Source organism: Scyliorhinus canicula, chromosome 18, assembly GCF_902713615.1.
Source record: "Scyliorhinus canicula chromosome 18, sScyCan1.1, whole genome shotgun sequence".
Taxonomy (NCBI): Eukaryota; Metazoa; Chordata; class Chondrichthyes; order Carcharhiniformes; family Scyliorhinidae; genus Scyliorhinus; species Scyliorhinus canicula.
Window position 1 is genome coordinate 119,034,166 of NC_052163.1, and position 144,179 is coordinate 119,178,344.

Below are 144,179 nucleotides of genomic sequence, written 5' to 3' on the forward strand. Positions count from 1 at the left end.
AACACGCTCCTTAGAACCTAGGATCTTTGACCAAACTTTTGATCATGTACCTCATAACTTCTTATTCTTACATAGATACATAGAAGATAGGAACAGGAGGAGGCCTTTTGGCCCTTCAATCCTGCACTGCCATTCATCACGATCACGGCTGATCATCCAACTCAATAGCCTAAACCTGCTTTCTCCCCATCGCCTTTGATCCCATTCGCCCCAAGTGCAATATCTAGCCGCCTCTTGAATATATTCAATGTTTTATCATCAACTACTTCCTGTAGTAAAGAATTCCACAGGCTCACCATTCTTTGGGTGAAGAAATGTCTCCTCATCTCTGTCCAACATCTGTCCCTGGGCAGAACAGTAGCAAAGTGGTTAGCACTATTGCTTCACAGCGCCAGGTTCCCAGGCTCAATACCCGGCTTGGGTCACTGTCTGTGCGGCGTCTGCACGTTCTCCCCATGTGTGCATAGATTTTCTCCGGGTGCTCTGGTTTTCTCCCACAAGTCCCGAAAGACGTGCTATTAGGTAATTTGCGCATTCTGAATTCTCCCTCTGTGGACCCGAACAGGTGCCGGAATGTGGCGACCAGGGTAACTTCATTGCAGTGTTAATGTAAGCTTACTTGTAATAATAAAGATTATTATTAATATTATTAAATGGTTTACCCTGAATCGGCAAACTGTAACCCCTGGTTCTGGACACATGCACCATTGGGAACATCTTCCCTGCATCTACTCTGTCTAGTCCTGTTAGAATGTTATAAGTCTCTATGAGATCCCCCCTCATTCTTCTGAACTCCAGCCAGAGTGGCTCGGAGTTAAATTATGTTTGTGTTAGGCCACCTGGGACATTTGACAGCATTAAAGGAGCTAGATAAACACAAGCTTGAAGATCATAAGAAGCAGGGGCAGGAGTAAGCCAATTTTATTTTGCTCTGGAACAGATTTGAATCTAAGACATTCAGTAAATAGACAAGAGGTCTCAATAAGCCACTGTCAATCATGCCTGATTGACATCTGAGATAACCAATAGGCGAGGGGTAAAGTCCAGCCAATGACCGGGGAGCAGGGCGGGGCCTTTAAAGTGATTGACGCTGAGCCCAATGGGGTTGGGGGATCTGGGGGGTGTGCTGAGATGCCAGCCAATGGGGGCGAGAGGGAGGCGGGACCTGTCGTTGGCAAGCGGCTGAGGTTTGAATCGCGGCGTGACAGGATCGCGGGCACCGGTCAGGCGGCGTGCGAGGCGCCAGCAATCTGCTCCAGATCTCCCCTCACTGATTTACACCTATCTCCCGCACACAGTCAGTACACCGCCATGTCTCCCACCGGTGAGGCTCTGCTGGGCGGCGGCACGGGAGACCCCGCAGGCCCCAACCAGCTCCGCTGGAACCTCAGCAAAGAGCAAATGGAGCAGGAGGTACAGGCCCTGATCCGCCGCACCAAGCGGGTGTACGACCGGGTGGGCGGCCTGGACCCGGCCCAGGTCAAGTACGAGAACACGCTGAAGGAACTGGCTGACATCGAGGTGGAGTACACGGGTAAGGATGGGATTGGGATTTTGGGGGGGGGGGGGGGGTGGAGTTTGTAACACCCCCCCCCCCCCCCACCCCGGCAATAGGGAGAGTTCGGGGAGCCATCCCCTGCCCGGTAGGCAGAGCAACCCCCCCCCCCCCCCCACCCTGTGGTGTGGACAGAGCCCCCCTCCCCCACCCCGGGGTGTGGGCAGAGGCCCCCCTCCCCCGCCCCGTGGTGTGGTCAGAGCCCCCTCCCCCACCCCGGAGTGTGGGCAGAGGCCCCCCTCCCCCACCCCGGGGTATGGGCAGAGGCCCCCCTCCCCCACCCCGGGGTGTGGGCAGAGGCCCCCCTCCCCCACCCCGGGGTGTGGGCAGAGGCCCCCCTCCCCCACCCCGGGGTGTGGGCAGAGGCCCCCCTCCCCCACCCCGGGGTGTGGGCAGAGGCCCCCCTCCCCCACCCCGGGGTGTGGGCAGATTCCCCCCCCCCCCCCCCCATGGTGATGTGGGTAGATGGGGGAGCATCTCTTGGCAAGTCATGGGTGGAGTGGAACTTAGTGCATGGGGAGACGAGTTGGGTCTTGATTCGGGGAGTACTTGGTGCATTCTCATTCTCTGCTGTCTTAATTTTACAAATTTTTGAAACTGAGGAAAATCCAGGGCTATTGAGAGGACTGGCAGGCTAATGGGATTAGTTTAGGATTGCTCTAATGACGACCACTACAGACATGATGGTACCACTACAGACATGATGGTCTGAATAACTTATTTCCGTGCTGTAAATGTGTGCGGTTCGAGGAGCCTAATGGCTAAGTCTTCATTTAGATTATCTGTATTTACACGTACCGCACTATGACTGAACTACCAGTCTGCACTTTTGGGTGGGGAAAAATCATGTCAGAAAATGAACTCCAAAACTGGTTTCGCATAAAAATACCAGGTCAGAACTGTTGCTAATTTAATTGTTCAATCTGCTTACACCCTGTTTGTACTTTTGAATCATAGATGGTTACAACTTTGAAGGAAACCATTCAACTCCTTATATCTGTGCTGGTCCTCTGAAGGAGTAATTCACCAAGGGCTACTCCTTTTTCCCCATAGCCTTGCAATTCTTTTCCTTTTTCAGATATTTTGTGGATAAAAAAATCTAAAAAGATTTGTTTGTTTGGAAATGATGTCAACCACAACTGATACATCTCGTAAGATGATATCAAATTCCATTGCTGACAAAAAGCTTTCCTTTTGAGCTAACTATTTTCACCGGGACACCAGTTTTGAGTGCTATTGTTCACAGACAGGAACGTTTTGGATGACCACAAGTTTACAAGGAGTAGAATGTGTGAGGCTGGCTAGGAATATGTTGGAACAGTCAAATCCAGAGATAACAAAATATGAGTGTGGACTACAGCAATAAACAAACTCCAGCTTCTCCTAAGAAGTGGACTCTAGTGCGGACAGAATTGGGTTTATCTGTAAACGCTCATCGTGTTGAATAGGTTTCTGACACTTGCTGTTTCGACTTTGAAGTAGCTGTGAAATGTGGAGGGAAAAATAAGAAAACCGATTTCTGTCATTTTTTGAGAGATGGATGGAAGTCGGTTGTTCTTGACGTTTATTGTGTGATCATGACTGTCCACGTGCAGTTTTATAACAGAAATACTTCCTATAAAACTAAATGATTGTCAGTTTCTAGCTGGAACAATGATTTAAAAGAAAAGTTCACTATTGTCAGGAAACAAAGTTTTAACTAATCTATATTCCCCCCCCCACAACCCAAAAGATGTGCAGGGTAGATGGATTGGGCACGCTAAGTTGTCCCTTAATTGGAAAATTAAAAATAACATTAAAAAAAAGAAATGGATATAACTTTAAGTAATAGCTTTTAAGTAAGTTAAATTTTGTGTTTCTGGAAAAGAGGGTTGAAACTGTAGTTAGCTTCATATTAATCAAAAGTGCCTGCATGTCTGTGGGTTTTGTTCACTTTAAAGTGTGCCTGCATTGTAATTAAAGGGTTTACAGCATTCAAGTAAACAGGGTTCAAAGAAATACTCAGTTAAGTTAAAGGAACGAAGAACAAGAAGTTGGCACGGTCCTGTTGGGTGAAGTTAAAGAGTCAACAGCAAGAACCAAATTTAGTGAGAAACCAGCCACCCAAGGTAAATCAAAAGTTTTAAAAAAACATTTTCCCAATTAAGGGGCAATTTAGCGTGGCATTCCACCTACCCTGCACATCTTTGGGTTGTGGGGGTGTCAACCATGCAGACATGGGGAGAATGTGGAAACTCCATACGGACAATTACCTGGGGCTGGGATTGAATCCGGGTCCTCGGCATGGTGAAGCAGCAGTGCTAAACCCTGTGCCACTGTGCTGTCCTGTAAATCAAAAGTTGGTGACATCTTAACACAGCCTGTGAAGCAGCAGTGTTCTCTTGGCATGGCTGGGGACTTGAGAGATTGTGTGTGAGCTTGAATACATGTGGTAATCCAAGACAGAAGAATACCGAAAGAAGAGATTAAAATACTGACAATGGATCCTTGATGAAGGCATCCGCGAGTAAACATTGTTTGGGAGAAGGTTACAAACTGTGTTTTTCTGAGAGTGGAGTTTGGAAACCCTAATGTGGAAGTCAGAGTTCCAGCAAGGCCAGTTGGCTCACATTGTAACAATGGGGGAGATTTAATCAGGAATTCAGAGGTTTGGGTGGCATCTGCCACTTGGTTTAAGAGTGTGGTATGCCTGACAACAGTTGGCCTGTTGGTTTATATGGATTGTGTACTTATTGAGAACATTATAGTACAAAATATATTTTGTAACCTCTCTTATCCTTAAAAATCTGTGTACATCTGTGAAGATATAGGTAGGATTAAAGAGTATTGTATTATAGCCAATCGGTTCATATTTAATGCATGTTTTATTCTTTTGTTAAAAGTTAATTGGAAGTCCTGTAGCTTTAGTTCATCCACGTCTCTAAACAAAATAACAGTTACACTCTGTTGAGCCAGAGTTTCACTCTGGGATCTGACTGTCCAGTAGTAACATCAGCTGGGATCATAACACTTGTGACTTTCACACATGAACCTTTGGGCTGTGCTTGCTCATGAAGACTGGTTGGGTTGAATATAGTCCAGCAAACTCTTTAGGGAATGATTTATAAATAACAATGTGACAAGGCTACACACTGTACCGAACTCTGTATTCCCTGAACCTCAGTGGTTGAAGTTGTGCACTTCTTATGTCTTTTGTGTCAGCAGCTCATTGTTGAGACTTGTACATAAAGATTGGCGAACCCGAGATAGCAAACGCACATTTTATTAAACACTAGCGTAAGTCACAGAGAGAAAGAGGGAGAACTTGGCAGCTAAATATATTCAACCATTGTGTCACCAATTGGACAAATTAATATTTTTGTTCAATGCCTCAAATTCCAATTGACCACGATAAATCACTTAAAAAAAAAAAAAAAAAAATTTCAGCCTGTCTTTTTATTGTTCTAGTTGCAGAGACTGATCCGCAAACAATAAGAGTGGAAAACCACTTTTCTGATCATTTTGAAATAAAATTCTACAAAATGAACAGGGGTAATGAGGACATTATCACACTTTGTCTGAATTGACAATGAAGCATAAAGAAATTTATCTGGTGGCCCCTTCAACTGACCGATATTGTATCTAGAAAGCACTGGTCAGAACACTACGTATTATGGAAAAGCCTTTTGTAAGCAGATATAAGCAATAGTCCAAACGCTCAGCAGTTTTGTGTGGGGATAGCTGCTGACTCGAGGCTTTACCTTACTCTCTCCATGGCTTTGTTGCACTAATAATTCTGAGGTTATGTCAGTTTCCACAATGGTACAGTAGAACCTAGAGGTCACACCAAAATAATGAACTATCTAGTCAGCTAAATACATCGGACACATTCATGGATTGCTTTGTTAGGAAATTAAGTTTTTAAACTATTAATAATGTGTGTCATAAATTTAAATACTAATCCTTCTACCGTAAAATAATTTCAATATTTTATCATCTTTAAAGAAACCATGTAATTATTTCCTTTGTAAGAAAGGAGGCTCCAGCTGTCAACCCAGTAAGGCATGTTGAAAAATGTCCATATGTGGATGTTAGCTGAGGGTGAGATCAGGTTACGTTGCCATACAGTGCCATAAGAACATAAAAAAATAAAAGGAAAGCCCATGAACTATTACAACAAAAACTTGTATTTATAGAGTGCCTTTAACATAATAAAATTACCCACGGTATTGCAGGAGCATTATGGGACAAAGTTTGACATTGAGTTACATAAGAAGATGTAACTGACGAGGTAGCTTTTAAGGATTCTAAAAGGAAGAGAGGGAATAGCAGAGCTGAGGGCATAGACAATTGAAGACACATCTGCCAGTTGTGAAATGATTAAAATTGGGAATGCTCAAGAGACCAGAACTGGAGGTGTAGAGATCCAAAGGGATTGTGTGGAGTGATTTAGAAACAAGGATCAAGGTGTTGCTGAGAATCAACGTAAATCAGCAAACATGGGCGATCAGTGTGCAGGCCTTGGTGTGATTTAGGACATAACTGCAGATTCGAATGGTCAAGTTTTCAGAGAGTAAAATGTGGGAAACTGCTAGGAGAGAATAGAAATCCAGGTAGCAACGGCATGGATGAGGTTTTCAGCAGCAGATAAACTGAGGCAACTTTAAGTTGCGTAGTGCTGCAAATGAGAAATCTTTTACCCCAATATAAATCATTTAAAATGAGAAATAAAAACTCTGAAATACAGCAGAGGGAAAAGTAAAGTGTTCTTCCCGATGTGCTGTACCATCCTTGTTAGATTAGACCTGCACCTATCATTCCTTTTGTAGCGACTTTGATCTGCTGAACACGTTACATCAGACACTGAGACTTGTTGTTTGATATTTCAGTGCAACGGAATATTCTAGATTTCCCCCAGCATGTTGCTCCTTGTAAAGAAGTTCGGGCTGCGAGCACTGAGGCAGACAAACAACTGTCAGAATTTGATGTGGAGATGAGTATGAGAGAAGACGTTTACAAGAAGATCGTCGTTCTTCAGGTGAGAATTGATACTGATTGAACAGAGAGGAGAGAAGCTGGTGCGCAAATAGCAAAATTTTTAAGGTCACTTTTATCTTACAGAATTCCTTCTGACACTATATTAGAATATGGGTTTAAACCTGGGCTGAGCGCTCCTTTACAGTTGCAATACCACCTCAGCTCCTTGGGTGAAGAAAAGAAAATCAAAGTTCCTGTTCCAGACGACTCCTACAGTACTACCAAATACTTGTGTCAGGACAGGGTCAAATCTGTTGTATAGTCCTCCACGGTTGAATAGTTCACCAACATGAAACATTTAGGGGTGTACTTGGAGAACTGGAGTTCATTGGCAGAGTAGTTATATTACTGGACTAATAATCTCCAGGCATGACTTCAAATTCCACGTCTGCAACTGGGAAATCTAAATTCAGTGAATTAACTAATACTGTGATTAAAAAGCTGGTATCATTAACAGTGACCATCAAACTGCTGGATTGTCACATCTGATTCACTAATATTTTTTAAGAAGGAAATCTGCCATCCATTCTCAGTCAAGTCGATTTGTGGCTCTTAAACCCATGGGGATGTGGTTGACTTATCTCGGCCCATTTCAAAGGGCAGTTGAGAGTTGTCACAAGGGCAATTAGGGATGGGTCATAAATGCTGGCCTTGCCAGCAATGCCCTCGACCTCATGAATGAATTACATCATTTTGACAGCAGTGAAACCTCCCCCACATTATAACGTGAGGGGGGGGGGTGAAATTGTGAGCACAGTTATTAACCTATTGGGGTTAAATTGTTCCAATATCAGACACCATAATTACTCCTGTTTCTGAGATCATGAGCATGTTTCTGAACTCAAAGGGCAGCACGGTAGCACAAGTGGATAACACTGTGGCTTCACAGCGCCAGGGTCCCAGGTTCGATTCCCTGCTGGGTCACTGTCTGTGCAGAGTCTGCATGTTCTCACCGTGTCTGCGTGGGTTTCCTCCAGGTGCTCTGGTTTCCTCCCACAGTCCAAAGACGTGCAGGTTAGATGGATTGGCCATGATAAATTGCCCTTAGTGATCAAAAAGATAAGGAGGAGTTATTGGGTTATAGGGATCGGGTGGAAGTGAGGGCTTAAGTGGGTGGGTTCAGACTCGATGGGCCGAATGGCCTTCTGCTGTACGTTCTATGTTCATCCATTTCTAACTGTCCCGTAACATTCTTTGTACTCTGCAAACAGGTTGACTCACTGCAATCCCAACAAATAGAATCATAGAATCCCTACCGTGTAGAAGGAGGCCACTCGGTCCATTGAGGCTTTCCTCCAAAAGAGCACTCCACATGGCCCACTCCCCTGCACTATCCCCTGGTAATATCTTGATCAGATCAATCCATAACCTTCTGAATTATAGCGAAAACAAGTATAATTTGAGTAATCACTCCTCGTAACTCAACCTCTGTAATCCAGGTAGCATTCTTGTACACTTGCGTTGCACTCTCTCTCCCCCCCCCCCCCCCCCCCCCCAATGCCAAAATATCCTTCCTAAGGTGCGGTGCCCAGAATTGCTCACAGTACCCCAAGTGGGGTCTAACCAGGGTTTTGAATAACTGCTGCATTATCCCTGTGTCTTTTTATTCCAGTCCTCCAGATATAAAGGCTAGCATTTCATTAGCCTTTTAAATTATTTTCTGCACTTGTTCCTGGTATTTTTTTTTAAATATAATTTTTATTGGAATTTTTTACAGAAAATATAAAACATAACGACAAACAATGAAATGCAACAAAATAACCCATAATAACTGTAACACCCCCCGACCATATGTATCCCATCCCCCCCACCCCCCAACCCCAATGAACACAAAAGAACGTAAAAATAAATTAAAATTAAATAAACAAACATAGTCATTGTCCGCCCCCCCCCTTTCCCTCCCCCTTCCCCCCTTTTCCCTCCCCCTTCCCCCCTTTTCCCTCCCCCTTCCCCCCTTTTCCCTCCCCCTTCCCCCCTTTTCCCTCCCCCTTCCCCCCCCCTTCCCCCCTTTTCCCTCCCCCTCCCCCCCGGGTTGCTGCTGCTACTGTCCCTGTACCCTATCGTTGAGCCAGAAAGTCGAGAAACGGTTGCCACCGCCTAAAGAACCCTTGTACCGACCCTCTCGGGCGAATTTGACCTTCTCGAGCTTAATGAAACCCGCCATGTCATTGATCCAGGTCTCCACGCTTGGGGGCCTCGCATCCTTCCATTGTAGCAAGATCCTTCGCAGGGCTACTAGGGACGCAAAGGCCAGCACACCGGCCTCTTTCGCCTCCTGCACTCCCGGCTCCACCCCAACCCCAAAAATCGCGAGTCCCCATCCTGGCTTGACCCTGGATCCCACCACCCTCGACACCGTCCTCGCCACCCCCTTCCAGAACTCCTCCAGTGCCGGGCATGCCCAGAACATATGGGCATGGTTCGCTGGACTCCCCGAGCACCTGCCACACATGTCTTCACCCCCAAAGAACCTACTCATCCTCGTCCCAGTCATGTGGGCCCGGTGCAGCACCTTGAATTGGATGAGGCTAAGCCGCGCACACGAGGAGGAAGCATTAACCCTCTCCAGAGCATCAGCCCATGTCCCGTCTTCGATCTGTTCCCCCAGTTCCCCCTCTCACTTAGCTTTCAGCTCCTCTACTGATGCCTCCTCCGCCTCCTGCATAACCTTGTAGATATCAGATATCTTCCCCTCTCCGACCCAGACCCCCGAAAGCACCCTGTCGCTCACCCCCCTCGCAGGAAGCGAAGGGAATCCCTCCACCTGCCGCCTAGCAAATGCCTTTACCTGCAGATACCTGAACATGTTCCCCGGGGGGAGCCCAAATTTCTCCTCCAACTCCCCCAGGCTCGCAAACCTCCCATCAATAAACAGGTCCCTCAGCTGTCTGATGCCCGCTCTGTGCCAACTCTGAAATCCCCCATCAATGTTCCCCGGGACGAACCAATGGTTCCCCCTTAACGGAGCCTCCATCGAGCCCCCCACTTCTCCCCTATGTCGCCTCCACTGCCCCCAAATCTTGAGGGTAGCCGCCACCACCGGACTCGTGGTATACCTCGTAGGAGGGAGCGGCCACGGCGCCGTTACCAGGGCCCCCAGGCTTGTATCTCCACAGGACGCCCTCTCCATCCGTTTCCATGCTGCCCCCTCCCCCTCCATTATCCACTTGCGCACCATCGACACATTGGCCGCCCAATAATACCCCGAGAGATTGGGTAACGCCAGCCCCCCCCCCCCCCCCCCCCCCCATCTCTACCCCGCTCCAAGAAGACCCTCTTCACCCTCGGGGTCCCTAGGGGATTTTCACAGTAACTTCATTGCAATCTTACTATAAGATTCGCACCACCGAATTCTCCCACTTGCTGCTCCTCTCTTTCTTGGCCCAGCGCAGCACACACTCCCGGTCACTGAATCGGTGGAACCGCACCAGCACCGCCCGCGGGGGTTCATTTGCCTTAGGCCTCCTGGCCATCACTCGATGAGCTCCCTCAAGCTCCAGGGGCAAATGGAAGGACCCCGCTCCCATCAACGAGCTCAACATTGTGGTCACATACGCCGGGAGATCCGACCCCTCCAGCCCCTCCGCCAGGCCCAGGATCCTCAAATTCTTTCGCCTCGTGCGAACGTCCAGCTCCTCCAAGCGGTCTTGCCACTTTTTGTGAAGTGCCTCGTGCAACTCCACTTGCCCCACGAGGACCACGGCCTCCTCCTCCCTCTCAGCAGCCTGCTGCTGCAACTCCCGAATCGACACCTCCTGTGCCGCCTGGGTCCCAAGCAGCTTGTTTGTAGTTGCATTCAGGAAGTCCAGCAACTCAGCCTTCAGCTCCGCAAAACAGCGCAGAAGAGAGGCTTGCTGCTCCTGCGCCCACTTCCACCAGTCCTCGGGTGTTCCGCCGGCCGCCATTTTGTCTTTCTTCCCCTGCTTATCTTGGGGAGCTGCTGCAGCTTTTTCCTTTGCCCCACTCCGGGTGAGCACCATAAATTATGGGGAATGCTCCTCTAGACACCTTCCCCCACTGGGATTTGTCGGGACAGCGTCGACTGCTGCTAGAATTCAGCTTTCATAAAGGCCCTCAAGTCAGCTTGAGAAATCTGAGCTGGCCCTTCCCCCGCCTGACTGCTTGTAGAGGCTCTTGTTTGCTGCTGCTTCCGCCCGATCTTGCACTGTTTCTGAGGGTCTGATAACCCAGAAACATACTATTCCTGGGGGAAAGTACTCCTTGAACATTCACCAACGGCTTTTCATCGAAATTCCAACCCGTGCCGCCCAAAAAAGAGCTCTTTTCTGTAACCTTGGGCAGGAGCTGCCACTGTGTGCTCACTCACTTCATACTGCACACCGGAAGTCTCCGTTCCTGGTATTTTAAGGACCTATGCACCTGAACCCGCAATTCTCTTTGACAGTCATTGTACCTAATAGTGGTTAGGTGCCAATTTTGCCCATTCACCTAGTCAGTCAATATCTCCTTGCAATTTAATGGGCGGCACGGTAGCACAGTGGTTAACACTGTTGCTTTGCAGCGCCAGGGTCCCAGGTTCGATTCTTGGCTTGGGTCACTGTCTGTGCGGAGTCTGCACGTGCTCCCCCTATCTGCGTGGGTTTCCCCCAGGTGCTCCAGTTTCCTCCCCAAAGTCCCGAAAGACGTGTTTGTTAGGTGAATTGGACATTCTGAGTTCTCCCTCTGTGTACCCGAACAGGCACCGGAGTGGCGACTAGGGGATTTTCACAGTAACTTCATTGCAATCTTACTATAAGCCTACTTGTGACAATAATAAAGATTATTATTATGCTATCATCTAGGTTGTCTATAATGCCACCTAACTTTGTATCCTCTGCAAATTTGGATATATGACTTTCTATGCCATCATCCAAGCCATGAATAAATAGTGTGAATAATTGAGGCCCCAACACAGATCCCTGTGGTACACCACTAGTCACCTCCTGCCAATTAGAGTAATTAGCAATTACCCCACTCTCTCTCGCCTCTGCTGAACTAATTTCCTCACCATGCCAATAATTTGTCCTCAACTCTGTGAGCTTCCACCTTAGTTAACAGTCCCTTTTGTGGGACTTTATCAAATGCCTTCTGGAAGTCCATATAAATAACATCCATAGACATTACTCTGTCCACTACCTTAGTCACCTCTTCAGAACATTCAATAAGATTAGTCAGGCATGATCTTCCCTTCACGAATCCTTGCTGGCTCTCCCTGATTAACCTTTTTCAAGGCTTTCAGTTACCTCATTCCTGATTATTGACTCCAGCAGTTTCCTCACCACATATTAAACTAACCGGCCTGTAATTCCCTGATTTCCCCTTTCACCCTCTTAAAAAGTGGAATGAGATGTATAATTTTCCAATCCAGAGGAATTACTTCTGAATCTAGAGCACTCTGGAAGATTATAGTGAGGGCATCAATGATGTGCTCTCTTACTTCCTTTAACACCCTCGGATGGAAACCGTGAGGTCCTGGGGAATTTGTCACTCTTTAGTTCCATTAATTTCCTAGTTACTGATGCTGAACATAGATTAATTGTATTAAGTCCCTGTCCTGTATCGACTATTAATTGTTTCGGGACTTCCAGCAAGTTAAGCTCCTTTTCAACTGTAAATACTGAGGCAAAGTAATTGTTCAACAAGTCTGCTATTTCCCCATTATCACCGCCAATATCTCCATTTTCAGCTTTTAGTGGGCCTACATTGTTCTTCACCATCCGTTTTCCCTTTATAGAACGTAGAACATACAGTGCAGAAGGAGGCCATTCGGCCCATCGAGTCTGCACCGACCCACTTAAGCCCTTACTTCCACCCTATCCCCGTAATCCAATAACCCCACCTAACCTTTTGGACAATCCACCTAACCTGCACGACTTTGGACTGTTGGAGGAAACCGAAGCACCCGGAAGAAACCCACGTAGACACAGGGAGAACGTGCAGATTCCGCACAGACAGTGACCCAGCGAGGAATTAAACCTCGGATCCTGGCGCTGTGAAGCCATAGTGCTACCACTTGTGTTACCGTGCTGCCCAATATATAACTATAAAATTTCTTCTTATTGGTTTTGATGTCTCTTGCAAGTTTCCTTTCATAATCCTGTTTAGCAGATCTTATAAGCTGCTTTGTGACCCTTTGCTGGTCCGTGTACCTATCCCATTCGTCTGGATCTGTGCTATGTCTTGCATTTTTGTAAGCTTTTTCTTTTGGTTTTATGCTGTCCTTAACCTCTTTAGTTGTCCAAGGCTGTTTCTTTTTGTGAACTGCAGCCCTTTCCTCTCGGGAGTATATACATGCGCTGTATATTAACTGGTCATTCATCTTCTTTTGTTCCATTGCTGCAAAATGTCTCCCATCTGTTACATTACTTACTTCAAAAGATGTATAAATTCTGACAATGTGATCAATGCAACCATTGGTAAATTCTATAGTTAAAGATTTGCAGACATCGTGTTGTAAAATGGTTCATCTTGCAGAAACCTCGAGAAAGGCCAAATTATTTTGGAATGAGATGCATTGTACTGGCTGACAAATCATTTGCATGGAAAATTAACTTTGCGTCCTCACACAAAGATCTTTCTCCATTGAATTAGAAGGAAAACATATATTTTGAGATTTCTTGCTGCTGCCCTGTCACTCTGGTGGCTTGTTCTTTCAGGATAAGAGTCAGGCTGAAGACCTACAGCCAGAGGCTAGGCGCTACATGGAAAGGCTACTGAAACTGGGAAAGAGAAATGGACTCCATCTGTCTAAAGAAAAGCAAGATGTAAGTATGGGGGTAAAATGGCATTTGTACGTGGATACCAAACCACAGTGGAATGCTGAAAATGCAGTGTGTTCAACATTAAACCTCCTACAACTGTACGGTTGTGGAGGTTAAGGAATGAAAAATCGGAGAATGTATCACCAGCCTAAACTTGAGTGCAGCCCAGTTTTTATAGCAATGAATAGCATAGGTGTGTATATGTGTCTTGGAACAACGGGGCACTTTTAATATTAAAGCAATGCAGTTGGGAGCTTGATTTTAAATTTGACAATTGTCAGCCAGCTTTCCTAAGGCCTAGGAAATGTTACATCATAATAGGAGCAGCCGAATCCGACAACTAAGTGCTTTATCAAGCCCTCATTGTGGACTAGGAGTTTCAGGAGAGCATTCAAGCCATCCCTGCCCCCACACTGTCCTAATCCCATAGGCCGACTTCCAAGTCCTGATCTCTCCCTCCTGTGCCAGTTTCGGGCTATCTCTCCATCTCCTCCAGCCTTGAGTTTTACTGAAATTTCTATTGACCCAACTGGCTGAGCCAATGAGTTGGAGACTGAGCAGGACTTGGGACCAGCATGATTTAAGGCCAGGCAGTGGCCTTAAGCAAATAAAAGAATGGTTATCTATTCAGCAAACAGCAAATAAATCAAATTCTAGTTCAGGAGTTCATTTGAAAAGAGTCACTCCAACTCCAATAACCAAAGCTCTTGCATAAAATCAGCAATGCGATTTCTCATACCAACTGAGACCATTTGACAGAGTACAGAACAGAGATGCTGTCTGGGAATGTCTGGTTCATATGCCCATGTATCCTGCCACATTTCCACTACGCCTTTGGTGGAAATCAGACTTTGTTTTTTTAATTTTTCCAATTAAGGGTTAATTTAGCGTGGCCAATAAACCTACACTGCACATCTTTGGGTTGTGGGGTGAGACCCACTCAGACAGTGGGAGAATGTGCAAACTCCACATGGTCAGTGATCCGGGGCCGAGATCGAACTCGGGTCCTCGATGCCGTGAGGGACCACTGCGCTACCGTGCCGCCCTAGAAATTGGACTTCTGTTTATTCTAATGAATAGTGGTTTAGTAAGGATGTCATAGATCTCTCTGTTGCATATAACACTATCTAAATAAACTCCTTATTCTATAAGTGTATAACACCCCCCCCCCCCCGCCCCCGCCCCCCAACCTTCACCACGGCAAAGGGTTTATTGTTCATTTATTCTATGCTTTAGGAGATCAAAGCCATCAAGAAGAGAATCAGCACTTTATGTATAGACTTCAGCAAGAACCTGAATGAGAATACTACCTTTTTGGAGTTTACACGGGATGAATTGGGTAAGAGCCAAGTTAATTTGTGGATGAAAAACAGTATTGGAATTTGGCCCTGTAAACTGGAATGAAACTTTGCCCATTTGTGCAGCTGAATAGCTTTTAAGGACACGGTATTACCTTTGTGTTTGGGTATTTGGCTGCAAGATACAGCCTGTCACCATAAAGGTTTAACCAGTCTTTTGGCAGACTTGACCTTGGATGAACACAAGACCAGGTGGTTAATTTGTTTTTTAAAATAATTTTTATTGACATTTTTACAAAATATAAACACCTTAACTCTATTAACAAACAACCGCGGTAACACCCCATGAACAATACCCCCCCAGCTTCAAGAGCAACTTCAAAAAAAGGAAAGAACAAAAACAAAGAACAAAAAAAAACAAAAGAGCACCCAGACAACGAAAGGGAAAGAGATAGCACCCTCCCCAAACCCATGTGCACAGTTCTCCCTCCCCCCCTCCCGGGTTGCTGCTGCTGTCGGCCTATTTCCCTACCGTTCCGCCAGGAAGTCCAGAAAAGGCTGCCACCGCCTGAAGAACCCTTGCACTGATCCCCTCAGGGCAAATTTCACCCTCTCCAATTTAACGAACCCTGCCATATCAGAGATCCAGGCCTCCACGCTTGGGGGCCTCGCATCCTTCCATTGGAGCAAGATCCTCCGCCGGGCTACTAGGGCCACAAAGGCCAGAACACCGGCCTCTATCGCCTCCTGCACTCCCGGCTCCACTGCAACCCCAAAAATTGTGAGTCCCCAGCCTGGCTCGACCCTGGATCCCACCACCCTCGACACCGTCCTTGCGACCCCTAGCACTCCTGTCCTCTCCCCCGAAAAGCCTGCTCATCCTCGACCCAGTCATGTGGGCCCTATGCAGCACCTTGAACTGTATGAGGCTAAGCCTCGCACAGGAAGAGGAGGAATTCACTCTCTCCAGGGCATCCGCCCACGTCTCCTCCTCAATCCCACAAATACTCCCACTCAACCCTATCGAAGGCCTTCTCCACATCTAATGCCACCACTATCTCCGCCTCTCCTTCCACAGCCGGCATCATAATGACGTTGAGGTGCCTTCGTACGTTTGCCTTCCCTTCACAAACCCCGTCTGGTCCTCATGAATGACCCCAGGCGCACAATCCTCTATTCTAGTGGCCAGGATCTTTGCCAGCAGCTTAGCATCGGCGTTCAGCAGCGAAATCGGCCTATATGATCCACACTGCAGAGGGTCCTTGTCCCGCTTCAGGATCAAGGAAATCAGCGCCCGTGACATAGTTGGGGGCAGAGCCCCCCCCTCCCTTGCCTCGTTAAAGGTCCGGACCAACAGGGGGCCCAACAGGTCCAAATACGTTTTATAGAATTCCGCCGGAAACCCGTCCGGCCCCGGCACCTTCCCTGACTGCATGCTCCCTATCCCTTGGACCACCTCCTCCAGCTCGATCGGCGCCCCTAGTCCCTCCACCCGCTCCTCTTCCACCCTCGGGAAACGCAACCTGTCCAGGAAGCGCCCCATTCCACCCTCCTCCACCGGGGGCTCAGACCGGTACAGTTCCCCATAAAAGACCCTGACGACCCCATTGCCATCTACCCCCCTCCGCACCACCCTCCCGGCGCTATCCCTCACTCCCCCAATCTCCCTGGCCGCGTCTCGCTTCCGGAGCTGGTGCGCCAGCATCCTGCTCGCCTTCTCCCTGTGTTCATACACCGCCCCCTGTGCTTTCCTCCACTAGGCTTCTGCCTTTCTGGTCGTCAGTAGGTCAAATCTGGCCTGAAGGCTACGCCTCTCCCCCAGCAATCCCTCCTCTGGGGCCTCCGCATATCTCCTATCCACCTGCACCATCTCCCCTATCAGTCTCTCCCTCTCCCTCTGCTCCCCCCTCTCCCTATGGGTTCGGATGGAGATCAATTCCCCCCTCATCACCGCCTTCAATGCCTCCCAGACCGTCCCCACCCGAGCCTCCCCGTTATCATTGGCCTCGAGGTATCTCTGAATACACCCCCGGACCCTCCCAGCCACCTCCTCCTCTGCCAGCAGCCCCACCTCCATGCGCCAGAGCGGACGTTGGTCCCTCTCTTCCCCCAGCCCGAGGTCCATCCAGTGTGGGGCATGATCCGAAATGGCAATGGCGGAGTATTCCACTTCCTCCACCCTCGACACCAGCCCCCTGCTCAGGATAAAAAAGTCAATCCTCGAGTAGGCCTTATGTACATGGGAGAAAAACGAGTATTCCCTGGCCCATGGCCTCGCAAACCTCCAAGGGTCCACCCCCCCCCCCCCCCCCCCAAAATCTGGTCCATAAATCCCCTCAGCACCTTAGCCACCGCCGACCTCCTACCCGCCTGGGACTTGGATCGATCCAATGGGGGGATCCAGCACAGTGTTAAAGTCTCCCCCCCCCCATGATCAGGCCCCCCGCCTCCAGGTCCAGAATGCGGCCCAGCATACGCCGCATGAACCCCGCATCGTCCCAATTTGGGGCATAAACATTCACCAACACTACCCGCTCCCCCTGCAGCTTGCCACTCACCATCACGTACCTCCCGCCACTGTCAGCCACCACCTTCAACGCCTCAAACGACACCTTCTTCCCCACCAGGATCGCCACCCCCTTACTCTTCTCGTCCAGCCCTGAGTGGAATACCTGGCCCACCCACCCCTTTCTCAGCCGGACTTGGTCCACCACTCTCAGGTGTGTCTCCTGGAGCATGGCCACATCCGCCTTCAGTCCCTTCAGGTGCGCAACTACTCGGGCCCTTTTGACCGGCCCATTCAGCCCCCTCACATTCCAGGTTATCAGTCGGATCTGAGGGCTCCCTGCCCCCTTCCCCTGCTGATTAGCCATACCCCATCCCTTGCCCACCCCCGACCAGCGTCCCACGCTCTGCCAGTTTCCCACGGCGGCACCCCCCCCCCCCCCCCCCCACCCTCCCCCCCCCCCCCCCCCCCCCCCTCCAGCACCCCCTGCGTCCTTCAGCTCCTTCCTGACCGTTTCAGCAGCAACCCGGTAACCCCCCCCCCAGGCTAGGACCCCTCCTAGCCGCGCCCCCCCCCCCCCCCCCCCCCCCCCCACCCTTCTATAGCACTCCCGTGAGCCAGCTATCTTCTGCTAACTCCCACTCTACTTTCGGCTCCTCCCAACGTGGGACTGCCCCTCCTCCATGGTGCCCATCAACCAGTCCACCGTCCCCCGCTCCTGCACGGGAAAAGAAAACCCCGCCCTCTCCCAGCGCGGGGACCCCGCAGAAAGCCCGCGCTTTCGCCCTGCCGGGCCCCGCCTCCTCCAGGGCCACTCCCATTGTCAGTCCCCCCCCACCAGCTCCCCAAACACCCCGTTTACCCCTCAGTCCAAACCCGTCCACCCAACCCCTGCTGGAAAACCCATAAAGAAAACACCCATACGGCATCACCCCACCCACCCTACGGCCACCCCACATCATACCCTAAACCCCGCAAATACAGATACAGTATAAATAAATACAGTATTCTACAGCATCCCCCATCCGGGGGACCCTCAGTTTGTGTCTAGTTTCTCGGCTTGCACGAAGGCCCACGCCTCCTCTGGGGACTCAAAATAGTGGTGCCAATCCTTGTAGGTGACCCACAGACGCGCCGGCTGCAGCATTCCAAACTTCACCTTTCTGTGGAGCGCCGCCTTCGTCCGGTTAAACCCGGCCCTCCGCCTCGCCACCTCCGCACTCCAGTCCTGGAAGATCCGCACCTCCGTGTTCTCCCATTTGCTGCTCCGCTCCTTCTTGGCCCACCGGAGCACACACTCACGATCCACGAACCGGTGGAACCTCACCAACACCGCCCGCGGCGGCTCGTTCGGCTTGGGCCTCCTAGCCAGAATTCTGTGGGCCTCCTCCAACTCCAGGGGCCCCTGGAAGGACCCAGCCCCCATCAGCGTGTTCAGCATCATCACCACATAGGCCCCTCCGTGAGGCCCAGGATCCGTAAATTCTTCCTCCTCGACCGGTTGTCCAACTCTTCGAACCGCTCCTGCCATCTTTTATGGAGCGCCTCGTGCACCTCCACCTTCCCCACCACGGCCACGACCTCGTCCTCCCTCTCGGCGGCCTGCTGCTGCAGCTCCCGGATCGCAGCCGTCTGGGTCTCCATCAGTTCCCTGTTGGTTACCTTGATGGACTCCAGCAGCTCCACTTTCAGATCCTGGAAGCAGCGCAGCAGAGTCGTCTGCTGCTCCTGGACCCACTTCTTCAGCTCCTCGAAACTTTCGCCGGCTGCCATTTTGTCCTTCGGGTCCCGATTTTCTCCAAGAGTTTTTTCTCCCGATTCTCTCCCTGCTCCGCTCCTGGTCTGCACCATGGGACCTCTGGAGCGCCTCCTGGCCTCTTCCCCCGTCGGGATTTGCCTCTCAAGCTCCGTTGGGGGCCTTTAAAAAAGCCCCGCAGTCCGTCTTTTTCGGGAGCCTCCGAACGTGCGGCTCAGCTGGTCATTGCCGCTACCAGAAGTCCCCATTTAACATTTTCAACAGCATTCTTTCAGGAATGTTTTCCTGTTTATCCCCAACTGTTTTCCCATGGGAATATGGAGGCCTACCACAGTCTTGTTTGCTTTCGGACAACTCGGTGCAGATTAGGAATTGAGCCAGAGACCTGTTTGGCCTCTCTGAATAAGTTACAAGTTGCATTTACAAGTTCAGCCAGAAGGGATGCACTTCAAATTCTCATTTTAATCTGTAATCAGTAACTATTAATAAGCAATATTAATTGTTTTGTTTCATCTGAATGATTTTCGTTCAGCGATGTTGATTGTATTAACATATTGTGCAATTAGGTGGTCTCCCTGACGACTTTATCGGTAGCCTGGAGAAAACTGATGATGGGAAGCTGAAGGTAACTCTAAAGTATCCCCACTACTTTCCCTTAATGAAGAAATGTTATGTCCCAGAAACCAGGAAAAGGATGGAACGTGCCTTTAACTCCCGCTGCATGGAGGTGAGTAAAGTCAACCTCTTGTCTTTCATACAGAATTTACAGAAACTTCCCCTTCAACCCAGTTGGTCTATGCTGGGGTTTATGATCCACACAAGCCATTCTATTTCCTTCATCTCACTCCATCAACATATCTTTCTGATTCTATTCAGCTCCCTCAAATCAGGCTACACTATACCCCTCACCCACTCTGCAGTGTATTGAGTTCCATATTTTCACTTCTTTTTTAAAAATAAATTTAGAGTACCAATTAAGGGGCAGTTTAGTGTGGCCAATCCACCTAACCTGCACATCTTTGGGTTGTGGGGGCGAAACCCAATCAAACACGGTGAAAATGTGCAAACTCCACACGGACAGTGACCCCGAGCCGGGATAGAACCTGGGACCTCGGCGCCGTGAGGCAGCAGTGCTAACCACTGTTCCACCGTGCGGCCCCCATATTTTCACTTCTGAGTACAGAAGTTTTACTTTAATTTATTAGTAGTGTTATCTTTTTAATCCTTGCCTCTTCTACCAAGTAAAAACCTCTCTTTTTTTTTAAGCATTGTGATATTTTCCATATTCCATGTTTTCTTTCCTGAATGTTATTAACTGATTCAGATCACATTTTTACCTCTTCATCAGCTGAGAATATAACCTAAGTGTATACATTGCAGCCTAGCTGATCTTCAGCATCCAGTCTACTTTCCAGCAGGAAACCAGGGCTGGTTTGGATCGGCTCGGCAGCTGGTTCGTGGTGCAGAGCGAGGCCAGCAGAGTGGGTTCAATTCCCGTACCTGCTGAGAATGCATGCCTTTTCAACCTTGTCCCTCGCCTGAGGTGTGGTGGTCCTCAGGTTAAATCACCACCAGTCCGCTCTCCCCCTCAAAGGGGAAAACAGCCTATGGTCATTTGGGACTTTGACTACTTTACCTTTCACTGGATTGTGATCAGCAGCAGGAAGCTGAGCTGATTTTGGTTTTGTCCTCCAATGTCCCAGAGAAGAGAGGTTGATTGTAATGCTCTCACCTGTGGATGCCCACTCTCCTGGCTGAGATCACCCAAGTTGGTTCAATGGAGGGAAATTGAGAGTGGGATTTTCCTGGTCTGCATGGCTCATTACCACATCATCTGATGCAGCTATTCACAACAGAAGCTCAATGGATATTTCCAATGTATGAGATAGCACAGCAAGTTTACAGACACAGGCAGCCCTCTACTTTACAACGTTGGAGTTACAACAAATGGCATTTGCAACATTTATAAATTGACACCCTATTTCGACTTTACAATGTTGGTTTTGGCTTTAAGATGCCATGCCAGCACGTTCTTACATGCACATTGACATTCTGTGCCACCCCTCTGTATGACTGGACCGGTTGAATTACTTTTATTCAGTTAAAAAAAAAAGTTGCTACTTTAATGCACTTAAATGCTTATATTGTATTTAAGATGCGCTCAGACTTGCAGATGTTCACAGTTAAACAGGTAACTGACAGTGATTGAATCACTTCAGTTTACCCCCACACTAAACGAGGAGCTTGTGCAAAGGTGTGCAGACATCGACAGTCGCCTCCGTGATTTTACAGGGCAAGAGTTTAAAGCGTTCTACACTGCCGGATGTTCCACGAGTGATTTCCATCCTTGGTTCAGGAACCAATCCCCTATTTATAACATTGTTCCTCTGGGAAAATTGGTTTCGACTTACATTTCGACTCAGAACATCGTTTTCGGGAGTCAACTGTGTCGTTTAAGTCCAAGGACGGTATGTCTGGTTATTGCATTGAGGGTTAGTGGGCAGTTCAGCAAAATGTGATTCTACTTTTAAGAAATAATGCTTACTATTGGAAACAAAGTCAAAATGAAATAATGTTTTCTTGTTTATCTAGGACAATACAAAAATCCTTAAAGAAGTGGTGGAACTTCGCACAAAGAAGTCTTGTCTTCTGCAATTTAAGACCCACTCAGATTTCATACTCGAAATGAACATGGCTAAGAATAGCAAAAATGTCAATACATTTTTGGGTAATGAATGTCAGTTTACAACCATATGCTTACGTTTGGTGAAGTGAGGTAACACATTGTCTTATCGCCTTGAGGATCTACATTTGACACCAACCCTGTCTGATAGGGTGAAAGGCTTTGCATTCTGATAGCTCGAAGGGCTCTTCATAAAAGTAACTTTCACAGCCTGATTCCATTTTTAGTGGGTCTGATACTGTCATGTAAGGACAGTATTAGGTTAGACTCTGTTGCATCCTGAAACAAAATTGCCTGCCTGCAATCTGGACTGGTATACAAGTTGGCTTGAATGAGAAAAAAAAATTAAATTAAAAAAAAATAAATGTTTTTATTCTCCATTTTCACATTTTCCTTCAAAATTTACACTCCACCCACAGACAGTAAACGGTAACAAATACAAAATCAATCCCCTTAACAATAACAATGATCCCATTCTCCCACCACCCCAAACAACGGCCCAACTGTCAATATATGCATCCAATAAAACAAACCCTCCCATGGTAGAAACAAAAAAACAATGGAGAAAAAGAGTACCGTACATGATACCCAAGAGTTGTAAATCCCCTCCTCCCATCCACTGCCTCTTGTGAAACTCCTTCCCCCCCCAACATTCCACCCCGGCTAGACCACTCTGACCCTGTTCTGCCAGGCTCTGATGGCTACAACCCCCCCCCCCCCCCCCCAAACACCTCACTCCCGTTCACTGGCCGGCTTAAACCGGCCAGCGTGGAGGCCCCCGCCCGGGTCCCTTTCCCCCTTGCCCGGCCCTAGGAAAGCCCAGAAATCCCCTTTTAGCACACAAACCCCGCATATCCACCTACACCCATAGAGTCCTCACTTCGAGTGAAAGCCCCATCACTTCCCTTGTCCAAATATATACAACATTGGCTCCTTTAGCCCATACACTCTCGAGCAGTGAAACAAAAAAATGCAGAAAATAGTCATGAGGTTACATAGGCACATGGCCATTTCTCAATTTCACAGTTCTGCCACAGTCCTTCTGCCTTCGCAAACTCCTCTGCTGCTTCCGCCGTTCCAAAATCAAAGTCCTTGAGCTTGTAAGTCACCCTCAGCTTTGCTGGATATACAATGCCGCACTGCACCTTGCTAACATACAGTGCCCTCTTCACCCGGTTGAAAGCAGCCCTCCTCCTCGCCAGCTCCATTGTAAAGTCCTGGTATACACATATACCAGCTCCAGCCCACTGCACCACCCACTTCTGCTTGGCCCAGCACAGGACCTTCTCCTTCACACTGTACCTACGGAAGCACAGAGTCACTACCCTTGGCGGCTCACTCGCCTTTGGTACAGGCCTCCACGACCGATGAGCCCGATCCAGTTCATAACGGGAGGGATCCTCCCCTCCCCCAATAGTTTCGCCAGCATCACAGCAAAATACTCAGTCAGCCTCGGCCCTTCAACTCCTTTGGACAGCCCCACAATCCTCAAATACTGTCACCTGGATCTGTTTTCCAGGTCTTCCATTTTTCCTCCCGGTTCCTTGTTAATCTCCATCACTTTCCGCATAAACAGGGGCTGTTTAGCACAGGGCTAAATCGTTGGCTTTGAAAGCAGGCCAGCAGCACGGTTCAATTCCCATACCAGCCTCCCCGAACAGGCGCCGGAATGTAGCGACTAGTGGCTTTTCACAGTAACTTCATTTGAAGCCTACTCGTGACAATAAGCGATTTTCATTTCATTTAATTCATCTCCTTCCGCATCGAGGTAAGTTGATCACCGTGCTGCAATGATGTCTCCTCCACTTCCTTCAGCGCCTCCCCTTGCTTCCACACCTCCGCCACTGCGCTCGCCACTGCCGTCGTCACCGGGGAAATCGCCTCCCCCACCAGCACACTCAAAACCTTCCACATCTCCTTCCTCATTGTCTCCATGTATTTTGCAAACTGCCTTTCTAATTCCGCAGCTATCACTGTAGTTATTTCTTCAGCCGTAAGCAATGCGGCCTCCCCTGGCGCTCCAGCCTCCATTTTCTTTACCGACCCCGCGGTGACCTTTCTACTCCCCGACGGACTTTCAGCTGTTTTCACGGCCAGTTTTTTTTACTGGTCCTCGACATATCCCTTCCCTGTGCTTTCTCCTGGCCTTTGCCGCCTTCGCTGCCCCTGGGACCGGGCGTCAATCCCCGACGATGCCGTTCCCGAACGGGAACCCTCCAACGTGCGGCTGCTTCCCGCCCGCCGTCACCGGAAGTCCCAAGGATGTTTCCTCTTGACGGAGAATCTAGAACTAGGAGTCACTGTACCCAGCTGTAGCCTCCAGCCCCCCCCCCCCCCCCCCCCCCCGGTCACTCTGCTGGCTGGCTCTGTCCTCCTGCCGAAAAAATAATAATTTTAACCATTCATCTGGTGAAATGGGATAAGAGTGCTCCCAAACATAGTAATTCACTTACTGCCCCATTCCCACCTGCTGCCATTTTGGTTGGGGTTAGTCCTTTGAAATCTGGGTTAGGTGGCCTGTCCAGTAGTCCTTAGATAATAATCTTTATTGTAAGTAGGATTACATTAATACTGCAATGAAGTTACTGTGAAAAGCCCCTAGGTGCCACATTCCGGTTCCTGATTCGGGATACAGAGGGAGAATTCAGAATGTCCAATTCACCTAACAGCATGTCTTTCGGGACTTGTGGGAGGAAACCGGAGCACCCGGAGGAAACTCACGCAGACACAGGGCAAACATGCAGACTCCGCACAGCCAGTGGCCCAAGCCGGGAATCGAACCTGGGACTCTGGCACTGTGATGCAATAGTGCTAACCACTGTGCTACCATGCCCACCCATACTGATCTGCTGCAAGCTGCTCCTTTAAGAACATAGTCTTGAAATTTTTAGTTTGATTGATTTCCTTTTAATTCTTGTGGGCCAGAAGATGTTTTAAACCACCTCCTCCCCATCCTCACTGCCATTCCTGACCAGTGCACACTGCAACAGTCACTCATGGCTCACTGGGAATGAAGTTTGGGACTGATGGGGATGATCTGCACCCAGTTCGGAACAATATCTGTACTTCTAAACCTTTCAAATTCATTTTTAGATGAGCTAGCACGGAAGCTGAAACCACTCGGTGACGAGGAGAGGGCGATTATCTTAGACCTGAAGAAGGAAGAATGTGAGAAGCGAGGGTTGGATTTTGATAACATTATAAATGCCTGGGATCTGCGCTACTACATGAACCAGGTGGAGGAGTTGAAGTACTCGGTGGATCAAAATCTACTGAAGGAATATTTTCCGATGGAAATTGTAACTTCTGGCTTGCTGGAAATCTACCAGGAACTGCTGGGATTGACCTTTCAACTCATTGAGAATGTGCCTGTGTGGCATGAGGATGTAAAACTGTATTCCGTGAAAGACACAGCAACTGGAGAGTTGATGGGACAATTCTATTTAGATTTATATCCAAGGTGATTTCTTAAACTATTGAGGAGGAATATCATTGGTCAAAAACAGATAGCCTTGCATCAAGTTACAGTTCATTAAGGCGGTCCTGAAATTAAAATGTCTTGTCCACTGTGAAACTGAGCAATATGGACTAGAAAGTCCTATGTTTGATCCCTGGTGATTACTGAGATAGCTGATGCCAACTTGGTCAGTAGATAGGACAACATAATTAACTCAGTGTCTCTAAACTGGGAGGAGGAAAACTGAATCAGTGGGGTTCCTGTTTCTGATAAGTACTCAGTGACTCATTGGACTGCTTGCGTGGATGTGAATGAAGAATTTTTATGGCTTCTCAAACATCCCAAAGCACTTCACATACAATAAATTACTGTTGAAGTGCAATCACTGTTTTGTGAGCAAAAGTGTTAGCTATTTCTGCACGGTTGTAGAATCAAACTGGTACAGCACAAAGAGGCCATTCAACCATCAAGTCTGCCAGATCTTTCGAAGAAGAGTTCAGTTAGTCCCACAACCCCCTCTCTTGTTCATAAGCCTGAAACCTATTTCCTTCAAATATCTGTCCTGTTGCCTTTTGAAAACTATTCCTAACCCTGTAACCATCAAACGGAATCCCAGATTCTAACCACTCATTGAGTTAAAAAGCTTTTCCTTGTGCAGCCTCTGTTGTTTTGCCACTCACCTTGAATATGTGCCCTCGGGTCATCAGCCCAATAGCCTCTCTACTAAACCCTTCACGATTTAAAATAAAAACACTGCTGCAAATACTTGTACTTATCTCATTGTAAATAATGTGGGTGGAAACAGTTTTTATCTTGTATCTTTTCCGTACCAAAGCCAATCAATTGAATTTGCAAATAGCAAATTAGATGAACAAGAAGTTTGTTTTTCTTCTGAGTGGTTTTGGTTGACGGTAGTTAGTTGACTGGGATCCCACAGCAGACATACAGACTGTCCAGGAGAACTATTTATAGTATCAGGAGATCTCTTAACAGCAGCTGAACCACTGACACAGGGCGCCATGTTTAAGTTGCGCCAGTACGAATACACCTCTCGCACACTAGTGCTGAGATATCAGCTGGTGTTGGGTGAATCGGACTGAGCTGTGAAACCATGGTGGTACTGCCAGCCAGCATTCCTTCTATGTTTATGGATGAAGAATGGTCACTTCAGTACTGTAGTTTGGCTGCTGGCTTCAAGTAATTAGGAGGAAAATTGCTCTGATGATTTTCAGGGTATGCGAAAAGAACAGGGGAATGAAACTAATTAGCTAGCTCTCTCAAAACTAAATATTTTCACTCTTTTATTCAAAATAGCTGTTTTTTTGGTAGAATAGGCCCTAAACTGAACAACAAAATAAAAGTGGTCAAAATCTGTCTGGGCATTTCTAAAAATATTTGCCATATGGATGTGATGGCATTGGCTTTCTAAATTGTATTGTCAGAAGGGAGAGAAAGTATTTTTATTTGCCACGTGAGTACTTCACGGTGGCTTGTGTGTTTTATTTAATATAAATTTAGAGTACCCGATTCATTTTTTTCAATTAAGGGGCAATTTAGCGTGGCCAATCCACCTGGTCTGCACATCTTTTGGGTTGTGGGGCCGAAACCCATGGAAACATGGGGAGAATGTACAAACTCCACATGTACAGTGACCCAGAGCTGGGATCAAACTTGGGAACTCGGTGCCGTGAGGCAGCTGTGCTAACCACTGTACCACCATGCTGCCACTGGCTTGTGTGTTTTTTGATAAAATGTCCAGGACTTTCTCAAATGTAAACTGAAGCTCAAGGGTTGGATTTAAACACCCCACTGCCTCCTGAGCTGAGAAATGGGGCAAGACCCTGCTCAGGAAGTCAGGAAAGCCATGCTGCTCACGTCTCATTTGTCAAGACCATGGATTATAAGTGGCTTTGTTAAATTATTGAGACATCCAGGCAAATGGTTTTCAGATCAGATCACAAAATTGAAAAAAGTGTAGGTTAGGGCAAGGGTACTGAGGAAAGTGAGAGTTGAAACAGTGGCACTATCTCCCAGTCTTCCTTAGACACAGAGATGGTGCCAGAGGATTGGAGAATTGCAAATTTACATCCTGTTCAAAAAGGGGTGCAACTGCAGACCAAACAGTTTCCCTTCAGTGGTCCAGCAACTTCTGGAAACTATAGTTTGGGACAAACTCAATAGATAATTAAAGGAAAGCCCAACATAGGTGCATTGAGAAAATAATGTTCAGCTAACTTGCTAGAGTTTTTTGAGGAGGTAACAGAGAAGGTTGATAAGAGCAGCATTGTTGATGTCACATATATGGATTCTCAAAGGGTATCTGATACAGTGCAAACAACAGACTAGCAAGTGGAATTCTAGCTCATGGAATAAAAGGGAAAGTATACACTTGTATAGGAATCAGAATAGTGTTAAATGGTTGTTTTTCAGATTGGAGGCAGGTGTGTAGTGGAGTTCCGGGGGGGGGGGGGGGGGGTCGGGGGTCAGTGTTGGGACCCTTGCTTTTCCTGATATATATTAATGACCTAGACTGTGGAGTTCAGGGCATGATTTCAACATTTGCAGATGAAGATTGGAAATGTCAACTGTGATGAGGAGAGTCTTGAACTTCAAAAGGACATAGACATGTTGGTGGATTGGGAGACAAGTGGCAGATGAAGTTCAATGTAGAAAAGGGGCTGGTTTAGCTCACTCGGCTAAATCGCTGGCTTTTCAAGCAGACCAAGCAGGCCAGCAATTCAATTTCATTTCAGGGTGAGGTGATTCATTTTGGCAGGAATAATATGGAAAGACAGTACAAAATAAGGGGAGAAACTCGAGGTGCAGGAACAGGGACCTCTCTGTATATGTAAATAAGTAATTGAAGGTGGCAGAGCATGTTGAGAGAACAGTTAATAAAGCATATAGTATCAGACTTCATTAATAGGGGAATTGAGTTACAAGTAAGGAGGTAATGTTGAACTTGTATAAGACACAGGTTAAATACTGCATCCAGTTCTGAATGTCATACTTGATGCATGTGAAGGCATTGGAAAAAGGACAGAGGAGATTCACAAGAATGAACCCAGGTACAAAAGTCCCTGTTCTTTGCAGACAGAAAGGACATGTACACACACAATACCTGTTTCAGCTAGACAAAATAAGTGACAGCCATTCTTAATACATTCCCCAGGGCGTTGTCTTGTCCAATCAGGGTCAAGCTGCCTGGTTTAAATTTCAAACCATGCTTGGCAGTAATTATCAGTCACCCTCAACTGGTGCATTCTTCATGGCAACCAGTTACCAACCAATCCACATTCTCTTCTCGTACAATATAAATTGTTGTTTTCCCCTTATACTGCCATTCTTGTAAAGCTTCCTGATGATTGCAAGATGAAAAGCTTCTATGTCTCTTTCAACATTATTCAAGTTCTGTACCACCAAACAACTATTTGCATTCAAAATAATTGTCACATGGAGTAAAAGTGATGTCAGGAATCATTTTTCACCCAGAAAGTGGTTGGAGTCTGGAACAAACTTCCTGAGAGGGTGGTGGAGGCAGTTTCAATCGAGATATTCAAAAGGGAATTAGATTGCTATCTGAAAAGAAAGAATGTGCAAGGTTAAGGCAGGGGAGTGGGACGAGGTAGAGCTGGTGCAAACTTGATGGACTGAATGGCCTCTTGCACTGTAATGATTCTGTAATCGTATTAGGTTCCAAGTTCTAAATAAATCAGAGCAAGAAATGATGTGTAAGTTCGGCTTTCAACACAGTAAAACAACAGGAATTATGCGTGTGTGTGTGTATATATATATTTATATATAATGTTTGTGTGTAGATCTGAAAAGTAACGAGAGAAAAGAGATCAGTGAGGCAATGACTAAAGGATAGTATTAAAAAAAGACTTGAGATATTGCAGTAATGCTGAAGTCTTAGTAATATAAATTTAACAGTTTCTTTTTTAAATTTAGAATACCCAATTATTTCTGTTTCAATCAAGGGGTAATTTTAGCGTGGCCAATCCACCTATCCTGCACATCTTTGGGTTGTGGGGGTGAAACCCACGTAGACACGGGTAGAATGTGCAAACTCCACACAGTGACCCGGGGCCGGGATCGAACCCGCGTCCTCGTGCTGTAGGCAGCAGTGCTAACCACTATGCCACCCTGCTGCCCTAATTTAACACACGGTTGATGGAATCCAAGAGTGAAATTCCATTTACGCCTATTGCAAACAAAACCAAATTAAAGTATGACTTTCACAAACTATTTGAAACATAAGGCCACGGGTACATTTACTTAGTCACCAATAGTAACCACACTAATGTTGATATATTTGTTTTGCAGGGAAGGAAAGTATGGGCATGCTGCTTGCTTTGGGCTTCAGCCAGGATGTTTGCTATCTGACGGTACAAGGCAGATCACAGTGGCCGCAATGGTGGCAAACTTCACCAAGCCAACTCCCAGTGCTCCATCCCTACTTCAACATGAGGAGGTTGAGACCTACTTCCACGAGTTTGGTCACGTGATGCATCAGATCTGCTCCCAAGGTAAGAACACTCTACCCTCACGACTCTGCCATTGTACTTATCAATGTTGTGAAACTCTGTGGATTTTCTCCCAATTTCCCCCTTTTTTAAATCATTTTTATTGAGAAATTTTGATTTTATACAACATTGACGCACTTTAGTAAAATACCGAAAATAACAATAATATTAACAATCATATACATTCGCCCCATCCCCATGAACAACCCAGCATTTTAACAACAACGCATATTAACACACTATAAAGTTACAGAATAAACACTACAATAATGCACCCCCCCCCCCCCCCCCCCCCCCCCCCTGGGTTGCTGCTGCTATTGACCCAGTTACCTATCTCTGAGCCAGGAAGTCCAAAAAAGGCTGCCAGCGTTTATAGAACCCTTGTATTGATCCTCTCAGGGCAAATTTGACCTTTTCCAATTTTATAAATCCCGCCATGTCACTGATCCAGGTCTCCACACTTGGGGGCCTTGCATCCTTCCATTGTAACAGAATCCTTCGACGGGCTACTAGGGACGCAAAGGCCAGGACACCGGCCTCTTTCGCCTCCTGCACTCCCGGCTCTACCGCAACTCCAAAAATCACGAGTCCCCACCCTGGTTTGACCCTGGATCCAACCACCCTCGACACCGTCCCCGCCACCCCCTTCCAGAATTCTTCCAGTGCTGGGCATGCCCAGAACATATGGGCGTGGTTCGCAGGACTCCCCGAACATCTGGTGCACCTGTCCTCACCCCCGAAGAACCTACTCATCCTAGTCCCGGACATGTGGGCCCGGTGCAGCACCTTAAATTGGATGAGACTAAGCCTCGCACATGAGGAGGAAGAGTTGACTCTGTCCAAGGCATCCGCCCAAGTCCTGTCCTCTATCTGCTCCCCGAGTTCCTCCTCCCATTTAGCCTTCAGCTCCTCCACTGACGACTCCTCCACCTCCTGCATTACCTTATAGATGTCAGACATTTCCCCTCTCCTACCCACACCCCCGAAAGCACTCTGTCCATCGCCCCCTGCGAGGGCAGCAAAGGGAATCCCTCTACCTGTCGCCTAGCAAACGCCTTTACCTGCAGGTATCTGAACATGTTCCCCTGGGGAAGGCCAAATTTATCTTCCAGTTCCCCCAGGCCCGCAAACCTCCCGCCAATAAACAGGTCCCTCAATTTGCTGATGCCCGCCCTTTGCCACCCCCTGAATCCCCCATCCGTGTTCCCCAGGATGAACCGATGGTTGCCACCCAGCGGAGCCTCCATCGAGGCCCCTGTTTCCCCCCGATGCCGTCTCCATTGTTCCCAGATTCTTAGGGTCGCCGCCACCACCGGGCTCGTGGTAAACCTCTTAGGGGAGAGCGGCAACGGTGCCGTTACCATGGCACCCAGGCTCGTACCTCTACATGACGCCATCTCCATTCTTTTCCACGCCGCCCCTCCCCCCTCCATCACCCATTTATGCACCATTGACACATTGGCTGCCCAATAGTACCCCAGAAGGTTGGGCAGTGCCAGCCCACCTCCATCCCTTCCTCGCTCCAGGAACACCCTCCTCACTCTCGGAGTCCCATGTGCCCACACAAAACTCAGAATACTGCTAGTCACTCTCCTAAAGAAGGCCCTGGGGATAAATATGGGCAGGCACTGAAAAAGGAACAAGAACCTCGGAAGCACTGTCATTTTGACGGACTGCACCCTCCCCGCCAACGACAATGGCAGCATGTCCCACCTCCTGAACTCCTCCTCCATCTGATCTACCAGCCTGGTAAAGTTATGCTTGTGGAGAGTCCCCCAGTCCCTGGCCACTTGCACCCCCAGGTACCTAAAGCTCTCCCCTGCCCGCCTAAGCGGGAGCCTACCAATTCCTTCCTCCTGGTCTCCAGGGTGCACCACAAACACCTCGCTCTTGCCTAAGTTTAATTTATAACCTGAGAAGGTCCCAAACTCGGCTAGTAACTCCATCACTCCCGGCATCCCTCCCACCGGGTCCGCCACATACAGTAACAGGTCGTCGGCATACAACGACACCCTATGTTCCTCTCCACCTCGCACCAAGCCTCTCCACCTCTCTGAATCTCTCAATGCCATCGCCAGCGGCTCGATTGCCAGTGCAAACAACAAGGGGGACAAGGGGCAACCCTGCCTGGTCCCTCGGTAAAGCCGGAAGTACTCCGACCTCCTCCTATTCGTAGCCACGCACGCCATCGGGGCCTCATATAATAGCCTTACCCATCTAATGAACCCTTCACCAAATCCAAACCTCCCCGACACCTCCCATAGGTACCCCCACTCCACTCTATCGAAGGCCTTCTCCGCATCCAGTGCCACCACTATCTCTGCCTCCCCCTCAATCGCTGGCATCATAATGACATTCAGTAATCTCCGCACATTCGTGTTCAGCTGCCTTCCCTTCACAAAACCTGTCTGGTCCTCGTGCACAACCCCTGGCACACAGTCCTCTATCCTGGTGGCCAGGATTTTTGCCAGCACCTTAGCGTCCACGTTGAGGAGAGATATGGGCCTGTATGAACCACACTGCTGGGGGTCCTTGTCCTTCTTTAAAATTAACGAGATCAGCGCCCGTGACATCGTCGGGGGCAAAGTCCCCCCCCTCCCACGCTTCATTGAGTGTTCGCACCAGCAAGGGGCCCACTAGATCCACAAACTTTTTATAAAATTCCACCGGGAACCCATCCGGCCCCGGTGCCTTCCCTGACTGCATCTGCCCGATCCCCTTAACTAGCTCCTCCAGCTCAATCGGCGCACCCAGCCCCTCCACCTTCTCCTCCTGCACCTTCGGGAAAGAAAGCCCGTCAAGGAACCTCTCCATTCCCCTCCTCTCCCCCGTTGGCTCCGACCGGTACAGTTCCCCGTAAAAATCCTTGAAGACCTCATTCACCTCTACCCCCTTCCGCACCACATTCCCACTCTTATCTCTCACTCCAGCAATCTCCTTAGCCGCATCCCGCTTACGCAGCTGATGAGCCAGCATCCTACTCGCCTTTTCACCATGTTCATACACTGCCCCTTGTGCCTTCCTCCACTGTGCCTCCGCCTTTCTAGTGGTCAGCAAATCAAATTTAGCCTGCAGGCTGCGCCTCTCCCCCAACAGTCCCTCCTCTGGTGCCTCTGCATACCTCCTGTCCACCTCCAGCATCTTTCCCACCAGTCTATCCCTCTCACTCCTCTCGCTCCTCTCCCTGTGTGCCCGGATGGATATCAGCTCCCCACGAATTACTGCCTTCAGGGCTTCCCAGACCATCCCCACCTGAACCTCCCCCGTATCATTCACCTCAAGGTACCCCTCAATACTTGCCCGGACCCTCCTACACACCTCCTCCTCCGCCAACAACCCCACATCCAACCGCCACAACGGACGTTGGTCTCGCACCTCTCCCATCTCCAACTCTATCCAATGCGGAGCGTGGTCGGAGATTGCAATGGCCGAATACTCGGCCTCCTCCACTCTCGGAATCAGTCCCCTACTCACCACGAAGAAATCTATCCGAGAGTAGACCCTATGTACGTGGGAGAAGAAAGAGTACTCGCGTGCCCTCGGCCTTACAAACCTCCATGGATCCACCCCACCCATCTGGTCCATAAACTCTCTCAGTACCTTGGCCGCCGCCGGCCTCCTACCCGTCCTAGAGCTGGACCGATCCAGTGAAGGATCCAACACCGTATTAAAGTCAGACCTCCCGCCTCCAGATCCGGGATCCGTCCCAACATACGCCTCATAAAGCCCGCATCGTCCCAATTTGGGGCATACACACTAGCCAGTACCACCTTCTCTCCTTGTAGCCTGCCCCTAACCATCACATACCTACCCCTCTTATCCACCACCACCTCCGATGCCTCAAATAACACATTTTTCCCCACCAGAATCGCCACTCCCCGGTTCCTCACATCCAACCCCGAGTGGAAAACCTGCCCCACCCATCCCTTCCTCAGGCGGACCTGGTCCGCCACCCTCAGGTGGGTCTCCTGAAGCATTGCCACATCCGCCTTTAGCCCCTTCAGGTGAGCCAGTACCCTCGACCGCTTCACCGGCCCATTCAACCCTCTCACATTCCAGGTGACCAACCGGATCAGAGGGCGTCCCGCCCCCCTCCCCCGTCGGCTAGCCATAGCCCGTTGACTGCCCGCCCCAGGCCAGCACCCCCTGCTCGACCCCGTCCCCATAGCGACAACCCCTCACCTCTGTCCCCCCAGCCCCCACCAGCTCCTTCTTGACCCTACCAGCAGCAACCCGGTATTCCCCTTTCCCCCCCTCCCTTCCCCCCCAGGCTAGGAACCCTCCCAGCCGCGAACCGTCCTCCATTGTACTTCCGTGGGTCAGCTAACTTCTGCTGACCCCGGAAACTCCCGCCAATAGCCCGACCCCTCCCGAAGTGGGATCATCCCCCAATCTATCCCTCCTCCAGGCACCGCTCCAACGCGGGGAAGAACCAGTTAAGGCCCCGCCTCCCCCGTCACCATCCCCACCCCCCAGCCCCGCAGCACGGGAAACCAGAGGAAAGCCCGCGCTTTTGCACTGCCCCACCACACCCTTCTGACGCAGCTCCCAAATATCAGCCCCACTCCATACCCCCATTCCGGCATAGAATACAACATACCCCCCCCCGACCCTCCCCTCAAGATACACAGCCCAGACAATGTCCCACAGCACAAAAACAAAAACATAGCAGAACAACCCCTCTGTAAATAACCATATCAAAATTGCAAAAGTACTAAAACAAGAAGAAAACAACAGAAGAAAAAGAGAACACAGCAACAGCAGAATCCAGCACTAATATCTTACAGCCGACCTCGCAACCCCCAACCCCTAGTTCAAGTCCAGTTTCTCCGTCCGCACGAAGGCCCACGCCTCCTCCGGGGAATCGAAATAATAATGCCGGTCCGAATAAGTTACCCACAGGCGCGCGGGCGGCAACATTCCGAACTTTACCTTTTTTCTATAAAGCACGTCTTTCGTCCGATTAAATCCGGACCGCCGCTTAGCCACCTCCGCACTCCAGTCCTGGTAGATCCGCACTACCCCATTCTCCCAATTGCTGCTCTTCACCTTCTTGGCCCAGCGCAGCACGCACTCCCGATCACTGAACCGGTGGAACCTCACCAGCACCGCACGCGGGGGTTCATCTTCCTTGGGCCTCCTGGCCAGCACCCTGTGCGCTCCCTCCAGCTCCAAGGGCAGATGGAGAGATCCGGCCCCCACTAGCGAATTCAGCATTACAGCCACATAGGCTGTCAGGTCCGATCCCTCCAGCCCCTCTGCAAGGCCCAAGATCCGCAGGTTTTTCCGCCTCATGCGGTGATCCAGCTCCTCAAAGCGTTCCTGCCACTTCTTGTGGAGTGCTTCGTGCCCCTCCACCTTACTCACGAGGACCACGGCCTCCTCCTCTCGTTCAATGGCCTGCGTCTGCAACTTCTTGATGGCAGCACCCTGGGTGGACTGAATCTCTGACAGCCTTCTGTTCGTTTCCTGCAGAGAGCTCAGTACTTCATCCTTGAATTCTTTAAAGCAGCGCAGGAGATCAGTTTGTTGTTCCTGGGCCCAGAGTCTCCATTCCTCTGGAGCTCTGTCGGCGGCCATCTTGGATCCCTTCCCCCATTTTTTCTGAGGAGCTGCTGCTGTTTTTTCCCCCTTTCCACTCCGAGTTCGAGTCATGGACTGCAGGGAAAGTCGTTCAGCACACCTTCCCCCACCGGGAGACGTCGACAAATTTCCGTTTTGGGCTCTCAAAAGAGCCGAAAAATCTCTTTAAAACGGGAGCTCCCAGATGTGTGGCTTACTGATCCATCACAGCCACCGGAAGTCTCCCCAACCATTTCTCACTGTGCTGCAGGCCTCCAGTCTTTATACCCAAGTTGTCATTCATCATGAGCTATTTATTGATGAGTTATTTTAATTTGGAACATGCAGCTAAGCCTGAACCTAATCTCCAATAGTTGTACATTCGCTTTTCAACAAACAGCAACAGATGAGGGCAGCACGGTAGCATGGTGGTTAGCATAAATGCTTCACAGCTCCAGGGTCAAGGTTCGGTTCCCGGCTGGGTCACTGTCTGTGTGGAGTCTGCACATCTTCCCCGTGTGTGCGTGGGTTTCCTCCGGGTGCTCCGGTTTCCTCCCACAGTCCAAAGATGTGCAGGTTAGGTGGATTGGCCATGCTAAATTGCCCGTAGTGTCCTAAAAAGTAAGGTTAAGGGGGGGGTTGTTGGGTTACGGGTATAGGGTGGATACGTGGGTTTGAGTAGGGTGATCATGGCTCGGCACAACATCGAGGGCCGAAGGGCCTGTTCTGTGCTGTACTGTTCTATGTTCTATGATGGTACGGAATGGGACCACTGATTGATTTTTCTTTTATTCATACAGTTTTGTTGCCCAATATTCTCCTGTTGCCCTCCAGTTCTTAAGGCTTGAATGTGCAAATGACCTAACCTATTTTGTTTCTTCAGCCTTCAATATAGACCAGGATTTAAAAAAAACTAATCTTGTGGATCTTGAATGTATTCACTTTAATATTCTGTATCTTTTCATATTTTAGAAAGCTGAGGAGGACTGTGTAAAGTCGACAGGATTTTGTTATGTTTGAACCCTGTGCCTAGATAATGTCAGGCAGGTTGCAGGATAAGTCGTTCTTTATACAGTTCAGCTGAATTCAGTGTTTCATGAAATGAGCTTGATGCAGTGATCCTGTTATTGTCCGACAGGCTGAGTTTGCCATGTTCAGTGGAACACACGTTGAGAGAGATTTTGTGGAGGCTCCATCTCAGATGTTGGAGAACTGGGTTTGGGAGGAGGATCCTCTACTCCGGATGTCCAAGCACTACAAGGATGGGAGCAGAATTCCGAAAGATCTGCTGGAGAAACTCCTTAAATCCAGACTAGCTAACACCGGTAAATATTGGTGCAATTTTTCACATCTGTAGCCATACAGCAAATATTTTTTTTTTTTAATGAATGTAGACTTTTAAAAACAAACAAGAGTTGCATTGCTTTTCATCTTTGCAGGCATTCTAGTCATAGATTTACCGTTTTTTGCACCGATGCTGTGCAAACGAACGTACAAACAATATTTCTCTCTGTCTTTACCCCACAGGTCTTTTTAATTTGCGACAGATTGTTTTGGCCAAGGTTGACCAATCACTGCACATGTCTACGAACATGGATGTGGACGCTAAGGAAGAGTACGCCAGGCTGTGTAAAGAAATAATGGGAGTTCCAGCATCACCAGGTAACCATAAAAGAAAAAAATATTTTTTGAAATTGAAGGAAAGGTCAGATAGGGAGGTACAATGGAATAACCACCTAGCTCAGATTAACTGAGGCCAATTGCAGTGTTCTCGCTCCTACTTTGTCTGAGGTGTGCTACCTCAGCATAAACTGGGATTCAAACCAGGAACCTTCCCGGTCTGCATTTTATAGATGAAAGCAGAATGTTGCGAATGCTGGAGATCTGAAATTTACATAAAAAGAGTTGTTGCAAAAACTCAGCAGGTTTGGCAGCATTTGTGGGGCAAGAAATAGAATCGATGTTTTAAGTCCGATATGACTTCTTCAGAACTGAAGAGAAGTCGGAAGGTGATGTTTTAAGCTGGTGAAAAAGGGGAGCAAAAAATGTCAGGGATAGGTTAGAGAGCAGGGAAATTTTATGTGTTTAATACTACATGGAAGAGTCTCTGATCCAGATAAACAATTAACTATATGCAGCAAAGTGTGTGTGTGTGTGTAACCTAACAAAGCTGTTCAGATTGAACTTATGAAAATGCAATAAAAATAAATGGCACTAAATATTAAATATCATTCACCTGAGTAAGGAGCTGTGCTCCGAAAGCTAGTGATTCGGAACAAACCTGTTGGACTTTAACCTGGTGTTGTAAGACTTCTTACTGTGCTCACCCCAGTCCAACGCCGGCATCTCCACATTATGACTAAATATTAAAAGTTTATTTTAGAAAAGCAGATACTTGAGAGGATAATGTAATTATATTTATTTTTCAGGAACTAATATGCCAGCCACATTTGGTCACCTGGCTGGGGGATACGATGCCCAGTATTATGGTTATCTCTGGAGTGAGGTCTATTCGATGGACATGTTCTACACCCGATTTCGACAAGAGGGCATTATGAGTTCAAAGGTACTGATCAATTTTCACCCAGAGTGAAATAATCACAGTTCAAATCTGTAACCATCCGTTTACAAGGTTGGTTACTAAATAGTGATCAGAAACGGGAATCTTGGCTGATCTTCAGCTTTATAAATTCTTCCTTCCCTAGCTCTGGTCACTGAGGCAGATTAGATTTGTCTCTTGCACAGCACAAGTGAACACTCTCGGGAACGGGGGACAGGACTGTAAAGAAGTACAGCACAGAAGAAAGCTATTCCGTCCTCCTATTTGTGCTGATCCTTTACTAAAACAATTCTCCCATCATCTCTCTCCCCATTGCCCGTATTTTCTTTCAATTCATCCAAAAAGATGTAGGGCGCGATTTGATGGGAGTCCCGTTTTGGGCGTGTTTAGCGGGATGTTTCTCGGTGCCTGCATCGAGGAATGCCCCACTGCAGCCACACTTACTTTGCTCCACAGTGCAGGAAGAGATAAAGGTGCCATTTCTGAATGCCGCCCCAATATCTCGACTCCCCTCCACTCAAAATTATCTGTTAGGGGGTTCTCGGGTCCCCCCATCACAAGGGGAGGGCACCCCCCAGGGCTGGGCAACCTGGCACCTTGGCAGACACCCTGGCGATGCCAAGATGTCTAGGAACCACCCTGCCCAGAGCCCAACCACCCAGGGACCTCCCCCCATCAGGTGCAGTTGCACCTATTTGTGTCCATGTTTACATGGACCAGTGTTAAAAGGCGCCATGGTGAGGTCTCCCAGGTGCCGGCGGCGACACTTAACTGCTCACTTAAATATGTAAATCTGGATCTCCCCCAGAGAGGGAGGGATCCGGATCTTGCAAGAACCACTGTGACAAAGCATGCTCTAATAACTCTCTCTATACTCTACCTTTTTTAATTAATGACCCTCATTATTGACTCCCCAGTTGGAATCTTTGCCTATTCACACTTCTAATATCCTTTTTAATTGTAAAAGCTTCTATTCTCATTCTCATTCTCAGCTAATATAAAATCTTTTGAACATTTTCAATAAAACAAAACTGCTATTCTCTTTCCTTTTCTCCGTTTACATTCTAAATCTGTAGACTGGTTGCAGTTGATAAACACAATTACATTAAACTTTTGTACCAATGAAAATCAGCATGTTGCACATTGAATGCCAATCTGAACACGTTAAAACCAAATGATAATGAAACCTTCCCCACCCCATTCCAGGAGGTTATGTTACACTAGATTTAACATCATATGAAATATAACTCTACTCTGGTAGCAAAATATGTTTCTTAAAGTATGTTTATTAAGGTTTTACATTTTTGCAACAAAGCAACAAAATGACACGGGTGAGCAAGGTAAAAAACAGCTCAGCATATGAATACAGGGCGGCGCGGTGCCCCACATTCAATCCCGGCCCCAGGCAATTGCCCGTGTGGAGTTTGCACATTCTCCCCATGTCTGTGTGGGTCTCACCCCTACAACCCAAAGAAGTGCAGGTTAGGTGGATTGGCCATGCTAAATTGCCGCTTAATTGGATAATCATGCCATTGCGTTGCTCGAAAAAGCAGAGGTTAAAACAGGATCAGCGAACACTCGTCAGGATTTCTCAAGGAATCCAACGATCGAAGCACCTTCATTTCCACCATGCCGTCGCTCCAATGCCCAGGCGACAAGACAACATGAGGACAGTGGCCCAGCTGACGCCAGGCCTCGATGGCTGGATGCGCTGTGCTACAATCGACACATAGCCTCCAAATCAAGACTACTAAATTATGGCACGCAATTCTGAAACTCCGATCCCATCAGGATAAACAACACTCCATGCAACAGGATTTCAACATATCGAAAGTGGGTCCTAATCAGATAAAGTGCTCTTTCGAATACAAGAACTCGCTCATGCTCCTCAATCATTTTGTCCTGGGATATTTGCACATCTTCCAAGTGAGCTCAAAAGAATCTGCACCATAGAGCCGAGATCTTCATCCAGAACAATATTCTCAATGGCGGCCAGCATCCCAATGCACACAGCATCGCTGGGGAGAAAGCCCGTTCACCAGCAAAGACACTGCAAGCTGGGTCCTTACTGAGGGGGTCCCAATCAGCCCACAAATGAATCTGGCAGCATTTAGCATTTGCAGGCGATGTCCCACCTTTGGGAAGATTCCCTGGCCCATTCCGACTGCCATGATCAAGCAAGGATTCACCTTGTCTCCTCTTCACAAAAAAATAATCAGGATTTTCCAGGGACGATGTCTTTTCTTGGGACGTATGACTTGCGCAGATATGAAAGGTGCACCGGGATAAAATAAAGCATTACAAGTTGAGTAGACACAACCGTTCCCGTGCTCACATCATGTGACCCCACCAAGACAATTTTTAAAAGGCAGTGATTTTTGGATATGAAGGGGAACTTAGAGCGAGAAGTTGTACGAGATAGAAGATCTACCATTATCTTTTTAAAAATAAGTTTAGAGCACCCAATTCATTTTTTCCAACTAAGGGGCAATTTAGCGTGGCCAATCCACCTACACTGCACATCTTTGGGTTGTGGGGGTGAAACCGACGCAAACACGGAGAATGTGAAAACTCCACGCAGACAATAACACAGAGCCGGGATTGAACCTGGGATCTTGGTGCTGTGAGGCAGCAGTGCTAACCACTGCACCACCGTGCTGCCCAGATCTAACTGAATAGTCTGCTTCTGCTCCTATTTGTAAAGCTCTTGTGTACAGTAAAATTTTTGGCACCTTATAAAATCATAATTTTTAACATTGAGAAAATTCTTATTCCCAACATTCAAAAAATAGTGCACATACATAAAATGCCCAGTATAACAATAGGCTGCTCACTCCAGTAGATCCATGCTGGTGTTTATGCTCCAAACCACCTCCTCCCGCTCTACTTAATTCAACTATCAGCATACCCTTCCAGTGCTTTCTCCTGCATGTGCTTTTCTAGCTTCCCCTGAAATGCATCTATGTTATTTACCACCACTACTCCCCATGTGCAGGGAGGTTTGCTAGCAGCCAGAGTCATCCAATTTAACATTGGATTTTCTGGTTGCATCTCAGCTAACATTCCCAGAGACAATATAATCATAGCCAGGACCTGTTTTTCCTTTGTGCTGTCTACTTCCAATACTCCATAAACAATACTTTTCACTGCATACTAATACATGTGACACTAATAAATCAAATCAATCAGTTATGAATAAGCTTATAATAAATGAACGCTTAGTGAAAGTAGAACCTATTCACTTTTAAACGGACTCCCTAACATGCCCGTTTTATGCTTGTTTCCCCCTCTAGGTCGGCGTGGATTACCGGAACTTCATTCTTAAACCAGGCGGTTCTTTGGATGCTGAAGAAATGCTGAAAAGTTTCTTGGGGCGTGAACCAAAGCAGGAGGCCTTCCTTCTGAGCAAAGGGCTAATAGTAGACCAGGACAAACAATCCGCCCCTTCCGCCTGTTGAGATACTTTATTTCACTTAACATTGTGTGAGCGCTGATCTCCTTCCACTGTGGCACAGGAATCACTCCTCGTATCACCAATGGGCTGGCAAAAGTTAATTAATCGCATAGCTGCAGCAGGGCAGTAGGTTTACCAGAGCTTCTTGTGGTGGTGGAAACCTTGCTTTTAATCCAAAAATATGTATAATAATCCAGGTGAAATCTTTTCTATTGTAATATCTGCATAATCAAGGTGAAAAATATATCAAATAAGTTCTTTTCACACAAATAGACCCTTTGTTGTAACGTGGGTGGTGGAATTTCCTTCACTCATGCTCTGCTGGATAGTCTGTGTATGAGGGTATTGAGTGTGGGCAACATCAGGCTTTTGATGCCCTCCAAATTAGGATAGGACCACTACCCATTGTCTATTAGCACATAATGTGGAGATGCCGGCGTTGGACTGGGGTGAGCACAGTAAGAAGTCTTACAACACCAGGTTAAAGTCCAACAGGTTTGTTTCAAACACGAGCTTTCGGAGCACGGCTCCTTCTTCACCTGAAGAAGGAGCCGTGCTCCGAAAGCTCGTGTTTGAAACAAACCTGTTGGACTTTAACCTGGTGTTGTAAGACTTCTTACTATTAGCACATAGGCATGGCTACTTCGGCAGAGGGCAGCAGTTCACGTCCGTGGGAGAAATTGGCATGTTTAGAAGAGATGACGGAAATAATTTCCGCATGTTTTAGCAATAAATACTTTAGAAAAAATTCTAAATTCTTAATGTCAGTGTGAGCAAATCAGTAGCCTAATATTAGAATGCGAATATTCCATTACAGACACTAAGACTAAGGAAACATTTTTGTGCAAGTGTGCTTATTTTCTACACCTTTTTTCAACCATTAAGTTTTGCTCCACGATAAAAAGAATATGCAGTGCGCATTAATGGAATGGAGTTTAATCATACGACCCTGGTGATTTGAAACCATTGGTAAAATTTCCTGATGGTCTGCCCCTGGTGGTATTCTGCCGCATAAACTAGGAACATTCCCAGTCTGTCCTGTTAGTGATCAGAACTCGAGGAACTGCATTTGGCTTTTGCACCTGGTTTAGGAGGAGGTGGTGGTGTGACGGGAAACTCTGCTACCACCCAGCTCTTGAATGGTATCTAATAACCTTATTTGAAAACCTGATGTATGTGTGATGAGAGGAAATCCTCTGCCGCTGTGGAATTGTATATGAGCATGAGAATAAAGGCAAAAAATAGACAAGAAACACAATTGGGTCCAATAGTCCATTATATTCCTTAGTATTTTGGACACTGTAGGTGTGGGCTAGCTCATTTGTGATTTTCTGTTTTTACAATAAGCTTTGATTGTTCGTCAAGCAAAAAAGTTTTCCAATTAGGGGGCAATTTAGCGTGGCCAATCCACCTACCCTGCACATCTTTGGATTGTGGAGGGTCGCACGGTGGCGCAGTGGGTTAGCACTGTGGCCTCATGGCACTGAGGTCCAAGTTTCAATCCCGGCTCTGGGTCACTGTACGTGTGGAGTTTGCACGTTCTCCCCATGTTTGCATGGGTTTTGCCCCCACAACCAAACGATGTGCAGGGCAGGTGGATTGGCCACGTGAAATTGCCCCTTAATTGGAAAAAATTAATTGGGTACTCTAAATTTTTAATTTTTATTTTTTAATTTTTAAATTTAGATTAGCCAATTATTTTTTCCAATTAAGGGGCAATTTAGTGTGGCCAATGCACCTACTCTGCACATTTTTGGGTTGTGGGGGCGAAACCCACGCAGACACGGGGAGAACGTGCAAACTCCACACGGACAGTGACCCAGAGCCGGGATCGAACCTGGGACCTCAGCGCCGTGAGGCGGTTGTGCTAACCACTAGCCACTGTGCTGCCCTAAGTTTTTTAATTTTTAAAAAAATCTTTGGATTATGGGGTGAGACCCACGCAAAAAAGGTGAATGTGCAAACTCCACACAGAGACCTGGGGCTGGGATCAAAGCTGGGTCCTTGGTGCTGTGAGGCAACAGTGCTAACCACTACTCCACCCTGTCAAACTAATTTTCGAATGAAAATTAATTTCAGTCATCAGAAATGACACTGTCCTACATGGGAGGGCATTCCCTACCTTTTGCCCAGGTTCACAATCTTAAGCTGCGCCTTGTTTGAGGGTCACTTAGGAACGTTCCAACACTAGGCAGAATTTAATAACCTACCCCATAGCTATTTTTGGCAGGGGGTGGGGATGAAGAGATGGGTGGTGACCCCACTGTCTTGCAGCCTTCATCCCGATTAGGTGTGTGGACGACCTTTCAGCCTCACCGCCAATTGAGGGTCTTTAAGTGGGTGACCAATGCCACGTAGGGAGTACAAGCAATCCCTCGTTCAAAGATACAGTGCCTGACGGCGAGACCTGGTGTTTGGAAAAATGGGGCCTTCCTGCCAACCCCCATCCTCCTGCCATCATTCACCATTGGCCTGAGATCCAGTGATGATACTGGACCATGGAAGGCAGCAGCCACCACCATCATAGCGTTGCCATTCAATAGCACTGCTGCTCCCTGGCTGGTAACTCTTGGTGGGCAGGACTCCTGCCCTGGTGATGAAGGATCCTGGGGCAGGTCTGTTGTTTTCCACTTTGGCGGGCCTTCTCAAAGAAAAAGACAATGTGCTGCTCTTATTGGCTCTCCAGAGGATGGGCAAGTCCCCCGCAACCTCCATTAAATACCACCCACTGTTACAAAATTGAGAAATATTTATAGTCATTCTTTTTCACCTGGTGAGTTCCTTATTTCAGATCGGTCAGTCGGCAAATATATTTTCTCATCAGTGAACATTAGGATAACCATGTCGCCTTTTTGCAAGAGGAGAGGGAGCAGCATTAAATCACAGCTCTAACAACATTGCAAGTCAGATGTGCTGCACATTGAGCCCCAGAGACAAAGTGAGCTGCTTGGGCCAAATGTAGAGGGTACAGATGGACTACATTGTAAGGCAATGGAGGGGGTTTTATGTGCAAACCGTTTGTAATCTGTAACCAGTAAGAAAAGTTAATCAGCACAATTTTTTTTTAGAAAAAAAAAGTACCCAATTATTTTTTTCCAATTAAGGAGCAATTTTAGCGTGGCCAATCCACCTACCCTGCACATCTTTTGGGTTGTGTGGGCGAAGCCCATGCAGACACTGGGAGAATGTGCGAACTCATGCAGACAGTGACCCAGGGCCGGAATTCGAACCCGGGTCCTCAGCGCCGTAGTCCCACTGCGCCACCTTGCTGCCCTAATCAGCACAATCGTGACAATTTTGGGAGTCAGAGATGCTGATTAACATCCTCAGTGAGCAGTGCTCATGTTACAGATCAGTGACATGAAATTTGACTGTGTGACACCAAGAGCTGCTCCTGGAGCTCAGAAAACTACAGTGTCACAGTGATGAAACACTTAATATTTTAGAACTTGATCTCATTTTTTAGGTTTTATTACTTCAAATTTGGAGGAAGTTGTTTAGGGTATTAAAAAAAAATGAATCTAAAAGGTACGTAGAAAATTCTGTTTGTTGCTTCATCTGAGGAGTGCAGCATTTTGTTTTAATTTGAATTTCAGCAACTGCAATATTTTGCTTTGGAAACCGTGGGTGAGATTTACTCGGCCCGTTCGCGGTGGACACAACTCTGTTATGGCCACTAACCCTCACAAGAGGGCCATAATGAGATTTGTGCCGGTAAGATTTACAAGCGATGTTCTCGGACCCTCCTTATGACAGTGTCCAGGCGTGAACTTGATTTCAATGAATGAGAATACATTTAACAGGTCATTAAATGGAATGATGCTGTACATTCCAGCAGCATCAGATGCCCACGCGCTTGCCCACCCCTGCGGGAGTGATGTCACACTGGCGGGAATGGCTACTGGTTAACAAAAACTGATACCAGTCAGGATTACCATGCCAGGGGCACAGAGGAAAAGTCACCGTAGACCTAGATGACTATAGGCTGCTTTTCCCCTTTGGGGTGTTTGGGGGGGGGGGGGGGAGAGAGCTGACTGATGGCGATTTAACCCGAGGAATCATCACACCTCAGGCAAGGCGCAAGGTTGAGACGGCGAGGCCTTCATGAATAACCTCAGTCGGTACAGGAATTGAACCCACACTGCTGGGCTTGCTCACAAACCAGCTGGCTATCCAAGTGAGCTAAACTGGCCCCTGCATTGATTATAGCCCTGGGTGGTGAGGGACATGACTGGGCCTCTGGCACTGCTAACCTGGAAGTGCCAGGGCAAAGCCTCAATGTTTGTTTGGGGGGGGGGGGGGGGGGGGCGTGATGGTGGAGCAGCAGTTGTGCCTGCATGGCAGAAAGGTAGACACTCAGAATGGGAGGGGTGCAACAATGCCAGCAAGGGTTGGGAGTGGGTCACCTTGATTTGGGGGGGGGGGGGTTACCCGAGCATTGAGTGGGGTTGACGATCCGTGTTGGAGGGTTTGCGGTGTTCCATGTTTACTGGGGGTCCAGATGTTGGGGTGGGTGATCTTTAACCTCACTAAGATGGAGCATCCTTTAAAAACGACAGGCCATCTGGGAATCCTGCCTTCGTTTAGGCCCTGACCCCATTAGCTGTGTGATTCTCCCCAATGCTTTTTGCCCGTTGATCTGGCAAAAAAAACAGTAGCTGTGAAACCAGCGAGTTTCACACTGCTTTTCCCATTTGATTGAGCACGTTGTGTAATTTTTGGAAAATTCTTTCTTAGCCTCTTTTCATTGTAACCTAATTTTGGTTGCCTTTGGTTTTGCTGAACTCACTGACCGTTCCATAGGCACTTGCATCCCTTAAAACATCCCACAGGAGAAACAGTTGGCTTGTGAAACCAGACCAGCATCAGTGGGTTATGCAACTCAGGCACCATCACAGTTGAACTTGATCTCCAGCGCAAAGGACCCAGGTTTGATCCTGGATCTGGGTCACTGTCTATGTGGAGTTTGCACATTCTCCCTGTGTCTGTGTGGGTCTCGCCCCCACAACCCAAGACGTTCAGGGAAGGTGGATTGGCCATGCTAAACTTGCCCCTAATTGGAAAATAATAATTGGGTATTCTAAATTTATTTTTAAAAACAGTTGAATTTGATATAGTTCTTATCTTGCATACACTCTCCAGTGAACGTGGTTTGGTGGCAGACGAGAAGGGACCTTGATTACATTCCTTTCTTTGCTGCAGCCAGTGCTTAAGATCACTTGAAACACATAAGTTAAAATGCAACCCACCTGAGAGATCCGGTTCTAAAGCGCCCACGCCAATGGCCAAAAGGTATATGCTCTCGATTGCAAAAAATCCTTATGGATTTTTCAGTGAAAGTTGTCTGGATTTTAGCATTATTTGACCAATGAAACGAGAAATTCAGGTGTGGGAGAGATGATTTGATTACCCGCAAATGGTCGCATTCCAAGCATTGTCTGGCATCTCTGACTTTGTCTATATATGTGTTTCTGGAACATATCTCTTCATTCACCTGAGGAAGGAGCAGTGCTCCGAAAGCTCGTATTTGAAACAAACCTGTTGGACTTTAACCTGATGTAAGACTTCTTACTGTGACAATAAAGATCATTAACAGTGTGGCACACTGGTTAGCACTGCTGACTACAGCGCTGAGGACTTTGGTTCGAATCCTGGCCCTGGGTCACTGTCCATGTGGAGTTTGCATATTCTCCCCATATCTGTGGGGTTCTCCCTCACAACCCAAAGATGTGCAGGATAGGTGGATTGGTCATGCTGAATTGCTCCTTAATTGGAAAAACAATTTGGGTACTCTAAATTTATTTTTAAAAGATTAACCAATATTTGTGACAATTTAGACTATACACAAAACATGGTTTGGCCTAAGGGCGATGAGAGATCCCGAGTCTAGATGGCAATGCGAAAAGTTGTTTTCTCCATTTCCTAGAACACTATATAACGTTGACGCACAAAATCATTGTTGAGTAGTAAATATTTAAACTGGTCATTCGCCAGAAGAGTGAAACTAAATGTGGCATCATTGTCACAACCCTGACAAAAGCCATGAATGTGTTACTCAACCATGAATGTGTTACTCAGCACACGAATAAGTGTAAAAATGCATAGGCTAAACTTAGCTGTAGATTGAACGTACGCTGCACTTTTTGGCTTTAAAAAAAAAAGCAACAAAAGCTCCCAATTTGCAGGAATGTAACAGCGTTGATGAAAGTAAAAATCCCATCTCTAACCACCTCCAGCCCAAAGCCACCTCCTGCGCAAACAGGGACAGCTGCCTTGCCTCACACTCCAGAATTGACCTCCCTAAATCCTGCCTCTCTAACTCATCTCCACCTTCGTGGTCCCTTCAGTTAAACATTTCCTAATATCACTTCCCAGATCAACGCCCATCTGTTTAAAAAAAAAACTAACACCTGTGTGAAGCATCTTCGGGTGAGTTTCAGCATTAAAGGTGGCTCCAACATTTTGAGTAATCTTCTTGCGTTCTCTGCAAGTCCGACCCACAGCCTCTACCATAGGTAGAGCAAGGGGACAAATCCCAAATCCACCCCAGCCAGAACTGAGATTGAACCAATCTGGTGCACGTCGGTTGTCCAGCCAGCTGAGCGTTCCTTTTTTAAAATATTCACCAATTGGATATTTCAACTAAATTAAGAGGCAATTAATGTCTACATTTTAAGAGCAGCACTTACCGTGGGGCCTCACGGTAGCATGGTGGTTAGCATCAATGCTTCACAGCTCCAGGGTCCCAGGTTCGATTCCCGGCCGGGTCACTGTCTGTGTGGAGTCTGCACGTCCTCCCTGTGTGTGCGTGGGTTTCCTCCGGGTGCTCCGGTTTCCTCCCACAGTCCAAAGATGTGTGGGTTAGGTGGATTGGCCATGCTAAATTGCCCGTAGTGTAAGGTTAATGGGGGGATTGTTGGGTTACGGGTATACGGGTTACGTGGGTTTAAGTAGGGTGATCATTGCTCGGCACAACATCGAGGGCCGAAGGGCCTGTTCTGTGCTGTACTGTTCTATGTTAAACAACCACAGACACAAACAAAAACAAAACACCCAAACGTGAAAGGAAAATTTAGCACTACAAATTAAAATCCAGTTATAAATACCAATAGTGGACCCCAGTCCCTGAGGAAGCAAGGCAGGAAGGAGGTCGGACTGTCTCGTGATCCCTATCAGGATGTGCAATTGTGTGGACATTAGCCAAGGGCAGGATTACTTCTCTGAGAGTCTGCTGGCAGGAGCCATATCGCCTATTTCCACTCACACATGAAGAATGGGCATGTGGAGAGGATCAGAGCATGCCGGAGTTGGCCAGGATAGCGTATCTGCCTCCGAGTAGAAGGTGGTGGATTCAAGATGCACACAAAGACTTGCATTTATATAGTGACTACCAGGTGTCTGCACTACCAATTAAAATGTTTTTCAACTGTAGGCACTGTAACTCGGTCAAGGTTCCCTCTGCAGTATTCCAGCAGGGTATTTTCTGAGTGGGTGCAAAATGGTCACATTAATTTTTAAAAGTTCAACAGTTTTTTCTTTCGTGAGTCCTTAAGGGGGGAGGTTATTCCAGTCCATAATTGTTCGGGGGGGGGGGGGGGGGGGATAGATGGAATGAGTTAGCAAAAGAAGCATGTTGGGGTATGCACACACAGTTGGAACTTTTGGTTTTGAACTCTTTTAGCGCTCAGTCACTTTAGGACTTGATGCACTACTCAGATCGGCATGCTGCTTTAACATTTTGAGTGAACAATTAAGTTTCTCTGGGCTTTTCTTCAGTTCCGGAGATGACGCCAGCCTAGAGCGGTGAACTCCTGCAGTTCAACCAATTAAACTAAAGTAAACAAATTAAGGGACAAATCAAAAGGGGCCGCTCCTTAAAGGGGCACCGCCCAAATTAAAACAAGATCCACTGAAGCCCAGTGAGGTGACCAACTGGGAGACATTGCAATCTCCCGAGTCCAAAAATGTACAGATTAGGCGGATTGGCTATGTTGGATTGTCCCTTAGTGTCCAAGGATGCGCAGGTTGGGCGGGGGAGTGGACTTGGGTAAGGTGCTCTTTCGGAGGGTCGGTGCATTCTAACGAAACTAGCTGCCTCCTGTTGAACTTTCTCAGGGAGAGTAATGTACAGTATATGGGTCCCAAGCGGCTATGCTGTAATCTCATTGTGGAGGTCGACTAACCAATTGTCCACTACACCATTTCCATTGTTGTAACTGAAGAGTGATAGAAGTTCCATTTACAAACCCAAGCATTCTGGACACCTTGACGACTGCATATTGACTTTGTACGTGTTTTGGATGTTGTAATGTAGGACATGCAGCATTCAAATTGTGCACAGCAAGCTCCCACACTAAATGCAATGTGGGATTGACCAGGTTTTTTTGGATTGAGGGAGTCAATACATGCCAGGACACTGGGGGGAAAATAGCGCCATGGGATCTTCCGCCTCTATTGAGCAGGAAGGCATAGGTTAGTTATACTTGCAGCATAGCCTATTTAAACGTAAATTCTCCAGCGCCGCAGCATGTAGATCATTTAGGCAAGACATTACTGTATAAATTTACTGTAAAGCTGATTACTAATTAAGAACATGTTTTTTTTAATTCCTAACACACTCTGAGTGATGCAATGCTTCCGCAATGATCTCTTTGTCTTGCCAGAGTCTGACTCATTTTCATGCTTTTAGTTTAAAAAAACCGGCTTCAGCTTTAAACTCAGTTTAAATACCTGGCTTGACACACACAACCCCGCAGGCTGATTGGATGGAAAGCGCGGGGATTCCCTCGTGTCTCTGGTTCGATTGGTTAATGAGATTTCCCAGCAGGCAGAATTACGCGGGAAAGGAGTCCGAGGGAAAGGAGAAGAGGATTTTCCATCTGCGTTGACTTTTTGTTTTAAAAAAAAGGAAAATTCAATGTATATTATTATGTCCGGGAGCGCGAGTTGCGATTCGCCCAAGCGGATGGTTGTCTCTGTGATTAAAGCCACGCCGTTCCCGTCCCGCTGCGCTGCCGAGGAATTCAACCTGGGGGATTTCTCAATGGGTTTTCCCTGCAAATGGCCGGAAAACTCCAACACTATGAGCCTCAGCCCGACTCCCAGCATCGGATCGACAGGGTCAGCTTCACCCGGGCAGAGTCCTGACATCCCCGCATACAAGGTAAAGCAGGCTGTGTATCTCTGTTACGGATCTGATCCGATGTGTTGTACGGACAGGGGGCTGTCAACTGATTTTTAAAAAAAGACCTAATGCAGTAACTAACTAATTGTGCCAGTAAGTAAAAGCGAGATTGCACTTACAGTAAACGGTATGACCCACTAATTAGGCCACTGTTTGAAACTAATAAATGAAATTGTAATCTTGTAAGACTTTAGCTGAAATGCTTCTCCAAATTCTAATGACAGATTATATTTAGTTTGTGGTGAGCAGGTTTTCCTGGAAATCACTTGCTATTTGCGGCCTCTCTCAGACCAGCGTGGATTTCGGCAGATTTGTTTTAAATTAACAAATGTAACTGAACGCTTCAGGTCAATTTCTGGATCTATCAGAATCTTTATCTGTCTCTTTATTTGTTGAATGCAACACATTTTGGCCATTTAATTTGCGAGTTATGGTTTGTCTCATTTCCTGTTTCTCTCACCGACCGTGGCCTCGTTTAGTTCAATTGTCCTTAATTTAATAGGTTTTTAAAAATATGTATATATAAATCTAATTCGAGATTTGTCGCTGGTCGAGATGCCGCCTTTCCAAATCTTTCTTTTTTGAATGGTCTGAAATGACAAGTAACCCGCCAAAAATGTAGCAGGCGCCAACGTTCCATCTCCATGGAGACGAACATCGGGTGGCCCCGCCCCTTGTATGTGATTGGCCGCTGTCGGTTCGCTACTTTGTGGGACGCCTATTGAAGCCAGCTGTCAAACTAAGAAATCCTGGGGGTTTCTGCAAAGGGAGATTAATCAAATCCTCATTCTTTTTAATACTTTAATTCTTCACAATTTATTTAATTTGCACCAAGTGATGCTCACTGATAGTTGCGTGCATGTGCACAGGATTTACTGTCATGGGGGGGGGGGGGGGCACTCTGAAGTCTCCTGAACCCAATGCCTCACACTCACCCATTACCTCGAAATAGCTTCTCAAATCGCCCCTCCCAACACACACACACACACACACACTTTCCCTCTCCATTACAGGTAGTGGAGGGGTAAAAACAAATGCATTTGTGCTTTCTTCGTTAAACCCGGTGCATTCATTATCTTTGAAGGACAGGTTACTATTATCCAGACAAAATTTAAATCCTACAAGGACTAAGGGGACCCATTTTCAAAGTTGTGGTCAAGAGATGCGGGTGAAGGTGGAAGAATTTGAAGATGAACTGTTTTTACGCAGTAAGAATTCTTACAACATCAGGTTAAAAACCTGATGAAGGAACTTCACTGCAAAAGCTAGTGATTCCAAATAAACCTGTTGGACTTTAACCTGGTGTTGTATGCCCTGTGCCCACCCCAGTCCAACACTGGCATCTCGACATTGTGGCTACCATGTTTGGTAATGATCTGGGCTGGAACCTGCCATCCACGAGGGCACTGCAGGAGTGCAATGGTGGTGGTGGGGTGGCACAGTGGTTAGCGCTGCTTTCTCACAGTGCCAGGGACCTGGGTTTAATTTTGGCCTTTGGTGACTATGTGGAGTTTCTACTTTCTCCCCGTGTCTGCATGGATTTTGTCCGGGTGCTCCCACAGATCAAGATGTGCAGGTTAGGTGAAGGGGCAGTTTAAGTGTCCAAAAGCTAGGTGGGTTACAGAGATCGGGTGAGAGATTGGGTCTAGGTAGGGTGCTCTTTCGGAGAGTCGGTGCAGACTCAATGGGCGGAATGGTGTCCTCTTGCACTGTAAGGATTCTCTAACTGGGTAAAGAGTGCAGAAGTCCTTCCTTAAATGATTAGATTTTACAAATAATCTTTTAGGTCACTTAAAATCGCATTCACATCCTCAGACTGCCATGGAAGGATTTTAATTTGTGTTCTCTTGGTTACTAGTCCAGGTTAATGGATTACTAGTCCCGCACATAACCACCTCACCACTGTGACATCAATGCGGCAGATTTATGCACTGCAAGGTCTCACAAACAATTATTAAAATAAATGATTACTTTTGACGTGTTGGCAGGAGAATGCTGGCCAGAAGCAGTGATAGGTGGGCCCAAAATTGTACGGTGAATTGTGTGTGGGGGGGTGTCACTCGCTGATCAATCATTCATAAGGGACACTGGGGAAAACTCTCGATTTCCTGCCTGATCAATCTGCCCAACGTCAGGACACTGGCATGACCTCCTGCCCCTCATAAAAGTGCCAACTTTTACATTTGCATCAGTGACAAGGCATCACATCCTAAACGTGCAGAAGCGATGGCCTTGATTGTATATTGGAACAGGATTTGGGGCAAGAATCTTTTAACTCGCCTAGGATTGCTATCACTGAGCTATACAGAATTGTGCGTTTCTGTACAGTGCCCTCCAATACCCTTCCCAAGCATGCAGTACTCCAAAAACTTTTAGATTTCTCGAAGCCTGTACATTCCCTTTCAGTGGAAGGTAGTTGAATAGAGAGCAGGAACAGGGACCCTGGCCATTATTTTAATTATATAAGTATAATTGGTTCGAGAGAGCTGCAAGTGCAATGTGTCAATTGCCCCACCTGTCCCTAGCTGTGAGGTGGGAGAGTGGCCATCCTTGCACATCATTCGGGAAAGTGGAGGTCCATAAGTGACAGCCTCGGGTTGTGTGTTGCAGGATGGGATGAGACGTGGCCGTCCAAGAGCCGAAATAGTCCGAGATTTGATCACAGAAGGCACGCAGTCCACCAGTCGGATCCGCTGTCACATCTGCAATCGAGTATTCCCGAGGGAGAAATCGCTACAAGCACATAAAAGGACACACACTGGTAAGCATTTGAGGGGAGAGCATTAGCATCTCATGGCCACCCACCCATACATGTTTTGCAATATTTGTCATCGCTATCTTCACTGCTCTTACCCCATCCTCGCTCTCACTTGCCAAGCTCGACTCCATGATGGTGTCAGGAAAGAGAGGTAGTTTTGAGTAATCTGTATTTGTGAGTATTAGAAACAGGGTATATTTAATGACTCGGAGGAGGCTGGCAGTAAATGAACATAGATTTATTTACAAAGGTCTGGGTGACGCAGCATATCGCTCCCAGTACAATCCCAGTTGTCGGGACTAACCACACCATGCCCTGTTTTGGGCCTGCTTTTATGTTAGCTCATAACGAGCCTCAGGTGGTCTGCATCCGCCCCCTACCTGGGAAGCTTGTACTCCACAAGTCCAACAGGGAGATCAATAATGACTTCCCCATGGCCCTCGTGGCAGTTATGTCAGTGTAGTTTTAAGTTAGTTTAATTTTGTGCTTCTATAAAGGATTACAACTTCAATTAGCTCATTCTAAACAAAGCATGTCTGTGGGTTTTGGTTTCATTTTAAACTGTGCCTGCATTGAAACAAGTTTAATAAAAAGCCTAGGCTGTTGATTAGCAACCAGGAGCCCACACTGATATGCATAAACACCGATTGCTCAGTTGGAACCAGGTACCTGAGAAGAAAACAGCTCTCACAGAAACTGCCAGCAGAGAGGCCAGACAGTGCAGCAAGGGGAAGAAATCTAGTCCCAGAAGCTAAAGAACATATAGTTCTAGAAACCAGGGGATGAAAAGAAAAGTTACCAAGAAGACTTTAAGAAAAGATAAATGGAATCTGAACAAGAACTATTCATTGAAGTTAAAGAAAGGGGTGGAGAGAGGCTCCTAGTTAAAGACAGAGCGGAAAGGCACAGGCAGACCTGGTGAAGTCACTGATAGAGAAGCCAGATAGAGAAGTAATCCCAAGATTGGTAAAACAGTCTGTCGAGTAGTGTCCTATTTGCATAGTTGGGTACCTGAGAGATTGTGAGGAATATGAATGCACAAGGCAATCCAGGGCAGAGGAATACTGAAAGGAGTGATTGAAATCCTGGAAGTGGATCCTTGGTAAAGGCATCCAAGAGAAAACATTGTTTTGGCGAAGATTCCAAGATGTGTTTTTTTTTCAAGAGTGGAGTTTGGAAAAACAGTGGAAATCAACGTTCCAGTGTGACCAGTCAGCTCCCAGTGTAGCAAGGATACGGGGAGGTTGATGAAAAATCCACATACGTTGTTTTGGGTGGCATCTGCCACTTGGATTAAGAGTGTGGTGTGCCTAACCACAGTTGGGCTGTTGGTTTACATGGACTGTGTACATACCAAGAACATTATATTACAGGGTATATTTTGTTGCGTTACCCTTAAAAATATGTGTACATCTGTGAAGATATAGGTGGAATGAAGGGGTATTGTTCTCGTTAACCTTTTCACATTTAATAGATGTTTTATTCTTTTGTTAAAAATTAGTTGGCAGTTTTGTGCCTCTGTTCGTCCGTGTCTCTAAGAAGAATAAAACTTATGGTTTATCGAGCCAGTGTTCCATTCTGGAACTTGATTGTCCAGTAGTAACATCAGCTGGGATAATAACAATGTCTGCTGCTCAAGCATACCCCTTTCTGCAGTCTCAGTTAAGGAAAACTTCAACTCTTTCAGTCTGGCCTTTCTTTTGTTTTCTAAAATTATTTTAATTTACAAAGCTCCCTATGTAACCTGAACTGTATCAAGATGCTTCATATGGATAACCTTAAGGAGGTTAGTGTTTGTGACTCGGAGGATACAGCAGGATTTAGATCGTTTGGAGACTTGGGCGGAGAGATGGCAGATGGAGTTTAATCCGGACAAATGTGAGGTAATGTATTTTGGAAGGTCTAATGCAGGTAGGGACTATACAGTGAATGGTAGAACCCTCAAGAGTATTGAAAGTCAGAGAGATCTAGGTGTGCAGGTCCACAGATCACTGAAAGGGGCAACACAGGTGGAGAAGGTAGTCAAGAAGGCATAGGGCATGCTTGCCTTCATTGGCCGGGGCATTGAGTATAAGAATTGGCAAGTCATGTTGCAGCTGTATAGAACCTTAGTTAGGCCACACGTGGAGTATAGTGTTCAATTCTGGTTGCCACACTACCAGAAGGATGTGGAGGCTTTAGAGAGGGTGCAGAAGAGATTTACCAGGATGTTGCCTGGAATGGAGGGCATTAGCTATGAGGAGCGATTGAATGAACTCTGTTTGGTCTCACTGGATCGACGGAGGTTGAGGGGTGACCTGATAGAGGTCTACAAAATTATGAGGGGCATAGACAGGGTGGATAGTCAGAGGCTTTTCCCCAGGGTAGAGGGGTCAATTACTAGGGGCCGTAGGTTTAAGGTGCGAGGGGCAAGGTTTAGAGGAGATGTACAAGGCAAGTTTTTTTACACAGAGGGTAGTGGGTGCCTGGAACTCGCTGCCGGAGGAGGTGGTGGAAGCTGGGACGATAGTGACTTTTAAGGAGCATCTTGACAAATACATGAATAGGATGGGAATAGAGGGATACGGACCCAGGAAGTGTAGAAGATTTTTGTTTAGATGGGCAGCATGGTCGGCACAGGCTTGGAGGGCCGAAGGGCCTGTTCCTGTGTTGTACTTTTCTTTGTTCTTTGACTCTAATGGCTTTCAAAATCACAGTCTGCTATCGTCTTAACACCCTTTCCATTTACTTCTGTATTTCTCTTACAATCTGCACTTTGGCCTTCTGCCTTTCCTGCCCTCATCATAGTGCCAGTGGCCGGGCAGGAGATACAAATATCTGAGAACACGCACAAACGGTTTCAAAAACAGCTTCTTCCCCGCTGTTGCCAGACTCCTAAACAACCCTCTTATGGACTGACCTGATTAATACTACACCCCTGTCTGCTTCACTCGATGTCGGTGTCTATGTATTTACATTGTGGACCTTGCGTTGTCCTATTATGTATTTTCTTTTCTTTTCATGTACTAAATGATCTGTTTGAGCTGCTCGCAGAAAGATACTTTTCATTGTACCTCGGTACACGTGACAATAAACAAATCCAATCCAATGTGTCATAGCTCACTCTGAGTCAGAGTTTCTGTGGCAACAAGCACTTTCACATGCATGTTGTGGTCTGGAGCTATGGATAGTGATGGTAGAGGCACCAATGTTCTTTCCATCACATGGTTAACCAGGAATCTCCCCCACTCTTACCACCCACCACTGGAGTATTGGAAGGATTTACAGGTTGATAAGCAACCTATTTGACCGTGTTATTTTTAAAAAATCATTTACAGGCTGGTGGCCAGCATTCATTGCCCATCTCTAATTGCCCTTGAGGAGGTTGTGGCGAGCACCAAGGAGGTGGTAACACGCTTTCTTGGCCATCGGGTTTTGGGATGGGACCCAAACCTGCAGTTTCTATTCTGTAACGACAGGAAATTCCGGAAAATGCTCAGCATTTGTCGAGAGAGAAACAAAGTTGATGTTTAGGGTCTGAAACATTTCGTCAGAACTGTTGATATGTTCTGACGAATGGTCAACGACCCAAAACCATTTGTCTCCCGGCAAACTCTGGCTGAAGTGTCGACCGTTTTTGCAGAATTTCTGCTCCTTGTGATTTCGCGTATCTTTTGCTTTTTCTTAAATGGTGTTGGGAATTTCCCCCGCGTGGCTTAGTTGGTCAATGTGGTTGAGTCATGCGCTGTGGAAGGGTTGCAGGTTTGATTGCTGGTCTGCACTGAGGTTAGTCGATCTTAGTTGGGGGATCTCCAACTGGCATTGCTGAGACTTTGGTTTTTTAAAAACAAAAACAAATCAGCCAGGGCTTTTATTTTTGCTCGCAGTGTGGCCCTCACTCCTCCTCGTGAGCTGGGTGTCTTTGTCACCCTTAGTCAATTGTTTTTTTTTTTATCTCTCATTGCCAGTTATTAACAGTTTCAGAATGGGTTGTTAGCCCTGCTATCAGATGTAGCTGGCAACTTTTTGAAAAAGGCCTACTGTTTCAGGCAGCAGGTACCTTTTAAACAAATAAATCAGGGTTCCGTGATGTATAAAATTTGGCCAGAAGCCGACCCAACGCATTGACTGTTTTTTGTTTGAAGCTCTGGAATTCTCTAACCCAGGAGGCTGAGAGGCTCCGATGTTGGGTATGTTCAAAATTGAAATGGCTAAATGTCTATTTACTTAGGGATATGGCGATGGTGCGTTGAGGTAGAAGATCAGCCATATTCTAGTTGAATGGTGGAGCAGGCTCGAGGGGCTGAATGGCCTATCTGCGACGAGCAGTTCTACATGGAATCAAATTTGAAGAGGTCCAGCCAAGGACAAGTGTCAAATGATTGGCTCCTTAAGAGACGTCTAAAAGTCCACAACTGCAGAGATTGGTCTGTTTGTGTTTGGGAGGGGAAAGTCTTATTTTAATGTTTTTCCATTTTTCTTCCTCCGCTCCCTCTGTGACTGGCCTTCAGGTGAGAGACCGTATGTGTGTGATTACCCAAGCTGTGGGAGAGCGTTCGTGCAGAGTGGACAGCTCAAGACCCACCAGCGTCTGCACACGGGCGAGAAACCGTTCATCTGCTCTGAGCCGGGTGAGTGAAGCAAGAAGGCAAGAGGGTCATGGCCGAGGTTGGGGGATGTGGGTAAAGATTGGGGGAGGGGAGGGTGTGAGTAATTGAGGCCTGTCATGCACTGACTGAGAGCGTGGTGGAAGCAAGTTCAATTGAGGCATTCAAAAGGTAATTCGACTGTTATCTGAAAGGGATGAATGTGTAGGATTACGGGGAGGTGGCGGTGGAATGGCACTCGGTGAGTTGCTCATTCGGAGAGCTGGTGCAGACATGATGGGCCGAATGGTCTCCTTCTGCACTGTAACAGTTCTGTGACTCACTCCATCAACATATCTCTCCATTCCTTTCTCCTTTTCCCGCTTCTTCTTTATACATCTAAGCTCTTCATCTCAATGACTTCATGTTCCCGCCACACGATCCCCATTAAACACTCCCAGGACAGGTACAGCACGGGGTTAGATACAGAGTAAAGCTCCCTCTACACTGTCCCCCATCAAACACTCGCAGGACAGGTACAGCACGGGGTTAGATACAGAGTAAAGCTCCCTCTACACTGTCCCCATCAAACACTCCCAGGACAGGTACAGCACGGGGTTAGATACAGAGTAAAGCTCCCTCTACACTGTCCCCCATCAAACACTCGCAGGACAGGTACAGCACGGGGTTAGATACAGAGTAAAGCTCCCTCTACACTGTCCCCCATCAAACACTCGCAGGACAGGTACAGCACGGGGTTAGATACAGAGTAAAGCTCCCTCTACATGGTCCCCATCAAACACTCCCAGGACAGGTACAGCACGGGGTTAGATACAGAGTAAAGCTCCTTCTACACTGTCCCCATCAAACACTCCCAGGACAGATACAGCACTGGGTTAGATACAGAGTAAAGCTCCCTCTACACTGTCCCCCATCAAACACTCCCAGGACAGGTACAGCACGGGGTTAGATACAGAGTAAAGCTCACTCTACACTGTCCCATTAAACTTTCCCCGGACAGGTACAGCGCGGGGTTAGATACAGAGTAAAGCTCCCTCTACACTGTCCCCATCAAACACTCCCAGGACAGGTACAGCACGGGGTTAGATACAGAGTAAAGCTCCCTCTACACTGTCCCCATCAAACACTCCCAGGACAGGTACAGCACGGGGTTAGATACAGAGTAAAGCTCCCTCTACACTGTCCCCATCAAACACTCCCAGGACAGATACAGCACGGGGTTAGATACAGAGTAAAGCTCCCTCTACACTGTCCCCCATCAAACACTCCCAGGACAGGTACAGCACGGGGTTAGATACAGAGTAAAGCTCCCTCTACACTGTCCCCATCAAACACTCCCAGGACAGGTACAGCACGGGGTTAGATACAGAGTAAAGCTCCCTCTACACTGTCCCCATCAAACACTCCCAGGACAGGTACAGCACGGGGTTAGATACAGAGTAAAGCTCCCTCTACACTATCTCTATCAAACACTCCCAGGACAGGTACAGCACTGGGTTAGATACAGAGTAAAGCTCCGCTACATTATTTCTTTTTTTAAAAATAATTTTTATTCAAGTTTTTTAATAACAATAACAAATTTTCTCCCCGCAATTTAAAACAAACAAGGCGTGTTTCCACGCCAAAACAAGAAAAGAACTCTCCCCCCCAAAATAAATAATAACAAATAGCAATACAAGAAAGAAGAAAATAACATAACAAACCCACCGCTGCAAAAACCAAACCCCCCCCACCCCCCAGGTTGCTGCCGAGGCCGACCACTCTACCCCTTCACCAGGAAATCGAGAAAGGGCTGCCACCGCTGAAAGAACCCCTGTACCGACCCCCTCAGGGCAGATTTCATCCTCTCCAACTTGATGAACCCGGCCATGACGTTGATCCAGGCCTCCAAACTCGGGGGCCGCGTATCCCTCCACTGTAACAGAATCCTGCGCCGGGCTACTAGAGACGCAAAGGCCAGAATGCCAGCCTCTCTCGCCTCCTGCACTCCCGGCTCCGAAGCTACCCCAAATATCGCAAGCCCCCAGCCCGGCCTGACCCTAGACCCAACCACTTCCGACAAAATCCCCACCACCCCCTTCCAAAACCTCTCCAAGGCCGGACATGCCCAAAACATATGGATGTGGTTCGCCGGGCCACCTGAACACCTCCCACACCTGTCTTCCCCTCCGAAGGACCGGCTCATCCTTGCCCCTGTTATGTGAGCCCTGTGCAGCACCTTCAGCTGAATTAGGCTGAGCCGTGCGCAAGAGGAGGAAGAACTCCGCTGTCCCCAGATTTTGAGGGACGCAACCACCACCGGACTCGTGGAGTACTTTGCCGGTGGAAGTGGGGCCGTCACCAAAGCCTCCAGACTCGTACCCGCACAGGACGCTACCTCCAGTCTCTTCCATGCGTCACCCTCCCCTTCCGTCACCCACCTGCGAATCATCGCCACGTTCGCCGCCCAATAATATCCACACAGGTTGGGCAGCGCCAGGCCCCCTGCCTCCCTTCTTCGCTCCAAAAATACCCTCCTTACTCTCGGGGCCTTCCGCGCCCACACGAACCCCAGAATCGACTTATTCACCCTTCTGAAAAAAGCCTTCGGGATCAACATGGGGAGGCACTGGAAAAGAAACAGAAACCTCGGGAGCACCGTCATTTTAACCGACTGGACCCTGCCCGCCAACGAAAGCGGTAGCGCATCCCACCTCCTAAACTCCACCAGCCTCGAAAAGTTAAGCCTATGCATAGCGCCGCCGGCGCCATCATCATAACATTAAGGAGCCTCCGCACGTTGGCATTCAATTGTCTCCCCTTTACAAACCCCGTTTGGTCCTCATGGATCACCGTCGGGACCACATCCTCCACCCCCCTGGACAGCACCTTTGCCAACAACTTAACATCTACGTTAAGGAGCGAGATCGGCCTATAAGACCCACACTGAAGGGGGTCCTTATCCTGCTTCAGGATCAAAGAGATAATTGCCCTGGACATCGTCGGGGGCAGAGCCCCCCCCCCCCCCCCCCCCCCCCCCTCTCCCGGGCCTCATTCAGGGTCCTCACAAGCAGAGGGCCCAGCAAATCTGAAAATTTCTCGTAAAGTTCCACCGGGAACCCGTCAGGCTCCGGCACTTTCCCTGTCTGCATACTTCCCAGCGCCTCCACCAGCTCCTCCAACTCAATTGGGGCCCCCAAACCCTCCACCCGCTCGTCCCCTACTCTTGGGAACTCCAGCCTATCCAAATAGCGATCCATCCCGCCTGCTTCCCCTGGGGGGTACCGCCTGGTACAGCCCCTCATAAAAGGATCTGAACACCCCATTGATGTCCTTTCCACCCCGCACCAAGTTCCCTCCTGCATCCGTGGCTCCCCAATTTCTCTAGCTGCCTCCCGCTTCCGGAGCTGGTGAGCCAACATCTGACTTGCCTTCTCCCCGTACTCATACACCGCCCCCTGCGCCCTCCTCCACTGCGCCTCCGCCTTCCGGGTGGTTAAAATGTCAAACTCTGCCTGGAGACTGCGCCGCTTCCTCAGAAGCCCCTCCTCCGGGGTGTCTGCATATCTCCTATCCACCCTGACCATTTCCTCCACCAGCCTCTCCCTCTCGGCCCTCTCCCCCCTCTCCCTGTGCGCCCGAATAAATATCAGCTCCCCTCTAACCACTGCCTTTAGCGCTTCCCAAACCATCCCAACCTGCACCTCCCCGTTGTCATTGGTTTCCAGATACCCCTCTATACCCCTACGGATCCGCCCGCACACTTCCTCCTCTGCCAAAAGCCCCACATCCAGCCTCCACAGTGGGCGCTGATCCTTCCCCTCCCCCAGCTCCAGATCCACTAATCGCCATGATCAGAAATGGCTATCGCTGAATACTCCGCCCCCACTGCTCTCGGGATTAGCGCCCTGCTAAGCACGAAAAAGTCAATCCGAGAGTATGCCTTATGAACATGGGAGAAAAAGGAGAACTCCCTACCCCCCGGCTCCAAAAACCTCCAAGGGTCCACCCCCCCATCTGATCCATGAACCCCCTCAGCACCGAGGCCGCTGCCGGCCTCCTGCCCGTCTTAGACTTCGAGCGATCCAGAGCCGGATCCAGCACCGTGTTAAAGTCCCCACCCAGAATCAATCCCCCTGTCTCCAGGTCCGGGATCAGGCCCAGCACACGCCGCATGAAACCCGCATCATCCCAGTTGGGAGCATAAACATTAACCAAGACCACCCGCTCCCCTTGAAGTCTCCCACTCACCATCACATATCGACCTGCACTTTCCGACACCACTTTGGACGCGACGAACGACAGGCTCTTACCCACAAAAATTGCCACCCCACAGTTCTTCGCATCAAGCCCCGAGTGAAACACCTGTCCCACCCAACTTTTCCTTAGCCTCACCTGATCCGTAACCCTGAGGTGCGTCTCCTGGAGCATAGCCACATCCGCCCCCAGCCCCCTCAAGTGAGCCAAGGCCCGGGATTGCTTCACCGGACCATTCAGCCCCCTCACGTTCCATGTGACCAACCGAACCCGAGGGGCCGTCCCATTCCCTCTACGCCGATCAGCCATAGCCCTTCCTCAACCCGCCACGTGCCCAGGGAACCCCCCAAGCCCTCTCCCCACGGTGGCAAACCCCCCCCCCCCCCCCCCCCCCCCCCCCCATCACCATCCATTCTCTCACAGTCCCCGCAGCAACAACCCGGCACCCCACCCCCCCCCTCACATTCCCCAAGCTAGGCCCCCCCCCCCCAGCTGCGTTACCCCCAACTTTATGCTACCATGAGTCAGCTGACTTCTGCTGACCCCCGCTAGTCCCGCCATAACCACGACCCCCCCCCCCCCGACGCAACACAGCCACCAATCCCGCCCCCAATTCCTCCGGCGCGGGAAGAAAGCCCGCGCTTCCAACCTGCCCCTCGACCCAACACGTGGGAAAAAGACGGACCCCAAACTACTCCCCAACCCACCAGTGGAAAAAACAAAAAAAAGCACCACAATAAATAGCCAACAGCCCCAAAGAAACCCCGAAAGAACCAAATAACCATAACTAAAATAGCGAAAACAAACAGGAAACAACCATCAGCAAACACAGCCAATATAGGCGAAAGGATACCTAAGAGGGCAAAACCTCCAAGCAAAGTACATTTCCCCTCAGTCCGAATCCAAGTTCTCTGCCTGGACAAAAGCCCAGGCCTCCTCCGGAGAATCAAAATAGAGCTGGCGGCCCTTGTAAGTGACCCAGAGGCGAGCCGGCTGTAGAAGGCCAAACTTCACCCCCTTCCAATGAAGCACTCCCTTTGCACGATTGAAGCCAGCTCCTCTCCTCGCCACCTCCGCGCTCCAGTCCTGAAAAATCCGAACGTCCGTGTTCTCCCACCTGCTGCTCCTCTCCTTCTTCGTCCACCTCAACACGCACTCCCGGTCGACCAAGCGGTGAAAACGGACCAGTACCGCCCTGGGTGGCTCGTTCGGCTTCGGCTTCCACTGCAGCACTCGATGGGCAGCTCCAGGGGACCACGAAACGGCCCTGCACCCATCAGCGAGTTCAACATTAGGATCACATAGGCCCCCAAATCCGAGCCTTCCAGCCCCTCCGAGAGGCCCAAAATCCGCAGATTCTTCCGGCGGGAGCGGTTCTCCATCTCCTCCATCCTCGCCTGCCATTTCTTGTGCAGCGCCTCGTGCAACTCCACTTTCACTGCCAGGCCCAAAAGCTCATCCTCGTTGTCCGAGGCCTTTTGCTGCAGCTCCCGAATCACCACGGCCTGGGCCGTCTGAGTCGCCACCAGCTTGTCCAGCGAGGCCTTAAACGGCTCCAAAATCTCGGCTTTGAGCTCATTGAAGGAGCGCTGAAGCAGCTCCTGCTGCTCCCGCGCCCACTGCTGCCACGCTGCTGCTTCCCCGCCCGCCGCCATCTTGCTTTTTCTGCCTCTTGCCTTTCTCTGTAGTAATGCCGACTTCTGGACCACTCCGCTGCGAGTCCAGTCCATCCACCAGCCGCTGGGCACACTGGCTGTGTTTCCCCCCCCGGGGAAAAGTCAAAACAGCGCCGTTGCGGACTCTTAAAAGAGCCCGAAATTCCAAAAAAAGTGGGAGCTGCCGAACGTGCAGCTTAGCTCCGCATTGCCGCCACCGGAAGTCCCCCTACACTATCTCTATCAGACACTCCCAGGACAGGTACAGCACGGGGTTAGATACAGAGTAAAGCTCCCTTCACGCTGTCCCCATCTCACAGTCCCAGGACAGGTACAGCAAAGAGTTGGATACAAGTCTCCCCACTGTCCCCCTCAAACTCTCCTCCCAGGGCAGGTACAGCAGAATCTTATCTAAATGGAGAGAAGTTGCAGAGCTCGACAGGAGGATGTCCTCGGACATGAATCACAAAACATTTAGTGTTACAAAAGCAAATGTTGTTGTTTATTGCAAGGGGAATGGATATGTGTGAGGTCATGCATTTTGGTCAGAAAAATGGGAAGGCAACTTATTATCTGAATGGGGAGAGACATTGGGGTGCTCCACTGCAGAGGGATCTGGGGGTCCTCATTCCTGAGTCACAGAAAACTAGCATTGCAGATACAGCAGTTAATAAAGAAAGCAAATGGAATGTTTCCATTTATAGCAAAATGAATTGAGTATAAAGGTAAGGAAGTGTGTAGCAACTATACAAGGCACTGGTGAGACTGCACCTGGAGTATTGTGCACAGTTTTTGTCCCCTTATTTGAGGACAGATGTAGTGGCATTGGAGGCAGTTCAGAGAAGGTTCACTAAGTTGATTTCAGAGATGAGGGGTTTGTCATGTGAGAGAGATCGAACAGTTTAGACCTCTACTCTCTTGAGTTTAGAAGAATGAGGGGAGATCAAATCGAGGAACACCAGATGATAAAAGGTGTGGATAAAGTTGACGTGGAGCGGGTGCTTCCTCTTATGAAGCATTCTGGAATGAGTGGTCAGTCTTACAATAAGAGGTAGCAAATTTGAAACTGAGTTGAGGAGTAACTACTTCTCCCAAAGCGTTGTGAATCTGTGGAATTCGCTACCCCAGAGTACAGTGGATGCTGGGACAATGAGTACATTTAAGGAGGAGTTAGACAGATTTTAATTGGTAATGGGTTGAAGGGTAACGGGTTGAAGGGTTATGGAGAATGGACAGGACGGTGGAGTTAAGGGCAGGATGAAATTAGCCATGATCGAATGGCGGAGCAGACTCAATAGGCCAAATGGCCTAATTCTGCTCCTATATCTTATGAACTAATGAATGGAATATGAAATATATATGGGTGGCACGGCTGCACAGTGGTTGGCACTGTTGTTTCATGGCGCCAGGGTCCCAGGTTTGATTCCCGGCTTGGGCCACTGTTTGTGCGGAGTCTGCTCATTCAACCCGTGTCTGCGTGGGTTACCTCCTGATACTCCGGTTTCCTCCCATAAGTCCCAAAAGATGTGCTGTTAGGTGAATTGGACATTCTGAATTCTTCCTCCGTGTACCCGAACAGGCGGCAGAATGTGGCGACTGGGGGATTTTCACAGTAACTTCATTGCAGTGTTAATGTAAGCCTACTTGTGACATTAAAGATTATTAATTAAAAAGTAGGGATGTTTAGATACAGTCGTACAGGGTTTTGGTGAAATCACATCTGGAGCACTGTGTATAGTTTTGGTCTCCATGTTTGAAAAAGGACACTATTGCGCTAGAACCAGTTCAGAGATTGTTCACTCAACTGATTCCTGGGGTGAAGGGGTTATCTCATGAGGAACGGTCAGACAGATTGAGTCACAGGAGTTTAGACGGCAGTTTCATTGAAATATATAAGATTCTGAGTGGGCTTGATAGAGCGGATGTTAAAAAGGTGCTTCTCCTTGTGGAAGAGCCCATGCCGGGTTACCGGGTATACGGGTTACGTGGGTTTAAGTAGGGTGATCATTGCTCGGCACAACATCGAGGGCCGAAGGGCCTGTTCTGTGCTGTACTGTTCTATGTTCTATAACTAGGGGTCACAGTTCAAAAATAAGGGGTATCTAATTTTGTGATAGAGGTGCGAAGTTATTTTCTGAGGCTTGAGAGTCCATGGAGTTCTCTTTCCCCAGTGCAGGCGGCAGAGTTGAGGAGCATTTTTAAGGCAGAGGTGGATAGATTTTTTTTTCCTATAAATTTAGAGGACCCAATTCATTTCTTCCAATTAAGGGGCAATTTAGCGTGGCCAATCCACCTACCCTGCACATCTTTGGGTTGTGGGGGTGAAACCCACGCAAACACGGGGAGAATGTGCAAACTCCACACGGGCAGTGACCCAGAGCCGGGATCGAACCTGGGACCTCGGCGCAAGGTGGATAGATTTTTGACTAACGGGGAGTCAAAGAATATCAGGGAATGCTGGACGTGGCACTGAAGCCACAGTCCGATGAATCATGATCGCATTAAATGGCAGAGCAGACTCGATGGGCCGAATGGCCTATTCCTGTCCTTGTGCACAGGTTCCACATTGTAACTGTTCTCTGGGTAAAGAAGTTTCTCCTGAATTCCTTTTTAGTGGATTTATTTTTAACTATCTTGTATTCATTTACTCTTGCCTGTGACTCAGAAGCTTGTGGGGGGAGGGGGTGGGCGACTGTACAAAAATCCAGGCTGTGTTCAGTGCAGTACTGGGGGAGTGCTGCATTGCTCGAGGTACTGTCTTTTGTGTCAGACATTGACCCAGGGCTGCCTTTCGTGACATACGTACAGAATCGGGAACCACACTTCAAAAAATACTTTAAAATGGAACAAATCTAAGCAGCACAGTGACGCAGCGGTTAGCACTGCAGTCTCACGACGCTGAGGTCCCGGGTTCGATCCCAGCTCTGGGTCACTGCCCGTGTGGACTTTGCACATTCTCCCCGTGTTTGTGTGGGTTTTGCCCCCACAACCCAAAGATGTGCAGGGTAGGTGGATTGAACAGGCTAAATTGCCCCTTAATTGGAAAAAATTAATTGGGTACTCTAAATTTATAAAAAATAAAACGGAGCAGGCGCTGCCATTTCAGCCCCTTCGCCATTTGAGAAGATCATGGCTGGCCTGATTGTAGCCTTTGCTCTATTTTCCTGCCAGATCCACTTTTCCTTTCACCTTCAGTGGCTGCAAAGTGCTTTGGGACAAAAAAATTTTTTTAGAATTCCAAATTGCATTCCTCCTGCATTCCCATCTTGTACGCAGAATCCTGTCAGTTTTAAATGTCTAAAGTACTTCCCCTATGACCTCTGGCAAAGCAATGGCTGCGGTGTGTGAGTGCAGCGTTTAATGTAGCTCGCTGATCTCTGCTGGCAATCCCAGGAAGAGCTAGGCCTGATCTTGCAGGACTTTAGGAAATGAGCTACTTGTGCAATCAAAATCTCTGCTCCTTTAATCAGCCTGGTGTGACGAGAATTTTTTTTTTAAAAATGTATTGGGGGTTGGTGAATTCTCTACCTGGCTGGGTGCCGTGGGACGTGGGAAGGATCCACACCAGCATTTAAAGGGGAAGCACATCAATATTTTAAAGAGAAATATTTTAAATGGAACGTCGGAGGAGTGGGGCTATGTGGATAGCTCTTTCAAAGAGACAGTACAGGCCTGAGTGGGCCCGTCTATATGTTGGAAACTTATTCAGTGTGGTTGTTGAGTAACTGAGCAGGGGTTGAACAGTGACCAGATAGAGGGCAGTGCAACTCAGCAGGGAGACACAAATCTTCCCCAGGCGGCAGAAATCTCCGCCCATATTTTAGGGCAGGAGATGTGGGTGGTCTCCAACAATGTGTCCGGCTATTGCTGGAGCTTAAAGTTACAGCTTACAAGCACAGAATTTGCACATTTCACAGCCCCCAAACAACTCCGAGCTCTTCCCAGTCAATGAACTAGCACAGCGGTTAGTAGTGCCGCTTCAAAGCGGCAGGGACCTGCGTTTGATTCCCGGCTCGGGTCACTGTCTGTGCGGAGTCCGCACGTTCTCCCCGTGTGTGCGTGGGTTTCCTCCAGGTGCTCCGGTTTCCTCCCACAAGTCCCGAAATACGTGCTTGTTAGGTGAATTCGACATTCTGAATTCTCCCTCTGTGTACCCGAACAGGCATCGGAGTGTGGCGACTAGGGGCTTTTCACAGTAACTTCATTGCAGTGTTAATGTTAGCCTACTTGTGACACTAATAAAGATTATTGTGGCCACAACTCTACCTTTGTAATCCCCTCCAGCCCTGCAACTCACCAGGACCTCTGCATTCTTCCATCTATGCCCTCTTGTCTATCCCTTATTCCCTTTGACCATTAGATGTACTAAGCTCTAGAAATTCTTCCCTTCGCCTCTCTTTAAAGCAAGTGCTGACTTCACTATTTAATGTGAATGTTAATGGACTGTCTAAGATGATGAATCTAGTGCGATTCAACAATGCTTCAATTTGTAAATTCCCATTGTTGCTTTGAAACCTCCTTGTGAGCCCTCTCTTCAGCTCTTTAACCACCACCAGGCCTTCAACCCTTTGAGATCTCGACACATCTGAAATTTATTTATGTATTTATCGTTTGTCCTATGAATTTCATGTATGGAACGATCTGCCTGGACTGCACACCGAACAATACTTTTACTACCTCGACAATAAATCTAAATCAAGTCAAATTCTGCCTCTCGTGCTCAATAGTATTTAATTCTTCAACCAACTGGGCCCAAAGCCCTGGAATTTTCGCACCGAACCCTCTGTATAGAACATAGAACATAGAACAGTACAGCACAGAACAGGCCCTTCGGCCCTCAATGTTGTGCCGAGCCATGATCACCCCACTTAAACCCACGTAACCCCGTAACCCAACAATCCCCCCATTAACCTTACACTACGGGCAATTTAGCATGGCCAATCCACCTAACCCGCACATCTTTGGACTGTGGGAGGAAACCGGAGCACCCGGAGGAAACCCACGCACACACGGGGAGGACGTGCAGACTCCACACAGACAGTGACCCAGCCGGGAATCGAACCTGGGACCCTGGAGCTGTGAAGCATTGATGCTAACCACCATGCTACCGTGAGGCCCCTAAAAACTCATCGAAGGGCTCGTCCGGTATTTGAACCAGGGACCTTTCGACAGCGACACACCCTAAGCGAGAATCATACCCCTAGACCAACGAGCCCCAGTGTGAGACAGACAAATGTGAATGTTAATGGACTGTCTAAGATGATGAATCTAGTGCGATTCAACAATGCTTCAATTTGTAAATTCCCATTGTTGCTTTGAAACCTCCTTGTGAGCCCTCTCTTCAGCTCTTTAACCGCCACCAGGCCTTCAACCCTTTGAGATCTCGACACATCTGAAACTGTCTCACACTGTCTCTCTCTTTTCTCTTTTAACAAGCTCCTTAAAATCTCCCTCTAGCTAAATGTTTGGCCAGCTGCCCTAATGTCTCCTTTTGTGGCTCGATATCCAATTTTTAAAAATAAATAAATTTAGAGTACCCAATTAATTTTTTCCAATTCCGGGGCGATTTAGCGTGGCCAATCCACCTACCCTGCACATCTTTGGGATGTGGGGGCGAAACCCACGCAAACACGGGGACAATGTGCAAACTCCAGACGGACAGTGACCCAGAGTCAGGATTGAACCTGGGACTTCGGCGCCATGATCCTCTCTATCTGTGCCTCCTCTTCCCTTCTCTCTCTCTCCCTGTTTCTCTCTCTCTCCCTGTTTCTCTCTCTCTCCCTGTTTCTCTCTCTCTCTCTCCCTGTTTCTCTCTCTCTCTCCCTGTTTCTCTCTCTCTCTCCCTGTTTCTCTCTCTCTCTCCCTGTTTCTCTCTCTCTCTCCCTGTTTCTCTCTCTCTCTCCCTGTTTCTCTCTCTCTCTCCGTTTCTCTCTCTCTCCCTGTTTCTCTCTCTCTCCCTGTTTCTCTCTCTCTCTCCCTGTTTCTCTCTCTCTCTCCCTGTTTCTCTCTCTCTCCCTGTTTCTCTCTCTCTCCCTGTTTCTCTCTCTCTCCCTGTTTCTCTCTCTCTCCCTGTTTCTCTCTCTCTCCCTGTTTCTCTCTCTCTCCCTGTTTCTCTCTCTCTCCCTGTTTCTCTCTCTCTCCCTGTTTCTCTCTCTCTCCCTGTTTCTCTCTCTCTCCCTGTTTCTCTCTCTCTCCCTGTTTCTCTCTCTCTCCCTGTTTCTCTCTCTCCCTGTTCTCTCTCTCCCTCGTTTCTCTCTCTCTCCCTGTTTCTCTCTCTCTCCCTGTTTCTCTCTCTCTCCCTGTTTCTCTCTCTCTCCCTGTTTCTCTCTCTCTCCCTGTTTCTCTCTCTCTCCCTGTTTCTCTCTCTCTCCCTGTTCTCTCTCTCTCCCTGTTTCTCTCTCTCTCTCCCTGTTTCTCTCCTCTCCCTGTTTCTCTCTCTCTCCTCTATCCCCTGTTTCTCTCCTCTCTCCCTGTTTTCTCTCTCTCCCTGTTTCTCTCTCTCTCTCTCTGTTTCTCTCTCTCTCCCTGTTTCTCTCCTTCTCTCTTCTCTCTCTCTCTCTCTCCCCGTTTCTCTCTATCTCGCTCTCCCTGTTTCTCTCTCTCTTCTCTCTCCCCCTGTCTCTGTCTCTCTCTCCTCTCCCTGTCTCTCTCTCTCTCTCCCTGTCTGTCTCTCTCTCTCTCTCCTGTCTGTCTCTCTCTCTCTCTCTCCCTGTCTGTCTCTCTCTCTCTCTCTCTCTCTCCCTGTCTCTCTCTCTCTCTCCCTGTCTCTCTCTCTCTCTCTCCCTGTCTCTCCCTGTCTGTCTCTCTCTCTCTCTCTCCCCTGTCTCTCTCTCTCTCTCTCTCTCCCTGTCTCTCTCTCTCTCTCTCTCTCCCTGTCTCTCTCTCTCTCTCTCTCTCTCTCTCTCTCTCTCTCTCCCTGTCAACCATGTTGAGCCTATGAGATTTAGTGTGGTGTTGGGTCCTAATTGGATGAGGTTCACCTCCAGCCCCCGTGCGATAGAAAAGTAACATCAGAATTTCTTTTTCACACTCCAGGTTGCCTCAGCAAATTTACTCATGCCAATCGGCACTGCACAAAACACCCATACGCCAGGCTGAGGCGGCATGAGGGTGCGACCAACCAGGGCAAGGCCACAACGGCTGAAGAAGATAAGGCGGTGGTGGAGTGGTTAGCAAGGTGAGTCGCTCAACTTTCCTGCCTCGTCCTTTTACCGCATTGCAAATGAGTTTTATTTTATTCATGGAGGTGGCCAGATGGGCATCTAACGTCCATCACCAGTCGCCCTCCAGAAAGTGGTGGTGGGCTGCCCTCTGGAGCGGCTGCTGCCCGTGTGGTGAAGGTACCTCTGCAGTTAGAGTGCTATACAAATGAAAGTTGTTGTTGGGTGGTTTTCCGCTGCGGTGTAGTTGACCGTGACCGAGTCTGCTCCCTCATCTGGAGTTCAAGGATTCTTTTGGTCTGAGGCGCGCACCTCATTTGTGAGCTTGGGTGGTGAGAGTTGGCAGGCTATTGAACCATGATGGGGGTCACTGCTATGCCAGCCCTGCAGAACAGACCTGACTGCTTTCTGGACAGATTCACGGAATTGGACAGGGGCCCTGAGGGGAATTATTAAAACTGTTGGGGAGGCTGTGGCGTCGTGATCATGACACTGGCCTGGTAATCCAGAAGCCCGATGATCCGGGGACACGGGTTCAAATCCCACCATGACAGCGGGTGCAATTTAAATTCAATATATAAATTCGGAATATAAATATTATATCCAAATATAATATAAAACTAGTCTCAGTAATGGTTTCCATGGCATTCATTGTTCTAAAAACCCATATGATTCACTAATATCAGTTAGGGAAGGAAATCTGCCATCCATACATGGTCTGGCCTACATGTGACTTCCGGTCCACAGCAATGTGCTTGATTCTTAACTGCCCTCTGAAATGGCCTAGTAAGCCATTCAACTCGGGGGGGCAATTAGGGACGGGCACCAAGTGTTGGTCTTGCCAGTTGCACTCACATCCCCTTAAAGAATGGACCAAAAAAACCCATACCCAAACCGCGTTAAAATAGTTTTGCCCCAATATCATTAATGCATCGTCAATATCAAGATGAGCAAAGTAATGCCAGAGATGTTTTATTAGCTGGGATGTGGTTATTGCTGGCTCGGCCCATTGTTTGGGGCCCCTCTCCAATTGCCCTTGAGCAGGTGGTGGGGAGTCGCTACCTTGATGCCCTGCAGTCCATGCGGCGTTGGTACATTCACAGTGCTATTAGGGAGGGACTGAAGCTAAGATATTCCTGACCTGCACAGACCTCCATGCTGGGACCAATTCTTACCTTGCAGTATGGCGAATCTCATTGCACAGAGGCACAATTCGGCCTAACGGGTCTGCGTGGTATTTCTGCTTCACAAAAGCCTCTTCTCACCCCATCCTCACCTAACCCCACCAACATGGCCTTCTCTTCCTTTTTCTCTCGTGTGTTTATCTCGCTTCCCTTGAATGAATCAGTGGTATTCACTATAGCTGCTCTCTGTAGTGGTGAGTTCCATGTTCTTTTTGTTAAATTTTTATTTTTAATTAAGGGGCAATCTAACGTGGCGAATCCACCTACCCTGCACATCTTTGGGTTGTGGGGGTGAAACTCATGCAGACAGTGGGAGAATGTGCAAACTCCACACGGCCGGGATTGAGCCGGGTCCTCGGGTGCCGTAGGCAGCAGTGCTAACCACTGCGCCACCGTGCTGCCCGGAGTTCCACATTCTAACCACTCTCTGGGCAAAGAGGTTTCTTAAGAGTTCCCGCATTGAATTTATTAATCTCCACTTCCCTCCCCTGCTTTTTAAGAACTTCCTTAAAATCTACCTCTTTGACCAATCTTCAGGATATTTCCAAAAGCTTCCAAGTCCACCTTTCGTGTTGTCCTCTTGCTCTCCTTACGAGGCTTCTTTGGGGGTGCTGTTCTTCATCGAAGGCGCTAGGTAAATGCAAATTTCAGTGAGGGTGCAGCTGGGTACCCCACTGGAAGAGGAATGTAGCAATCGCCTTGTCCGGTAAAATTGCAGACTGAAGCATTAAGAAGGCTTCGGAGCGGGTTAGTGATGATTTAAGAACCCAGCATTGGATTTACTGTTGCTTATTTTAACCGTGTGAATCCTCTCAGGTACTGGCAGAGCCGGGAGCAGCGTCCGAGCCCAGCTGGGGACGAGGGGTGCACTCAGAAATGTGACGAGGAGCAGGACAGCCACCACGTGGAGGACGAGGAGAGGGAGCAACGCTGTTCTGGGCAGCACCTGCAGGAACAGAAGGAGCGGTGGCATGGGGCGCTAGCACTTATCCAACTAGCAAATCTCTCCTCAACTCTGCCCTACTGAACGGCCTCTTGCCCACTTTCTCCACCCCGAAACATGGCGGGGTGGGATGAGAAATGACAAACTAGCCCAGTGCCTGCTTTTTTACAGACCCCCTCCGGAACACACTTTCCTATTGGCCGCACAAATGACTCTGACTGTCCGAGCTTCTTGGGGTTCCGGGATTTCGTGTCCTGGGTAATGATGTTGTGCAACAGGAGTGAAGATTCTAACTTGCCTCTGGTGGAAACGGCGTGTCCCTCTGGTTTCTCACTTGCTGTGTTTAATGATGTTTTGACAGGGGCCCCATTACTGCTAAATATTGAAAAATATTATTATTTTAAAAACTTTTACCCAGACAACTTTAAAAATTCTACATTAGGCACGTTAATCTGTTACCTGTTCCTATTAATCCTTTTAATAATCTTTATTCTCAAAGTAGGCTTACATTAACACTGCAATGAAGTTACTGTGAAAAGCCCCTAGTCGCCACATTCCGGCGCCTGTTCGGGTACACAGAGGGAGAATTCAGAATGTCCAATTCACCTAACAAGCACGTCTTTCGGGACTACTGGGAGGAAACCAGTGCAGAGGCAGGGAGAACGTGCATACTCCGCACAGACAGTGACCCAAGCCAGGAATTGAACCCAGGACCCTGGCACTGTGAAGCAACAATGCTAACCGCTGTGCGACCATACAGCCCACTTTGAGATTGTGCAGCTCACACCCACACATAATGAGCTCCTGGAGTACTTGCCCCTGAATTAAAGAGCTTGTATTGATATAGCTTTACAGGCAATTAGAAGGTAGGCAAATCTTAAAGAAGCAATGAGATGATGAATTATTTTAGTGAAGTTGATTGAAGGATAAATATTATACAGGACACGAGGGAGATCTCCCTTGTTCTTCAAAAGAGTGATACCTTTTATGTCCAGCTGAAAGGGAAGACGGAGACTCATTTTTAACATCATGGCTGAAAGACTGCGCATCTGAGGGTGTAGCACTCCCTCCAGTGCTGCACTTGCACGTCGGACTGGGCAACGGGCTGGAGTGGAGCTTAAACCTGAAACCCTTCCCACTCGAGGGACCATAGGGCTACCCACTAAGGCAAGGATGAGCCTTTGAGGGCCTTCAAGTGACACTGTCTGGACTGCCATTTCAGCGAAGGCAATAAGGCTGCTGAAGCCAAACTGCATACGGTCACAGTTAAAACAGCAGATGGAGCAATTAGCAGGGATGTGTGAACATTCACTCAACAGTGTCAGATTCCTCTTCTGTTCTAGCACTCGGACACAATAACCTGTCAAAGCACTGCCACCTAGTGATTGAAATAGAAACTGCAGCACTTGCCAGCTCTCATTAACTCTGCCTTTGTTAATCATGGAATCCCTACGGTGCAGATGGAGGTCTTTCGGCCCATCGCACCTGCACTAACCCTCTGAAAGAGCATCCTACCTAGGCCCAATCCTCCGCCTTATCCCCATAACCCCACCTAACCGGCACATCTTTGGACTGTGGGAGGAAACCGGAGCACCCGGAGGAAACCCACGCAGACACAGGGAGAACGTGCAGACTCCGCACAGACAGTAATCCAAGGCCGGATTCAAACCTGGGACCCTGGAGCTGCGAAGCAACAGTGCTAACCACTGTGCCGCCCACAAACATTTTCCTCCACAATTAACCAGTGGTAATTTCACATTATTGCTCTGAATGAACATGCTTATATGGACCAAGGATAATGTATCGTTTGAGCTTTCTCGCTTGCACAGTTCGTAAAGTGTTTATTAAGGATTGACTTCTGTGTTATGGTGTCGGAGGAGGTTACAGAGATGGGTGGAGTCTGCGTTTTTTAACAATATATTTTAGAGCACCCAATTCATTTTTTTCCAATTTAAGGGGCAATTTAGCGTCACCAATCCACCTACCCTGCACATCTCTGAGTTACGGGGGGCAAAACCCATGCAAACACGGGGAGAATGTGTAAAGTCCACACAGGCAGTGACCCAGTGCCGGGATTGAACTTGGCACCTCAGCGCCATGAGGCAGCAGTGCCAACCACTGTGCCCCCATGCTGCCCCGGGTGGAGTCTTTGTTGAGGGTGGTATCTGGAGGTGAGGATAGTCCCCACTCCACTGCTCTGTTGGTCTGTTCTCTCTCAGAGAAGACCTTGGAGGGTAATCGAGACAGAGAATTGGGAAATAGTTGAGATGAACTCAGAGCAGGAAAAGGCTGTTAGCTCAACACGTAACTCAAATTTGTACCCTACTGTTGGCGTGTTCTGAACATTTGATTAAGTAAAGAGGATTTCGGTATCAGTGGTTTCATAAAATCCCTACTGTGCAGGAGGAGGCCATTTGGCCCATCGTCCCTGCACTGACCCTCTGAAAGAGCACCCGAACTCGCCCACTCCTCCACCCTATCCCCGTACCTCCTCCTAACCTGCACAGCTTTGGACATTCGGGGGCAATTTTAGCATGGCCAATCCACCTAACCTGCAGATCTCTAGATTCTTATGATGGTGTGGGCGGTGCAGGAGGAGGAACATGGGGGAGGAGGGCAGGGATGGAGCCAAGAAGGAGGCAGTGAACAGACAGAAAGGGGAATGGGTGTCTGCAGGAAGAAAGGAGCTAAGGTAAAGTTGGGACGGGGCAAAATAGAATTTGCATTGCAGAAGGAGGCTATTTAGCCCATTGAGCCTGCACCGGACCTTGGAAAGAGCACCCTACCCAAGCCCACACCTCCACCCTATTTTTATTTGTAGAACAGAAATGGCACTGTATATTTTTTAAATGAGATGTTAACACAAATGTGATACAGGGTTAGGATTTATGACAGTTTTATTTTATCCCTGCTGACTATCGTTCCCATTTTGTGACTAACGCTGGAAATCACTCTTTGTGGAAAGGTAGCGGCTGATTAAGTTATAAATTTGCACTACAGGTCAAAACCACTTCTTCTGATTGAGTGCTGGGCGACCCAAGTATTTGGGTCTAAGATTGAGCTGAATGGTGTAGGGGGTTGGTTTAAAAAAAAATCCTTCCTTGAGATGCGGTGATCGGACATGGGAGCAAGATTTTAAAGTCCTCATGAGTTTAGGCAAGATGGGGCGGCAGTTCAGTAAAACTGAAGGTTGCTGGCCTGGCACTTCAGATTCCGTGTGCAACACGTTCATTAACCATGGGGATGCGCCATGGTGTACAAGTTTATCCAGAAGCTCTTTAAAGTATATGTAAACCGTCAGGACTGGCCCAAGTACTGACCGTTTGAAATTAAGCTCTTGAAAAAATTCTGAGAAGGTTTAAAGATTGTTTTAAATTAGAAATCAAAGGAGCTGACACCAGACAGATTCTTTTTTTTAAAAAAAAGAGTACCCAATTATCTTTTTTCCAATTAAGGAGCAATTTAGCATGGCCAATCCACCTAACCTGCACATCTTTGGGTTGTGGGGGTGAGACCCATGCAGACATTTGGGGGGGGGGGGGGGGGGGGGGGGGGGGGGGGATGTGCAAGCTCCACACGGACCAGACAGATTCTACTTTCCGTTTATTAATTCCCGGGATGATGTCAGTGGCAAAGCCAGCATTTAAGGGCCGACCCTAATTGCCCTGCAGAATGTCGTGATAAGCCACCATCTCGAACCACTGCAGTCCGTGTGGTGTCGATGATTCCCACTGTGCTGCTGGGTAGTGGGCATCCAGGATTTTGACCTAGTTGACGGTCACGGAAAGGCAACGTCGAATGGATGGGATTTTCCTGTGGCGAAGGCTGCACGTCGACGGCCTCTAGTCCCTTCCAGTCCCACCGAAATTGAAGGCGATTTGCATTCCTCGCCTGCGCCCCTGTGATTGGGGGGGGGGGGGGGGGGGGGGGGGGCGGCACGGCAGGGGTCGACTTCAGGTCGGCTGGAAAGTCCCGCTGGCAGGAAGTGCTGGAGAACTCTGCCCATAGTTCCAAGTCAGGATGGTGTGTGACCTGGAGGGGATCTTTCAGATGATGGTGTTCCCTGCTCTGTTGCTGACCCTGTTTTAGGTGGTGGAACTTTGCAGGTTTAGGACGTGCTGGAGAAATCTGGCACAGTTGAGGTGTGGGCCTACAAACACAACGCAGAGCCAACAGATTTGAAATCATTGTTGGGAGAAGCTTTGAAAGCATTAATGTTCTTAATCAAATTCCTACCTTCAAACACTGAAGACCTTTCACTGATCCGCCTGTAAGCCACCAGAGTGCGGAATCTGGCTTGGGTGATTATGTAATTTAGCAAATGAAAGATTGATTTTGAAAAGAGACTGTAGTTTAATTGCACTGTATATAAACTATTTAATAAATGGCAGAATAAATTTAATAAAAATCTTTTAGTACAAGGCAGCTGGCTTTGTTTATATTTTGTTCAGTTCTCAAAAGGGTTTCTGTGGTGCAAACGTCTGTTGTCTGTAAACATCGCACTTGGTTCCAGGTGGACTATAGGTGTATACTTGTGCCACAAAAGGTCACCACGCTTGAAAATGAAATGAAAATCGCTTATTGTCACGAGTAGGCTTCAAATGAAGTTACTGTGAAAAGCCCCTAGTTGCCACATTCCGGCACCTGTTCGGGGAGGCTGTTATGGGAATCGAACCGTGCTGCTGGCCTGCTTTCAAAGCCAGCGATTTAGCCCTGTGCTAAACCAGCCCCTTGCACTGGAACACCTAATATTGCAACCTGGAGTTCCCATGTTTCAATATCACCTACCTGGCTGCACTTGTTATAGAATCAAATCGCAGGGCACAGTGTGTGGGGGATGTGGTATCTGTCCCATTATGCCTGGGCACGCTCTTCGAGAAAGCTATTAAATTAGTCCCACCCCACCAAACTCTCCAGAACTTTGCAATGTTTCAAGTATTTACTCAATTTCCTTTTGAAAGTTATTACTGAATCTGTTGGGCAGCACGGTGGCACAGTGGTTAGCATTGCTGCCTCACGGCGCCGAGGTCCCAGGTTCGAATCCCGGCCCTGGGTCACTGTCCGTGTGGAGTTTGCACATTCTCCCCGTGTCTGCGTGGGTTTCACCCCCACAACCCAAAGATGTGCAGGGTAGGTAGATTGACCATGCTAAATTGCCCCTTAATTGGAAAAAATAATTGGTTATTCTAAATTTAAAATTTTTTTTTTTTTTAATTACTGAATCTGTTATCACCACCCTTTAAGATAGTGCCTTCCAGCTCGACTTACTTTGCTTAAAACATTCTTGCTGCTCCCCTTCTAGAATAGAATAGAATAGAACAGTACAGCACAGAACAGGCCCTTCGGCCCTCAATGTTGTGCCGAGCAATGATCACCCTACCTAAACCTACGTAACCCGTATACCCGTAACCCAACAATCCCCCCATTAACCTTACACTACGGGCAATTTAGCATGGCCAATCCACCTAACCCGCACATCTTTGGACTGTGGGAGGAAACCGGAGCACCCGGAGGAAACCCACGCACACACGCGGAAGGACGTGCAGACTCCACACAGACAGTGACCCAGCCGGGAATCGAACCTGGGACCCTGGAGCTGTGAAGCATTGATGCTAACCACCATGCTACCGTGAGGCCCCAATATTCTTACCTCTGGGCCCTCTTGTTACTGGCCCTGCTGCACTTTCTCCCCTCTCCTATCAAAACTGTTCCATAAATTTGAATAATCCAGTCTCTTCACATAACTGACATCTTGCATCCAGTGCCATTTGATAAAACTGCACCCTCTCACAATCTGCCTCAACTATTCTGTGCCTGATTCAAGGGCCATGGCCGGAACATAGTCGGGGCAGCCACTATATTTTTAATGTTAATTAATTCATTGGATGTGGGCAGTATTTGTTGCCCATCCCCATTGCCCTAGAGACGGTGATCGGGAGCTAACCTCTTAACACCCCAGCCTTAAACAGCTGATGAAGGCACAATTAACGCGTTTCCAAGTCCGTTTGATGTATTTTGTTATTCATCCAAAGGATGGGGCATTGCCCGTTCCTAATTGCCATTGAACAGAGTGAATTCAAGAATCGTCATGTGTCTGGCCTTGGAGAAGTGCTGGAGGCCAGACACATGTAGGTCAGGCCAGGTGAGGACGGCAGATTTCCTTCCCGAAAGGACATTAGTGAACCAGATGAATTTTTATGACGATCGACAATGGTTTCATGGTCATCGTTAGACTTTTTTTTAAATACTGAATTCAAATTTCACCATCGGCCATGGTGGAATTCAAACTTGGGTCCCCAGAGCATACCCTGGGCCTCTGGATTACTATTCCAGTGACAGTACCACTACGTCATCGCCTCCCTTGGTGACCCCTGCTCGGTAGGTCAGCAGACAGCTGGAATCATTTTGCTGTGGGAGGAGCCCTCATTTTCACCCTCCCTCACTCCCCCAAGCACAAGGCAGAGGAAGAAGGGAATGGGTCATCTGTCAAACCCCGTCTCTTCCTTTATGGCACTGTGTGGGGGTCCCTCTAGGGGACGAGCGACCTGTTCCAGGGATAACTACATATTGTCACGAGTAGGCTTCAACGAAGTTACTGTGAAAAGCCCCTAGTCGCCACATTCCGGCGCCTGTCCGGGGAGGCTGGTACGGGAATCGAACCGTGCTGCTGGCCTGCTTTAAAAGCCAGCGATTTAGCCGAGTGAGCTAAACCAGCCCCTTAGTATTGAACTGCCTTAGTGCACCGTTGGATGTGGGAAATCAATTGGAATGAAAAGTCAGTGGGATCCATGCCTGCAGGTCCACAGAATGGTGAAAGTAGCAGCACAAGTGGAAAAGGTAGTCAAGAAAGCAGACGGAATGCTTTAGACAGGGCATCGAGTATCAAAACTGGCAAGTCATGCTTAGTTGTATAGAACCTTGGTAAGGCCACACTTGGAATATTGCGCACAATTCTGGTTGCCACACTGCCAGAAGGATGTGGAGGCTTTGGAGAGGGTGGCGAGGAGGTTTACCAGGATGTTGCCTGGTCTGGACGGGGTTAGCTATGTGGAGAGGCTGAATAAACTCGGACTGTTTTCATTAGAAAGACGGAAGATGAGGGGTGACCTGATGGAGGTCTACAAGATTATGAGGGGCATGGATAGACTGGATGGGCAGGCACACTTTCCCAGGGTGGAGGGGTCAGTCACCAGGGGGCATAGAGTACAGGTCCGTGCGGCAAAGTTTAGAGGAGATGTGCGAGGCAGGTTTTATTTTTACAGAGAGGATAGTGAGTGCCTGGAACACCCTGCCAGGGGAGATTATGGGAACAGATACATTAACGCCGTTCAAAAGACATGTCGGCAAATACATGGATAGGATGGGTATAGAGGGATACGGCACAAGGAAGTGCTGAAGGTTTGGGCCAAAGGTCGGTATCATGACCAGTACATGCTTGGAGGGCCGAAGGGCCTGTTCCTGTGCTGTATTGCTCTGTGTTCTTTGAATGCCGGTGGGGACAAATAGATTAAATTAAAATGAAGTGGGCCTGGTCTTGGGGTCCTGCTTCAGCCCCGACACTGATGGAAGGAGATCTGTCGGAAGGGCTCCCAACACCCCAGCTGACGAGGAGTCCCGAGTGGAGAGAATGACGCGTCAACGGAGACAAATGGTGTTGCCCCAGAACGATTTTGACCATTTGGTGTGACTGCTGCTCTTTATAAGGCTGCGCGAGGGGTAGTTTCAGATCTCAGCTGAATACATCTTGGGCCTGAAAAGAGGAGAAAGTAGTCTTGGGAGAGTCAAAAAAGAAAACTGGTAGCGGCCTCTTCCTCAGAATAACACATCTGAATTGTGCTGAGCTTAGTCAGGCTCTCAGGTGGGGTTGGCCAACCCTCCAGAGTTGTCCTGGAGTCCACAAGAATGAAAGATGGATCTGTAGGATGCTGCTGCAAGTAATTCTGGGTAAAAGCTCAAAAGGACATGAGAAAGGGCAGCATGTGGCGCAGTGGATAGCACTGGGCCTGCAGCGCTGAGGACCCGGGTTCAAATCCCGGCCCTGGGTCACTGTCCGTGTGGCGTTTGTACATTCTCCCCATGTCTGCGTGGGTTTCACCCCCACAACCCAAAGATGTGCAGGTCGGGTGGATTGGCCACACTAAATTGCCCTTTAATTGGAAAAAAAAATTGAGTATTCTAAAATTTTTTTAAAAAGGACATGAGACAAATTGTATGTGATTATTTTAAGTTTCCTTTGTTTTGTGGGTACAAAATGCTGTCTGAGTGGGCTGGATGGTTGAAGTTAGAAGGTACAAACCTTAAATCTCCAGGAATATGTCCAATTAGAGGTGGCAACCTTTCTCCCACGGAGACAAATCTCCCTGTCGCCCCCAGAATAGAAACAGCAGACTTGTCAATTGGACGTGCCCCATAGACGCACAGTGGCAGCTGTGTCTACCATCTACAAGATGCACTTCTACAGCTCAACAAGGCTCCTTTAATGGCACTAGGGACGGGCGTTAAATGCCGGCCTAGTCAGTGAACATCCCGTGAAAGAAGTTTTAATAATCAGAAAACACAGGACATCATTTTTTAGACAGCCAATGACATCATCCCATGTTTACATGAGCTGAAAGTGAGCTCGGAGGCCTGGTAACAGAGATAAACCTTGGTCAGGGGTGTTTGCTAGAACTTGATGTAATCGTGAAGCCTGGCTATGAGCTTGCGAGAAATATAACATGTGTGCCTGAAATCAACTGGAAATCAGGCTCAGCACCTGTCCACCATGGCGGGATCTCACGGTGCAGACACTTTGATAGCATAACCACATGTAACAGTGGAAACTGACCTCGCAGAGAACCTATAACCAGCAAATAGTGGTTAACAGTACCTACTCGAGGGAGAGAAGGGAGTGAATGATTCCAGTACAGCTTTATTTGGTAAGGTTGTGCGCATCCTTTGGTTCCCCTCTGAGTGTCACTGGCCACTCATGATAGACGAAAGATGCTGGAGCATGGAGATGTCAGATATTTGAGGGATTTGTACGATCCCCAGAGAGAGAAATAACTGGTATGAATTTTCCAGTGACTGATAATAACCATGATTTCAGGGCAGCACAGTGGCGTAGTGGTTAGCACAGCTGCCTCATAGCATCGAGATCCCAGGTTCGATCCTGGTCTGGGTCACTGTCCATGTGGAGTTTGCACATACTCTCTGTGTTTGTGTGGGTTTTGCCCCCACAAACCAAAGATGTGCAGGGTAAGTGGATTGGCCAGGCTAAATTGCCCCTTAATTGGAAAAACAAATTGGGCACTCTAAAAAAAAATTTAAATAACCATGATTTCACATTTTAAGGCTTTTACTCTAACCAACAAGCCAAAATCAAGGTTGACTAAACATTGCTTAACAGGCAACAAATACATCAAACTAAGGAAAAGGTACTTCCCCATTACGTAACTAACTTAATCAAAATATTTTTATGACATGTTTTTACTTTACACCAACTTCCAGCAGGCATGAAGCCTTGAATATAAAATCCCAAACACCGCCCAACTTTTCTGCAGGTTCCCTACTCTTTGCCACACGATGGCAATTCTTCCAGTGTCCTTTGAGAATTGTTCCATTCAGTCTTCTGAGTATCCTTGAACTGACTTCCAGCTACAACAGGGTTGCTCCTTGGTTCTTAACCCCACAGTCCTGTCACTTTGAACTGCATACCAGTTCTCACCAGCATCCTCCTTGGTGCCCAACACACTGGTCATTCCAACCTTGGCTGTATTTGTGGAACTTGCGGTGGAATCTGAGTCATTAAATATTTTCAAGAAAGAGATAAGATATATTTTTGCTTTAAAAAACGAGTTGAAGGGATATGGGCAACAGGTGGGGAGGTGGATTTGAGACCAGGGCTGGGATTCTCCCCTACCCGGTGGGGGGGGGGGGGGGGGGTCCCGGCGTGTTGGAGTGGCGTGAACCACTCCGGCATCAGGTTGCCCCAAAGGTTCGGACGTCTCCGCACCTTTAGGGGCCAAGCCCTCACATTGAGGGGCTAGGCCCGCGCCGGAGTGGTTGGCGCCATGCCAGCCGGGGCTGAAAGGACTTCGCCGGTCGGCGTAAGTCCGTGCATGCGCCGGAGCGTCAGCAGCTGCTGACGTCATCGCAGCGCATGTGCAGGGGAGGGGGTCCCTTCTGCCTCCGCCATGGTGAAGGCAATGGCGAGGGCGGAAGGAAAAGAGTGCCCCAACGGCACAGGCCCGCCCGCCGATCGGTGGGCCCCGATTGCGTGGGCGCACCCCCCGGAGTCAGATCGTCCCGCGTCCCCCCCAGGACCCTGGCGCCCGCCCGCGCCACCAATCCCGCCGGTCAGGTAGGTGTTTTGATTCCCGCCGGCGGGAGAGGCTTGTCAGCGGCGGGACTTCGGCCGATCGCGGGCCGGAGAATCGCCGCGGGGGGCCCGCCGACCTGCGCGGTGCGATTCCCGTCCCCGCCGAATCTCGGGTGGCGGAGAACTCGGGACACGGCGGGGGCGGGATTGACACCGGCACCAGGCGATTCTCCGGCCCGGCGGGGGGTCGGAGAATCGCGCCCCAGGAAGAGATTAGCCATGATCTGATGAGTGGTGGAGCAGGCTCGAAGGGCTGAATTACATACTTCTGCTTTTAATTCCTATGTTCCTATGGAATGATGGCTTAATGAGCCTTGTTCACAATGTTGGATGATTATGCTGTGTATAATAATAATCTTTTATTGTCACAAGTGTGAAGTTACTGTGAAAAGCCCCTAGTCGCCACATTCTGGCGCCTGTTCAGGTAAGCTGGTACGGGAATTGAACGCGCGCTGTTGGCCTTGTTTTGCATTACAAACCAGCTGTCTAGCCCACTGAGCTACACCAGCCTATAGTGATGTACTTGGAACTTCGTAAGAGCTGAAGGGCAGCACGGTGGTGCAGCATCGCTGCTTCACGGTGCCGAGGTCCCAGGTTCGATCCCGGCTCTGGGTCACTGTCTGTGTGGAGTTTGCACATTCTCCTCGTGTTTGCGTGGGTTTTGCCCCCACAACCCAAAAGATGTGCAGGGTAGGTGGATTGGCCACGCTGAATTGCCCCTTAATTGGAAAAAATGAATTGGGTACACTGAATTTATTTTTTAAAAAGGTTGAGAGCTGATGGTAAGGTTGGAGGTGGGAGTGAGTGCATCTTATCAGATGGCTAGTTTTTTGCCTGAGTCCAGGGATGCTGGAGCCGCTGCTGGAGCCACCATACCCTGTTCAAGCACCAGAGGACATCTGGGGTTGGACAGAAAGTTACTGAAGGGAAAAGACATTTTTGGGTGAAAAGAGGAAACTGAACAAGTTACTGACATAAAAGAGGAAGGTGCCGCCTCAAATGAGTTTTTCATTTGCATTAGAGTGTGCAGCACACATAGTGGACAGGAAAGAAAAGAATGAATCGAGTTTCCAGATGCTGTTCTCTGTTTCTGCTGACAGACTAGAGATTATCAGTGGAACATAGGATTCAGGAGGCCATTCAGCCCTTCGAGCCGGCCCACCATTCAATAACATCATGGTTGATCTGCTTGTGGTCTCAACTTCAATTTCCTGTCTGCCCCTCCCCTCCCAACTATCAAAAACCTATCGAACTCAACCTCGAATAAGTTGCATGAACCAGCCCCTCCTGCTCTCTGGGAGAGAGAATTCCATAAGCTGACTGCCTACTGAGAGAAAGAAATGATCAACTCAGTCTAAAAAGGGAGACGTCTTACTTTAGTGGCCACTGGGTGATTTCTTTCTCCTCCTCCCTCCCTCTCAAGTTAGTTCACAACAGGTGCTCCTTTGGCAAACAGCAATTTGGGGAGCGATTTTCCGGTTGCACCCCTCCCAAGACTAGAAATGCTCGTCTGCGCCGAGGTCCCAGGTTCAATCCCGGCTCTGGGTCACTGTCCGTGTGGAGTTTGCACACTCTCCTTGTCTTTATGTGGGTCTCACCCCCACAACCCATAGATGTGCAGCTTTCATAGAACAGAACAGCACAGAACAGGCCCTTCGGCCCTCGATGTTGTGCCGAGCAATGATCACCCTACTCAAACCCACGTATCCACCCTATACCCGTAACCCAACAACCCCCCCCTTAACCTTACTTTTTAGGACAATTTAGCATGGCCAATCCACCTAACCCGCACATCTTTGGATTGTGGGAGGAAACCGGAGCACCCGGAGGAAACCCACGCACACACGGGGAGGACGTGCAGACTCCACACAGACAGTGACCCAGCCGGGAATCGAACCTGGGACCCTGGAGCTGTGAAGCATTTATGCTAACCACCATGCTACCATGCTGCAGCTTAGGTGGATTTGCCACGCTAAATTGCCCCTTAATTGGGAAAAAATAATTGGGTACTCTAAATTTATTTTTAAAAAAGAAATGCTCGTCTGAGGTCAACAGACCCATAAATGGTCTGTTCAAATTTTCTGTCCCACCCGCGATGATTCTGTGGCGGGCGTGTTATGAGTGTTCACTGTTCCTGCTCAGGCCTCCCTCTCTGTGCTTACCTGCTGCAATATGGGCCTCACAGCGCCAGGGTCCCGGGTTGAATTCCGGCCTCGGCTAACTCTCTGTGTGGAGTTTGCACTTTGTCCCCGTGTCTGCGTGGGTTTCCTCCGGGTGCTCCGGTCAGGGCCGGCTCAAGGCACCGGCAACTCAGGCAGTCGCCCGGGGCGCCATGTGCTAGGGGGCGCCAGACTCGGGTCCCGCGCATGCGCAGTTGGGCCGGTGCCAACCAGCGCATGCGTGGTGGCCGCCCTCCCCCAGGGCCGCCCCGCTCCCTCCTCGGGTCCTCCCCCCCGCCCCGCCCTCGAGTCCGCCCCCCCCCCGGGTCCGCCCCCCCCCCTCGGGTCCGCCCCCCCCTCGGGTGCGCCCCCCCTTCGGGTGCGCCCCCCCGCGGGTCCGCCCCCCCTCGGCCCCGCCCCCCTTGGCCCCGCCCCCTAGCAGCCCCCCCCCGCCCCCCCCCATGGCCCCCCCCCCCCCAAGGGCGCCGAAGTTCAGCTTGCCCGGGGCGCCAGCAACCTAGGGCCGGCGCTGGCTCCGGTTTCCTCCCACAGTCCAAAGATGCGCAGGTTAGGTGGATTGGCCGTGCTAAATGGCCCTTAGTGTGCAAAGATGTGCAGATTAGGTGGGGTTACAGGGTTATGAGGATAGGGTGGGGGAGTGGGCTCAGGTAGGGTGGTCTCTTTTAGAGGGTGGGTGCAGATTTGATGGTCCGAATACTGTAGTCTCCTTCTGTACTGTAGGGATTCTATGAATACAACGGCTGGTGGAATCGGACTCACCCCCACCCCCCAAGGGGCTCAAAGGGATGGGGAGGGGGGGGGGAGGCAAGGCAGAAAAGTAGAGGCGAGACCACAGTCGGATCAGCCACAACCGTATCAAATGGCAGAGAGACTCAATCTATATACAAATGTAAGCCTTTGGGCAGAATTTCCTCACACGCGTCAGGAGACCTCGAGGCCACCTCAAAATAGAGCAGTCTCACAAGCATGAAATTAAATTAATATCTGGGTGGGGGCGGCGGATGCAGTAGGCCACTCGAATTGGAGGGGGAAATCCCTCCGATTGGGTCTATGGGGTCACGGGAGTTGACTTGTGAAGCCCCTGGCCTCCCCCCCCCCCCCCCCCCCCATACTTCCCCATCCCCGAGCTCACCATCACAAGCCTGGAAAAATTCAGCCCTCTCTTTCTTTCAACATGTGCACAGGATCATGGGGGGGGGGGGGGGGGGGGTTGCCGAACATAGCGTGTTAACACAACATCGTTACTTAAATAATGATTGTTGCAGAGTTTAGAAGCATGAGCGCTGATAAAACTGGCCCCACCCTAACTGTCTCTTCCTGTGGGTTGCTGTGGTTTACCGAGCAGACTATTTTTAGGCTCTGTGATGCTGGCAGCCCATATCGTCTCTGAGCCCTATCTTGACATTCCACCTTGGACAAGCTGAATGAAATAATGAAGAAAAAAAAACTCCTATCTCAAACAACTTTCTTCCCTTTTCTTTCTGGGGGCAATCTTTCTCACACGCGCGCATGGCGGCACTCAACTGAATAGCCCCCTGTTCCAGCTCTTATGTAATACCCTTTTGAAAGTTATTCTTGAATCTGTTTCCACCTCTCCCTCAGCAGTGAACTCCAGTTCGGTTAACTCTGGAGCAAGCTGAAAAGCTGAGAGCAGCAGCTGAATATTTAAGGGGGGGGGGGGGGGGGGGGGGGTGGTGAAAGCGGGTGTACAAACACTCCAAAGTTAATGGTGCAATTCACGTGCGCAATTTAAAATTGACACAATGTACATTGTCTGGATTCCTCTATCTGCCCAGGCTTCTTCGCCACTGAGGTTTTGCAATTACGTAGGAAGAAGCAGTTCCTTAATATTTTGTGACGAGGTTTTGCCGGTAACTGGCAGAAGAACACAAAGCACGATGTCCCTTAGAAACTACTTACAGCACTGAATCCCGTCAATGACTTAAGTGCTTCAGGCCACACATGGCCCCTCCCCCACTTTCAGCATATCTTTCTATTTCTTTCTTTCGCATGGGTTAATTTAGCTTTCCTCCAAATGTATCTATGCCGGGCATTCTTAACCAGTCCTTGTAGTAGTGAGTTCCACATTCCAAAAACATTTTCCATGAATTCCCTGTTGGGTTTATTATATCATATTTATGGCCCTTAGCTCTGGCCTTGTCCACAAGTGGAAATATCGGACAAAATTCTCCCAATCTGCTGGCGATGGGCTTGATGTCGGATGGGAGCGGAGGATGCAGCGGGAGCTGAAAAGTCAGAATCCCGTCGGGGTAAAAACAGACCCAAATTCTCCCAATGGTGGCTTAATAGCGGGTCGGCTTGCCCGCTGCCTGGTGATGTAAGCACAATTTGCATCTCATAAATGCTGATTAAAACAGCTCCTCACCAAAATCTCGTCTGGCCTTCCAATCTTAGGTCATGCCAGCAAGCGTTTCTTTATTATGGGTGTCACTGGCTGGGCGAGCATTTATTGCCCGCCCCTAATTGCCTTTTTTAAAAGTAGTTTTATTAAGGTTTTGCAGAATTTTTCATAATAAAACCGTAGTAACAATAAAACAAAACAAACTCGAGTGAACATTAACATTGTGGAAAAAAAGAATATACAATAACATTTAAATAGACATTATCCCATGCGACTCAGTCATCCTACACCATCCCAATGAAGCACTCACCCCCCCCAACCCCATTCCCCCCCCCCATGGATTGCTGCTGACAATTTAATTTTCCCCGAGAAAGTCGACGAACGGCTGCCACCTCCGAGAGACCCCTAGCGTAGACCCTCTTAAGGCAAACTTTATTTTCTCAAGGCTGAGAAACCCAGCCATGTCGGTAACTGAAGTCTCTACACTCGGGGGCTTCGAATCCCTCCACACTAATAAAATCCGTCTCCGGGCTACTAGGGAGGCAAAGGCCAAGACGTCGGCCTCTTTCGCCCCCTGAACTCCCGGGTCTTCTGACACTCCAAAGATCGCTATCTCTGGACTCGGCACCACCCATGTGTTAAGCACCTTGGACATTGCCCTCGCGGACCCTTGCCAGAACTTGGTTTGCAGGGCTGCCCTTGCACCTCATACAACTGTCTTCTACCCCAAAAGTTCAAGGGGCAGCACGGTGGCACAGTGGGTTAGCCCTGCTGCCTCACGGCGCCAAGGTCCCTGGTCCGATCCCAGCTCTGGGTCATTGTCCGTGTGGAGTTCGCACATTGTCCCAGTGTCTGCATTGGGTTTCACCCCCCACAACCCAACCCAGTGGCAGGGTAGGTCAATTTTGGCCATGCTAAATTGCCTTAATTGGAAGAATTGGGTACTCTAAATTTATTTAAAAGATAGAAAAATAAAAGATGGAATGGAGCTAGAGGGTATGAACCAATCTGCCCCAGGAGAGTGGTGTTCAGCACAACCGGGATGACACAGTGCTATGACAGGTAGGCTATGAATGCTGCATTCACCTCAAAATATCATGCGATCTGTGCTCTTTTTCAAATGGGTTACGGGGAGGTGGTGGCTTGGTGTAGTGGTATTCTCACTGGACTAATAATCCAGAGATCCAGAGTAATACTCAGGTGACCTGGATTCAAATCCCACCATGGCAGATGATAAAATTAGAATTTTAAAAAAATTAATAAATTTAGAGGCCTCACGGTAGCATGGTGGTTAGCATCAATGCTTCACAGCTCCAGGTCCCAGGTTCGATTCCCGGCTGGGTCACTGTCTGTGTGGAGTCTGCACGTCCTCCCTGTGTGTGCGTGGGTTTCCTCCGGGTGCTCCGGTTTCCTCCCACAGTCCAAAGATGTGCGGGTTAGGTGGATTGGCCATGCTAAATTGCCCGTAGTGTAAGGTTAATGGGGGGATTGTTGGGTTACGGGTATACGGGTTACGTGGGTTTAAATAGGGTGATCATTGCTCGGCACAACATCGAGGGCCAAAGGGCCTGTTCTGTGCTGTACTGTTCTATTCTATTCTATTCTAGAGTACCCAATTCATTCCTTCCAATTAAGGGGCAATCTAGGTCAATCGCACAGGACAGATAGCTCATTGTCCAGGAAGCAACAGCAAACCAATCATTTCATTTTGTGCTGCTAAAGAGGTCATCTAGAACTCAATAGCCTCACCTCAACGTTTCAACATCAACAGAATGGAAAGTAGGAATGCAGCCTTGCAGCGTGAATGCAATAGTGATGGAGCACAGCTGCATCACATCTGCAAATCCATCAGTGAAGGTGAGTCACAGGTTAACAGTTAATGCCATTCATCAGTGGATTCCACTCTCTGACCACAAGTCACTGAAAGGTCATAGCTATGCTAATTCAAAGAATTGAGCACAGTAAGAAGTCTTACAACACCAGGTTAAAGTCCAATATGTTTGTTTCAAACACTAACTTTCGGAGCGCAGCTCCTTCCTCACCTGAGGAACCTGAGGAAGGAGCAGTGCTCCGAAAGCTAGTGTTTGAAACAAACCTGTTGGACTTTAACCTGGTGTTGTAAGACTTCTTACTGTGCTCACCCCAGTCCAACGCCGGCATCTCCACATCCAGGAATTGAGTGCAGGGCAACTTTGGTTTAATCATTTCGTTCACAACCTATCACCCCCCAGAAGGCTCCAAATGTTACCCCTCTGGAAAGGAATGTTGCTCACCCCTATGTGTGTCCTAGAGCCTTTGGGCAGGGCTGTATCAGGCACAATGCAATTAAGGCTCCAGAAAACTGTGCAGCCACATATCTCCCATCAGTCTCTCAATCTCAGCTTCCCTTCTTGCACCCGTTAACCATTGGTGTCTACGCTGTTTATGTTCATTGAGATCGCAAAATGTGAATGGATCCAGGGTTCCAGGCTGCGTTTCTCAGAGTCCTCATTCAATGGAGGAGGTGAAGGAGGAAGAGGTATCGGTGCACGTAGCTTCAGCAGGAGGCACCACCTGGGGATATGACCAGGAGGAGCCTGAGCACCAACAGGAGGGTATGGAGGAGAGACCCAGCCAGCGGGGGTGACTCATCACACAAGGCTTTATTATCAAATGAGTGGGAAGCAGTGCCGGGCATGCCAGCGATTGTCCAGACACCGCCTGCATGACATATTTCACATTCTTCATAAAGACCTGACATCACGTGGGGTAGGTTTCCACCTGCCAGTAGCCTTGAAGGTGACGGCAACGCTCAGTTTCTTTGCCACTGGCTCTTTCCAGGGATCAAGTCGAGCTGTGCGGCATCTCTCATTCGGAAACTCCTCGCTGTCTTCAGGGGGTGACCAATGCCCTTTTGCAGGAGGGCCCATCATTATGCCAGGCTTGCTCTGAGTGAGGTTCAGGCTTAAAGATTCACCAACTTTGCAACTTGAGGAACATTACATTGTAAGTATTGGGCAATGTAAGGGTTAAACACCTGTGGTTAGAGTGTGCTTGACTGCAGTGGTCATTTTTTTTTTCAGAAGAAATCTGTTTTGCTGGGCCTGGATGCTTTTAGCAGCCAGAAGGTGAAATTGACAAAAGAATGTACTTTTCAGTCTGGACTAATGGACTGTGCTTTGACAGGGGAAGTCCCTGCGGAGTTAATGTGCTTTGCAGCCTGCAGACATCATTTGTTTTTCGAATCACAGAGATGAGGTCATCGCTGGGTGGAGCCAAGAAATGCAGACAGATATTTTGAAATGCTTTAGAGAGGCGGTTTTTGGAGAAAGCTGTGGAGGGAGGAGTTGAATTCTGATCTGCCTGACACTGAGTCCACAATTCTTCCACAGTAAGATAGTTGTAAAAGAGTAATAACATGTAAAGCAGAGCAGTCTTGTCTGGGGACAAGGAGGAAGCTGAAAAACGTCAGGTGAACCAGCTTTTTGGAAATATTCAGCCAGAGTCTGAAGGGATTCTAACAGGAGTCCAAATCTGTTCTGTGTTGCAAGTATTACTCTGTGCCATGCTGATTTTTAAGAAAGATTGAGAGCTGTATGTTTCTTTTCTTGTTTAATGGGAAATTGAGGAGAAGCGGTTAAGGGGTAATTGTAAGCTGTTCTTTCCAGCCATGAAGTTAAAGAGGATAATGTTGTATGGATAATAAAGCTTTGTTTTAAAAATATCAAATCCCTATTTCTGCAAGCAGTCCCTCCTGGAGTGAATCATACTTTCTGCACTGTCTTACAAATAAACTAAAATATTGGGGGTTTTGGCCCTGTATCCTAGCCACTCTGAGGTCTGGTCCGGGATCGTAATACAGTAGACTGCACACATGTGCCTATACCGGCTCCTTGACAGTAGACCTTAATTTTTATAAATTGCAAGGGGTTCCATTCCATCGATGTGCTATTAGAGTGTGACCATAGCAAGAAAATCCTGCACCTGTGTGCACGTTACCCTCAGAGTTGTCATGACTCCTACATACTCAGTTGCGCCCATATTCTTGGGATTTTCAAGCGGCCAAAATATCTGTAAGGATAGATGCGAGGGAATAAGGGCATTTAAACACAGATTGATGACTCCAGTGCGTTGCCCTCAGACTCGAGCCGAGGGAAGGTACAACGCTGTTCACTCCACCACCGCTCCCTCCCAGAGCAGACCAACAGACTGCTGAAGATGCGATTCAGATGCCTGAATTAAGGTGGCTCTTTACAATATGCACTGGAGAGGGTGATTGCAATGTTCTGTGTCCTTCACAGTCTGGCTATGCAAAGAGGTGAGCCCTTGCTAGTGGGTGAACTGCAGGAGGATAAGAGCTCCTTTTGGAAGATGAAGATGAAGAGGTTCAGGGGGGCTGCTGGGGGACATTATGAGCGCACTGATGTCATGGAGGAGGGAAGATGTGGAAGACGTTTCCCTGATACTTTAATAGGTGACAGGTTCCAGGAGGAGTTAAATTAAGCCCGGTCACCTGGAACGATCAGCTTCCTGCCATCTCAGGGGGCAGCTGATTCATCACTGAGAGGACAGGACCTGCATTCACACTTGGGTGTTCTAACCTCATGGGTGGCACAGTGGTTAGCACTGCTGCCTCATTGGATTGGATTGGATTTGTTTATTGTCACGTGTACCGAGGTACAGTGAAAAGTATTTTTCTGCAAGCAGCTCAACAGATCATCAGTACATGGGAAGAAAAGGGAATAAAAGAAAATACATAATAGGGCAACACAACATATAAAATGTAACTACATAAGCACTGGCATTGGATGAAGCATACAGGGTGTAGTGTTAATGTGGTCAGTCCATAAGAGGGTAATTTAGGAGGCTGGTGACAGTGGGGAAGAAGTTGTTTTTGAGTCTGTTTTTGAGCGCCAGGGACCCGGGTTCAATTCCAGCCTTGACTGACTGCCTATGTGCAGTCTGCCCTTTCTCCCGTGTCTGCGTGAGTTTCCTCTGGGTGCTCCGGTTTCCTCCCACAGTCCAGAGATATGCAGGTTAGGTGGATTGGCCATGATAAAATTGCCCCTTAGTATCCAGGGATGTGCAGGTTAGATGGGATTACGGGGATAGGGTGGAGGAGTGGGTTTAGGTAGGGTGCTATTTCAGAGGGTGGGTGCAGACTCGATGGGCCGAACGGCCTCCTTCTGCTCTATACGGACGCTATGGTTCTATGGACTCACTAGGATTTGATCTTAACTTTGGTCATAAGTGGTCCACTTAATGCACTCACTCTGTGGACTTAACGGCCACTGAGGAACAAGAGTGATGTGATGCAAGGCTTGACGCTTTTGCCTCCGTTTACCAATGCAAACACTGCTGTGAGTAAGATACGGACTGGCTTAGAGCTATCTTACTGAAGGGAATATCTGCGGTTAGGACACTCACACTGAGGAGACCCAGCCGTTGTAGAGCATTATTCCTTGTGGAATAAGGGTGCAAAAGGTTCCCTCATACATTCCAAATAAGATTTAAACAAATCTCTCTGACAACACACAAGGGTCCGGAGACTAGATGCACTGAGGATGACATCATGTGAATGTTAATCTTAAAATGGAACGGAGTGTGAGGCTCAACCTCGAGGTAAGAGGATTCCAAAAAGCAAAATCAAAATCCTTTCCATTGACCAGGACATTCACATACCCATCTAATGAGTTTCAAGAAGGGCAATTTATTTACAGTGATAGCACACCCATGAATCAGAGGTGATTTTCTTTCCGAATCCTACCATTACAACTGGGTGCAGTTCCAGCATCCACAGCAGGGTGGAGGCAGCCTGCTAACTGTTACGTCCTGATGTCTATGTTGACCATGGCGGATGTCCTCTGGTGGCTCGAGACCTGGAGGGCTCCAGCTTGGTAAGGGTCTCTTGCTCAGGGGCAGATGCGCCCTCGGCGGCCTGTGCTGCAGGACTGGATGGGGGCACAGGCAGAGGGCACTGTGTGTAACTGAACACTCTTCTTGGAGTGTCCTGAGTCCCACAGGAGGTGGAGGAAGGTCAATGTGCCTGGTCCCCATGTTGGCCATGGAGTGCATGGACGAGCACAAATCCGGCAAGATCTGTTGGACCAAGGTCTCCACGGTGGTTGCTGAACTTTCCATGTTGGCTCAAGATGCTCGCATGCCGGAGCCACATCAGACAGAATGCATACCGACTCCTCCATTGTTTGGTCTCGTCTGCTGAGAGACTCTCGAACGTCTGCCTGATAGTCTGCTGCCTCTCTTGGCATCGCCACCAAGGAGCTGTCAGCTGCTTCCAGGGACACATCATCTGACCGGGACTGAGCAGGTGGCCGGTCTCCAGCAGCCCTCCGAGGGCCGGAGGCCTGGACTGTCCCTACATCGCTGTTTGTAGGATTTTGCTGTGCGGAAATTGGCTGTGTCTTTCCTACATTAAAAAAGTGACACTTTAAAAGTACTTCATTGACAAAAACGCTCTTTCAGATGCCAGTGGTTAGGAAAGGTGCTGTGTGGAGCAGCACGGTGACACAGTGGTTAGCACTGCTGCTTCACGGCACCGAGGTTCCAGGTTCGATCCCGCCCTGGGTCACTGTCCTTGTGGAGTTTTCACATTCTACCCATGCCTGCATGGGTCTCAGTCCCACAACCCAAAGATATGCAGGTTAGGTGGATTGGCCACACTAAATTGCCCCTTAATTGGAAAAATTGTATTGGGAACTCTAAATTTATTTTTAGAAAAAAGGAAATCTGCTATGTAAATGCAAGTCTTTTTTTCTCTTTTCAATTCTATTCCTCGACAAATTTGCAATTTCTTCTGGCTTTATTAACTTGCCACACTACTTTCACAGAACAAGAGAAAAATGATCAAATATATTCGAACAGTAAAATTAACACAGCTTGCAACAGACAAAAGAAGCCATCATCTCAATTTGTTAACATAATTCAGAGCTATTTGCACTACTTAGTTCTCTGATCTTCCTGTCCTTCAACTAGTGCCTGTTGCTGCCATTGTTATTACAAAAGAGGAAGTACCTGTTTTCACAAAATACTGATGTAGAGATTCGTGGGAAGCTAACTTTCCTTTTTTTCTTAGAATTTCAAGTCATTGCTGATAAACACAAGACCGCATGGAAAAAACAAGTGATATAATCAAGCTGATTCTGAGAAAACTGAAAACCTCAGTTTGCATTTATATAGCGTCTTTAACTATTGTAAAACACCGCCTGCTACAGGAGAGCCATCAGGTAAGATTTGACACCAAGCCACCGAAAGAGATGGAAATGCAGGTAATCAGAGGTATTGTACTAGGTTTCAAATAATGTCTCAAAGAATAAGATGGAACGATTTAGGGATGGAATTCAAGAGGGTGAAAATAAAAATGGTCAAGCAAGCTACCTGTGAGAGGTTTACTTTCTGTCACTTCCATTTTCCCCTTTTTGTGGTGTTCCAGACATTTTAGTGACACTGTGGACTCTCCGAGCACTCTTCACCATTGGTGCTGTAGTGAGCCATGCTCTGGAGGTTAGGGTTTTAGATAAGGCTATAGCACTGTAAGGCTGTTTCGCAATCCCAAGCTCCCTTTGAAGGTAGCTCTGTCCTCCCCTGGACAGGAGAATTGAAAACGTTCCCAAAGAACCCCCATATTGACCATTATTATTATTATTGACCATTATTTGTTTGGCCTTTCCTTTATGGCATTAATTGTCCAATTGTAGCAAGACCGAGCTGCAAGTTAGCCCTCTTCAGATCACAGAGGCAGGCATGGTAGCACAGTGGTTAGCACTGTTGCTTCACAGCACCATGGTTCCAGCTATGATTCCCAGCTTGGGTCACTGTCTGTGCGGAGTCTGTACGTTCTCCCCATGTCTGCGCGAGTTTCCTCCGGGTGCTCCGTTTTCCTCCCACAAGTCCCGAAAGATGTGCTGTTCGGTAATTTGGACATTCTGAATTCTCCCTCCGTGTACCCGAACAGGCGCCAGAGTGTGGTGACTAGGGGCTTTTCACAGTAACTTCATTGCAGTGCTAATGTAAGCCTACTTGTGACAATAAAGATTATTATTAATAGAAGCCCTATTAACATTATGAAGGGTGTAATTCAGAAGGATATACAAATTTGATTTCCATCATTTAAAAAAAATAAATTTAGAATATCCAATTAATTTTTTCCAATTAAGGGACAATTCAGCACGGCCAATCCACCTGCACATCTTTGGTTTGTGGGGGTGAGACCCATGCAGGCACGGGGAGAATGTGCAAACTCCACACGGCCAATGACCCAGAGCTGGGATTGAAGCTGGGACCTTGGTGCCGTGAGGCAACAGTGCTAACCACTGTGCCACTGTGATTTGCATAATTGAAACTGATTGGGGGAGGAAGAATTGGTTGAATATGTTGATAAACTGAGACTCTGTCTGCTCTGTCAGATGGACGTGAAACTTCCCATGGCACTATTTGAAGATGAGCTGAGGATTTCTCCCCATTGTCCTGTCCAACATTTACACCCTGAACTGAAATCTAACACAAACAGATGATTTTTTTTTTCCTCAATCCTGATTTTCGGATCTGACGGTGCTCACATTGGTTGCTGCGTGACTCCACCGTACAACGTCAGAGGTATTTCATTGGCTGTGACGTGCATTGGGTCATCCTGAGGTCAGGAAAGGCACTATAGAAATGCAAGAGTTTCTACCTTTGTGCTTTATTGTGGCAATACCTCTGACTCCAGCCCCGGTTGCCTTGTGGACGTCTTGCCTCCACAACCATTACTGGCAATTACTCAATGCCACAAATCTTGAAGTGGCAGAGCTGGTGCTAATTTTCAGAGTTACATTATAATAATTTGCTGACATCAGCTCAAGTATTATGATACAGAAATAACCACAATAAAGGACAACCTCATCCTAAAAGCTACATATCTTTGAAAAGTATTTGGGATAGAAATTCCCGAACTGTATTTCTCCTCCTCAACCGTTTGGTCCCTGGATCACTACTTATTCAAAACTCCATGATCTATACTATTGATTTCCCTTCATTCAGTCACTACAAACCGCAATCAACTTGTCTCTCCAATTGGACTTTACTACTGTACTCAATTTTAATATTTCAATAGAATCAAGTTGATAATTGAAAGGACTGATTCACATTTTTTTTGACATTGTTGCATCGCTTATTTCTCAGACATCGGAAGCTGAGCTTTGGAAACCTGCACCCTATTAAGAACATAAGAACATAAGAACATAAGAACTAGGAGCAGGAGTAGGCCATTTGGCCCTTCGAGCCTCCTCCGCCATTCAATGAGATCATGGCTAATCTTTTGTGGACTCAGCTCCACTTTCCGGCCCGAACACCATAACCCTTAATCCCTTTATTCTTCAAAAAACGATCTATCTTTATCTTAAAAACATTTAATGAAGGAGCCTCAACTGCTTCACTGGGCAAGGAATTCCTTAGATTCACAAGCCTTTGGGTGAAGAAGTTCCTCCTAAACTTAGTCCTAAATCTGCTTCCCCTTATTTTGAGGTTATGCCCTCTAGTTCTGCTTTCACCCGCCAGTGGAAACAATCTGCCCGCATCTATCCTATTCCCTTCATAATTTTATATGTTTCTATAAGATCCCCCCCCCCCCCCCCCCCCCGCATCCTTCTAAATTCCAATGAGTACAGTCCCAGTCTACTCAACCTCTCCTCGTAATCCAACCCCCTCATTGGAAAAAATGAATTGGATACTCTAAATTTATTTTTTTTTAAAATAAATTTAACGTGGCCAATCCACCTACCCTGCACATCTTTGGGCTGGGGGGGGGGGCGAAACCCATGCAAACACGGGGAGAATGTGCAAACTCCACACGGACAGTGACCCAGAGCCGGGATCGAACCGGGAACCTCAGCGCCGTGAGGCAGCAATGCTAACCACTGCGCCACCATGCTGCCCTTCACTCATGACAAGTTGATGGTGGTGCACAGCTGTGCCCCAAAGCCGAACAGTTACCTTGTAGCCTTGGGTGGTACCCACAATGTAGAAAACCGATCCTACAGGTATTGGAACCAGCACAGGCAGAAGCCACAGTTCCCCAGCCATTCAGCCTGCAACACAGGCTTCCGACATCAATACAAACGGAAGCTCCTCCAGAGGTCTATGCAACAAGCCATGCACCCTGTGGGCACACCAATCAAGCGCTACAGGTCGTCAACTGACGACACCTAGATCACAGCCAATTGGCACAATCACACACTCAGGGCATATGACCAGACCGAACACAAGGGTCCAGAACTTTGTAATGAACTGGCCTTTGTCTTTCCTCTTCACATAGAAAAATGGTGGTGGGGGAAGGAGCCGTGATGAGCTATGCACCAGCTACAAGAGCTCAATCCACATTTCACCCTATGTAAATAGTCGTTTAGTGTTAGCCAGCTCAATCTGTATGTTCTAAAATGGTTTGTACAGTTACTGTTCACCCAAAGCATTATATCTCAGTACCATTGTTTGCCTCAACCTAAACAGAGAAGTTTTAAAAAAAATAATTTTTATTGAAAAATTTTGATTTTATACAAAATTGACGCACCTTAGTAAAATACCGAAAATAACAATAATATTAACAATCATACACATTCGCCCCATCCCCATGAACAACTCAGCATTTTAACAACAACGCAAATTAACACACTATAAAGTTACAGAATAAACACTACAATAACGCACCCCCCCCCCCCCCCCCGGGTTGCTGCTGCTATTGACCAAGTTACCTATCTCTGAGCCAGGAAGTCCAGAAAAGGCTGCCATCGTTTATAGAACCCTTGTATTGATCCTCTCAGGGCAAATTTGACCTTTTCCAATTTTATAAATCCCGCCATGTCACTGATCCAGGTCTCCACGCTTGGGGGCCTTGCATCCTTCCATTGTAACAGAATCCTTCGACGGGCTACTAGGGACGCAAAGGCCAGGACACCGGCCTCTTTCGCCTCCTGCACTCCCGGCTCTACCGCAAGTCCAAAAATCGCGAGTCCCCACCCTGGTTTGACCCTGGATCCAACCACCCTTGACACCGTCCCTGCCACCCCCTTCCAGAATTCTTCCAGCGCTGGGCATGCCCAGAACATATGGGCATGGTTCGCAGGACTCCCCGAACATCTGGTGCACCTGTCCTCACCCCCAAAGAACCTACTCATCCTAGTCCCGGACATGTGGGCCCGATGCAGCACCTTAAATTGGATGAGACTAAGCCTCGCACATGAGGAGGAAGAGTTGACTCTCTCCAAGGCATCCACCCAAGTCCCGTCCTCTATCTGCTCCCCGAGTTCTAAGCAGAGAAGTTGTAGGCCAAGTGGTCACGTGATTATCTGGTTACTTAAGAGGTCAAGTAGCTGCTCAGCTCGTGAATAAAGTATTGTTTGTTTCACGTTTTTGGTCGTCAGTCTTTGAGGACCAAGCACCGAATAATATAATAATAATCTTTATTGTCACAAGTAGGCTTACATTAACACTGCAATGAAGTTGCTGTGAAAATCCCCTAGTCGCCACATTCCGGCGCCTGTTCAGGTACACAGAGGGAGAATTCAGAATGTCTAATTCACCTAACAGCACGTCTTTCGGGACTAGTGGGAGGAAACGGGAGCACCTGGAAGAAACCCACGCAGAGCCAGGGAGAACGTGCAGACTCCGCGCCGACAGTTACCCAAGCCAGGAATCGAACCTGGTGCCCTGGCGCTGTGAAGCGACAGTGCTAACCACTGTGCTACTGTGCTGCCCCATGAAACTGAAGCACCTCTACTATGACCTACGAATTCTTGTTTTAAAGTTAAGTTTATTGTAGAAAACTATATTCTGTTTGTCACTGTTTGCAGGGATGTGTGGGAAAAGAGCAGAGAATGGTGGGATTAATTAGATGGAACAGCACAGATGTGATAGGCTGAATGGCCTCCATCTGTGCTGTAATATTCCATGATTCAATGAAGCATAGCTTTGAACTTTTCTCCAAAAATTATTGCATTTTGCTGCCTCCTAAAGCCGCGTAAAAAGTCTTCTCTTTGACCATTCATTTGAGATCTTTTCCTCCCCTTGTTCTCTCCTCCTCAGTGTCCCATTTATTCTGACTTGTTGTCCATCATAAACATTTTCTTTCTGTGAGGAGCAATGTGGAAATGTAAATTGTCTTGGTCAATGAAAGGTTGTCTTTGTGATGATATCCATGAGGTTAAGATTAGCCAGAATCTGAACAGATGGAGGAGGAATTTAAAAGGTGGGACATGGTGCCGCTATCGCTGGCGGGCAGAGTGCAATCCATCAAAATGACGGTTCTCCCGAGGTTCTTGTTCCTCTTCCAGTGCTTGCCCATCTTTATCCCTAGGGCCTTTTTTAAAAGGGTGACCAGCAGCATCATGGGATTTGTTTGGGCGCATGGCACCCCGAGGGTGAAGAGGGTCTTCTTGGAACGGAGTAGGGATGGGGGGGGGGCTGGCGTTGCCCAACCTCTCGGGGTACTACTGGGCGGCCAACGTGTCGATGGTGCGTAAGTGGGTGATGGAGGGGGAGGGGGCAGCATGGAAACGGATGGAGAGAGCGTCCTGTGGGGATACAAGCCTGGGTGCCCTGGTAACGGCGCCGTGGCCGCTCCCTCCCACGAGGTATACCACGAGTCCGGTGGTGGCGGCTACCCTCAAGATTTGGGGGCAGTGGAGGCGACATAGGGGAGAAGTGGGGGGCTCGATGGAGGCTCCGTTAAGGGGGAAACCATAGGTTCGTCCCGGGGAACATGGATGGGGGATTTTGGGGATGGTACAGAGCGGGCATTAGACAGCTGAAGGACCTGTTTATCGACGGAAGGTTTGCGAGCCTGGGGGAGTTGGAGGAGAAATTTGGGCTCCCGCCGGGAAACATGTTTAGATATCTGCAGGTAAAGGCATTTGCTAGACGGCAGGTGGAGGGATTCCCTGCGCTCCCCGCGAAGGGGGTGAGTGACAGGGTGCTCTCGGGGGTCTGGGTCGCGGAGGGGAAGATATCCGATATCTACAAGCTTATGCAGGAGAAGGAAGAGGCGTCAGTAGAGGAGCTGAAAACGAAGTGGGAGGGGGAACTGGGGGAACAGATCGAAGACGGGACATGGGCTGATGCCCTGGAGAGGGTAAATTCTTCCTCCTCGTGTGCGCGGCTTAGCCTCATCCAATTCAAGGTGCTGCATAGGGCCCACATGACTGGGACGAGGATGAGTAGGTTCTTTGGGGGTGAAGATAGGTGTGCCAGGTGCTCGGGGAGTCCAGCGAACCATGCCCATATGTTCTGGGCATGCCCGGCATTGGAGGAGTTCTGGAAGGGGGTGGCGAGGACGGTGTCAAGGGTGGTGGGATCCAGGGTCAAGCCAGGATGGGGACTCGCGATCTTTGGGGTTGGGGTAGAGCCGGGAGTGCAGGAGGCGAAAGAGGCCGGTGTGCTGGCCTTTGCGTCCCTAGTAGCCCGGCGAAGGATTTTGCTACAGTGGAAGGACGCGAGGCCCCCAAGCGTGGAGACCTGGATCAATGACATGGCGGGCTTCATTAAGCTTGAGAAGGTTAAATTCACCCTGAGAGGATCGGTGCAAGGGTTCTTTAAACGGTGGCAACCTTTCCTCGACTTTCTGGCTCAACGATAGGGTACTGGGACAGTAGCAGCAGCAACCCGGGGGGGGGGGGGGGGGGGGGGGCGTGGGGGGGGGGGGGGGGGGGGGACGTTGATTATGTTGGCTTATTTTATTTAAATTTGATTTATCTAATTTTAATTTATGGTTAAGTTCTCTTGTTTGGGGGGGGGGGGGGGAATGTGATACATGTGATGTTACGGTATGGGGGGAATTGTGGGTGTTATGGGGCTGTTAGTTGCATATTACTGCTTTTTGCTATACTTTTTGTTATATTTTCTGTAAAAAATTCCAATAAAAATTATTTAAAAAAAAAAAAGATTAGCCAGAATCATTTTCATCAAGACATTATCCCAATAAAATTTTTTTTAAACTGCACAACTGATCCTAGTATTGCAGAATCAAGGGAAGAACAAACTTTCATCTATCTAGCACCTTTCACAACTTTGGGACTCTTGATACCAACCAAGTACTTTTGAAGTATCCCAATTCTCTTCCCGCACCTAGTGGGGCATTAAGAGATTTTCATCCATTTCCATGGTTAGTAATTCCTGGAACAGGTCGTTAGTCTATCGCCAGAGGCTTATATCTTGAGGAGCGCCACTCCGCATCAAGCATGATTTAAAAATTTTTTTTAGAGTGCCCAATTCATTTTTTTTGCCAATTAAGGGACAATTTAGCGTGGCCAATCCACCGACCCTGCACATTTTTGGATTGTGGGGGCAAAATCCACGCAAACACAGGGAGAATGTGCAAACTCCACAGGGATAGTGACCCAGGGCCGGGATCGAACCTGGGACCTCGGCGCCGTGAGGCAACAGTGTTAACCACTGGGCCACCGTGCTGCCCTTACATCATGCTGAGGAAGGAGCAGTGCTCCGAAAGCTAGTGATTCGAAACAAACCTGATGGACTTTAACCTGGTGTTGTAAGACCTCTTACTGTGCTCACCCCAGTCCAACGCCGGCATCTCCACATCAAGCATGATTGGCCAGGAATCTCTTGTGGTCTTACAGCCAGCCATTGGTGTGATGGGAAGGATTTTGCAGGTTGACACTCGATCTGTTTGGCCTCGTTGTGAGCCATCAAGTCCTGGGGTGGGGCTTGAAACCGGAATTTCTGGCTCAGAAGTAGGGAGTCCACCCACTACGCCACAAGACCGCCTGCTTTCGAAGTGTAGGCAACTGGAGCAACCAAGGCCAGTACAATCCCATTAGAGCAATGTAATAATGATCCGATAATCTGTTCATAGCAATGTTGGTTAAGGGATATATATTGGCCATAACATAGAACATAGAACAGTACAGCACAGAACAGGCCCTTCGGCCCTCGATGTTGTGCCGAGCAACGATCACCGTACTCAAACCCACGTATCCACCCTATACCCGTAACCCAACAACTCCCCCCCCCCCCCCCCCCTTAACCTTACTATTAGGACACTACGGGCAATTTAGCATGGCCAATCCACCTAACCCGCACATCTTTGGACTGTGGGAGGAAACCGGAGCACCCGGAGGAAACCCACGCACACACGGGGAGGACGTGCAGACTCCACACAGACAGTGACCCAGCCGGGAATCGAACCTGGGACCCTGGAGCTGTGAAGCATTTATGCTAACCACCATGCTACCGTGCTGCCCCGTAACATTGTGTAGGATCCCTCTGTCCCTCCTTGGAATGGTGCCATGTGATCTCTTATGTCCACCTGAGAGGACAAATAGGCCTAGGTTTAATGTCAAATCCCAAAATTCAGCAGCACTGGTCATGTAGCCCTCCCTCAGCACTGCACTGAGAGTTTCACCTCATATTACCGAGCTCAAGAATCTAGAAAAGGAACCCACAATGTTCTGACTCAGAGGTGAGAGCGTCATTCACTGAGCTCTGACTGAGGCACAAATATCCAGCTTGGGGTCCCGATCAACTGCAGGCAGGCTTCAGATAGGGACAGGAGGGCCTCATTGTGACATTTCCATCCCCTCCGCCCACACACAGGCGCAGGAAACAAAGGACAATTTGGAACCCTGCCCAGATTAGACCAACAGCTTCAGGAAGATGAGGCGAGAGAGATAAATACTTACAAGAAAGCGTTAGGTTGTTGCAACATTTACGTGAGAGGCTATGGGCAATCTGCTGAAGGGAAATCTATGTTGAAACGCTGGCCAAGATGGTAATGTAGTTAACCAATTCCAATTGCCGTTTTACCCACTGAACTATTGTGAAACTTTCTGGGTAGATGTTGACCCAAGTGCATGGAAAGATGAAGAATAAAGATATTAAAGATCTTCAATAGCATCCATCCATTATTTTTACACTGGCCAGGGCAGTACGGTGGCCTAGTGGTTAGCACAACCGCCTCACGGCGCTGAGGTCCCAGGTTCGATCCCGGCTCTGGGTCACTGTCCGTGTGGAGTTTGCACATTCTCCCTGTGTCTGCGTGGGTTTCGCCCCCACAACCCACAAATGTGCAGAGTAGGTGGATTGGCCACGCTAAATTGCCCCTTAATTGGAAAAAATAATTGGGTAATCTAAATTTATAAAAAAAAAAAATTTTTTACACTGGCCGAGATTTTCGCCACGCCCATCCCCCACCCGGCGGGTTTTCCAGTGATGGAGGCAGCTCGCCATTGGCTGTCAGTGGAATCCTCCTGTCCTACCAAAAGCAATTGCATTTCCCATGGCTTGCCGGCCACACCCCTGGAAAACCCACCGCCGGGGGCAGTTGGAAGACCCCGACCACTGTGTTTTATTTTCTCTCCATGTGCTACTCACTGAGCAAATCAACACGATTGATGCAGGTAGGGCAGTGGATGTTGCCTATATGGATTTCAGTAAGGCCTTTAACAAGATCCCTCATGGCAGACTGGTACAAAAGGTGAAGTCACACGGGATCAGAAGGGAGCTGGCAAGATGGATGCAGAACTGGCTAGGTCATAGAAGGCAGAGAGTAGCAATGGAAGGGTGCTTTTCTGATTGGAGGGCTGTGACTAGTGGTGTTCCGCAGGGATCAGTGCTGGGACCTTTGCTGTTTGTAGTATATATAAATGATTTGGAGGAAAATGTAACTGGTCTGATTAGTAAGTTTGCGGACGACACAAAGGTTGGTGGAATTGCGGATAGCGATGAGGACTGTCAGATGATACAGCAGGATTTAGATCGTTTGGAGACTTCGGCGGAGAGATGGCAGATGGAATTTAATCCGGACAAATGTGAGGTGATGCATTTTGAAAGGTCTAATACTGGTAGAGAATATACAGTGAATGGTAGAACCCTCAAGGGTATTGACAGTCAGAGAGATCTTGGTGTACAGGTCTACAGGTCACTGAAAGGGGCAACACAGGTGGAGAAGGTAGTCAAGAAGGCATAAGGCATGCTTGCCTTCATTGGACGGGGCATTGAGTATGAAAATTAGCAAGTCATGTTGCAGCTGTATAGAACCTTAGTTCAGCCACACTTTGAGTATTGTGTTCAATTCTGGTCGCCACACTACCAGAATGATGTGGAGGCTTTAGAGAGGATGCAGAAGAGATTTACCAGGATGTTGCCTGGTATGGATGGCATTAGCTGTGAGGAGAGGTTGAATAAACTCGGTTTGTTCTCACTGGAACGAAGGAGGTTGAGGGGCGACCTGATAGAGTTCTACAAAATTATGAGGGGCACAGACAGAGTGGATAGTCAGAGACTTTTTCCCAGGGTAGAGGGGTCAATTACTAGGGGGCATAGGTTTATGGTGTGAGGGGCAAGGTTTAGAGGAGATGTAATAGACACGTTTTTGACACAGAGGGTAGTGGGTGCCTGGAACTCGCTGTCAGAGGGAGGTGGTGGAAGCAGGAACGAAAGTGATGTTTAAGGGCCATCTTGACAAATACATGAATAGGATGGGAATAGAGGGATACGGACCCCAGGAGTGTAGAAGATTTTAGTTTTGACGGGCAGCATGGTCGGCGCAGGCTTGGAGGGACGAAGGGCCTGTTCCTGTGCTGTACTTTTCTTTGTTCTTTGTCCCTTGGCCATATTCCAACACTATTCCGAAATGGAATCATGGCAGCACATGCAAACTCAATTGCTATGTAATCAAGGAGTAGGTCTCTTCTCTGTTGAATTTTGACAAAGCAAACTGTCCAACAGATGAAGAAAGGTCGACATTTATGTGGCACCTTTCACAACCTCAGGAGCATCCCAAACTGCTTTCAGCCAAAGAAGTACTTTGGAAGTGTCGGCCCTGGTGTTTGTTTGCCCAGCACTTTACTGTGACGTCCCCAGTGCCATCACTGTATCTATCAGCTGATGGGTCGGTCAGATTTACCAGCGTGCAGCCGAGCCATGCAAGGCTGGCAGAAGGTGGCAGGGACAATTGTAGGCCTGTGCCGGGCTGTTTGATCTCATCTGGCTTCACCCATCCCAGGTTAGGAAGGATAAGAAATAGAATTGGCCAGATCGCTGTGCACTAACCTCTGCTGGAACTCTGTAAAGCCCATAGATGAGGATTCATCTACAAATTTATCACATGCACAATCCATCATCAAACACGGTCAAACTCACATATATATAAATAAAGGAGAATGGCCAGGAGATCGGGAGATTACCAACCAGCGCACGTGCAACCAGAACCCTACAGTGGTTGAACAGGAACACTGGAGCAGGAGCAGGCCATTCAGCCCCTCGAGCCTGCTCCACCATTTCATAAGATCTTGGCTGATCTATAGACCAACACCTTGACTCCGTATCCTTTCATACCCATGTCCAGCAAAAAGCTATTGCTTTCAGATGGAGCATTATTAATGGAGTGAGTGTGGGACTGAATTCCACCTTTGTACCAGCCTTTGTGTGATGATGTATTTCTCAATTTCTGATCTCTTCTGAACAGGAACAGGGAGGAACTTGGCCGGCTGATAAACAAGATATGAGAGATCAACATTCTTCATCTCCATCACAGTTTGACGGTGAAAAGGGTAAACAACAAAATCTCAACGCAGTTTTCTGCATAATTTTCTTTTGTAAGAGGATTGACGTTGGTGTTGCTGCAACAAGGGTGTTTACTACAAGTGGTAACTTCCTGCCTGCAGTTCTTCATGAGAGCTCCTTGTTTTAAACAACCACTTCTTTCTTTTCCGTGTCCCATATCAGTTAAATAAATCCTTGATTAAATCTGTATCTTCTACAGGTGGGGTAGAGTTTTATGTGAACTCGGGAAAAGCCAAACTGCGCACTTTTGTACTACTGGAAATGCACGTCTGACCAAAGTGTGACTTTACCAGGGGTTATTATCAGGGGCAACACGGTAGCATGGTGGTTAGCATAAATGCTTCACAGCTCCAGGGTCCCAGGTTCGATTCCCGGCTGGGTCACTGTCTGTGCGGAGTCTGCACGCCCTCCCCGTGTGTGCGTGGGTTTCCTCCGGGTGCTCCGGTTTTCTCCCACAGTCTAAAGATGTGCGGGTTAGGTGGATTGGCTATGCTAAATTGCCCGTAGTGTCCTAAAAAAAGTAAAGGTTGTTGGGGGGTGGGGTTGTTGGATTACGTGGGTTTGAGTAGGGTGATCATTGTTCGGCACAACATTGAGGGCCGAAGGGCCTGTTCTGTGCTGTACTGTTCTATGTTCTATGTTCCCGTATGGGCCGGGGTCACAGTGCAGCCAATGAACTGCAATGGAGCACACGGGGAGTGAGTGTGTGTGTGGTGGGCCCGGTTAGAACCGCAGCCTCAGGTCTCCAACACAGAAGCCCAACTCCCAACATCACTTAAAGGTGCCTTAAATCTTGCCACTCATCCCACACCACCCCCATGCTATCCTGAGCCCCCTCAGAACTCCCATGTCACTCTGTGTCCCCTCAAATTACCCATGTCACCTTCATACCCCTCCTGCACCCTCCATGGTCACTCACCCAAGGTGCACTACGTTAAAGATTCCTCAGGAGTCAGGCAATAGCAATAGGAATGATTTCATAGATTTCATAGAATTTACAGTGCAGAAGGAGGCCATTCGGCCCATCGAGTCTGCACTGGCTCTTGGAAAGAGCACAAAATTGTTGGGGGAAAAATTAAACCCTGAACGATCTAATAAAATCCTGAATTCAAACACTATTATTTAGTCTGAAAAGAAAAAAATACTAATCCATTGCAAAAAGAAATCAATCCTTTAAGTTGCATTAGATTTGTAAACAAACAAGAAACCACATCAAGGCATATTCGGTTATGACAGTCTCTTCTTTTTTTAAATAAATTTAGAGTACCCAATTAATTTTTTTTTTCAATTAAGGGGCAATTTAGTGTGGTCAATCCACCTAGGTTGCACAGCTTTTGGGTTGTGGGGGCGAAACCCACACAAACACGGGGAGAATGTGCAACCTCCACACGGACAGTGACCCAGAGTCGGGATTCGAACCTGGGACCTTGGTGCCGTGAGGCCGCCGTGCTAACCCATTGCGCTACCGAGCTGCCCTGACAGTCTCTTAAAAGTTTAAATTTTTTGAATCAAACGATCGCCTGCTCAAGTGAAGCCATTACCAGATTTTGAAATCCAGCCAAACATTCATTTTTTACTTAATTTCCTAAAATAAATTTAAAGTACCCAATTCTTTTTTTTCCAATTAAGTGGCAATTTATCGTGGCCAATCCACCTAGCCTGCACATCTGTGGGTTGTGGGGGTGAGACCCACGTAGACACAGGGAGAATGTGCAAACTCGACACAGTCTGTCACACAAGGCTGGGATCAAACCTGGGTCCTCGGCACCATGAGGCAGTAGTGCTAACCATTGCGCCACCATGCCGCCTCCAGCCAAACATTCAGAATGATTATAGTTGTCAAAACAAATGTTTCCAACTACTTTGCCTCAGAATGGAGGGAAACAGATGCAAATTTTTTTTTCAACTTTCAAAAGCAGTGTTTTAAAAACAGCCAGTCGATTTAAATCATAGCTCAAAGAATGACAGCAGATGCAAATAGGACTTTTTGATCATTTTTTTCAATGCACTCTGGTACTTGTGACAATTGGAAAATGACTGTACTGCATGACAATGATCACACAAGCCTGCCTATGCAGGGGTCAGCTTACATTTCAGCAGGGCAGAACCCCATGATTAATCACTGCAGTAAAACACATGCACAGAGGGGCGGTACAGTGGTTAGCACTGCTGCCTCACAGTGCCAAGGTCCCAGGTTCGATCCCGGCTCTGGGTCACTGTCCGTGTGGAGTTTGCACATTCTCCCCGTGTTTCTGTGGGTTTCACCCCCACAACCCAAAGATGTGCAGGGTAGGTGGATCGGTCACGCTAAATTGCCCCTTAATTGGGAAATAAATAAATAAATAAAAAAAATACTTGTACGTTGAAATGCAGCATCTAATAGCGACATTTGAAGGTGTCAATACATTGACATGTGTCTTGGATAATGTTCCACACTTCTCAGCTGGCTTCCCACCAGAGGTCAGGAACTTGCCAAGGAAGCGTGTGTATCTAGAGCCACTTTTCTGTTGAGTTTTGACAAAGAAAACTGTCCAACAGATTGATGAACCATCAATCGAATGCGAGACGAGTTGCTGTACAAAAGTTAGGCTTTAATAAGCCAGAAGTTAGCCCTGCGGTCGACTACGGCAAATGGACGACCGCCGGGCGTTCTGGGTATTTATACCTCGCTCTGGAGGCGGGGTTAACTCAGCCTCTCGACCAATCGGGGAGTCATCGCATGACTGGTCTCAACCAATCGGTCGAGAGGCACATGACCGACCAGGGCCAATGGTAAGCCAGTGTTCTGCACCAATGGCAGACAGCTATGCAAATCATACCACCACACAGATGAAAAAAGGTCGACATTTATGTGGCACCTTTCACAGCCTCAGGAGCATCCCAAACTGCTTTCAGCCAAAGAAGTACTTTGGAAGTGTCGGCCCTGGTGTTTGTTTTCCCAGCATTTTACTGTGACGTCCCCAGTGCCATCACTGTATCTATCAGCTGATGGGTCGATCAGATTTACCAGCGTGCAGCCGAGCCATGCAAGGCTGGCAGAAGGTGGCAGGGACAATGGTAGGCCAGTGCCTGGCTGTTTGATCTCATCTGGCTTCACCCATCCCAGGTTAGGAAGGCAAATAAATAAAATTGGCCGGACCGCTGCACGGTAACCCCTGCTGGAACTGTGTAAAGACAGTGGTGAGAATTCATTTAGAGTTTTACACATACACAATCCATCAGCAATCACGGTCAAAGCTCATCCATAAAGAATTAAGGGAATTTAAAGAAACATAAATGTAGAGTATCCAATCTCTTTTCTTTTTCCAGTTCAGGGGCAATTTAGCGTGGCCAATTCGCCTACCCTGCAAATCTTTGGGTCGGGGGGGGGGGGGGGGGACACAGACACAGGGAGAACGTGGAAACTCCGCACGGACACTGACCCAAGGCCGGGATTGAACCCGGGTTCTCGCCGCCATGAGGCAGCAGTGCTAACCACTGTGCCACCGTGCCGGCCAAGAGTTAAGTGAACATGACCCAGCGGGCATGCAACCAGAGCTCTGCAGAGGTTTAACAAGAACGTTTGAGCAGGAGCAGGCCATTCAGCCCTTTGAGCCTGTTCCACCATTTTGTGAGATCTTGGCTTATCTATAGACTAACACCTCGACTCCACATCCTTTCATCCCATGATCAGCAAAAAGCTATTGCTCTCACTTGGAGCATTATTTAAAAAAATAATAATTTAAAGCACCCAATCATTTTTTCCAATTAAGGGGCAATTTAGCGCGGCCAATCCACCTACCCTGCACACCTTTGGGTTGTGGGGGCGAAACACACGGCAACACGGGGAGAACGTGCAAACTCCACCCGGACAGTGACCCAGAGCCGGGATCGAACCTGGGACCTCAGCGCTGTGAGGCATCAGTGCTAACCACTGTGCCACCGTGCTGCCCTAGATGGAGAATTATTGATGGAGCGGGTGTCTACTGCTTTCTGTGGGACGGAATTCTACATTTCTACCAGCCTTTGTGTGAAGATCTATTTCTTAATTTCTGACCTCTTCTGAACAGGAAGAGGGAGGAACTTGTCTGGCTGATAAACAAGATATCAGAGATCAACATTCTTCATCTCCATCACAGTTTGACGGTGAATAGGGTAAACAGGAAAATCTCAACGCATTTTCCTGCACAACTTTCTTTGAGAAGGGGATTGACGTTGGTGTTGCTGCAACAAGGGTGTTTACTACAAGTGGCAACTTCCTGCCTGCAGTTCTTCATGAGTGCTCCTTGTTTTAAACAACCACTTCTTTTTCTTCCGTGTGTCCTATCTCAGTTAAATTACTCTGTAGCATCCTCTCTACAGGGCTTTGGGTCTGTCAGTGCTTCTAATCGGGGTCCATTTTTGTTTGAAGCTATGCTGCAGTCCACTTTTTTATTAAATCGACCAGAATGACTTGAAGTCTACTGCACAGAGACAGACCATTCGGCTGAACAGACCTATGCTGTCGTTAATGCATCACACAAGCTTCCTCCCACACCCTGAACCCACCACATTCCCACTCCCCCCACCACCCCACTCAAGCAGATGAATGGACAGACTATGAGTACCATTCCCCAACATCACAAAGATCTGCAAATATCTGGCATCTTTCACCACGACCTGACTTCCCAAAACACTTTATAGCCAATGTGGCACTCTCAGAATGTTGCAATGTAGGAAACACAGCAATCAGTTTGAACACAGAAAGCAAGACCACACAAACAGAAATGTGATCATTTTCACAGTAACTTCATTGCAGTGTTAATGTAAGCCTACTTGTGACAATAATAGAGATTATTATTAATGATCAGATAACCTGTTTTAGTGATGCTATTTATAGGATAACAATTAGCCAGATAACGTTCCTGTGTTTTTTCAAAGTAACGCATCAGGATTAAAAAAAAATTATAGTACCCAATTATTTTTTTTTCCAATTAAGGGGCAACTTTAGCGTGGCCAATCCACCTACCCTGCACATCTTTTTGGGTTGTGGGGGCACAACCCACACAGACACCGGGAGAATGTGCAAACTCCACACGGACAGTGACCCAGAGCCGGGATTCGAACCTGGGTCCTCAACGCCGTAGTCCCAGTGCTAACCACTGTGTCACCACCGTGCCGCCCTATGCATCAGGATTTGTTGTCTACCTGAGAGAGCGGACGAGTGGATCCAATGGCGCGATGGGTTAGCGCGTGGTACTTACAGAGAGAGTGGATTGAGCCTCAGTTCTAACATCTCCTCTCATAGGCAGCACCTCCAGCAGCACAGCACTCCCCCAGTACTGCACGGGGTGCATTAGCCCACATTTGGTGCTTGAGCCTCTTTTAAAAAATTTTTAGAGTACCCAATTATTTTTTTTTCCAATTAAGGGTCAAGTTAGCATGGCCAATCCACCTAACCTGCACATCTTTGGGTTGTGGGGGTGAGACCCACACCGACGTAGAGAGAATGTGCAAACTCCACACGGACAGTGACCCGGGGCCAGGATCGAACCCGGGTCCTCAGCGGCTTGGGAGCCTAGTTAATAAATAGCGGTGGGCTATTCACTCGGGAAGGGTATTGGAGCTTAAACCAATCTTATTCTTGACCCAGGTCCATGCTCAAGGACTGGTGAGGGGGTCAAGGGGCATCTGTGAGGAGTAGTATTTCTTATATAATTTCAAAGTGCGTTAAGTCATGGTATCATACACAAATTGTACACTGACAGCACACAAACACTCACAATTCACACTCATTGAATCATAAAATCATAGAGTGGTTACAGCACAGAAAGAAGAACATTTATCTTGTTGTGTTGATGCTGGTTCTCTGATGGAGCAATTCACAGAGTGCCACTCCCCCGCCTCTAACCTTGCACATACTTCCTTCTCAAACATTTCCTCTTGATTGGAGCTGTCACCACCACAGGTGGGGCCAGATTTTTGTGCGGCCTGCAGAGTTTCCAAAATGCACACCTGACGCCTGTGTGACTTTGTCTTGATTTTAGTCTTTTCACACAGAGAGGTCTGGTTGACAGTGCATTTTGCGATCCATGATGGAGTGCCTGAGGAGTGTGGACGTGGAGGCCGGCCAGTTGGAAGGGCAGCCTCCAACACAGCGTCCCAGCTCCCAAAAACATTTCAAGGCCCCTGAGACATCACCGCTTACCCCATCATCCCCTAGCCAACCCCCATGCCACCCAATGCTTCCTCAGATTTCCCATGTCCCCTCAGGTCGCCCATGCCACCTCCATGCCTCCCTGTTTCCTCCATGACCATTCATCTGGAATGCACAATATTTATGCTCAGGAGCCTTGCGATGGGACTGATTACACAGTCATTGGAAAAAAATGGATCCTTGAACAATCGATTTGAAAAACCCTGAATTCAAACACATTATCATGGATTTTTAAAAATAAATTTAGAGTACCCAGCTATTTCTTTCCAATTAAGGGGCAATTTAGTGTGGCCAATCCACCTACCCTGCACATCTTTGGGTTGTGGGGGTGAAACCCTCGCAGACACGGGGAGAATGTGCAAGCTCCACACGGACAGTGACCCGGGGCTGGGATTGGACCCGGGTCTTCGGCGGCGTGAGGCAGCAGTGCTAACCACTGCGCCACCGTGCTGCCCACCAAGGGATCTTTTCCATCCACCTTCAGAGGCCAGGCAGCACCATGGCTGAATTCCAAAAGGCAACACCTCTGACAGTTCGGGGCGTTCAAACAATTGTCATTTGAAAAGAAACAATGTGCAGAGTTATGGAGAGAAGGCAGGGCAATGGCACCAGGTGGAATTCGGAGAGCTGGTACGGACACTCTGGGCCTCATGGCCTCATTCTGCATTGTAACAGTTCCGGGGATTCTGCAGTACCCCCTCAACACCACGCAGGGAGTGTCGAGTTAGCTTTAAAAAAAATTTTTTTTAGGGTGCCCAATTAATTTTTTCCAATTAAGGGGCAATTTAGCGTGGCCAATCCACCTACCCTGCACATCTTTGGATTGTGGGGGCAAAACCCACGCAAACACAGGGAGAATGTGCAAACTCCACACGGACAGTGACCCAGAGCCGGGATCGAACCTGGGACCTCGGCGCCGTGAGGCAGCAGTGCTACCCACTGCGCCACTGTGCTGCCCTTGAGCTAGTTTTATATACTGTTCGCTGAAGTGCCTGGAGCGTCACTTGAATGGACTACCTAATAACACAGAGAGTAGAGTGCTACCACTGAACCCCATAATGCAGGTAACTCCTATATATTGTGTGTCACTGCACCATGAATTTAAAGGTGCCTTTGAGAGAGAAGGGCTGAATATTGTGTAGGGCTAGGCGGTGTGTGTTGCAGGGCAGGCTACTTTTGCCATCGCTGGGTTGGTTAAGATGACGTGGTGGGGAGCGGCATTCGGTTCTTCCCCTGCACTGGGCGGCTTCACAAGACTCAAGTGCATCTGCTGTATAGTCTTATCAGCTTGTTCAGTCTGCCATGTCATCGTGGGTGGTACAAAACTGATCACAACAAGTCTGTTTGCAACTTCTGTAATTTGCTGAGACCATGTGCGCCGGCAGGGAGAGAAGAAACCACTGAAGTACAGTCACAGAGAGGACAAGTCCGCGGCATAGGCACAGTAAGTTGAACCTTCAGTGCTGCAGCAAGCAGGATTGAGAAAGTACACGCAGACATTTTTGGCTGCCCTTATTAATTTTGCTGCATCTTAATGGGTGAAGAATAACTTTGGTTAAAAGTGAGTTAAATGCTGTGCAGGCAAATTCAACACTTGCATTGATGCGCAAAGCTGTCAGTTCAGATAATACACATCGTCAGGAATACTGTCCTGAGGTGTTCCATTTCAATTGCCTTCTGCACAATACTTTAATCGTGTAAAAACTACAGTGGGTACGAAAGCTGCAGCTGCAGCTTGAAAGAAAACTATTGATTTTAAGACATAGAAACATGGAAAATTTATGTCACAGAAGGAGGCCATTCAGCCCATCGTTTCTGTGCAGATTTCAGGATTTAAACAGTATTTTTCTTCTTACTTCCCCCTTTAAATATGCACCTTTGAAACATTTGCAAGTTTGTATCTGTTCTGAGCATATATGTTGTTTTGATACAATGCCATTTATAGATACTGTGTGAACATATGGCAAGGGACATGTGCAAGAAATGAGAAAATGTTGATGTAGAGGTTGAGCCATAATCTTATAGAATGGGGGCACAGGCTCAATGGGCCATATGGCCTACTCCTGCTGTTATTCTAATATTCTTCCTTATCTTCCCTATCCCTTCTATCCCCCGTACTCGTCCTTCTTTTTCCCTTCACTCTCTCTCCCTTTTCCAATCCCTCCCTCTCCCCCTTTCCTCTGTTCCCTCACTCTCCTCCTCTCCCTTCCTTTCTCCCTCTCCTTTTCCCCTCCATCCATCGCCGTCGTCCTCTATCCTTCTCTTCCTATCTTTCTCTCCTTCCCCTCTTTTCTCTCCCCTTCTATCTCTCACTGCTATCCTTCATCCCCCCCCCCCCCCCCCCCACTTCCCCTTCTGTCCCTCTCCCTGCTCCAGTCCTACCTTTTCTCTTTCACTCCTTCCTTCCCTTCTTCTATTCCTCTCCTTTTCCCTTCTTTCTACTTTTCCATGATTTGCCCCATCCCCTTCCAATGCAAACTGAGGCTTAGGCTGTGCTGTGGACAGTATCAGAGAAGTTGAAGAAATGTTACTGAACTTACTCAAGGGCCTTTGTGCAGACCAGCATTAAGTTTGAAAAAGTGCTTAGAAAGGAAGTAATGGTACTGCTCAGCTGGGAGTCAGAAAGCTTGAACTGAGAGAATAAAGGGAAGAAGTGAAGTTCAAGAGGGTGCAACAGAGGAAGAGAAGAAGGGAATGTAAAATAAAAGAGTCTGACCACCACCCGCAGCATAACGGACTATCCCATTGGAGTTCAGCATCATCACAGGGACACCTCTGTGCTACGAGAGTGTGGGCACCTCAAGAGTAGGTTTCCTTGCTGCTGGCTGCTGTAGTAACTGTAAGTAATCCATTGGCACTCCGCTCTTGGCTGCTTTCCCTTGTCCTGTCACCAGATTCACCAGCTCCATTTCCACCTCACTAAAGATGGGGAGCCAGCTTTGTCTGCTCATTAAGGGGGCTGGTTTAGCACAGGGCTAAATCGCTGGCTTTGAAAGCAGACCAAGGCAGGCCAGCAGCACGGTTCAATTCCTGTACCAGCCTCCCCAAACAGGCGCCAGAATGTGGCGACTAGGGGCTTTTCACAGTAACTTCATTTGAAGCCTACTTGTGACAATAAGCGATTTTCATTTCATTTTCATTTCATTGATCACATGTTGGTCTTGGAATCTTGGCTGTGCACCAGTTGGCTCTTGCATTTGCCCACAGTACAACATGTAGCTAAAACAAAAACCCCATTGGCTGAAAAGTGATTGGAGACTTCCTGAGTCCTGAACGTTGCTATGTAAATGCTACATCATGGGCGGAATTCTCCACCCCCGCCGTGTCCCGAATTCTCCACTACCCGAGATTCAGCGGGGGCGGGAATCACGCTGCGTGGTCGGCGGGCCACCCGCGGCAATTCTCCAGCCCGCAATGGGCCGAAGCCGCTGAGAAGCCTCTCCCGCCGGATTAAACCACCTACCTTACCGGCGGGATTGGCGGTGTGGGCGGGCGCTGGGGTCCTGGGGGGGGAGGGGTTGCAGGCCGATCTGACCCCGGGGGGTGCCCCCACAGTGGCTTGGCCCATGATCGGGGCCCACCGATCGGCGGGCGGGCCTGTGACGTGGGGGCACTCTTTTCCTTCCGCCTTCGCCATGGTCTTCACCATGGCGGAGGCTGAAGAGACCACCTCCCCTGCGCATGCGCCGATATGATGTCAGCAGCCGCTGACGCTCCGGCGCATGCACGGACTTACACCGGCCGGCGAAGTCCTTTCGGCCCCAGCTGGCGTGGCGTCAAAGGCCGTTCACGCCAGCTGGCGGAGTGGAAAGCACTCCGGCGTGGGCCTAGCCCCTCAATGTGAGGGCTTGGTCCCTAAAGGTGACTTCTGCACCTTTGGGGCGGCCCGACGCTGGAGTGGTTCACGCCACTCCAACACGCCGGGACCCCTCGCCCTGTCGGGTAGGGGAGAATCCCGGCCCATATGTTTCTATACAACTAATACAGTTAAATCGAATACTGGGATTGGGATGGACAACTGCAAATATATCCCCACAGTTCGCCCAGCTGCAGAGGAATAAGGATTAGGGGTGGGTGCGGATGGAAACCTCTCTGTCCCAATCAACGTTCTACATCCCTACAGATTATAATGCTAATTTGATGGAAAGAACATGGGGAGAGCTGGTCAGAACCCTCCTGATTCTGGTCACAAAGCGGGGTTATTGTGTGAGAGGTGGACAGCGTCCAAAACAGGCGACTTTAACAAGTCAATAACAGCTGTTAAAGAGGAAGTCTAAATTGTGCAATGACAAAAATTGTCTTTTGTATTTCAAACCAAACAGTCACGGAACAATATAGAAAATATATACATTGGAGGGCGGCACGGTGGCGCAGTGGTTAGCACTGCTGCCCATGGCGCTGAGGTCCCAGGTTCGATCCCGACCCCGGGCCACTGTCCGTGTGGAGTTTGCACATTCTCCCCGTGTCTGCGTGGGTTTCGCCCCCACAACACCAAAGATGTGCAGGATAGGTGGATTGGCCATGCTAAATTGCCCCTTAATTGGGAAAAAAATTGGGCACTTTCAATTAAAAGAAAAAGAAAATATATACATTAGTGACAATTTTCTCACAACAGAAATTGTTGCACAACTAGCCTTTTTAAAACATCTGTAATCTCAAAGCTGTTGCGACATTTTCCTTTTGGCAGCCTTGTGACAAAAGAAGCGTTTTAAAACAAACGTGGATTTCTTGCCTTTCGATGTGAGCCTTGGTGTCAGTTGTGGCTCAGAGGGATACCAAGCTCTCTGGTGTCTGGATCAGTAGGCAATGAATTCAAGACCCACACAGTGGATGGAGCTCGGGCATAGAATCAAGGCTGAAGCTGCGAGTGCTGCACTAAGGATGTACTGCTCTGGTGAAGGTGCTGTCTCTCTGATGGCCCCTCTCAGGTGGATGTACAAAATGCCGTGGCACTCCCCTGAACAAGAGTAGGGGAGCCATCCCCAACGACCTGTTCAATTCATCCCTCAGTCACCTATTGAGTCAGATCGTTCAGTGATTATTGCAATTGTGTCATCAGGAGATTGCCATCTGCAAAAACAGCTAAAGCAGGGTGGTGTGGAGAGGCCGTTTCCCCTGGCTGGAGAGCCCAAAACCGATGGTCGGAACTAAGGGACTGACCTTCTTGGGAGTGAGAAAAGGAGAAATATCTTCGCACAGAGGGTGGTGAATCTTTGGAAATCTCTATCACTGGAGGAAGGGGACAGGAATGCTCAGATTTTGAGTATGTTCAAGACTGAGACCAAAAGATGTTTGGAGAATAAGGAAATTAATGGATCTGGGGATAGGGCAGGAAGATGGGGTTAAAATTAGCTCAGCCACAAGCGAAGCAGACTCAAGGGGCTGTCGACTCATCCTCCCCATTTCTTATGTCCTTATGAAAAGTGCTCTTGGAAGTCCTGAGGTTGTCCAAGGTGCTACATAAATATAATCTCTTTCTTCCTTATTGCAATGTGTTATATATCTACACTTTCCTTCAGTTTTGTTTCCTGTCACTATGAGTATCTACTGTGAGTCACAACTCCCTGGGCTAAAGACCTTCCCTTGAGGCTGAACACAAAAAGCTAAATTACAATATTTTAAAAGCAGATGTACTTGTTCCTTTGGCGTCCTGGTTATTTTTGGAGTCTAGTTGAAGCACCAAGACAAAAATCTGTAATCTCATTGCATCTGGGAAGAGAGGAGCAAAGATAACAGTTCAGGCCAATGACCCTTCATCAAAACTCAATGGTGTTAGAGATCAAATTTTTAATTAAGTGAAACAGCAAGGGAAAAGTGAGGCATTGACGGAATAAGAGCATAATAATGCATCCCTCAATTTCTTTACAGGTCATTTGAAAGCAGAAAATTATGTTGGACACTCTCTCCAAGAAATTGGTTGAATGCTCATGAGCCTTTGCTGAAGTCCACCTGCTTCTTGGAGTCAACGCTTCTTATCGAAATGGATAATAACAGCGAATGCCTGATTTTCCTGGCCAGACATCAAGTGGATATCATTCTGCTGCACTACAACTACACTGGAAAGTTGGAGAACAGGCACTTGCCCAGCGAGGGAATGAGTGCTCCCAGAATTGTCTTTGTGGTGATCAGTTGCTTCATTGTTATAGAGAACCTGTTAGTCTTCGTGGCCATCGTGAATAACACTCGCTTCCGGAGCTGGGTTTACTACTGCATTGCAAACATCACCCTCTGTGACCTGCTGACTGGAATCGTCTACATTGTGAACATATGCCTGTCGGGACAAAAGACCTTTCAAATGTCCCCCACCCTCTGGTTCATTAGGGAAGGGGTCTTGTTCTTTGCCCTGGCTGCCTCAACGTTTAGCTTGCTCATCACGGCGGTGGAAAGATATGCGACCATGGTCAGACCTGTACCTTACGCCTCGGCACGTAAAACCTATCGGGTGTACTTCCTGATCGGATTGTGCTGGCTGGTGGCTTCCCTCATCGGCCTTTTGCCATTGATGGGATGGAACTGCATTTGCAACTTTGATGAGTGTTCCACCTTGCTGCCTTTGTACTCCAAGAGCTACATCCTCTTCTGTGTTGTGATGTTCAGCATCATCATAATCGGGATAGTGGCACTCTACAGTAGCATCTACCACCTTGTCAGGAACAGCGCCAAAACCGTGTCCAGCAGCAGAAGCAAGCAGAAGTCCATAAGGCTGCTCAAGACTGTCTTCATGATTGTTGCCGCCTTTGTGATCTGTTGGAGCCCCCTCTTTGTGCTTCTCCTTCTGGACGTCTTCTGCTTCTCACCATCCTGCACAAAGTTGCACAGCATGGAATGGACCATTGCCTTGGCTGTGGTCAACTCGGCCATTAACCCAATCATTTATTCATTCGGAAGCAACGACGTAAAGCGAGCCATTCTCAAACTGCTGTGCTGCTGCTTTATCAAAGCTGGTGCACCCTTGCCATTCCTGAGCAGGAGTGAGTCTGTCCTTGGAGCCTCCACAGATAGCTCCTATAGACTGAGCAACCGAAATTCAAAACTGATGAGCCCAAAGAAAACTTTGCCCAAGTCTGGAGAATAGAACTCATCTCGCAATTTCGAGCAGACGTTCCGGCTGGGATGGAATTTCCTTGGGAGCTGCTTGCATTTGCCTTGCATGCACTAATGTCAGCAGAACCCGTTTGTGTATTAAAATTCCGTCTGGTTACACTGCTGCGGCAGGACCAGATCAAATCAAGGGAATTCGCAGCCCATAGGGCAACAGTGTCAGCCTGGCTCACCTCTTGGTCACAAGCTGGTACGTCACAAACCGGTGCACATATTCCGGCCTGATGCTTCAGGGGAGTACTGTGGCAGCGTTGCACTGTCAGAGGTGCCATCTTGCAGATCAGACACTAAGTGAAGACATTGCCTCTCAGCTGAACGTAAAATATGAAATTTCATCTGATATGGTTTTGCGAAGCTTTATTACAACGTTACTGTTTTTGAAACATCCCAGCGAAGGAGGGCAGGATAATTCTCTGGGATCAGGGACATTCAGTGGTTATTAATCTCATTGCTTTTTTGCGTTGCTATGTTCTGGGTGAATGGGTTGCTATTTTTGCCTATATAACAGTGCATATACTTAAAAATAAATCAATTGGCAGGACACGAATGGTGCTACATAAATTCAAATTATTTTTGATTTCTGTTCCCTCGGAAAGCACCGCTGTTTATAAAGTTCAGTTCACTTGCATCTCAGACACATCCTTCTGACTGTTGCTTTTTCAAAGCCCAACTGATAGGGATCATGTTTTTGGCTTTATCTGACAATTCAGATCTCAAGCAGGCTGTTAACTGATTTTGTTTCTGTAAATGAATATAAACCACATGAGGACCAACTCCCAATTGGAACGCTGCACTGGCTGGTACCGGAATATATGTATTTCCATAAACTTCTTAGCGCTCACGACAAACTCCAGTAAGATATTGTACAGGAAGTCTTATGGAGCAGTGGGTAGCATCCGTGTCTCTGAGCCAGAAGCTCCAGGTTTGAGTCCCATCGCAGGCCTTGATGGCCAAGGAAGGTGCGTTCATAATGCGGTCAAACAGGTTAAGTGTCACCCTACAAAAATAATTCTACACCCGCCAATAGGAGGCGGTAAGTGTCGGGAGATTCCTTTTCAGCCAAGTTTGATGTGGAGCGACGTCCATCAAGCTATAAGCCTCTGGTGACAGACTAGCGACCTGTTCTGGGAATAACCAGCAATGGAAACAGGTGAAAGTCTGCCTTAGCACACCAATAGGGGCGGCAAGAGAAAGGAGACTTTGCCGCTGTGAAAAATCCATTATTTGCATATTAAAATAGTCTTTACACTTGGGGAACCAGCGATGCAGAATTTCAGATGTTTTCAGTCATTTCAGGAACCAGAGGAGGCCAAAATCCCTCGGACCTGCTCCGCTAATCAATCAGATCTGCATGTCAGCTCCATTTTCCTGCCTTTGCCCAAGGTCTCCTAACACCCAATGAAAGTTTGTCCATCTCAATCTGGCCACTTCCAATTGTACAAGTGCATCGAAAATCTTTAACGTCACAGTAGGCACTGTCGGTGGGTGGTGCAATGTTGATCTTGCCTCATAACATGTTTTGACACAAAGTGTGTTACCGCATTCGATATGCTTGGCAGAAATATTCGAGAAGCACTTGCAGAAGGAAATTGGATCAATAGTTGATGCTGTGTCAACTCGCAGAGCTAGGCCAGCATGGGGGCGCAGTGGTTAGCACTGATGACTCAAGGCACCGAGGACCCGGGTTTGACCCCAGCCTCAGGTCACAGTCCGTGTGGAGTTTGCACATTCTCTCCGTGTCTGTGTGTGCCTCACCCCCACAACCCAAAAGATGTGCAGGGTAGGTGGATTTGCCACGCTAAATTGCCCCTGAATTGGATTTTTTTTTAAACTTGCAGAGCTATGTGGGAAGAGCGGGGGTTGGGGATCAATTGGATAGCCCATTGATTGGGGCAGGTTAGATAATCTCCTTCTGTAAGATTTTGTGATTCTAAAGAATGTCCCTTTACCATAGCATGTTGAATATTTGCCTTCTAAAGATTTAACAAACCTTATTATTTGGCTTAAATGATGGGCTGCTCCGATGCTTGAAGAACTGTACCTCTTAAAACAAATGATCGTACCAATAAAGGATATCAGTTAAACATTGATCTATGAAGGGGAGTTGAGTCCATTTGAAATGGAAAGCATTTGTCAGTTCCCCTAGCCTTTCTAAGACTGCAAAAGACTATGCTGGAGTCTTATCCAAACACACCACCCTGACTTGGAAATATATCGCCGCTCTTTCACTGTCGCTGGGGCAACATCCTGGAACTCCCTCCCTAATAGCACAGTGGGTGTACCTACACCTAAGGGACTCCAGCGGTTCAAGAGGCAGCTCACCACCACCTTCTGAAGGGCAACTAGGGATGGGCAATAAATGCTGGCCTAACCAATGACAGCCATAAATGAATTAAGCATTTTAAAAAATGGCATAAATATGTTAAAGGCCACCCTATCATAGAAGAATCAAAGAATCCCTACAGTGCAGAAGGAAGCCATTCGGCCCATCGAGTCTCCTTGCCTCGACGCACTTCCCTGCCCTATCCTCAAAACGCCAGTTAAACTGCACGTCTTTGGACTGTGGGAGGAAGCCGGAGCACCCGGAGGAAACCCACGCAGACGCGGGGAGAACGTGAACACTCCACACGGACAGTGACCCAGGGCCGGGATTCGAACCCGGGTCTTCAGCGCCGTAGGCAGCAATGCTAACCACTGTGCCACCCAATATGAATCATAGATAAATGTTATCCCGTTTTGTCTAAAGCTGACCATGAAACAAGGCAGTCACACAGACAGTCACCCGAGGCTGGAATTGAACCCGGGTCCCTGGCGTTGTGAGGCAGCAGTGCTGACCACTGTGCTGCCATGGCATCCTACTGTTGCATTTGAGGAGAACTTGCATTTGAAGAGAATGGGACGAAATTGATGTGGAACATAAACACCAGCATGGACTTATTGGGCTGAATGGATTAATTATTTGCTGTAACTTGTCAAATCTAACTCTATGATTGTTGTTCATTAACATATTTTTTTACTCTGTGTTAAACACTACCCTATACCCTAGAATTGGATTAAATATTTTGCAATGGTATGAATGCTAAAATATCAATAAAATGTATATTAATTTTCAGCAGTGAAAAATTTGAATATGAATCTGAATGCCTAGTAAATATGAATCATAGATTATTTTAAAAAATAAATTTAGAGTACCCAATTATTTTTTCCAATTAAAGGGCAATTTAGCGTGGCCAGTCCACCTATCCTGCACATCTTTTGGGTTGTGGGGGTGAAACCCACGCAGACACGGGGAGAATGTGCAAACTCCACACGGACAGTGACCCAGAGCCGGGATTCGAACCCGGGTGTTCAGCGCCGTAGGCAGCAATGCCAACCACTGTGCCACCGTGCTGCCCAATATGAATCATAGATAAATGTTATCCCGTTTTGTAGCTGTACATAGTTTTTAAAAAATTCAATCATGGGATGTGGGCATCGCTGGCTGGGCCAACGTTTATTAACCATCCCGGAGTCAACCACATTGCTGCGAGTCACATGTAGACCAGACCAGGTAAGGGTGGCAGATTTCCTTCCCTAAAGGACATTGGTGAACCAGATGGGTTTTTTACGACAATCGGCAATTGTTTCATGGTCAGCTTTAGACCATTAATTCCATTTTTTAATTTGAATTCAAATTTCCTGGGTCTGGCACTCCAGATTACTAGTACCTCCCCTAAAGTCTCCCATGTAGTTTGCCCATTCCTTTAATATCAAGCTACCTAAACACACACATGTATTTTAAAATGAGCCGCTTCAAAACTTGTTTCCCCTCATTCATCATGAGATTGATGTTTAATGAACAGCGTAGGGTCAAAAGCCTGGGACACCCAACCTAAAGACACTGGGGAGCACCATCACCACGTCGACTGCAGTTGTTCAAGAAGGAGGTTCTCCACCACCTTCTCAAGCTGGTTAAAGAGGGATGAAGACTGAAATACTGAACATGCCAGCAGCATCCTGTGAATGAATAATGGGAAAAAAAAAACATCCTGTAAGATTACCCGAGATTTCCAAAGTAACCATTTACCCGAGGATCTGCAAATGCATCAACGTTATTTTAAGCAAATGAGAATTCTTGGCTGCTTTGGCATTTTTGTTTTGAATGCAAGGGCTCACTGTTGTAACAAAGTTACAACTTAATACAACACTGCACAGAAAAGCAAATATTTCTTCATGTCTAGAGTTTTCCTGAAGTACTGGAGTTGCCCCTTGCAATATTGACAGAAAGTTCTGATGCATTAATGGTACATTGAAGTACTGGTAGAGCACACCACAGTCTTAATGGCGAGTGTCAAAGCATTCGTGAAGCAGGGCAAAGTATTAGCGGACCGAATCATGTATTGCTGGAGGATGTTTTCTCTACAAAATGAATTGATTGCTCAACTCAACTGCTGTCAGGTTTCTGATTACCACCTCAAACTGCAGCAGCTAAATTGTTAATCAGGTTTGCAAACTGTGAATAAATAGCTTTGAACATAATCAATGGGCTCTTGTTGTCATCAATTTAACCTGTGTGGGTCATAAATCTTCCACTGCAGATAAACAGATGAGCCTTGTATAGTTCTACAGATTCATTGGGCGGGATTCTCCGACCCCCTGCCGGGGGGGCAGCGTGAATCCCGCCCCGCCAACGGGGCCTGCCGAATTTTCCGGCGCTGTTTTTTTTGGCGGGGGCAGGGATCGTGCCGCGCCGGCTGCGGGCCGTTGCCAGTGCCCCCCCCCCCCCGGCGATTCTCCGGTCCCCGATGGGCCGAGCGTTTTCGGGCAGTCCCACCGGCGTGGATTAGACCAGGTCTGTACCGGCGGGACCGAGCTCTGAGGGCGGCCTGCGGAGTCCTCCGGGGGGGGGGGGGGGCAGGGGGATCCGGCCCCGGGGGGAGGCCTTCACGTTGGCCTGGCCCGCGATCGGGGCCCACGATCTGCGGGCGGGCCTGTGCCGTGGGGGCACCCTTTCCCTCCGCACCGGCCCCTGTAGGGCTCCGCCATGGCTGGCGCAGAGAAGAAACCCCAGCGCAGGCGTAGGGATCACGGCAGCGGTTCTGGGAACACGCTGGCGCTCCAGCGCATGCGCCAACTCGCGCCGGCCAGTGGAGGTCCTTCTGTGTTGGTTGACGCGGCGCCAACCACTCCAGCGGGGCCGCCTAGCCCCCAAAGGTGCGCAGGAATCCGCGCCTTCCGAGCGGCCCGATGGCGAAGTGGTTCACGCCACTCTTTGGTGCCGGTACGGCCCTGCCCCACCGATACCGGGCCATTAACTTTCACTGTGAACTGACTGCGCATTGAAATTCTGTGGAAAGGGCAGTCGGGAATGGCTAACCGCGCACAGAATGGGCACGAATGCGCCGCCAGGCGTACCCAAAGATCTGTGGGTAGCAGAAGTACTCCTAACATTTTTCCGCTCATCTATGAGCTGCTGCAGAGCCAGGAGATGCCCAATCTTCAGTCATGTCGCACTGGCAACTCAAAGTAAATCAGGCCCTCGGCCTAGTGTGGGTAGGGTCGCCAACTGTGATTAAATATATTCCTGGAGGTTTCATCACATGACCTGCCCCCACACACCAGCCATCGGTCAACCTTGTGACGCACTGCCTCCCTACATCAATTGGAAAGCAAAAGGATGATGCCTTACTGTCGGCCAAATAACCTTTTTTTGTTGCCATTTTCAGTATTTTTAGATTGGGTCAAAAGACAACTTTTAAAAGATTATCTTTTTTAATGTCCCAATGATTATGTTGCTCGGGTTGCACACAGCAGTGTCCTGGAGATTGCTCTTCAATTCCTGGAGACTTCAGGGCAATCCTGGAGGGTTGGCAATACTAAATGTGGAGGTGGCTACTGTCCAGGATTGTCCTGGAAGATTAATCCGACATTATGGGCTCCTCGGGCCTCAGCATCCAGGATAGAGATTTGCCGGAGATACGAGGTCTCAAAATATAGGAAGAGGTGGAGTCCATTCAGCCCCTCGGTCTTGCTCTACTACAATTCAGTGAGATCGTGTGACGTAACGCTTTGTACCTGTCTTTCCCTGTATCCCTTTGCTCAACTAAAATCTCGGATTTAAAGCCGATAATTCCTCCAGCATCAATTGACACCCGCAGTAGGCTGATGCCACCTTCTGTGTGGGAGAAGTGTTTCCTTCCTTCACTCCCAAAAGGTCGGGTCCTTAAAGACTTTGGACAGGATTACACCCCCCCCCCCCCCCCCCCACGGAATGTGTTCTGCTGGCATTTAGTATTGCCAACCCTCCAGCATCGCCCTGAAGTCTCCAGGAATTGAAGAGCAATCTCCAGGACACTGCTGTGTGCAACCCGAGCAACATGATCATTGGGACATAAAAAAAGATAATCTTTTAAAAGTTGTCTTTTGACCCGATATAAAAATACTGAAAATGGCAACAAAAAAAAAGTTATTTGGCCGACAGTAAGGCATCATCCTTTTGCTTTCCAATTGATGTAGGGAGGCAGTGCGTCACAAGGTTGACTGATGGCTGGTGTGTGGGGGCAGGTCATGTGATGAAACCTCCAGGAATATATTTAATCACAGTGACCCTACCCACACTAGGCCAAGGGCCTGATTTACTTTGAGTTGCCAGTGCTCCATGCCAGTTCACCATTGGCTAATGGTGTCTATGGCGCTTTCTGTGACTCATCCATCTTGCTAGCAGGTGATCCACTGGGAGGGGGGTGGGGGGTCACCTCCGACAGTAAGGGCTGGAAAGCCCCACACTTTGCCCTTTTCAACCCTATGTGATCTCGCCCTCACAATATAAAGACCAGCATCCATTCGCCTTCTGATTATTTGGATGGTGACACTTCAATAACTCATGTACCTGGGCCTTCAAACATCTCTACAGTTCCCCTTCTTCCAGCTTTTAGCCATTACCTGTTTTCCGTGAATTCCCATCGTGAGGAAAGTCTGTCCTCCTGCTTTATGCAAAGATCTTGGGTGGAATTTTCTCATTTTTTTGATTATGTGTCAACTCAGGCAGGAGGAGTGGTGTGTGCTGCTGGCTTTTCCCACCATATGTTTGATGCACGATCAATTGCACAAAGACGAGAGTTGGATAAAACTGAGGCTTTATTGCTCTAAGATGTGGGCAGCACAGTAGCATTGTGGATAGCACAATTGCTTCACAGCTCCAGGGTCCCAGGTTCGATTCCGGCTTGGGTCACTGTCTGTGCAGAGTCTGCAAATCCTCCCCGTGTGTGCGTGGGTATCCTCCGGGTGCTCCGGATTGGCCATGATAAATTGCCCTTAGTGTCCAAAATTGCCCTTAGTGTTGGGTGGGGTTACTGGGTTATGGGGATAGGGTGGAGGTGTTGACCTTGGGTAGGGTGCTCTTTCCAGGAGCCGGTGCAGACTCGATGGGCTGAATGGCCTCCTTCTGCACTGTAAATTCTATGATTCTATGTGTGGCCTCCCACAACAGTTGGCGAAATAGCTGCAGCATGGAGGACACACACATTTATACTCCGCCTACTGGGTGGAGCCACCAGGCAGGGACTACCGATGTACCTGTAGTACAGGTCCTACCATACATCACCTAATATAGGTGCAACAGTAGTTTACCACAATGTTTTGATAATCAAAATAAATACTGGAGGCAGGCCCCATGACTTCACGCTGGTGGGTCAGTCTCCAAATGAGCCTGCCCTGCCAACAACATTGGCCCTGACAGACCGGGGCGTCATTTTCAAACGGCACCCTGATCTGATAAAATAAAGATCACCCCACGTACATAGGACCTCTCTCCAACCTCTCCCCTCCTCGGACAGGGGTCACCCCCCCAGCACACAGGATCACCAGCCCCCCGATGGATACATGACCCCACCCAGAGAAGGTCCCCCTCCAAAACTCCCCAAAGGAAGCCTTCCTGCAGTGCCCCCGGCAATGTCGGGAGCTGTACCAGGGTAGTGTCAAGGCATGACCCTCCCTTAGGACTTTACTTCCCCCAGGATTTTTTTTCTCCCCGATCCCCGTTTGTCCAGACCCATTGTAAATCCCGCAATTCCTTACATGCGGGGTTGATACAGGGGCAGCACGGTGGCGCAATGGTTAGCACTGCCGCTTCACAGCACCGAGGCTCTAGGTTCGATCCCGGCCCCGGGTCACTGTCCGTGTGGAGTTTGCACATTCTCCCCGTGTCTGCATGGGTCTCACCCCCACAACCCAAAGATGTGCAGGGTAGGTGGATTGAACACGCTAAATTGCCCCTTAATTGGAAAAAAATAATTGGGTACTCTACATTTATTTTTAAAATGTGGGGTTGATACAGGGGAGAAGCCCTCTAATGACATGTAAATATACGCTATTTGGGTTCCTGGCCTTTCATGGTGGGGGGCAGGAACTATCTCAACGGGAAATCCCACTGGCGTAAATGTCGTTTTAAGACTCTCGTTTGATTTTCCGCCTACCTTCGCTTTCCTACACGTCGAAAACAGGGGCGGAAAATACCCCTATGTGAATGAAAAGATGCTTCTGACAACTCTCCAGTCCAATGCAATTCTAGAATGACCAGCAGAGGGAGCTCACTGCTCCTCTGTAGCTGCAAGTTGCTTAGTTTCTTTGTTCATTGCTCACTTTCTCTGGAATCATTGAATAGTTTGAGCACAAGTGGATGTCATTCAGCCTGTCGTGTCCATGCCAGCTCTCTTCAAGAGCAAGCAGAGTGGTTAGCACTGTTGCTTCACAGCACCTGGGACCCTGATTCAATTCCCGGCTTGGGTCACTGTCTGTGCGGAGTCTACACGTTCTTCCCGTGTCTGCATGGGTTTCCTCCGGGCGCTCCGGTTTCCTCCCACAAGTCCCGAAAGACGTGCGGTTAGGTGAATTGGACATTCTGAATTCTCCCTCAGTGTACCTGAACAGGCGGCGGAATGTGGTGACTAGGGGATTTTCACAGTAACTTCATTGAAGCCTACTAGTGACAATAAGTGATTTTCATTTCATTTCATGTAAGCCTACTTGTGACACTAATAAAGATTATCATTAGTATTTTCACTTCCGCGCTCTCTCGCTGCACATTACCTCGTCAGATGCTTAATCCAATTCCCTTTGGAAAGCCACAGTTGACTCCCCCAACCACAGGCTGCGCACATCGTCCTGAGGTTGTGCCAGGTAACATCGCTGGTTAATCCTCCACAGGATATCGGTAGGCCAGACTCCAGTTCCTGCTGAACTGAGCCAGTACTTTCACAACTCACTGATATCAGTTCAGTAGGCACAGGAGATCAGGGCCTGTTTTCTGAAAATCTCCAGGCTGCCGAGACCAATCCAGGATCAGCCGGCAGAACGTGTTTTCCATGTCAAGTTGCCAACAGCTGGTCAGATGTGTCCCTCGCATGAGGACGGGTGCAGTTCATTCAATGCCTCAAGCTTGTGCCACAAGTGGTTCCACCCTTGCCTCATCCCACCTGTATCTGACACCTCCTCCATGTCTTTGTTAGCTTTGATATCTACGCTCCTCCAATTCCACCCTCTTGCACATTTTAATTGCTCCACTATTAGCGCCCATGCTTTCAGTGGCCTGTTCTTTGAGCTCGGATATTTCCTCCTTAACCCTCTCCCTCTCTTTACCTCCCGCTACTCCTTTAAATACCCCCCCCACCCTCCTTAAAATGAACCTCTTTCCCCAAAGGTTTGGCTGCTTGTTCTTTGACAGGTTACAGGTTGTCACGTTTTGCTTGGGATGTTTCTGTGCTCCTGAAACACGCCCAGTGGGAAGATGATTGAGGCAATTGTAAAATTCTTCAGAGGAACTGAACTTAGCCACTGTGAACAGGATTTCATTGAAGGCCACTGCTCTCCAAATAGCTAAGTTCTAGGCCAGTCTAAAGAGGAATTTTTCTGGCGAGTGGAAGGCGACGTGATGAAACGCAAAACCGGAAAAGAGATATCTGGCCCAAGCCAAACAATGTCTGTTGAGCCAGTCACTAAAAATTAGTTCACAAGACGATTCACTCACCCAAAGGACAATTACAGCATAAAACTCCCATCTATTCTGCCCAAGCACAACCTTAGCTGTATGCACATGGCAATATGTCATTTTTCTGTATCTCACTGCAGCTGTCCAATGATGCTTCTTCGAGTGAGATTCGTAATTCCAGCCAGTCAATGTAGAAGTCTTCAATCCCATTATCCTGGGGTAGTGTCAGGCACATACACACGGTACCCAACCTCTCCAGCCATCTCTGCTGTAAACAGGGTGGCAGGTGCCACAGTGGTTAGCACAGGGACCACGATGCTGAGGACCCGGGTTCGAATCCCAGCCCTGGGTCACTGTCCGTGTGGAGTTTGCACATTCTCCCCACGTCTGCGTGGGCTTCACCTCCACAACCCAAAAGGTGAGGTGGATTGGCCATGCTAAATTGCCACTTAATTGGAAAAAATATGATTGGGTACTCTCAATTAAAAAAATAAATTTCTGCTGCAAACTCACTACTCAGAAGTTGGCATAGCCAGAACCAGACAAGATTAGGCTCTTTAGGAGAGTCCAGCGTGGCCTAGAGCAGGTTCTTAATTCAATTCATGTTATCACAGGAATTATTCTATCATTTAAAAAAAAATTTAGAGCACCCAATTCATCTTTTTCCAATTAAGGGGCAATTTAGAGTGTTCAATCCACCTACCTTGCACATCTTTGGGTTGTGGGGGTGAAACCCACGCGAACACAGTGAAAATGTGCAAACTCCATATGGACAGTGACCCAGAGCCAGGATCGAGCCTGGGACCTCGGCGCCGTGAGGCAGCAATGCTACCCACTGCGCCACCATGCTGCCTAGAATGATTCTATCATGAAATTAACGTCTATCTCACACCAGGAACATTGTTACATGTCAGCAGGGTTCAAATGTGGTCTGGGGAGCCACCTGTGGCTTTAAGCATACTTGCAGCTCCAGGTGTGTCTTGTGTAGAACAGCTCAGTGGGGTACGGGGATGGGCTGCCCAATTAGACACTAGGCGTGGGGCTGCCCTGTTGCACGGGAATCTTGGAACAGCTCAATAGCTATGGCATCTTTGCAGAATCGTAGGATGGTTACTGTAGAGAAAAAAGCCTTGTGGTCTGTCCTGTCCGTGCAATGTGTCTGCAATAACAACACAGCGAGTTCCACTCTCCTGCCATTTCTCAATAACCGGGCGGATATTTTCTTTTTAGATAATTGTTCAGTTCCTTTTGGAAGGTCTCGGCTGACAGTGCCTCCAGCACACCCTCATGCAGCGCATTCCAAATCCTAACCACTTGCTGTGTGAAAATGCTTTTCCTCACGTCCCCACTGCCTCTTTTGCCGTTCACTTTAGATCTGTACCCGTTGTCCGCAATCCTTTTACCAACAGGCACAGTTTCTCCCTATCTTTTAAAATTGATAGAAAATATTTATTGATGGGACGGTTAGGTTAACATTTATCGCCCATCCCTAGTTGCCCCTGAGAAGGTGGTGGTGAGCTGCCTTCTTGAACCGCTGCAGTCCATGAGATGTAGGAAGACCCACAGTGCAATTAGGGAGGATGTTCCAAGGGTTTGACCCAACGATAGTGAAGGAACAGCAATATATTTCCAAGTAAGGACAGTGAGCGACTTGGCGGGGAACTTCCAAGTGGTGGTGTTTCCATGTGTCTGCTCATCCTATCCTTCTAGACGGTAGTGGTCATGGGTTTGGAATGTGCTGCCTAAGAAACCTTGGTCAGTTACTGCAGTGCATCTTGTAGATGGTACACACGGCTGCCACTGTTCATCAATGGTGGAGGGAGTGAATACTTGCAGAAGGGGTGTCAATCAACTGGGCTGCTTTGCTCTGGATGGTGTCGAACTTCTTGGCTGTTATTGGAGCTGCACTCATCCAGGCAAGGGGAGAGTATTGCATCACACTCCTGACTTGTGTCTTGCAGATGGTGGACAGGTTCTGGGAGTCAGGAGGTGAGTTACTCGCCACAGGATTCTCAGCCTCTGATCTGCTCTTGTCCCCAAAGTATTTATATGGCTAGTCCAGCTCAGCTTCTGGTCAATGGTAGCCCCTTGGATTTGATAGTGGAGGATTCAGTGATGGTAACGCCATTGAATGTCAAGGGGCAATGGTTAGAATTTCTCATGTAGGAGATGGTCATTAACCTGGCACTTGTGTGGTGCGAATGTTACTTGCCACTTGTCAGCCCAAACCTGGATATTGTCCAGGTCTGGCTGCATTTGTACATGGACTGCTTCAGATTCTGAGGAATCCTAAATGGTGCTGAGCACTGTGCAATCATGAGCAAACATCCCCACTTCTGACCTTATGATGGAAGGGAGGTCATTGATGAAGCAGCTGAAGGTGGTTGGGCCCAGGACACCACCCTGAGGAACTCCTGCTGTGAATTCCCGGAATTGAGATCATAGACCCCCCAACCATCTTCACTTATGCCAGGCATCAGGTCAACCAATGGAGAGTTTCCCCCATGATTCACACTGACTCAAGTTTTGCTACGGTTTAGATCTGATCCGTTGGTTATGGAATTGCTTAGCTCTGCCTATTAAGTGTTGCTTAGCACTACTGGTGTGCCAAAAAGCCTCACCAGGTTGACACCTCATTTTTAGGTATGCCTGGTGTTGCTCCTGGCATGCCCTCCTGTACTCTTCATTGAACCACGGTTGATCCCCTGGCGGTGGTAACGGTAGAATGGCGGATGCCCATGCCCATGTTTGACCTGGTGCCATGAGATTTCATGGGGCCTGGAGTCAATATTGAGGAATCCCAGCTCCCCCCCCACTGTAAACCACTGTGCCGTCTGCAACAGGACAGAGCCAGGGATGGTGATGGTGGTGTCTGGGACATTATCTGTAAGGTATGATTCTGTGAGTATGACTATGTCAGGCTGTTGCTTGACTAGTCTGTGAGACAGCTCTCCCAGTTTTGGCACAAACGCCCAGATGTTAGAAAGGAGAACTTTGCAGGGTCATTGCCGTTCCTGATGCCAGTGTGAATGGGCAGCACGGTAGCATAGTGAGTAGCACAATTGCTTCACAGCTCCTAGGTCCCAGGTTCGATTCCGGCTTGGGTCACTGTCTGTGTCGAGTCTGCGCATCCTCCCCGTGTCTGCGTGGGTTTCCTACGGGTGCTCCGGTTTCCTCCCACAGTCCAAAGATGTGCAGATTAGGTGAATTGGCCATGATAAATTGCCCTTAGTGTCCAAAATTTCCCTTAGTGTTGGGTGGTGTTACTGGGTTATGGGGATAGGGTGGAGGTGTTGACCTTGGGTAGGGTGCTCTTTCCAAGAGCCGGTGCAGACTCAATGGGCCGAATGGCCCCCTTCTGCACTGTGAATTCTATAATATCTATGAATGCTAGGTGGTCTGTCCAGTTTCATTCCATGGTTATCTTCGTAGCGGTTGGATACAGCTGGGTGTCACACTCGGCCGGTTCAGAGGACATTTAAGAGTTAACCACATCTGCTGTGGTGGGATTCAAACCAAGGCCCACAGAACGTTCCCCTGGGTCTCTGGATCACCAGCCCAGCGACAATACACCATTGCCACGGCCTCCCCATCTACTTTGTCCAGGCCCCTCGTGATTTGAAAAAAGCTTTTATCAAATCTCTTCTCAACCTTCTCCAAAAACAGGTGCATTTTGCCATCAGAGAAGGCCGTCATTCCAATGGGCAGTCACCTCAGACCCTGCATGCGGTGATCACAGTATCCACAATGGTCTTTTATTTTATTTTTTTATCCAATTTAATTTTAATTTACGACTTACTTCTTCATAAGGGGTAACCTGATCTCCTCCTGCCAGAAACACTGACTCGGTCCTCATTTAGCAGCAGCATTGAATTTGGCGATATATTTAAAAATGTTAAATAAAATGCTTCGTTGCTACTGGGTGTTGGGCGACAACAACAAGAAGTTAATGATCTCAGCCCCTGTGACTCACACAACAGGAAACTATTACTCCTCAAGTGTTAATCTTTTGTTGTCAGCTTCTCACGTGCAGCTGCTTGTGCCAGTGACTCTGTGGTAATCCCTGGCAATGTGATTTTTCACTTTTATTTAATCATTAAATCACAATGCCAGGAACCCCTACAATCACAGCAAGAGAGGAGTGGGCTGGGATTCATCGTTCAGCAGAGAGAGCCATTAAACGTCCATCTGATGACAATCAGAGTCCCCTGATTGGGACAGAATCTGGAAAACAAAAAGGCAACAAAATGAAATGAAAATCGCTTATTGTCACGAGTAGGCTTCAATGAAGTTACTGTGAAAACCCCCTAGTCGCCACATTCCGGCGCCTGTTCGGGGAGGCTGGTACGGGAATTGAACCGTGCTGCTGGCCTGCCTTGGTCTGCTTTAAAAGCCAGCGATTTAGCCCAGTGTGCTAAACCAGCAGAAGTAGTTGATAAAATCATAGCGCACAGAAGGAGGCCATTCAGCCCATCATTGGCAATTTGAATTCTATATTTACTCAAATGAGTCACATCTGCTCTCAGAATCACAGCGTTGTTACGGAACAGATTTGGCCCATCCTGTCAGTACCAGCTCTCCAAATGAGCATCATGATTTAGTGCTGTCCCCCTGCCTTTTCCCCAGACCCCTGCACATTCACCCAAAGCCCGATGTCTCGATTGAACCTGCCTCCACCACACTACCAGGTGGTGTATTCCAGACCCCAAACACTCATTGGGGTTTTTTCTCACATCACATTTTCCCCTTCGGCAAATCACTTTAAATCTGTGCCCGAAACGGTGCCAAAGAGGCCCGGCCAACCACGCCCACATGTTCTGGTCTTGCCCCAGACTCGTGGAGTACTGGACAGCCTTCTTCGAGGTAATGTCCAAAGTGGTGGGAGTGAGGGTGGAGCCATGCCCGATAGTGGCGGTCTTCGGGGTTTCAGAACAGCCAGATCTATTCCTGGGGAGGAGGGCAGACGCCCTTGCCTTTGCCTCCCTGATCGCCCGCCGTAGAATCCTGTTTGGCTGGCGGTCAGCAGCACCGCCCAGAGCTGCGGACTGGCTGTCCGACCTCTCGGAATCTCTCCAAATGGAGAAAATCAAATTTGCCATCCGAGGGTCGGACAACGGCTTCCACAGAACGTGGGAGCCATTCATGCAACTGTTCCGGGACCTATTTGTGGCCAATGTACAAGAGGAAAAATAGTCGGGGGAAGGTAGCGGGAGGGGGGGGGGGGCTACAGGTTCGTTACGGGGGTTCGATGGCTAGCTAAGGCCCAAAACCAAACTAAATAAACATGTTGAGGGGGGGGGGGGGGGGGGGGGGGCGCAGTTACTACTACGAAGATGCTTACCTGTAAATATGTATGTTAATTTTTGCGCGTTTGTTTTTTTTTCTTTTTTCTTTCTCCTAACAATTTGTAATTTGTTCAATATAAAATATGAAAACTGAATAAAAACATTTATAAAAAAAAAAAATCTGTGCCCGCAAGTTCTTGATCTGTTCACGAGATGGAACAGTTTCTCCCTGTCGACACTGCCCATGCTGATAAGAATGTCTCTTATCAAATCTCCTCTCAGCCTTCTTCTCTCCAGGGAGAACATTCCCAACCTCTCCAATCTATCCTCATAACTAAAGTTTCCCATCCCTGGAACCATTCTCATAAACCTCTTCAGTGCTCTCTCGAAATCATGTGTTCACATCCTTTCCATAGTGCGTCTCCCACAGGGGGGGTGCAGACTCGATGGGTCGAATGGCCTCCTTCTGCACTGTAAATTCTATGATTCTATGTCTTGGGGCCTCACGGTAGCATGGTGGTTAGCATCAATGCTTCACAGCTCCAGGGTCCCAGGTTCGATTCCCGGCTGGGTCACTGTCTGTGTGGAGTCTGCACGTCCTCCCCGTGTGTGCGTGGGTTTCCTCCGGGTGCTCCGGTTTCCTCCCACAGTCCAAAGATGTGCGGGTTAGGTGGATTGGCCATGCTAAATTGCCCGTAGTGTAAGGTTAATGGGGGGATTGTTGGGTTACGGGTATACGGGTTACGTGGGTTTGAGTAGGGTGATAATTGCTCGGCACAACATCGAGGGCCGAAGGGCCTGTTCTGTGCTGTACTGTTCTATGTTCTTTGTTCTAACTGTACACAATATTCCAGCTGAGGTCTAACTAGTTCTTGTATAAGTTGAGCAGAAGTTCCTTGTTCTTGTACTCTGCCCCCTATTAATAAAGCCCGTGATGTTATGTGCACTAAGACTCAAAATGCTTTATTTAATGTAATTCTGTTTATAATTCAGTAGCGGTTTTGTTAACCAATGCCCTTGGGACATGTTCAGCGGGATTCTCCGACACCCCGCCTGGTCGGAGAATCCCCAGGGGGCGGCGTGAATCCCGCCCCACTGCCCTGACGCCGGCTGCCGTATTCTCCGGCGCCGGTTTTGGCAGCGGTGCCCCCCCCCCCCCCCTCCCCCGGCGATTCCCCAGTCCCCGATGGCCGAGCGCCGTCCGTTTTTGGCCAGTCCCGCCGGCGTGGGGTTAGGCATGGTCCCACACAGCGGGACCCGGCAGGGACGGTCCACGGTGATGCGTGGGGGGGGAATCAGACCCCCCGGGGGGGGGGGGGGGGAGAAACACGGTGGCCTGGCCCGCGATCGGGGCTCATCGATCTGCGGGCGGGCCTGTGCCATGGGGGCACTGCTTCCTTCCACGCCGGCCCCTGTAGGGCTGCGCCATGGCCGGCGCGGAGAAGACAACCCCCTGTGCATGCACCAGAATACGCCGGCCAGTCTGCGCACGCGTGGAACCACGCCGGTGGTTCCGCGCACGCGCAAGATCACGCTCGCCCTTCGGCGCATGCGCAAACTCGCGCAGTCCATTCAGCGCTGGTTAGAGCGGCGCCAACTCCTCCAGCGTCCACCTAGCCCCCGGAAGTGGGGCTGTTGACGCCGGAGAAGTTGGCGTCGGTTCTCCCGCCGGCGTGGGGACTTAGTCCCCAGAAAGGAGAATCCCGCCCGTTATCTTTATCTTTACACAATTTCCCCCCCAGCTTCGCCCCCTAACCTCTGCTCCTAGAGATGGTCTGACTTTGCTGGTTTCAGTTCTACAGGGACGGCAGGGTGGTCAGTTTCTGTGAACTCACTCAAATGAACCATCACTGTTGTGGACCAGCATAGCCAGGCTGTTCGACCTGGAGAGGTTGATTCTTTACCTGGTATCTACGCACTTCCCAGCAGGGGGCACCACCTTTGGCTTATTTTCTCATTGCAAAGCCAGTCCAGTGTTATTTTATTTGTTCAGGCCAGGTAATGATGGCAGATTTCCTTCCCTAAAGGGCATTAATGAACCAGATGGGTTTGCGCGACAATCGACAATGCTTTCCTGGTCATCATTGGACTTCATTTTTAAATTCCAGATTTTTAGTAAATTCAAATTTCACCATCTGCAGTGGCGGGATTTGAACTTGTGTCCCCAGAGCATTAGTCTAGGTCTCTGGTTTACTAGTCCAGAGACAATACCACTATGCCACCGCCTCCCCTTATGCCCCTTAGGGCAGCACGGTAGCATGATGGTTAGCATAAATGCTTCACAGCTCCAGGGTCCCAGGTTCGATTCCCGGCTTGGGTCACTGTCTGTGCGGAGTCTGCACGTCCTCCCCGTGTGTGCGTGGGTTTCCTCCGGGTGCTCCGGTTTCCTCCCACAGTCCAAAGATGTGCAGGTTAGGTGGATTGGCCATGCTAAATTGCCCGTAGTGTCCTGAAAAGTAAGGTTAAGGGGGGGGTTGTTGGGTTACGGGTATAGGGTGGATACGTGGGTTTGAGTAGGCTGATCATGGCTCGGCACAACATCGAGGGCCGAAGGGCCTGTTCTGTGCTGTACTGTTCTATGTTCTATGCCGACCATCATTTTTTTTTTTAAATTTAGAATATCCAATTCATTTTTTCCAATTAAGGGGCAATTTAGCGCGGCCAATCCACCTAACCTGCACATCTTTGGGTTGTGGGGGTGAAACCCACGCAGACACGGGGAGAACGTGCAAACTCCTCACAGACAGTGACCCAGGGCCGGGATTCGAACCCGGGTCCTCAGCGCCGTAGGCAGCAATGCTAACCACTGTGCCACCGTGCTGCCCTTATGCCAACCATCATGCCCAATATGACAAATGTAGCAGAGGCCAGGGATCGAACATGGGACCCTCCTAGGGCTGACAGCTCTCCAGGATTGACCTAGACTCTCCAGGATTTGTAGATCAAACTCTTTTAAAATTCTCATCCTCTCCATCTTTGTAACCTCCTCCACACCACAACCAACAGAGGTCTCTATGCTCCTCCAAAACGGGCCTCGTGGGCATTCACAAATTTCATCATTCCACCAACAGTCGGTGTGCTTACAGCTACCTGGGCTCCAAACTGCGCCATTCCCGCCCTAAACCACCTCATCCTCACTCCCTTTAAAATCGCTTCTTAAAACCAACCACTTTGACCAGGTTGTTTTGTCGCCTGTCCTAACATTTCCTTATAGGTTCATTGCAGAAACCGTTTATAAAACCATAGAGCACAGAAGGAGGCCATTCAGCCTTGATTCTGTCCCCTCAGACCAGCCCACGAATGGCCTCTTAATTCCCGCACTTCGGTCCTGGGGCAGGGCCAGTTTGAATTCTATATTTACTCAAATGCTATCAGAATCACAGCAGGAGGCCATTTGGCCCATCACCTCTGCACCGGCTCTCCAAACGAGCATCATGACTTAGATAACACTCTGGTGAACTGCCTTGGGATGTTTAACAATGTTGAAGGTGCAGGCACGTTAGTTGCGAAAACTGGACATTTTTCTCTTGTGAGATCTAGGCCCTGCTCCAGGGGCTGGTCTCAGGGGACAGAATCAATGAGAGTCTTATACGCACAGGACCCGGGGATTCACTGCAGTGCTGCAAAATCCGTCTCCGAGCACGCCCCCCCCCCCCCCTCCACAAACTCCTTATTCTCCGGACACAAAGCTAATGCATAATCCAAAATCTGGCATGGTCATGGTCCCGAGTGTGCTGGATTTTGGGAGATGAAACCTGTGCTATTTAAACAAAGAAACACAAGAGGCAACATTGCAACTCTGTTCCATGCTCCACAGATGCTGCCAGACCTGCTGAATATTTGCAGCACAGATTTTCAGCACCTACAGAATTTGCTTTAGTATAAGCGCAAGTTGTCGTTTCGTATGGCTCCACACCTTACTGGCTAAGCTCCCCCCCGAGAGTCCTACGTGGAAAAACTGTGGGGCGGCCACATGGAACATTTGTGTATTTTTGGATGAGTTATCCCTCCTTCCCCCCCTCTTTTTACAACCCCCTGCCCACCCCCCCACCCCCCCCCCCTCCCGATGTCTACAACGTTGGTCAGTTGGTAGGATTCTTGCCTCCAAGTCAGAAAGCTCAACTTCAGAGACTTGGCCACATAACCTGTGGTGCAGTACTGAGGGGGTGCTGCACTGTCAGAGGCAGTGTCACCGGATGAGATGTTAAATCGAGGCCCTTGTCTGCTACCCTCAAGGTGAATGTTAACATTGGCAGTCGTATTTCTCCCTGGAATTCTGGCCAGTATCTATCTCTCCATTAATGTCACTCAAAATATATTATTTGACCGTTGGCACATTGCTTTGTGGGAACTTACTGTACACAAATTGATTGCTGCATGTCCTCGGTTACAATAATGACTACCTTTTGAAATGTACGCCATTGTTTATAAAGCATTTTGTGGGATGTCCTGAGATCATAAAAATGTTATAACTCCCAAAATCTTTCTACTTTACATGACACACAAGAGGTAGATTGGTGCAGGGCTCGCACTGTGCGCCATGGAAGTTCCTTTCCTCGTGCTATACAAGCGGAAAGCGACGCAGAAGATAGAACAACATGGGTGTAGAGAATGGGCCTTGCACTTCTAAAGGCCCCCACTCATCGCAGCTTCCCATTCCCCCTCAGTTGCACCTACCAGGAGGCGAGATCTTGCTTTAGCTCCCTTGTAGCAATGGTTAAATTCCCGTCATCAACTATTTGGCAAAATGTTTGGCATGAGTGTGAATAACCCTTCTTGTGCCAACGTTGCCTTTTTTTGGACCAAAGTGATTTCATACCCACAGCGTTCCTCCCTCCCATCCTGATTGCACTCGCTCAGTTAATGCAATCCCAGAAACAGTTCACAGCGGGGGTGGTAATTACATTACATTATGCTTGGCTTCAAATAAAATCAAATCTCAAAGCAGAAATGGCTTTAACAGCAACACTAAAAAGATAGCGTTTGAAACCTGAGAATTCTTATTGAAGGGATGGGGGTGGGGGCGATGATTTAGTGACAAAAGCTGTAATCTGACACTTCTGAGTTTCTTGATCGTGGGCACATTTGTAGCAGTTGTTTGAGCACAGAAAAATCAATTCCAGTTATTTTGTCCGCGATGGAGCCACTCTCAGATTGATAAAAAAGAAAAGTATTGTTGAAAGAGGAGACATGTTGTCAAAGACTCTCATCCTGCACTCAATCAGGACAGACACAAGAATGCCAAATTTCAAAAGGGAAGAATCATTTGTGCAGCATGAGAAAAGGGTTCTGATTGGTTGGCAAGTTAACTCTCATTGGTCGAGGCGTTGCCGTATAAATTATTCCTCCCTTTGAACTTTGGCATTCTTGTATCTGTCCTGATGGTTGCAAGATCAAAAGCTTCAACCGCACATCCCTATTTTTTTAAGCAATACTCTGGTTCTGCACGACCAAAAGTAAGTGCCTTCTTTCGCCTCCAACACACCCCTGCCCCCGACTCCCATGTCTCCTGAAGGTGTTAATTCATTTTTCAGATGATGGTTCTGAAAGTATCTTCAAAATCTTGTCCATGTGTTTAATATTTATACCCGGGTAGACAAGAGGGAGAGATTGACAGCACGGTAGCATAGTGGCTAGCACAGCTGCTTCACAGCTCCAGGGTCCCAGGTTCGATTCCTAGCTTGGGTCACTGTCTGTGCGGAGTCTGCACGTTCTCCCCGTGTATGCGTGGGTTTCCTCCGGGTGCTCCGGTTTCCACCCACAGTCCAAAGATGTGCAGGTTAGGTGGATTGGCCACGCTAAATTACCCTTAGTGTCCAAAAAGATTGGGTGGGGTTATGGGGATAGGGTGGATGTGTGGGGTTGGGTAGGGTGCCCCTTTCAAGGGCAGTTGCTGACTCAATGGGCCATGGGGCCTCCTTCTGTACTGTAAATTCTATGATTCTATGAGATACCATGTTCTGGCTTCATTGCTTGTCCACATTTGCCGCTTCTGCTGTAGTTGTGTCGATATCATGGGCTAATCTCCACTTTTCATCAACATTCATATGGTTGTCTTAGCTAAACCAGGCAGAGCTACCTGGTGGACATCCTGATTATGAAAATATATAAATGGAAGTCTTGAAGATTACCAGTGATGGGATTATGACTATTTCCTTTGGCAGCTTCGTCCATTGTGGGATCGTCCTTGGGAAGAAAGATTGTTGATAGACTGTTTTGGAAACAAATGTTTTTGTTTTTAGAGTTTGTGTGGACAGTTCTCGTGTTCTCACATCACTGGAAAGCCAAGGGCAGGAAGAATTGAAGATAATTTTCCCTTTTCTCATCCAGGGGCACTTAAGCCAATTGTAGGGTATCTGCCAAATTCCCCAGCTAGGCCAGCAATCTCAGAATCAACAACAGCTTAGAAAGGCCGGAGGGGACTAACCTAGCAAATCTTAAAAGACTCTCTATTTTTGTTCCAATTTATAGCACCAACAAATACAGACCGAAGTATAGGGCACGATTCTCCGAGCACAGAGGTACGGAGAATCGGCGCCATTTGCGCCGGTGCGTTTGGCGCGGTGCCGGTAGTGGGCCGCCGTCAAGTCTCCGGCCTGCATGGGCCAAGCTGAAATGGCAGAGTCCCGCTGGCACCGTTCACCCCTGGTCGTTGCCGACAGGAACTCTGCGCAAAGGGTCAGTGGGCAGCCTGTGAGGGGGGGCCTCCGATGGGGTCTGGCCCGTGATCGGGGCCCACCAATTGGCGGGCCAGCCTCCCCCCCCCCGCGCGAGCCTACTTTGTTGCGCGGCCGGCCCCTGAACCCCCACGCCATGTTGCATTGGGGCTGGCGCGCTGAAGACGTCCCCCGCGCATGCGCGGGTTGGCGTGGCCCAACTGCGCTACGCGGGTTGGCGGGCGCCCATTTGGTGCCGGGAAAGGAGTCTGGAGCGGCGTGAACCGCTCCAATGCCGTGCTGGCCCCCACTCGGTTGTCCCCCTGCCCGTTTCGCGCTGTCGTGAAACGCGACAGCGTTCACACTTAGTCTCCGTTTCGGAGAATCGCGCCCATAGTGTCCTCTTATTGTGAGGGTACAAAGAAGAAAGGGTTGCATTTATTTCGCACTTTCCATGATCTGGAGGTTTCAAAGCATCTAACAACCAACGGAACACTGTTGAAGCGTTGTCGCTGTTGTATTGTAAAGTAAGTAAAGTTACCATAGTCGCAGATGACCAGAGGCTGCTTTCCCCTTTGAGGAGGGGGAGAGCTGACTGGTGGTGATTCAACCTGAGGATCACCACACATCAGGGAATGGGCAAGGTTGAGAAGACGGGGCCTTCATGAATAACTCAGGGAATTGAACCCGTGTTGCTGGCCTCGCTCTGCATCACAAACCAGCTGTCCAGCCAACTGGGCTAAACCCTCAGACACGGGGAGAACGTACAGACTCCGCACAGACAGTGACCCAAGCCGGGAATCGAACCCAGGTCCCTGGCGTGTGAAGCAACAGTGCTAACCATCTCAAGGGCAATTAGGGATGGGCAAAGGATGTTGGCCGACCCAGCGACAATCACATTCTGCAAATGAATTTTTGAAAAAGTAGGAAATGCAGCAGTCAATTTAAGGACAGGAAGCTCCCACAAGCAATGGGAGAATAGTCAGATAATCTGGAAGGAGGTCACAGGCCTGTCTGAATCTGACTGGATGGCTAAGGACGGAACATGTTAGGGCTCCATGGAGATGCCACTCAAAAATATCCACACGTATGGATTTTGAAATCTGCTGGAGGCAGAATGTTAGATCCCCCAGTGCACGTCACCCCTCAACTTTCTCCTTCTTATCATAGAATTTACATTACAGAAGGAGGCCATTCGGCCCATCGAGTCTGCACCGGCTCTTGGAAAGAGCACCCTACCCAAGGTCAACACCTCCACCCTATCCCCACACCCCAGTAACCCCACCCAACACTAAGGGCAATTTTGGACACTAAGGGCAATTTATCATGGCCAATCCACCTAACCTGTACATCTTTGGACCGTGGGAGGAAACCAGAGCACCCGGAGGAAACCCATGCACACACGGGGAGGATGTGCAGACTCCGCACAGACAGTGACCCAAGCCGGAATCGAACCTGGGACCCTGGAGCTGTGAAGCAATTGTGCTATCCACAATGCTACCGTGCTGCCTTCTTTCATTGCCACTCCTTGCAAATCCTCTTTCTACTTGACACCATTCCTCTTCTCATTTCTTTCTTCTTCACTCAATCTCCCCCTCCTACTTTCCCTCCTTTGCTGCCATCCTCTTCTTCTCCACCCCACCCCACCCCCCACCCCCAGTTTGGTGTCTCCACCCTCTTCTGCTAACTCTCCTTCAATTTCCCTACTCCTTCCTCATCCTTAGATCTGCCTCCGGTCCACTCTCCTGCTTCTGCCCAATTATTGCTACACCCTCTCATCCTGAACTTGAAAATTATTTGTCTCAACTCCCTGTGAGCAATGCCATGGGACAACAGCCATTTTATGAAAGGTCTTCTGCAGGATGTGACTCTCTGTCCACATATTGTACTTGTTGTTATCAAGATATAACACAAAATATTGACGTCAACTTTCCCTGGTCATTTTTGCTGTGCCAACCATCACGATGTAGTTGCAACTCGGTGACTGGCCACTAGGTGACTTTGTTGAAGCAGTTTCTGAAATCCACTTTCCAATTTTGCTGTCATTTGAAATGAACTGAAATTGAAATTATGTTTAGCAAAGCTGTATATTCATTCATTGACCAAGCAATTCACTTGGACGTAGAATATATTTTTAAGGGTGGCACGTGGTGCATTGTTTAGCACTGGGACTGCGGCGCTGAGGTCCCAGGTTCGAATCCCGGCCCTGGGTCTCTGTCCGTGTGGAGTTTGCACATTCTCCCCGTGTTTGCGTGGGTTTCACCCCCACAACCCAAAGATGAGCAGGGTAGGTGGATTGGCCATGCTAAATTGTCCTTTAATTGGAAAAAAAATAATTGGGTACTCTAAATTTATTTTTAAAAATAATATATTTTTAAAGCCTTATATTGCTTCTAAATGTCATATTAAACAATTGCATTTCATGGTCCCTCATTTTTTTTGTGGAAATGTTTTTATTCAATTTTTAACTTTTGATATAAAATATACAAACAAAAACCCTTAACCAAACACAAACCCCAAACAAAACCCCACCACTACCTTCCAACCCCTGAAACAACAAAAACTAAAAAGAAAATAAACCCCCCTCCCCCAAACAGCTAACAGTGAGCAACTCTCTCAAATACAATATAAACGCTCGACATCGCCTGCGGAACCCCTCAATCAACTCCCTCACTGTGTACTTGACCTTCCCAAGATGAAAAAACCCCCA

At 48.3% G+C, this 144,179-nt stretch overlaps 3 protein-coding genes across 5 annotated transcripts; all 3 read left to right on the forward strand.

The window, feature by feature from the left end:
• Window positions 1-1,161: 1,161 nt before the first annotated feature.
• Window positions 1,162-41,404, forward strand: LOC119953116 (thimet oligopeptidase-like). Of its 2 annotated transcripts, none has more exons than XM_038776983.1 (12): window positions 1,162-1,534; window positions 6,424-6,572; window positions 13,228-13,335; window positions 14,569-14,671; window positions 19,459-19,619; window positions 21,485-21,620; window positions 24,669-25,035; window positions 29,359-29,561; window positions 36,260-36,445; window positions 36,648-36,782; window positions 37,550-37,686; window positions 40,974-41,404. In XM_038776983.1, exons 1-12 carry the CDS (start codon window positions 1,312-1,314, stop codon window positions 41,136-41,138), a joined length of 2,073 nt encoding a protein of 690 aa, XP_038632911.1. In that variant the 5' UTR covers window positions 1,162-1,311; the 3' UTR covers window positions 41,139-41,404. The 2 variants fall into 2 exon arrangements, with proteins under 2 accessions (XP_038632911.1, XP_038632912.1); XM_038776984.1 differs by having other exon boundaries at window positions 1,312-1,534; window positions 29,359-29,557; window positions 36,256-36,445.
• A 7,392-nt stretch (window positions 41,405-48,796) lies between these two features.
• On the forward strand, window positions 48,797-73,420 carry LOC119953720 (zinc finger protein 367-like). The gene is made up of 5 exons (XM_038778268.1): window positions 48,797-50,297; window positions 52,929-53,079; window positions 57,567-57,686; window positions 70,589-70,730; window positions 72,714-73,420. Exons 1-5 carry the CDS (start codon window positions 50,052-50,054, stop codon window positions 72,922-72,924), a joined length of 870 nt encoding a protein of 289 aa, XP_038634196.1. The 5' UTR covers window positions 48,797-50,051; the 3' UTR covers window positions 72,925-73,420.
• A 40,300-nt stretch (window positions 73,421-113,720) lies between these two features.
• s1pr4 (sphingosine-1-phosphate receptor 4) lies at window positions 113,721-120,125 on the forward strand. Of its 2 annotated transcripts, none has more exons than XM_038777491.1 (2): window positions 113,721-113,907; window positions 118,332-120,125. In XM_038777491.1, exon 2 carries the CDS (start codon window positions 118,444-118,446, stop codon window positions 119,536-119,538), a length of 1,095 nt encoding a protein of 364 aa, XP_038633419.1. In that variant the 5' UTR covers window positions 113,721-113,907; window positions 118,332-118,443; the 3' UTR covers window positions 119,539-120,125. The 2 variants fall into 2 exon arrangements, with proteins under 2 accessions (XP_038633419.1, XP_038633420.1); XM_038777492.1 differs by lacking the exon at window positions 113,721-113,907 and adding an exon at window positions 115,028-115,302.
• The last annotated feature ends 24,054 nt before the right edge of the window (window positions 120,126-144,179 follow it).

Excerpts from the sequence above, each read along its gene's own strand:
- LOC119953116 (XM_038776983.1), top strand. The coding sequence starts at position 1,312 with ATGTCTCCCACCGGTGAGGCTCTGCTGGGCGGCGGCACGGGAGACCCC. Across the intron at positions 29,562-36,259 it reads GCATCAGATCTGCTCCCAAG|CTGAGTTTGCCATGTTCAGT; the intron begins GTAAGAACACTC and ends TTGTCCGACAGG. Across the intron at positions 36,783-37,549 it reads GGGAGTTCCAGCATCACCAG|GAACTAATATGCCAGCCACA; the intron begins GTAACCATAAAA and ends TTTATTTTTCAG.
- LOC119953720 (XM_038778268.1), top strand. The coding sequence starts at position 50,052 with ATGTATATTATTATGTCCGGGAGCGCGAGTTGCGATTCGCCCAAGCGG. Across the intron at positions 50,298-52,928 it reads CTGACATCCCCGCATACAAG|GATGGGATGAGACGTGGCCG; the intron begins GTAAAGCAGGCT and ends TGTGTGTTGCAG. Across the intron at positions 57,687-70,588 it reads GTTCATCTGCTCTGAGCCGG|GTTGCCTCAGCAAATTTACT; the intron begins GTGAGTGAAGCA and ends TTCACACTCCAG.
- s1pr4 (XM_038777491.1), top strand. The coding sequence starts at position 118,444 with ATGGATAATAACAGCGAATGCCTGATTTTCCTGGCCAGACATCAAGTG.